The sequence below is a fragment of the Neoarius graeffei genome, chromosome 24 (assembly GCF_027579695.1).
Source record: "Neoarius graeffei isolate fNeoGra1 chromosome 24, fNeoGra1.pri, whole genome shotgun sequence".
Lineage (NCBI taxonomy): Eukaryota > Metazoa > Chordata > Actinopteri > Siluriformes > Ariidae > Neoarius > Neoarius graeffei.
Genome location: NC_083592.1, coordinates 3,497,742 through 3,611,005, shown reverse-complemented (window position 1 = coordinate 3,611,005; position 113,264 = coordinate 3,497,742). Strand labels below are relative to the sequence as shown.

The 113,264-nt window shown below is 42.5% G+C and overlaps 1 protein-coding gene across 4 annotated transcripts; it reads left to right on the top strand.

Annotated features, from left to right (window-relative positions):
- The first annotated feature begins 17,941 nt into the window (after positions 1–17,941).
- Positions 17,942–88,048, top strand: LOC132872766 (H-2 class I histocompatibility antigen, Q9 alpha chain-like). 4 transcript variants are annotated; one of them, XM_060907833.1, is made up of 8 exons: positions 17,943–18,137; positions 59,291–59,554; positions 84,445–84,720; positions 85,651–85,953; positions 86,050–86,151; positions 86,361–86,387; positions 87,316–87,368; positions 87,401–88,048. In XM_060907833.1, the coding sequence occupies exons 1-7, from the start codon at positions 18,077–18,079 to the stop codon at positions 87,333–87,335; spliced, it is 1,053 nt and encodes a 350-aa protein (XP_060763816.1). In that variant the 5' UTR covers positions 17,943–18,076; the 3' UTR covers positions 87,336–87,368; positions 87,401–88,048. The 4 variants fall into 4 exon arrangements, with proteins under 4 accessions (XP_060763817.1, XP_060763816.1, XP_060763815.1 ...); XM_060907832.1 differs by having other exon boundaries at positions 87,316–88,048; XM_060907831.1 differs by lacking the exons at positions 87,316–87,368; positions 87,401–88,048 and adding an exon at positions 86,487–87,287.
- Positions 88,049–113,264: the final 25,216 nt, after the last annotated feature.

The window sequence follows — 113,264 nt, the reverse complement described above, 5'->3', positions numbered from 1 at the left end:
TAAGCAGCTTTCAGGGGCTACACCGGTATAACTTTGTACCGTGTGAACGCTCTACCGGGGCAGCCCCGGTGCTACACCGGAGTAAAAGTTGCCGTGTGAACACCCCTAAAGATTATAGCGAGGTTTGTTTAAAATAAATTATCCGACTTTACGTATGACAAAAACTTATCTAAAAAGTGAGATAACATATTAGAATATTCTGTTAGCTTTCTCAGTTAGGGATAAAAACACGATATAACCATTCTAAAGACGCATTTTCTACATAATATCAACCCTGACAGAACTTTGGAAGAACTCACAGATGAACCAGGATATATCGACCAAGTGTACCTTGTTTTCAGAGCGTTTTGACGCACATGGTTCAAAGTTTTGACTGCAGGTGTTTCATTTGAGAAATTAATGGTGAATATCATTATATTTGGGTTATGAGATTAATTTATAAGAAACAACCATTGATTTTAACTCCCTGAGCTCCCTTCATCCTACCCATAAAGACACCCCCCCCCCCCCCAAACACACACACACACACACACACGGATCCCAATTATACACACACACACACACACATATATACATACCCACACAGGCCAGTCAGCATACTACAGAGGGTGACTAAGGGCTAAAAGGTGCATAGATAACGAATGCAAAGCACATCACACCAGATGTTAGATATAATTATAATGAAAAATATGGACTCCGTAAAACAGATTAAGCGGGTTAAATTAAACACAATTTCATTACATATATACAGTTGATGAAATGATCAAAATAAGAGGATTCAAGAATAAATAAGCATGCTATGAACATAAATCAAGAACATGGAAAGACAAAGGCAGGAAACAAGCTTGCAAACACTATTGAAAACACCAACAAACTACAATAACAATTCATTTTTCAATATTATGTCAGTGCAAGAAACATTTAGAAGTATAACATATCTTGCTAAAAAAATTACTTTGCTAAAAAGAAAATTGTTCTTTTAGCATTTCTTGCTAAGCGAAATTGCAAAAGAAAAATTTGAGTCTTTAGCACTTTTCGCTAAAACAATTTGGGTCCTAGAGTGAGCACAGATTTGAGCACACAGTACGTCTCTGAATACCTCAGAATTCATCCGGCTGCTTCTGTCCTGTGTCACATCATCAATAAACACTAGTGACCCAGTGCCACTGGCAGCCATGCATGCCCAAGCCATCACACTGCCTCCGCCGTGTTTTACAGATGATGTGGTATGCTTTGAATCATGAGCTGTACCATGCCTTCACCATACTTTTTTCTTTCCATCTTTCTGGTCAAGGTTGATCTTGGTTTCATCTGTCCAAAGAATGTTCTTCCAGAACTGTGCTGGCTTTTTCAGATGTTTTTTTAGCAAAGTCCAATCTAGCCTTTATATTCTTGAGGCTTATGAGTGGCTCGCACCGTGCAGTGAACCCTCTGTATTTACTTTCATGCAGTCTTCTCTTTATGGTAGATTTGGATATTGATATGCCTACCTCCTGGAGAGTGTTGTTCACTTGGTTGGCTGTTGTGAAGGGGTTTCTCTTCACCATGGAAATTATTCTGTGATCATCCACCACTGTTGTCTTCTGTGGGCATCCAGGTCTTTTTGCATTGATGAGTTCACCAGTGCTTTCTTTCTTTCTCAGGATGTACCAAACTGTAGATTTTGCCACTCCTAATATTGTAGCAATTTCTCGGATGGTTTTTTTCTGTTTTCGCAGCTCAAGGATGGCTTGTTTCACCTGCATGGACAGCTCCTTTGACCGCATGTTTTCTTCACAGCAAAATCTTCCAAATGCAAGCACCACACCTCAAATCAACTCCAGGCCTTTTATCTGCTTAATTGAGAATGACATAACGAAGGAATTGCCCACACCTGCCCATGACTCAAGCCTTTGAGTCAATTGTCCAATTACTTTTGGTCCCTTTAAAAACAGGGTGGTACATGTTAAGGAGCTGAAACTCCTAAACCCTTCATCCAATTTTAATGTGGATACCCTCAAATGAAAGCTGAAAGTCTGGACTTTATGTCCATTATATAACTATAACTTGAATATGTTTCAGTAAACAGGTAAAAAAAAAAAAAGAAAATTTGTGTCAGTGTCCAGATATATATGGACCTAACTGTATCTTCTATGCTCAATATTTGTCTGAAATCGAACAAGTCGTATCAAATGTATCCATAGCCTTGTGAAAGGGAAAGGGAGAGACTAAAGCCAGTAAAATTGGACTTGACATGTTCAAAGATGGGGACGCATTGAACAAGTTACTTCAACATGACGAAGGATACAGGTTCTTGAAACCTATACGTGGAACTCCTGCTTTCTGGTGTACAGAAAAATGTATTTGCTTTAATAAAAAATTTAGGTATCCCATCATGGTTCTGTTCATTTTCATCAGCTGATATGCATTGGACAAACTTGTTGTCTAGTATTATGCAACAGGAAGGTAGACAGGGAAGTGTTGAGACATTGGAATGGACTGACAACTGTGAAATGTTAAGACACAACCCTGTTACTGCTGGACAAATGTTCGACTTCAGGTGGCATTGTTTTTTGAAGGATGTCCTTATGTCTCCTTCTCACCCAATTGGAAAAATATTGGATTACTTCTACCGTGTAGAGTTTCAACAGCGGGGTTCTCCACATGTTCATTGTTTGTTTTGGATTGAGAATGCACCACAAATAGACAAAAATACAGACAGCGAAGTAGTAGAATTTGTTGACAAATATGTGACATGCGAGTTGCCATCTGATGACAATGAATTATTGGACATTGTGTCAACTGTTCAACAGCATAGCAAAAGGCACGCAAAAACATGTAAAAAGAAAAGCACAGTTTGCAGGTTTAATTTTCCTCGTCCCCCATCTACTTGCACATTTATATGTCGTAAAAAGGAGGACCATGAACATCAGAGTGAGGGCCATGACCCATGCAAATGTCCACTAGGAGAGGCACGTGAATGTTCTAAAAAGATAATAATAACAACAAGCATAAGGATGTAGCTGAAGCTATTTTGGGAGATGTGAAAAAAGCCATTGCAGATGAAACTAAAAGTTATTCATCTGTTCGTGAGTTGTTCAACTCTTTAGGAATTACTCAGGAAGATTACCAGCTGGCTTATGAAACATTAGGGACAAAAACACAAATTGTAATAAAAAGACAGCCAGGAGAAGTTTGGGTCAATCAGTACAGTAAGCCCCTTTTGAAGTGCTGGAATGCTAACATGGATATTCAGTATGTTGTGGATGCATACGCATGTGTTGTGTACATGATTTCATACATTTCTAAAACAGAAAGAGAAATGGGACTATTTCTAGGTAATGCGCAAAGAGAAGCATCTAAAAACAAAAACCTTGATGCAAAAGGTACTTTGAAGAAGTTAGGCAGTGTCTATTTGCACAACCGTGATGTCAGTGCACAGGAGGCAGCTGTTCTTAGAGGCCGTGCAGAAAGTCAAGGTTTGCCCACAGATGACATGTGGATGACCAGCATTGTTAATAGGTACAAGAACAGACCAGATGAAGATGCGTTTGATCAGATGTGTTTAGCAACCTTTGCATCAGAGTTCCGCATTTATCAGCTAATGAGAAGTCACCATATAAGGTTAAATTGAAGAATTATTTAGGATACATCTTGCGTAGAACAGGTACAGCACCAGCTGCTATATGCTATGCTCACTTTTCTGCAACTTAAGACCCAGAAAATTTTCATCAAACAATGTTGCAGTTATTTCTTCCATATAAATTGGACATGCAATTAAAACCAACAGGCTATGAAAGATTTGAGGACTTTTATAATAATGGACATGTTTGCTATGCAGATGGTAAGCTGCAGTCTGTTAAAGAAATTGTTGACCACAATAGGATGAGATTTGGGGTAGATGCAGATTTACTGCAGTTAGCTGAAGAACAACTCAATAATGGCTTACTGGAAGATGCATGGGGTCAATTATGTCTTGAACAAGAGATGGAGTGCTTAGAATGTCAGCAACTACAATTTGAACTAGCGGCCTTGACGGGCCCTCGCATGTGTGGTTCCGCAACCCAGGACATCTCACCACCCAACAAAACAGTCACATCATATATTCATCAAATGTTCAAAGGTGATGTGCATGTTGCAAATGCCATGACTGCTTGACGGATGAGAGATAGACAGACAAAGACTGTGTGTGTGTGTTTGTTTCTGTGGTGTGAAAATGTACATTTATATATGTACAAAACTATACATGTGTCTCCTCCTTATCTCTATCTCACGCTGTAATCTTAAGTCATCTTAGCTTTCCTGTGTCTGCAGTGTGTGTATACATGCAGAGTTTTCATATGTCTGCAACAAAATGCACAATGATGGCAGGTCACTAATATATAGATTTAGGCACTGCCTAAAAGCGGAGCTCCCATCTGTTTCTGGGTTGTAGAATTTTCTTATATCCTAGCAGCCAGTCTCTTTTGTTTTATTTCTTTACTGGCGAGCACTGGCCACTAGGCGGTGTGTATGACTGGTAATTACTAACACTGGCCACTAGGCGGGGTGTATGACTGGTAATTACTAACACTGGCCACTAGGCAGTGTGTATGACTGGTAATTACTAACACTGGCCACTAGGCAGTGTGTATGACTGGTAATTACTAACACTGGCCACTAGGCGGTGTGTATGACTGGTAATTACTAACACTGGCCACTAGGCGGTGTGTATGACTGGTAGTACACGTACAAACCACAAAAAAATCGACTCAATGGGTTTGCCATTTTTTCTTAGGTATGGTGCTCCGCTGGAGCTCCGCTATTATTGTGTGCGCTTGCCAGAGGGAGAGAGAGAAAGTGTGTGTGTGAAAGAGAGAGCGCTCATAGATGTTGCGTGTGCATGTACGTAAGTGCGTACTTGTGAGAGAGTGTGTGTATGCATATGACTGTGTGTGTGTATGAGTGTGCACAGAATTGTATATGTCAGGGGTTCCCAAACTTTTCCATGCCAAGGCCCCCCAAACAGCATTAGCTTCTGGCCGGGGACCCCCTTTGCAAACCCACAGACAATGCTACAAAATATGTAAAGAAACAAACTTTTAGAATGTTTTCTCTTACTTTTATTCAATATTCAATAATTGTTACATTTGTTTAGCAAAAGAATATTATTAACTAACGTTTTCAACACATATTTTCGCACTGAACAATAAACTTTTCAACAAACTGTTGATAAGAACAGCACAAAAGAAATCAAACCACTCAATTTTGTGTGTGTGTGTGGGCGGGTGGGAGTGACAGACGGTTTACACTAGTGGGAAGGATGGGCTTGGTGGCTCTTACATAGTTTGTCAACCCTGGGCTTAATCTCCGTCAGTGCCATACGCATGTCATTGTCCACATGTAGACGTGCTCCATGTTTGGTTTTGAGTACCTTTAAAGTTGAAAAGCCAGACTCACACAAGTAGGTTGTTGCAAAAGGGAGAAGGCATTTCAGTGCCCTGTCAGCCAAGCTGGGATCGTCCTTTCTTACATGTAGCCAGTAGTTAGACAGGGGAAGAGCCTCAAAGTCCATTTTTAAATCCCCTGAGTTGGTCATCTCAATCAGCTCCTCCTGTGACCAAGTCCAGACTAGAACCGACTCCGGGGGCAAAGGGGTTCCTAACCCAGTTTAAATGTGTGTTTTCGAGGTCAGGGAAATAGTCTTTGAAATATCCTTGGAGGTTCTCCAGGTGGGACTGGATCAATGGAAAGACGGAGCCCAAATCACCACATGACAGCAGCTCCTGGTGAAGTACGTAGTGGGAACATTTCTGTAAGTCCCTCCTGGAGCTTGTTTGACCACAGCATGATCTTTTTGGAAAAAGCACGCACTTTGTCTTGCACCTGGAGTATGTATGTGTCACGTCCTTGCATGCTTTGATTCAGTACGTTTAGATGCTGGAAAATGTCTGACATGTATGCAAGTTTGCGGATCCAGGTTGCATCGGTGAACCGATCTGCCAGCTGATGCTTTTCAGATGAGAGGAACTCTGCAACCTCCCTCCGCAGCTCATAGACACGGTTCAAAACTGCACCCCGTGACAGCCAGCGCACGTCCGAGTGAAGCAGCAGCCCCTCAAAATGAGCGCCCATCTCATTACAAAGCAGGGTAAACAGTGTGTTTCATGGGACAGGCTTTAATAAAATTCACTACTTGTATAACCTCCTGTCGTACCTGATTCAACTCGTTATCCATCCTTTTTGCGACCAGTGCCTCACAACGGAGCATGCAGTGTGTGGCCACTACATGCGGGGCCTTCTGCTTAATGAGCGCGGTCACTCCACTGATCTTCCCGGTCATTGCTGCGGCTCCGTCCGAACACCCCCACACACACAACGGGCCCAGTCCAATCCGTTAGACTCGATGTAATTGTCCAAAATTTGAAAAATGTCTTTCCCAGTAGTTCTTAGTGCTTTACAAAATAGTATTTCCTCCACAATACGCTAGCTTGAGGAGCAAAGCAGCTTGATAAATGGCGCAAACCGCAACGTCACAGGCAATTGGAGAGATGAGCATGGCAAACAACGTTTCGATATGATATATTATTATTATTATTAATAATAATAATTATATTTTATAATAATGATTAAAAACTAATTACAATATATTTAATAATTATTTTAAATATATATTGTTTCGCAATTTTTTGTTATCGTCCCTCCAACTTTGAGGCCCCCCTAGCGCCCCCTGGCGGCCCCCCAGGGGGCCGTGGCCCCCACTTTGAAAACCACTGGTATATGTTACATCATCAGACTCATGATATCCAATATTTTGTAAAGTTTTAGATCAATCCATCAATGAATTGAACATTTTTCCCCATTTCCTGCTTGGCCAGATGGTGGCGCTGTGCTAGGCATTTGAATTACACATGTGAATATCATCACAATCATAATACACAATATTTTGTAAAGTGTCAGATCAATCAGTTAAGGCAGCCTTTCTCAACCGGGGTGCCGCGGCACCCTGGGGTGCCATCTGGCTTCGTTAGGGGTGCCGTCAAAAAATTATATATTCTAACATTGTAATAAATAAAATTAATTAAAATTCCAAAAAAAACCAATAATTACACTAATGCCGATCATCGCCGCCTCATGCATCATCAAAATTTATCTCATGGCCCCCTTTCCCATGTCACAACATCACTGCCGGGATCAGCGTATGGTCAGCATATTTTATATGGGGTGCCTTGAGAATTTGCATACTTCTGAAGGGTGCCGTGACTGAAAAAAGGTTGAGAAACGCTGAGTTAAGGCATTGCCAATTTCTGGCACATTTCCTGCTTGGCCAGGTGGTGGCGCTATAACAGGCAGGCCCATTGGGCGTCAGGTTATCATAATAATCATATCTATTGAAGTAAGAAGTGTCCAACCATACAGTCAATGCACTGTGGCTTTCTGACATGTTTCCTGTTTATGTGGCAAGATATTAAAATCATAAGACCATTTCAACATATTACAAGATATCAAAAATCCCTTCGAAATTTAATATCAGCGACATCTTGGCATCACGTATAACAAATTTCACATGAATCTCATGAACCGTCTAGGACGAGCATGTTAAAATTCATTGTGTCAAAACACACATATTCAAAACCCTATTCTTTCCTTGGCCAGTTGGTGGCGCTATACCAGACAGGCCCATAACGGCTAAAGAGTATCAGAATCATATTACAAGATATCAAGTTCAACATTCAGCAATATCTTGGCATATTATATGCTATAATATTACAACATATCAAAAATCCCTTATCAGTTCAGCTTCAGCAGTATCTTGGTATCATGTTTGCCAAGTTTGACATGAATCTGATGAACCGTCTAGGAGGAGTACGTTAAAAATGACCATGTGTAATTTCACTCCAAATGGCCTTATGATATCATTCCAAAGTTCTACCCATTCATTTCAATGGGAAAAGAAAAAAGGGACACTATTGCCGCTTTTCCACTACAAACGCGGCTGAGTCGGGCTGAGCCGTGCCGAGTCGGGCTGAGCCGTGCCGTGCTGAGTCAAGCTGAGTGGGGCTGTTGGAGTTGCATTTCGACTACAACCGCGCTGAACCGTGCTGGCTGGAAGTGGGTGGACACATTGGGTGGAGTTAGCGAAAGTGGGTGGACGTCAGGTGATGTCGTTAAGCAGCGCAAACAGTGACATCAGTGATCTTCTAAGCGGTAGTCTCATGACCCGGAGAGTAAACAATAAACATGGAGGACATGGAGTCGTTAGTGTTGCTGGTCTTGGTGCTGTGGCTTGTTGTCACTGACAACGCCAACAGATACTGGCAAGAGCGTATAGATGAGGCGAGGCACATAAGGCTTCAGAAATTCTCGTAATTTGTAATTCTTCTTCTTCCGGGTTTGCGGTGTTTACAGATCCCAGCGTGCTCGCGGGGCGTGTGTGGGCATGTGAGGACACTCCTCCTCACCAATCAGTGCACAGGGGAGTGTCTGCTCACGCCCCCAGCCTCACTCGGCACGGTTTGGCTCGCTTCAGCCCCACTCCAAAACGGTGCGAGTTTTAGGGGCTAAGCAGGGCTGAAGCGAGCTGAGTCGTGCTGGTTTTTGGTAGTCGAAACGCGAGCCGTGTCGGGCTGAAGTGAGCTGAAGCGAGCTGAAGTGAGCTGAAAAAGGGTAGTGGAAAAGGGCCATATGAAGTCCCTGGGCCACGCCCGGGGCCAAACGTCTGTGGCTGAGTAGTGATGACAATGACTGATGTGTGTATCAAATTTCATGAGTTTTCGTGCATGGGAAATGCCTCAAATAAGGCCAAAGGCGACAGAAAAATAATAATAATAATAATAATAATCCAAAAAACAATAGGGTCTCGCACCGAACGGTGCTAGAGGTATTTCACCTGACGTCACAGGGTCACGTGACGCCCCGGTGTCCGCCATTTTGAACGTCAAGCTACATACTAACGCTGCAGACAGAGAGGGAGAACCAGCTTGAAAAAAAATGTGTTACAGACACCTAGAATAGATTAATTTGTCAGTAAGCACTCTATAAATAACCATGGTGTTTGCTTGTTGTGCTGTGGGCTGCCACAACAGACAGGGACAGCGTGCAGGACGCTCCTTTTACCGGTTTCTAGTGATGGGAATTTCGGCTCTTTTTCGGGAGCCGGCTCTTTTGGCTCAGCCGGCTCTTTCGGCTCCCAAACGGCTCCTGAGATTTTATTTTTGATTTAATTGCTGCAATTAACTAGTTAATTAATTACATTATTTATATTTTATCAATAGGATGTTTACCATTTTATTTTTTAGTTTTTGTAGCCATTGTAAAGCTTTGTAAAGTATAGCAGTGTAACAATGTTCTAGCTATAGAAATAAAACTTGCTTACCAATTAATAAATTATTTTTTTCACAAACATAATGCAAAACTGTTATATTACCAATATAAAATACACAGCTGATTTTCCCCTCCTCAGGTGCCTCACAGACTCCTCCCTTCTTCTTCTAAGTGAAATGGCGGATTAGACACTACTCGGTGTATTACCGCCACCTACAGGATAATTATGTCCACTACTAGACCATCAGTCTCATTCTGGCAAAAAGGCCAGAGGATTTTAAAAATCTAATTAGGCATGAAGTTACTTTTGGATCCTTCACTTGCAGCAGAGCAGGGAGGGTAATAGTGGTAACACCCAAGCTGGATAGGTCAGTTATCAGTGTATGCCTGTACTCACTATACATCTTGCATTCTAATAAACTGTGGAAAACTGTCTCAGGAACTTTGCAAACATCGCATAATCCATCCCTATGTTTATGAATCAGATGTAAATTTGAATTTAAGGCGCAATGCCCCAATCTGAGACGGGACAACACGACTTGCTCAGACCTATTCCCAGATATAATGCTTTGTGAGCAGACTGACGGTTGGATTGCATACAAATGCCTACCCTTTACATCCCTATCCCATTGGTATTGCCACGTTCGAATAACCCCCTCCATCAACTTACTCCTTAATTATGTTCTCCCTGGTCTAATTGGGGCAGAAATTGAGTCTTTTTTTAAGGATTCTTTTGCAAGTTTGTCTGCCACCTCATTCCCTTCAATGCCTATATGGGCAGGAACCCATAGAAAAGATACTTCACAACCCAATTTATGTAACTCACACTCATCAGAATGTCCATAATTAGATCAGGCCTAGCGTTTGAAGAATGGACTCTTAAGCACTGCAGGACTGAAGAAGAGTCAGAGCATATCACTACACTGTTAGGTCTCACTTCCATTACCCACTGCAGGGCTTTTATAATGGCCACGGATTCTGCTGTGAAGACAGCAATGTTGTCACTGAGCCTGTACCCATTTCGGACATTTAGCTGTGGGATGTAAAAAGCACAGCTTACCTTCCCTGAACCTGGGTCTTTGGATCCGTCTGTGTATATTTGCAGACATGAGTTCCAGTTAAGCCGAATATACTCTACTGTGGACTCACTACAAAATTCCACCTCATCATTGTGTTTATATTCATGCAACCTAAAATCAACTAGAAATGAGGGAAGCAGCCAAACTGGGATTGAGCCCCAATAAGAGCTCTTCACTGGGACCATTTCAAGTAGATTACAGTCTTTGGCCCATTGCATACACTGCTTGATAAAAGGCTGGCTCCTTACCTGCTCAGTAGCAAATTCATAACAATCCGTAGAAATCGAGCTTGCAGGGCAGATGCTAGATTTCTCCCTGAGTCTATTCCAGTAATGAACTGAAAGCTGGATTCTTCTTATTTTTAATGGCTTCTCTCCTGTTTCAATAAGAAGAGCAGAAGTGGATGTGGAGGCAAATGCGCCGCAACATATTCTAAGGGCCTTGGACTGAATGACATCTAACTTTCTCAAAGCAGATTTTGCAGCTGCTCCATAAGCCTGACACCCATAATCAAAAATTGACCTAATCATAGCCTGATAAATAGTCAAAAGGGTGTCCTTTTCTGCACCCCAAGAGAATCCTGTCAAACACCGCATAACATTTAAAACCTTGCTGGTTTTAGCTACTACTTCTGAGATATGAGTGTTCCAGTTGAGTTTGCTATCAAACCACATTCCCAGATATTTAAAACAGTCTACCCTTTCTATGGGAGTGTCATAAAGTGTTAAGGCACCATCCCATTTTTTCCTTGCACGACTAAAAACAACATATTTTGACTTGGATACAGAAATTTTGAAACCCCATTTCTCTACAGATTTTAGTTCTCCTTGCATTCTATTAGCAATAAAAGATAGATTCCTTCCTCTGACCCACAGAGCGCCATCATCTGCATATAATGTTCTTCCAATCCCATGGTTTAAAATCAGCAAACATATCATTAATCATGACGTTAAATAGTACCGGGCTGATCACACTGCCCTGGGGGGTGCCATTATCGACCAAGGCTGCATTTGAGGTAGTTGCACCTACTCTTACCTGGATTGTGCGATCTTCTAGAAAGGTCTTGATCCACTTGAACATTCTCCCACTAACACCATAACTTGATAGCTTTAAAAGAAGGCCCTCTCTCCATAACATGTCATATGCCTTTTCAATATCTAGGAAGACAGCAATAAGAATTTCTTTATTAGCAAAAGCTTTCCTGACTTCCATGTCCAGAGCAACCACATTATCAATAGTACTCCTACCCTTCCTGAATCCACTCTGGTGATCTACCAGTGCCCCCTTAACTTCAAGGAAGTGGACCAATCTGTCAGTCACCATTCTTTCCATTATCTTACACAGAACAGAGGTAAGGGCTATGGGCCTGTACGAGGATGGAGAACTAGGGTCCTTACCAGGCTTTAAAATGGGGATGACAACCGCATGCTTCCACGACTTCACAGACTCCTCTCCCCTGCGCTCCACAGCTTTAAGCATTACACCAATTTTCGTATTTTCGCAGCTGTGAATGACATCAACCCCCCCAACCAAAAAAAGTAGGCGTACACCATGCTACTTTTTTTCCTTTGAATGGTAATAGACAACACAAAGACGCAATCGGACAGCAACTTTTTTTGTGAAAGTCTCTCTCTCTCTCTCTCTCTCTCCGAGACACCTAAAGACAAAAAACTAATTCGGCTCCCACCGAAGAGCCGGCTCCCGTCGTTCACTTCAAAGAGCCGGCTCTTTGAACCGGATCGTTCGCGACCGACACATCACTACCGGTTTCCTACTGACCCAGACAAGAGGGCCAAATGGATTGCAGCTGTGAAGAGACAGGATTGGGAGCCAACAGAGTACTCCAGACTTTGCAGTGATCATTTCATTTCAAGTTAGTTTATCAGTTAACGCAATTTTGATAAAATATATAGCAAAAAGTAAATGGGTCAGTGTTTGTTAACCCATCTGAGCAGTGAAACAAGGCAGTGTTAATTTGTCTAGGGTTGCATGTAGCAGACATCAGACATAAAACACAATAACAGAGGCTAGAAAGAAACGGGACACAGAAATAAATAAACAGGGCTCCATACCAAGGCTGGGTACAGTGTTTGTGATAAAAGACAGATCCAATTTAACACGAATCACAGCTTACTTTCTTGTTAAAATGTGCAAAGGTCTCCACCATCTCATACCGCCTTGCACTGAAGGACTTAAGCGTGCCGTCCAAAATGCCTGCGTCACGTGACTTGGTCACGTGGGTGAAATACCTCAATACAGCATGAGTGCGTTGGAGGCACAACAACACTGCTTCAACTTCCCGACTCAACCTGTAATTTTTTTTTTTTTTTTTTATTGTCAGATAGCATTGCATACATTTTGTATAAAAAACATATATAACAGTCTGCCAGGGGTTATGGCATGGAAATAATAATAAAAAAAAACAAATAAACAGGAAAATAAATAAATTTACATGAATGCATTGTACAGCACAAAAAGGGAATAAGACTTCACAGCTTTCTTATTAAGAGAGCAAGAGATGGACGCTATATAATGATTTACATAAATGGAGAATTCAATAAAGGTTGGCTTTACATTTTGAAATTTTGACTTGTGTATATAATGTTTGGCTAAAATGATAATGAGGTTAATTAAGTAAAACTCAGAAGTGGCATTCCTGTCTTGAGTAACAAAACCAAAGAGTACATTTTCCCACTTCAAAGCAAAATCAGGGTAGACAGAATCTATAATATATCTTGATAGTTTAGACCAAAATGTCTTTGTATGAGAGCATGACCAAAATAAGTGTACAAGTGTTTCTCTGTGATCCCTACAGAAGGTGCAGTTTACATCAATATCTTTAAGTTTCTGTAAATAGTGGTTAGTTGGGTAAAACCTATGTATCAACTTAAAAGAAATCTCTCTGACCTTATTAGTCAAGCAGAATTTATGTGGTAGCAGCCACACTTTATCCCAGCAAATGTCCCCTACATAACTGGACCAGAATGATAAAGAAGGTGGCGCAGTGGTGATTTCTTGTTGGAAAAGTTGACGGATTGTTTTGTTTGAATTCTTATGATTTGAAAAGCAACTTCTTCCAACATTAGTCTCAGCAACATCACGCACGACAGGGTCATATAACTGACCCTTAACGCCTCTAAATAAAGAAATTATGCCCGCAGGGATGGCATCAAAAACAACAGAAAAGTCCTTCGGGGTGACAGGGATACCATATTTAAGAAGAAACTCAGAATAGGAATAAAGATGACCATCTTGATTGAAGAGTTGATTAACTAAAATGATATTATCAAACCAATGCTTTAAAAAGAGTGATCTATTTTTAAATAAAATATGCTTATTGTTCCAAATATAAAATCTTTGTGGGCTAAAGTTGTGTTTATATATCAGTGACCAGGCCAACAGGATTTGTTTATGGTAAGAAGCAAGTTTTACAGGAATTTTATCAATATTGTAATTGCACATTAGGGCAAAGTTCAGACCCCCCAAAGAAGAAAAAATGTAATTGGGAATAAAGTTCCACAGTGATGTTGGATGCCTTAAAAAACGCTTAACCCAGTTTATTTTAAACGTGTAATTCAATGTGGAAAAATCTAGAAAGTTAAGGCCACCCTTACAGTATTCATTCATTATGACAGATTTTTTAACAAAGTGAGTACGGTTTTTCCAGACAAAGTCATATAAAATTTTGTCTATAGCTTTACATGTTTGTGTATCTACGCTCAAGGAGAGAGCAGCATACGTTAACCTGGAGATCCCCTCTGCTTTGGAAAGTAAAATTCTGCCACTTAAAGACAGATCACGAAGAAGCCATTGATTTAATCTTTTTTTTGTTTTATCAATAATGGGAGAGAAATTAACTGAGCATCTATGAAAGTCTTGCTTGTCTATAGTGACACCCAAATAAACTACAGAGTTTTTAACAGGAATATTTGAAACAGAATCAACATCGCAGTCCTTGATAGCTAGTAGTTCACACTTTTTTAGATTTAAGTGAAGACCAGATGCCCTAGAAAACACATCCATAAGGCTGATGGCTAAAGGGACTTGAGAACTGTTCTTTAGAAACAAAGTTGTATCATCAGCTAATTGACTGATGAAAATAGTTTTATCAGCTATGGTGATACCTTGTAGGTTGCTTGATTTAATATAAGTGCACAAAAGTTGGGCAGCAAGCAAAAATAAGTACGGTGAGATAGGACATCCTTGACGGATGCCTCTCTGAACCTCAAATCTAGCTGAAGATCCATGTTTAAGCTTTATAGAACAGTTTGCTCTGTTGTAGAGTGTTTTTATAGCATTACAGAAGAAGTTACCAAAACCAAATTTTCTAAGTGCATCATAGAGAAAGTTGTGCTCAACTGTATCAAAGGCCTTGCGGAAATCTAAGAAAAAAAATAAAGCTATCATCATAAATTAAGTGAGAGTAGTCAATAAGATCTAAAACCAGTCTAATGTTGTCAGAGATATGCCTATTGTGCATAAACCCAGTTTGAGCCTCATCAATAACTGAAGAAAGTACAGCTTTAATTCTTTTGGCGAAAATGATAGCCAGCAACTTGTAGTCATTGTTCAGCAAACAAATAGGACACCAGTTGTCAATCAAGAGTATGTCTTTTTGAGGCTTTGGAATAAGTGTTATTAAACCTTGAGTCATGCTCCATGGCAATGTACTGACTGATAAGCTCTCATTAAATACTTCTAATAAAAAAGGTGCTAACTGTAGAGAGAATAATTTATAAAATTCAGACGTTAAGCCATCTGTACCAGGAGATTTGTTATCCTTTAAAAGACTAATACAATTCTTAACCTCTGATAGAGATAAGGGAAGATCACACGTGTTTTTTTCTGATTCATCAAGTTGGGGAATATCCTGTAACAAGTTAAAGAATGTTTGTGCGTCACTGTCAGAGTATTCTGTTTTGTATAGTGTTTTGTAAAAGGTGGAGCAAAATTTTGAAATAATATTGGGGTCATCAGTTACATCATCGTTAATTTTAAGTTCAGATACAGAGTTCATATTGGCTCTATACTTCTCCAGTTTAAAGAAATAGGCAGAGTTCTGTTCACCTTCCTCTAACCATCGCCTCCGTGATCTAATAAAGGCACCTTTAGCCCTCCTTTTATACACTCCATCTAGGTTCTCTTGCAAATTAACCAGCTCTACTTTCTGTTCATCTGTAAGGGTGTCTGGAGGTATCTGGGAGAGCACAGCGATTTTGCTAATGATGTTCTGTTCTTCAGCAGCCCTAATCTTGGCAAGGTTACTACCAAACTTCCTAAGATACTTAGAAGATTCATATTTAAATAACTCCCAGTTTAAACCAAAAGAATTATCATGTTTAGCTTTGGTGAGGAAATGCTTGATTAGTTGCAATATATGAGATTTTACTTCTTCATGCTCAAGACGACAGTTGTTTAATTTCCAGTAGTTGGCTTTGATGTAGCGACTATTTGAAGGCAGTAAGTTTATAGAGATAGATATGGCTTTGTGATCACTGAGGGGACATGGAAGAATATTAATTGAGATATCCTGCTCTTTTAAATTACTAGAGACTAACCAGAAGTCAATACGTGATAACCTTGTATGATCTTTGTTATTCCAGGTGTATATAGCAGTATTTGGAAATTTAGCTCTCCATATGTCCACTAAGTTAAATCTTTCCATGAATGATTTTAGAAAAGCATTTCTCGTGCTGCAGACATGAGGCCATCTATCTATTTGAGGATTTAGAACTACATTAAAATCCCCTCCCATTACTATATGAGAATTAGGTGATTTAGACAACCAGTGTTTAAGTCTGTCTTCTATGTCCACAAATAGTTGAGTGTTCTCGACATATGAGTTGTACCCATACACATTTATGATAATGAAAGTAACCTTATTGTGATTAATTACTTGACAAATGTAATGCCCATTTGGGTCTGTATCTGTGTGCACAATATTGCCATTAAACCTATGCTTTAAGGTTAACACACCTGCAGATCTTTCGTTGCAATGAGAAAACCATAGATCATATCCCCACTGACTTCTCCAAAAGTTGACGTCCTTAGAAACTGAATGATATTCCTGGTAGAAACATAAATCTGTATTTAGCTGTTTTGAAAACAAAAAAAGTGCTTTACGTTTAGTGATATTTCTTAAACCCCTGGCATTTAACGAAAGAATAGATAAAGAAATGTTTTGAGAACGAAGTAGCTAGATAAATTGTAATATCTGGCACACTGAGCCAGCACTGCACTGTTAACATTACCATCAGGAAAAAAAAAAAAAACACAGCCTAATATGAATTAGGCAGGCCAAATGGTCGAACATGTCTATAAACCTAAAACTTATGGTTAAGACAACCCACAGTTGAGAAAACTTTCTTAGCTCTTAGTCTTTGAGGTAGGTCTACATGGTCTAGAGAAAACGTCTTGACCGAAAGGCGAACAGGCAACTCGTAGTCCAGCCTCCTGCAGACTAGAGGTCACATCAAGTAAGATTGGGGAAAAGTTCATCTTCACCGATGAATGCACGTCCCCCTATGAAGTAGGCATTCTTTCCTTCATCACACGCTTTCTTCACCGCAGGCCACAGGATCATTCTGGAATCCTTCACAGATTTCGGCAGATCTTCGGCGAATCGGAGCTTGTGGTCATGCATGAAGGGATGATTTTTTGCAGCCCTCCAAATAGCATCTCTGCATGAACGCAGGGCGAATTGGATGATGATGGCCCTCGGCTTCGTGTCCCCTGGCTTCTTTTTCCCAAGGCGATGTGCGATGTCGATGGCCTCATCAGCTTTGTCTTCCTTCTGGAGGATGGTTTGACATAGTTGCACCACATTTTCCTTCACGTTTTCGTTTTGGCTTTCAGGAACGCCATACAGCTTCAAATTCCATCTTCTTGAGTATGACTCCATATCAGAGATACGTGCCTGGAGTTTAGCCATTTTCGATTCTTCTTTTTTGAGTCGCGTGTCAACATTGTTTACTTTCTTCTGAGTATCTTTTATTTCACTGAATGCAAAGTCCACTGATTTCTTTAAGCCTTCTATTTTCATAGTGTTGTCATCAATTTTCTTTGAATTTTCGCTCACCAACCTCTCGATGGCATCAGCGCGGTCGTTAATGAGTTTGGACAAAGTTTGGATAACCTTGTTGTCCTGTGTAGATTCCTCATCCTTACCGTACAGAGCTTTTTTGGCAACTGGAGATTTGGACGGTGTCACTGGTATGGGTGGAAAGTCGTCAGCCATCACTGCTACTGTAGACACGAGGCTGTAGTCATGACAGGATGCTATCAAAGCATTAGCTTTATCTGGTGCATCGTCTACGACGTTGTGTCTTTTCCTTTCACGATTAGGCATTTGGTAGCGGCAGGTAGTTATATGATATTTCGTTGTTAAATTGTTCTGGGTTCGTCTGTATTTACGTATTACCGTTTCTTTTCCGTTGTTTTTTAAAGTTTTGTGCAGGAGCTCAGCAAAAGACGTCTTACTCGGTCGCCATCTTGGAACGACTCCCGACTCAACCTGTAATATTCACTTCTTCTTAGCAAATGATGATGCGCCTGAATCCTGGATTCTTATTGGTCCGAATTTGGCTTCCTGTTTACTCGCGCCTCCGATTTCTCGGAACTACCCAAGCCCTGTTCCTGTTTAAACGACCGTAAAGAACTTTTTAAAACTATTTAAGTTTCTTCCTTCGCTTTCTGCATCAGGATTACAGTGTCAGATGGGACACGGACTGGGAGTTTTACTTTTTCTCACAGTTTCTCTTCATCTTTCATCAGCAGGTAAAGTTCAGAAACATAAACTAAAGCTGTGTTGTGTAAATGTTTATTATTTACAGCAGATTATCAGCATGTAAATGATTTATGGAACAGTGCGCTCTGATAAAGTGCACTACCGCCATCTGATAGTATTCTGTGTTTTAAGTGAAAAGTGTTTATTTTCTTGTAGGATCATAACTGTTAATCTAAACTCTGTATTTTTATCTAATCAGTAATTAGAGAAGACCTTTTTAGTTGTAACATTAGTTAATATTTTATAATTATAGTAAAACATGATGCGTGTGAATGTAATGATCAGATCAGTTTGTATAATATGTTGGTGTCAGAGCATTTTTTTAAAGGATTTTCCACTAGGAGACCAACTGGTCTGGGCAAAACAACCACGGGCCCCAGAGTCCATGCGGCTGCACCGCTGCGGCATATTCTGTGATGCAAATTGCCGCATTACGAATCCTCGTTTCAGCCAGCATAATATCAACATAATTAATGCAGTGCCAAGTTTTCCTTGTTAAATGTATACTTACATGGTACTTGGTTAATTAATTGCAACTGATTGAACCAAATGATAAGACATAACTTGGTTTAAAATTTGGTCTCCCAGTGAAGCTGGTTTGACATTGACTAGGAGACCAAATCTGGCCACTGGGAGACCAAATGGTCTCCCAGTAACTATGTTAAAAATTGCTCTGGTTGGTGGGTAACGACTAGGCCTGTCACGATAACAAATTTTGTTGGACGATATATTGTCTCAGAAATTATTGCAATAAACGATATTATTGTTCACGTCTTTTCAAGACGATTTTATGCCACTAGTAAAATAATGATCATGCAAATACACCCTTTCAAAGAACAGTAAACTTTTTAATTAAGTCAACTTATTCAATTCAACAGTGGAACGTCAAAAATATAAATAAATAACCTAAAGAAATAAAACAAACAAAACCACTCACAACAAATACAATAAATAAAATACAATCTATGGCTCTTAAAAATTGCACTTAAGTAAATATTAGCTTGGCACAGGGTAATAAAGACATTCTTTTCTTCACAGGCAACATTCTGCCAATCCAGTTTCTCAAAGATCAGTACCCAGATAAACAAAACGTGCAAAGTAACAACGTATTGCCAGCTGTCATTTGGATAAAAGTAACAACAGTTAGAACGAGAACATGTAGGCAAGGGTGGGGACATAAACCCAATGCCAACCCCCAGTGGCGCCAACTTCAGGTCAACATTAGGGTCACAATATTTTGCTCCGTTGTGTTCCACCAAAAGAGTCTCCATCATCTCTCCAAAGGCCAGACTTTTAACATTTGAAGTTCAGAACTGTAGAAATTCATTAATAATAATAATAGTAGTAGTAGTAATAATAATAATAATAATAATAATAATCTGAAATCCATTTGATTAACTGCAAGTCTTGCATGTGATGATGAACTCATTCTACCAAATTGCAAATGTGTTTTACAAATGAATACCGCACTGACTGTCGGGAGGGTGTATGTTCCTTTCCCTCATAAATGGAAATAAAACCCATCCGGAGCCTTAAACACTGCGTTCCATGAGGCTGCAGGGGGAGTCGCTCTCTTCTGTGGGATTTGTAACTGGTTTAGAATGCTAGTTTAAGATGATGTGTGATTGATCTAACGGTGAAACAGCACGAGGGCTCGAGAACTTTTCTGACACGTTGAAAGGTTACAATTTTACTTGGCAACGGAATGTATCTGAATTCTGATTGGCTGTTATATTATTGCCCTTCTGTTGTCTTCTTGAGCCCAGAGCGGGGGGAGGAGGGAGTGACAGGGTTCGACAGAGAAGTTTTTAGTCTCCCGCTTTCAAATGAACCACCTCGAAAACCAATCACTTCAGCGGATGTGTGACTCGGTATGTGACGTTTTCAAAAGAGAGGCGGAGTCACCAAACATTTCTGATCCAGAAGGCGGAGGCTGTTCTGCTTATTACGTGAATATGTTTGATTTGATTGTTTGTGACCCAGACACCTTTTAATGTCCACATGACTCAAAATGGCACCCCTCGTGGCGAACGTGTTTGCGACGCGCTCCCGACACCGATTGTCTTTATTGTTTATTTTAGTAACTTTGATTGTGACAAATGCTCAGTGCTTGTACACTAGGATCACCTACAGTAAAGACACGCTTCTGGACATTGGTAAAATTCACCACGGGCCCAGTCCAGTCCTTCTGGACTGTAGCTTTCTTCTCATCGCTGACACCGACTGAAGTTACACCGACACCATCCAGCAGGCCGCATCATCACCAGACTTGAGTAGGCGAAATGGCCGACGATCCACGCACCCAAAACGGAGGCGCGGTAAGAGAGGCGGGCTACATGCTAGGCTAAAGGCTAGAGCTACAAGACCACCGCTACCTAGCCTTCTGCTAGCTAACATTCGCTCGCTCGAGAATAAGATGGATGAGCTGAGAACCAGGATAACATCTCAACGTGAGATCAGAGAGTGTTGTGCCCTGATTTTTACGGAAACCTGGACTACTGCAAGCCTGCCAGACCCGGCCATTGAACTACAGACCCACTCCATGCACCGCGGAGACCGCACATCTGCTTCCGGTAAAAACAAAGGTGGCGGCGTGTGTGTTTATGTTAACAACAGATGGTGTACAGACGTACAGGTGGTTGAAAAACACTGTTGTGTGGACATTGAAGTGCTGATGGTGAAGTGCAGACCCTTTTATCTACCGAGGGAGTTCAGTGCTGTGTTTATGCTGGCTGTTTACATCCCGCCGCGGGCCGACCGTGCTACAGCGCTAGGATTACTACATGACATCATCGGCAAACACGAGACCACACACCCAGATGCTGTGTTCATTGTGGCCGGGGATTTTAATCATTGCAACCTCAGGACTGTGCTACCAAAGTATCAACACGTGAGCTTTCCGACAAGGGACAACAACATCCTGGACCATGTCTACAGCAACGTGAGAAATGGCTACAAGGCTGTGCCCTGCCCCCACTTTGGACAGTCTGACCACATCTCTGTGTTCCTCTACCCAGCTTACAAGGCCCTTCTCAAACAAGCCCCCCCAGTGAGTAAAACTGTTAAAGTTTGGAATGAAGAGACTGATCTAGTGCTCCAGGGCTGCTTCAGTTCTACAAACTGGGATGTGTTTAAGACTGCTGCTTTGAGAGAAGACTGTTCTGTGGATTTAGAGGAATATGCATCTGTGGTCACCAGCTACATCAGTACATGTATTAATGACATTGTCCCCACCAAGCGCTGCAAAATATATCCTAACCAAAAACCTTGGATTAACAGTGAAGTATGCTCCACCGCTTTTGCCTCTGGTGACGGAGATGGATATAAAAAGGCCAGATATGACCTACGCAGATCCATCAGGGAAGCCAAGAGGCAGTACAGACTGAAGCTGGAAGGATACTACAACACCTCAGACTCCAGATGCATGTGGCAGGGCCTGCAACACATCACCAATTTTCAGCAGAAGAACAGCAGGGTCACAGCCAACCACAACACATCACCAGATGAGCTGAACGAGTTCTATGCTCGCTTCGACACCCTCAACACCAACCAACACAGAGGGATTCTACCAACAGAGGCAGCACAGAGCTCTTCACCTATTGTGACCATAACCGAGGTGAGCAAGGTCTTCAGGAGGACTAACCCCCGAAAGGCAGCCGGCCCTGACAACATCCCCGGCCGTGCTTTGAGGGCCTGCTCCACACAGTTAGCAGAGGTCTTCACAGGCATTTTCAACCTGTCCCTCTCCATGTCTTCTGTGCCCACATGCTTCAAGACCACCACTATAGTGCCTCTCCCAAAGAAAAACAATATAACATGTCTGAATGATTATCGTCCAATTGCACTCACTTCAGTTGTAATGAAGTGTTTTGAGAGGATAGTCATGTCATACATCAAAAAGGGCATCCCAGACACAATAGACCCCCTTCAATTTGCATATCGTCAGAACCTTGCAACTGATGATGCTGTCAATGCAGCCATCCACACAGCCTTGTCACACCTGGAACACAGAGACACCTATGTTCGAATGTTGTTTGTGGACTACAGTTCAGCCTTCAACACTGTCATTCCCAGCAGGCTGACTGAGAAGCTCTCCACCCTTGGACTGACATCCTCCCTCTGCTGCTGGGTCCTGGACTTTCTCACAAACAGACCCCAGGCTGTCAGAGTCGGTACCAGAACATCCAGCACCAAGACAGTGAGCACAGGGACCCCCCAAGGCTGTGTGCTCAGTCCACTCCTGTACACCCTCTTCACCTACGACTGCACCCCCACCCAGAGTAACACTTCCATCATCAAGTTTGCTGACGACACCACTGTCATTGGGCTGATCACCGGCAGAGATGAGAGAGCCTACAGGGAGGAGGTGGCTCAGCTGGTCTCCTGGTGCCAGGAAAATAACCTCTCCTTGAATGCTGAGAAGACCAAGGAGATGATTATTGACCTGAGGAAGAGGAGGAGAGACCAGCACGCCTCGCTGCACATCAACGGGACACAGGTGGAGAGGGTGAAAACATTTAAATTCCTCGGAACTCACATCAGTGAGGATCTCACCTGGACACACAACACACAGCAGACCATCAAGAAGGCTCAACAGAGACTCTTCTTCCTGAGGAAGCTGAGAAAATTTGGACTGTCCACTAAACTCCTCAGCAACTTCTACAGGTGCACAGTGGAGAGCGTCCTGACAAATTCCATCACTGTGTGGTACGGGAACTGCACAACTCAGGACAGAAAGGCTCTCCAGCGTGTCATTAAAATGGCACAGTTCATCTGTGGAGCTGTCCTCCCCCCCACTACAGGACATTTACAACACCTGGGTCACAAAAAGGGCACAGAGCATCATCAGGGACCAAACACACCCACAACACAGACTATTCACGCTCCTACCATCTGGCAGATGCTACAGGAGTGTGAAAGCAAGGACTACTAGACTGACAAACAGTTTTTACCCCCAGGCCATCAGGCTTTTGAACCACGGATTATAATCACCATCTACCTCTATATTTCCATCAGGCTTTGAGCCACTGATTATTAGCAATTTTGCACAAGACATTGCACAGTATATCTACCTCTATGTTTGCACATTGTTTGTTTGCCTCTCCTTTTTTTTAAATGTTATCTTCATTTTTCATTATACTTTTATATTTTGCATTCCATATGCACTTTATATTTTATATTTCATATTTTATATATATTTCTTTTTATATTGGTAAGCATAGTTTGGTCGGGCAGTTGCAAAATAAGAATTTCATTACCCAATAATAAACCGCTGTGTCTGTTATTGTGTATATGACAAATAAAAATCTTGAATCACCATCGGGTTGTTGTTGTTTACATGTGTCCTGTTACCCGAACTCGGTCAGGGCTCTGCAGGTCTGAACTGAAACGCTTCAGATTCAGGGTTAGCGGGCTGCTAAAGTTTGCAGGCACTTCACAAGCCAGACTCGGTGCAATATTAGCCAACATTAGCACAATCTGATATGATTTAATAATGTCTTTGTGACCTTAAAGAACACCAGTTGTTGTATCAAGTCGGATTGTTATTTACATGCCACACAAACTTAGAAAACAGTCATATTCGTATGTTGTCGTTTTTACACACTGAATCCGAACTGTTGTTAACTGATTCATTTTACGAGTTAATCTAACGTAGGGTGACCAGACGTCCCGGTTTTACCGGGACAGTCCTGATTTGGGGTTGTGTGTCCCGAGTCCCGACAAAAGTCTGTCGGAACACGGATATGTCCCGGTTTTCGCCACTCGCGACGTTTGCGACTGAGCAGTGTGGGCAGGGGCGCCGCTAGGGGGGGAAAGTTAGGACGATTCTAAGGGCCTGGCACTGACAGGGGGGCCTGTGAGGGATATTAATATTATTTTAATAGTATTGCCTTGTGTAAGTTTTTGAAATAAAATATTTCATTTCATCTGTTAAAATATGCAAATTATACATGGTTATGATTTGCTCTAACATTTTTCTTGAATTGTTTATGATATTGTCATTTCACCCCTCCTCCCTTTTTACTAATGGTACAGTCTGATTCTGGGAGCGGGACAGTGAAATGTGTAGCTCCGTGTGTGCACAGCACCGCTATTAGCGCAGCTTAGATCAGCTGGCAGTTTCTCTATGTGCGCAGCAGAGGTGAACATTCTAGAAGTTGCTAAGCAGGAGCGATGAATTATGAAGTCCGGATATCACACTGTGTGTGTGAAAAAAAAAAAAATCACCTTTTTTCATAGGTATCTTTATTGTATAATTAAGTCTAGGTGTTTTGCCATTGTTCATGTGTGGATTTGTTGATATTGTTAAGTATTTAACTTTAATATTTTGCACATTAGCTGTGGTCAGAGATATCATTGCTATTGTTCATGTGTGGATTTATTTATACTGTTGCTAAGTATTTAACTTGAATATTTGAACATTTGCTGTGTTTTCTAAATGTGTGATGCCTAAAAGAAACCAAAAACACTTAGTGGATTTCTTGCAGTGCACTCTGTATCAAAAAACTAGTGTAGTTATTCATCAGGGCATAGATTTGATCACATACAATAAGTCAATAAATGGAGGAAACAAAGGCATACATTTTGTAATCCTGATTATTGATGATGTTTGCTGGAGGGCTCTGGAGTATCCATAATGTGCATACAGAATGTTATAAATCCATACTGATACAGTGATGCATGCAATTTCTCTCAACACAAACATTTGGATTGAATGAACTCTATAGGCTACTGAGTGGCCTAATAATAGTTGCTCATAAAAGAAATACAGGTCCTTCTCAAAAAATTAGCATATTGTGATAAAGTTCATTATTTTCTGTAATGTACTCATAAACATTAATATATTTTAGATTCATTACACGCAACTGAAGTAGTTCAAGCCTTTTATTGTTTTAATATTGATGATTTTGGCAAAAAAGTAAAGGAAAACCAAAAATCCCTATCTCAAAAAATTAGCATATTTCATCTGACCAATAAAAAAAGTGTTTTTAATACAAAAAAAGTCAACCTTCAAATAATTGTTCAGTTATGCACTCAATACTTGGTCGGGAATCCTTTGGCAGAAATGACTGCTTCAATGACCCCTATGGAGAAAAAATCCAGGACCGTGACGTCGCCCGGTAGGACGCAGCCGGGGCCCCACCCTGGAGCCAGGCCCGGGGTTGGGGCTCGTATGCGAGCGCTTGGTGGTCGGGCCTTTGCCCATGGGGCCCGGCCGGGCTCAGCCCGAAGAGGCGACGTGGGCCCGACCTCCTGTGGGTTCACCACCCACAGAGGTAGCAGTAGGGGTTTGGTGCAGTGTGGATTGGGTGGCAGTCGAAGGCAGGGGCCTCGACGACCTGATCCCCGGACACAGCGGCTGGCTGTTGGGACATGGAATGTCACTTCGCTGGGGGGGAAGGAGCCTGAGCTTGTGCGGGAGGTTGAGAGGTACCGGCTAGAGATAGTCGGGCTCACCTCCACGCACAGCTTGGGCTCTGGAACCCAGCTCCTCGAGAGGGGCTGGACTTTCCACTTCTCTGGAGTCGCCCGTGGTGAGCGGCGGCGGGCTGGTGTGGGCTTCCTTATAGCTCCCCAGCTCAGCCGCCATGTGTTGGAGTTTACCCCAGTGAACGAGAGGGTCGCCTCTCTGCACCTTCGGATTGGGGAGAGGGCTCTTGCTGTTGTTTGTGCCTACGGGCCAAATAGCAGTATAGAGTATCCGGCCTTCTTGGAGTCCCTGGGAGAGGTACTGAGGGGTGCTCAGACTGGGGACTCCATTGTGCTACTGGGGGACTTCAATGCTCACGTGGGCGATGACAGTGACACCTGGAGGGGCGTGGTTGGGAGGAACGGCCTCCCCGATCTGAACCCGAGTGGTGTTTTGTTATTGGACTTCTGTGCTAGTCACAGTTTGTCCATAACGAACACCATGTTCGAGCATAGGGGTGTCCATAAGTGCACGTGGCACCAGGACACCTTAGGTCGGAGGTCGATGATCGACTTTGTAGTCGTGTCATCTGATCTCCGACCCTATGTCTTGGACACTCGGGTGAAGAGAGGGGCTGAGTTGTCAACTGATCACCACCTGGTGGTGAGTTGGATCCGCTGGCGGAGGAGGAAGCTGGACAGACCTGGCAGGCCCAAACGTATGGTGAGGGTCTGCTGGGAACGTCTGGCCGAGCACTCTGTTGGGGAGGTCTTTAACTCCCACCTCCGGGAGAGCTTTTCCCAGCTTCCGAGGGAGGCGGGGGACATTGAGTCTGAGTGGACCATGTTCTCTACCTCCATTGTGGACGCAGCTGTTCGGAGCTGTGGCCGCAAGGTCTCCGGTGCCTGTCGTGGCGGCAATCCCCGAACCCGGTGGTGGACACCGGAAGTAAGGGATGCCGTCAAGCTGAAGAAGGAGTCCTATTGGGCCATGTTGACCTCCAGGACTCCTGAGGCAGCCGACGGGTATCGGCAGGCCAGGCGTGCTGCAGCTCGGGCAGTTGCGGAGGCAAAAACTCGGAACTGGGAGGAGTTCGGGGAGGCCATGGAGAAGGACTATCGGTCGGCCTCGAAGAAATTCTGGCAAACCGTCCGGCGCCTCAGGAGGGGGAAGCAGTACTCTGCCAACACTGTTTACAGTGCAGGTGGGGAGCTGTTGACCTCGACTGGGGACATTGTCGGGCGGTGGAAGGAATACTTTGAGGATCTCCTCAATCCCACCGTCATGTCTTCCACTGAGGAGACTGAGGCTGATGACTCAGAGGTGGACTCGTCCATTACCCAAGCCGAAGTCACTGAGGTGGTTTGCAAGCTCCTCGGTGGCAAGGCACCGGGGGTGGATGAGATCCGCCCTGAGTATCTCAAGTCTCTGGATGTTGTGGGGCTGTCTTGGTTGACACGCCTCTGCAACATCGCGTGGCGGTCGGGGACAGTGCCTCTGGAGTGGCAGACTGGGGTGGTGGTCCCTCTTTTTAAGAAAGGGGACCGGAGAGTGTGCTCCAATTATAGGGGAATCACACTTCTCAGCCTCCCAGGGAAAGTTTACTCCAGGGTACTGGAGAGGAGAATTCGACCGATAGTCGAACCTCGGATCCAGGAGGAACAATGCGGTTTTCGTCCTGGTCGCGGAACACTGGACCAGCTCTATACCCTTCATAGGGTGCTCGAGGGTTCATGGGAGTTTGCCCAACCAGTCCACATGTGCTTTGTGGATCTGGAGAAGGCATTCGACCGTGTCCCCCGTGGTATTCTGTGGGGGGTGCTTCGGGAGTATGGGGTTCGGGGCTCTTTGCTAAGGGCTGTCCGGTCCCTGTACGAACGGAGCAGGAGTCTGGTTCGCATTGCCGGCAGTAAGTCAGACCTGTTCCCAGTGCATGTTGGACTCCGTCAGGGCTGCCCTTTGTCACCGGTTCTGTTCATAATTTTTATGGACAGAATTTCTAGGCGCAGCCAGGGGCCGGAAGGAATCCTGTTTGGGAACCACAGGATTTCATCTCTGCTTTTTGCGGATGATGTTGTCCTGTTGGCTTCTTCAAACCAGGACCTTCAGCATGCACTGGGGCGGTTTGCAGTCGAGTGTGAAGCGGCTGGGATGAGAATCAGCACCTCCAAGTCCGAGGCCATGGTTCTCGACCGGAAAAGGGTGGCTTGCCCTCTCCAGGTTGGTGGAGAAGTCCTGCCTCAAGTGGAGGAGTTTAAGTATCTCGGGATCTTGTTCACGAGTGAGGGAAGGATGGAGCGTGAGATCGACAGGCGGATCGGTGCAGCCTCCGCAGTGATGCGGTCGCTTTACCGGTCCGTCGTGGTGAAGAAGGAGCTGAGCCAAAAGGCGAAGCTCTCAATTTACCGGTCGATCTACGTTCCGACTCTCACCTATGGTCATGAGCTTTGGGTAATGACAGAAAGAACAAGATCGCGGATACAAGCGGCTGAAATGAGTTTCCTTCGCAGGGTGGCTGGGCGCTCCCTTAGAGATAGGGTGAGAAGCACAGTCACTCGGGAGGAGCTCGGAGTAGAGCCGCTGCTCCTCCACATCGAGAGGAACCAGCTGAGGTGGCTCGGGCATCTTTTTCGGATGCCTCCTGGACGCCTCCCTGGGGAGGTGTTCCAGGCATGTCCCCCCGGGAGGAGGCCCCGGGGAAGACCCAGGACACGCTGGAGGGACTATGTCTCTCGGCTGGCCTGGGAACGCCTCGGTGTTCTTCCCGAGGAGCTGGCCGAGGTGTCTGGGGAAAGGGACGTTTGGGCTTCCATGCTTAGACTGCTGCCTCCGCGACCCGGTCCTGGATAAGCGGAAGAAGACGAGACGAGACGACTGCTTCAATGTGACGTGGCATGGAGGCGATCAGCCTGTGGCACTGCTGAGGTGTTATGGAGGCCCAGGATGCTTCGATAGCGGCCTTAAGCTCATCCACAGTGTTGGGTCTGGTGTCTCTCAACTTCCTCTTCACAATACCCCACAGATTCTCTATGGGGTTGAGGTCAGGAGAGTTGGCAGGCCAATTGAGCACAGTAATACCATGGTCAGTAAACCATTTTACCAGTGGTTTTGGCACTGTGAGCAGGTGCCAGGTCGTGCTGAAAAATGAAATCTTCATCTCCATAAAGCTTTTCAGCAGATGGAAGCATGAAGTGCTCCAAAATCTCCTGATAGCTAGCTGCATTGACCCTGCCTTTGATAAAACACAGTGGACTAACACCAGCAGATGACATGGCACCCCAAATCATCACAGACTGTGGAAACTTCACACTGGGCTTCAAACACCTTGGATTCTGTGCCTCTCCACTCTTCCTCCAGACTCTAGAACCGTGATTTCCAAAGTAAATGCAAAATGTATTTTCATCTGAAAAGAGGACTTTGGACCACTGAGCAACAGTCCATTTCTTTCTCTCCTGAGCCCAGATAAGACACTTCTGACATTGTCTCTGGCTCAGGAGTAGCTTGATATTAGGAATGCAAAAGTTGTATCCCCTTTCTTGAAGATGTCTGTTCGTGATGGGTCTTGATACACTGACACCAGCCTCAGTCCACTCCTTGTGAAGCTCTCCCAAGTTCTTGAATCAACTTTTCTTGACAATCCTCTCAAGACTGCGGCCATTCCTGTTGCTTGTGCACCTTTTCCAGCCACCCTTTTCAGCAATGACCTTTTGTGGCTTACCCTCCTTGTGGAGGGCATCAGTGATCATCTTCTGGACAACAGTCAAGTCAGCAGTCTTCCCCATGATTGTGGTTGTGTGTACTGAACTAGACCGAGAGATACACTGTGTTCATACTGTTTTACTCAAACTCGAAATGAAATATTCTAATATTTTGAGATGGGTTTTTTTTTTTTTTTTGTACTGTATGCCATACTGATTGAAATAGAAAAATGCTTGAAACATTTTAGTTTATGTGTAATGAGTCTATAATATATAACATTTTCACTTTCTTAAATAACTGATGGAAAATATTGAACTTTATCACAATATGCTAATTTTTTTAGAAGGACCTGGGTCATTCCACGCCAAATGTCCGAATGCTCCCGCTCGACCATCTCAGATTTACCTGAAAAAATTCCATGAGGTTCACACACTTCCCAATAGGAAAAGTCCCAAATTTCAGCTCCCAACTCATTATAGTTTTGTCATAAAAAAATATTTAGGCAGCTAACCCCAGACACGTTTTCAGCAGAGTTTTCTAGGGAGCCACTTTCACATTGCTGTATCTAGAAAACTATTTGAGCTAGGTCTTTCAAATTTCCAAGGGCTACTATCTGGCTAAAGTACTTGTAGTAGATGGACTTTTACACATGTGCTTTTGGTTTATCATAGCGTTCTGGCGGCTTGAATTTGCTCGAAAATTCAACTCTTCAAATCTGGCAGCATATTTGAAGGACTGTTGAAAGTATAATGTTAAAGACAGAGGCTTGATATTGCACATGCACCTTCCCACAAATGCTGTGTACTTTGTATTCAAAAACTGTCCCTCTGTGAAGCATGGTCTAGAAGATATTAAGGTTTAAAAATTGGAAAAAATAATTTGGTGCCATTTTTGGCATGGTATAGCAAAAAAATGATAGGTCCCACCAACATAAAATTGGCTGTTTTTGAAAGATTAGATATATGTTTCTAACATATCCAAAAATTGTGATGGTGTTTGGCTTAATGTTGCAAAATGATTTTTTGAAAATGAGGTGTTTGCACACATACACAGCATTCATGGTCTATGAAGGCACTTCCAGATGCTAAGAGAACGCCTTAAATTCATTACATACAGCTTAAACTCAATAAAATGTTTCATTTGATTCATGATAAACTATATTTGAAGGTCAACTTATATGTAATCATTAGGTATAGAAACAGAAATGTGTCAAATTGAGCATGCACACTGCAGAACATAATGTGGATGCAAGTGTCTCATACCATCCCCACATCAATCAGATTCCAAGGCACTCTAATAAATGTTCACACCTGTATTTAGAACGAGCCACTTGCAATCAGATTGACTATTTAAATGACTAGAATGAGCAGGCTCACAGTTTTCAAGATGGCATCTTTGGCTCCATGTTTTATTGGAGCTGTGTTGGGATGTGCTGAAGACTGCCACAGGTTGGATTACACCAAGAGTTATGCAATGTAAGTCTAACTACTTTAATACTTACTTTACATTAATACTTTTCTTGCAACTTTGCTGATTGACCATCATTTTGACATGTTATGCTTCTATTGTTTCAGACCAAGACAACTGGTATCCATCACTTCTCTGTCAAAAGATGACCAAATGCTCCTGAAGCACAAGTGTAGTCTGCAGGATGATGTACCACCTGATGCAACTATATGTTTGTACCATAAGAAAATAAACCTGGATTGTTACTCTTCTCTACAAAAAAACTGCAGCAACCCATATGGCTTACATGCAAGACCTATGAAAAAAAATCTTCGCATCATCTCTCTGTCCCAAGCAGAGGCCATTGGAAAGACATCTGTAAAGGCTGGAATGAAAGTATGCATGCAGTGCATGAAGCATATGTATAAAGTGTCAGTCAAAGTTCCATTGCAAGAGCATGTTGATCATGATCATGTTGACTATGTACAACAGGAAGACATAAAAGACCAATTGGATAAGTGCTTCACTGCTATTGGACTTTCCCCATGTAAAATCTCACGAGTCAGTCCCAGGGATAAGGAAGCGTACATTAAGAGAAAGGTTGAAGAAGTTGGCCACAAGACCAAGGAAATGCTACATTGGTGTGCTGCAGTCCCTTCAATGTCATGGGCTGCTCCTATGATGACCACATCATCTGCTGATGTGAGTGATGTTGGCTATCTTGTCACAGCTTTGAAGCAAAAGTTATCAATCACGACTGGAAAGCAGGAGCAGATCAAGTTATTAACTTTGGTACCACAAAGCTGGAGTATTGCAAAGACCATTGATGAATTTGGTGTTAGTGAGCGTCTAGTCAGACGAGCAAGAGATCTGCGCTTAGAACATGGTATTTTGCCTGTCATCACACCCTCAATAGGAAGACCACTGAGTACAGACACTGTAAACAAAGTTATTGCATTTTTTCACCAGGATGATATTTCTAGACCACTGCCTGGTAAAAAAGATTTTAAGAGTGTCAAAGAAGGAGACAAGAGAGTACACAAGCAAAAAAGATTAATTGTAATGAATCTGAATGAAGCCTTCCAGCTATTCAAGCAATCAAACCCTGACCTGAAGATAGGAATCTCCAAATTTTGCTCACTCCGTCCCAAGGAGTGCATAACTGTAGGTGCTAGAGGGACACATTCTGTTTGTGTTTGTGTGTACCACCAGAATGTGAAGCTAATGCTTTCTGCTTTCCCAACTGAAAACCAAGCAGAGAAAATCACCCACACAGATCTCCTGAACCATCTTGTGTGTTCCACACAGAACATGGAATGCATGTTACACAGGTGTGAAGAGTGCCCAGGATCCACAAATCTAGAACACTTTTTGAATGACAAAGTAAGTGATGATGTAGACAACATTAGCTTCAAGCAGTGGGTGACAACTGACAGAACAACTCTTTTGGACTACACCATCTCAACAGAAGACTACCTGGATTTGCTCATGGAAAAAGTAAACCAACTGTCGGTTCATCACTTTATTGCAAAGCATCAAAGTCATCGTTTATGCCAACTGAAGGAAGAACTGCACTCAGATGAATGCATCATACTTCTTGACTTTGCTGAGAATTACTCTTTTATTGTTCAAGACGCCGCCCAGGGTTACCACTGGGATAACTCCCAGTGTACCCTGCATCCTTTTGTGATCTACTACACGGAGGATGACCAGCTTAAATGTTCAAGTATGTGCATAGTGAGTGTCTTAAGCATGATACAGAAGCTGTGTACACTTTTCTGTGCAGTGTTATACCCGAAGTGAAGAAGTTGCTGCCCACTTTGAAGACCATTCACTATTTCAGTGATGGAGCTGCTGCTCATTATAAAAACCGCAAAAGCTTTATCAATCTGCTTTATCACTCATCAGACTTCGGTGTTTCTGCGGAATGGAACTTCTTTGGAACATCACACGGTAAGTCACCATGTGATGGAATAGGTGGCACAGTAAAGCGAGAGGCTGCAAGAGTGAGTCTGCAGGCCACTGATACAAACCACATCCTAACCCCTGAAGACCTCTTCAAATGGGCGGAAAAAAACATCCTAGGGGTGAAATTTATGTGGATAAGCAAAGAAAGTGTAAAGTCCATGGCTGACAAGCTGGAAAGCAGATTCGCAAAGGCATTCACGGTGCCAGGTACTACAGATAATCACTGTTTCAAGCCAGTCAATGCCACAACAATTGAGGTCAGCAGAGTGTCTGGAATTGCTGGATTTTTGGTCAACTATGAGATAGAACATATTGAAGAAGAGTTTTCACATGGCCTCCAGATCAGTGACATGACACCTGGCCAATATATAACCTGTGTTTATGACCATCACTGGTGGGTTGGAAGCATCAGAGAGACATCTGAAGATCAGCAAGATGTTCAGATACAATTTATGCATCCACATGGCCCAGCAAAAAGTTTCTTCTGGCCAATGAGAGAAGATTTGTGCTGGGTACCTGTGCAACACATCATCTCTAAAATAGATGCTCCTAGAACTACAACTGGACGTCTATATACAATTCAGGAATGTGACATCGAAGCATCTGAAAGATTCATTAAAGAGTTCAGATAATTTACAATAGCTTTCCCTAAGTTGCCAATGCATACAGTTTTTTTTTTTTTTTCTTTTAAATCATGGTACAACAGATATGTAATGGTTTGTGACAAGTTTCAGTTTTCACCAATATTGGAGTTCCAATATTGCAATACCTAAAAATGGCATATAGGCTATCCTTCTAGTGTACTTTACCATGAATCAAATGAAGCATTTTATTAAGTTTAAGCTGTGCAAAATAAATTCATGGCGTGTTCTTAGCATCTGGAAGTGCCTTCATAGGCCATGAATGCTGTGTATATATGCAAACACCTCATTTTCAAAAAATCATTTTGCAACATTAAGGCAAAACACCATCACAATTTTTGGATATGTTAGAAACATACATCTAATCTTTCAAAAACAGCCAATTTTATGTTGGTGGGACCTATCATTTTTTTGCTATACCATGCCAAAAATGGCACCAAATTATTTTTTCCAATTTTTAAACCTTAATATCTTCTAGACCATGCTTCACAGAGGGACAGTTTTTGAATACAAAGTACACAGCATGTGTGGTAAGGTGCATGTGCAATATCAAGCCTCTATCTTTAATATTACACTTTCAACAGTCCTTCAAATATGCTGCCAGATTTGAAGAGTTGAATTTTTGAGCAAATTCAAGCTGCCAGAACGCTATGATAAACCGAAAGCACATGTGTAAAACTCCATATACTACGAGTACTTTAGCCAGATATTAGCCCTTGGAAATTTGAAAGACCTAGCTCAAATAGTTTTCTAGATACAGCAATGTGAAAGTGGCTCCCTAGAAAACTCTGCTGAAAACGTGTCTGGGGTTAGCTGCCTAAATATTTTTTTATGACAAAACTATAATGAGTTGGGAGCTGAAATTTGGGACTTTTCCTATTGGGAAGTGTGTGAACCTCGTGGAATTTTTTCAGGTAAATCTGAGATGGTCGAGCGGGAGCATTCGGACATTTGGCGTGGAATGACCCACCTGTATATATCTTCCATATATATCATGGAATTTTCATTTTAAGGCAACAGTCTATTCAGTCTAATTCTGACAGTTCTGCATTTAAAATGTTCATATACCAACTAATTGTATCACCTAAACTTGCTAGGCAGCTGATCACATGCATAGTAAAGTAGAAGTGCCAGCCAAAAACAGACTTCAAATTCAGTTGCTTGAGCTTGAAAATTTTACCGGGGGGCCCTAAATTGTAATCTTTCATAGGGCCCAAGATTTCTAGCGGCGCCCCTGAGCGTGGGAATCATTAGCGGAGAAATGTCTGCATTTACTATTTTGATGAATTGACAGGAATCGCAAACTTTCCTGGTTACTGCCCCCTGGCCCTGTGGCATGGGTGTTTATTTAGCCACATTATTCCAGACAACAGAACGTGTTGCCATGCAACAATAAAATAAACATTAACTGGCGCGAATGTTCTTTGTCTAGCAGCTATCAGCAGTAATGCCGCAACAATTATGCTGAAAAGAAAATGTACCTTTTCCAAAGATTTACAGGGCACCTACCCCTTCCTCCGAGAGGCGCAGAACAATGCGCACGAAGCCTACTGCACACACTGTAAGTGTTCCTTCTCCGTAGCCCACGGTGGTAACGCCGATATACAGGATCACATTAAAACTGGAAAAGATTCACTCTTCTTGTAAATATATGTAGGCTAATGCATTTTGTTTAGGGTGGGTGGATTGACAGTCGCCTTAGCTTTGTCCCTGTGCTTTGTTCTTGTACTGAGTTGGGTAGCCTATGTTGCAAATGCTGTGCGCTCCTGTGGGGGCTTTCCTCGGGCTGTCGCCCCTCTCCTCCTTTATTGCTGTTTTGTTTGAGTGTATATTCTCAAATCACTTGTCTCTTTTTTGTTTCTGTTTCACATACCATTCTGACAGTTTGGCCATATTGCTGTGTTGAACAGCTTGTTGCACCTTCCATTAAAGTGTTCACTTTTGTCCACATCTTCTTGCTTTATTCATTCAGTTGTGGGGAATGGTTAGTAAGGTTGATTCTGACCGAGGCTATGTTGAGGTCACATATCTACTTTTTAAGTTCATGCTATAGTGCATACAATTTTAGAGATATAGCCTACATGTGCATATGCATTCTTCTTGGTGTTCTCACAAACAGGTGGAATAAATCAGTGTAAATGTGGCCTATGGACATAGCCTGGCCTATTCTCAGCCATTACAACATCTGCTGTCTGACCATAATTTAACTGATCTGTATCCCACTATGCTACTAGATAACAAAATGCCTGTTTGTTTTATTTCATGTGAGATGTTGATAAATGTGAGCTTCAACAAAATGATAAGAGCACCTCTCTGAGTGTCACGTTTACGTTAAAAAAAAAAGGTGTGCGTGCACGAGCATGGTTGCGCGCAAAAGTGTCCCGGTTTCAGACTAGGGAAATCTGGCCACCCTAATCTAACGCTACATTCCTCAAGGACCGTTTGCTAGCTAGCAGCCGCTCACTGCACTGCAACCGCACTTGCTAATTGACATAGTAGCCGAAATTGCTTGTTTTCATGCTGTTTTTATTCCCCCAGAGCGAATATTCATGAGTGAATTTTGCGTGTTTTCGCCCAGTGGAAACCTACAGTAACCATTTGTGTACCGCAGACGGAGTGTGATTTATTTTTATTTATTTTTTCCTTCAATTGGAAATATTGGTAGGGACACGCCCATACCATCCATGCCCAATTCGACGCTTATGGTCTGTACAACGGAGCAACGTGTTGTCTTTTCCCCATTCAGTGGATCCCCTGGTTGGGTGACTGTTGCATGCTGGGAAGCCCCGCCTCTGACGGAGAGCTGCGTGAGACGACAGAAAACAGCGCAGTGTTTTATTCAGTGGGTCAAGCTAATACTCTGGCATCTTCCCTATGTAGATGTAAATGCCAAAATCGAGGAAAAAAGAATTACTGAGTTCATTTTCATTTACCGTATGATAAGTCGGTATATCGAATATCGCAACAGGCCTAGTAACGACTGTAGTAACAACTCACTTGTGACCCCCATGTCTGCAGTGGAGTAAAGTGACCCCGTGTTTATCCCCTTCGGACACAAGGAAGTAAGTAATGGAACTTCAGGTGTACAGTTGTACACATGTTTGAAGGGGTTAAGGAAACGCACCATTTCACTTTGACACTATGAAAACCTGCAAGTGGGGCTGATGGGGTGAAAGTGTGTATTTAAAAGCAGGACTGTTGCACTAAATGAGTCTTCAGCAAAATGACTCAAAGAAATTTAAACCCAGAGATCAGTACAGGCTGCATATTGTGTCCTAAACTGTCCAAAGCTGAAATGAAACCAACACCATTTGCATTGTTTAATGTTGGTTTAGACTCACACTTGGCCAAAACACAAGCTTTCTTCTATTTAAGTCATTCTATTACTGGTTTAACACATTTTGGCTCAGTATCTTTTGCATCTTCCAACATCTGTTAAGCATCAGGCGATGTAGCACTACTCCGATGTTCTGTAAAATTTCTTAATGCTGTATAACCTTAAGCTCGTTGTTTCCTTAATGATTTAAGAGCAGTGGTTTCGTCTGTAACGTCATTCCAATAACACCATTCCTGTTCAATGGACACGTTTTAGCAAGTTCTAGACATTTCTGCGGGTTGTTATTTTGTTGTTCTCATGGGGATCTTTTTCACTTTAGCAGTAATTTCAGCACTGGATCCATGCGAGATGTTCCATTCCAGGGTAAAGTAGCAACCGCATGAAATTTCCTGTTTGTAGGCAGTTTGTCTTGCTGTCAATGATGTGTTGATAACACACACCTGCACCCTTACTCACAAAATAGTTTTTTTTGGTGTGTGTGTGTGTGTGTGTGTGTGTGAGAGAGAGAGCATACCTGGATTCCTGGCTAGGTTTCTGCTTAACAGTACCTGATCCAAGTTAACTGTAGTTAATTTATTAACACTCATTAGGAACTTTGTTTAAAGCTGGCTTGACAGAAAATCAGCCTAGATTTAATCCGTGTGGGTCAAACAAACAATACTGAGAATTTTCTGACAAGAATTCCACCAAAGTAAATGTAAACATGTTCAGCAATAATGCCAGCAAGAGCAATCCTCCGTTTGGATGGCTAATGCCGCTTTTCCACTACAAACGCGGCTGAGCCGTGCCGTGCCGAGTCGAGCTGAGTCGAGCTGAGCGGGGCTGTTGGAGTTGCATTTCGACTACAACCGCGCTGAACCGTGCTGGCTGGAAGTGGGTGGACACATTGGGTGGAGTTAGCGAAAGTGGGTGGACGTCACGTGATGTCGTTAAGCAGCGCAAACAGTGACATCAGTGACAGTGGCGGAACAAGTCAGAGCCGGGCCGGGGGCGGGGCAAATGACCGGGCCCTTTATTAAAGCTTATCATAACATCATTTTAGGCTACAAAATGTCCGCAACTGCGGTGTTTACCAATTTCAACACTACCGGGTGCAACTATGTTATTTAGTACATCAAGTCCTTCAAACAAACATGTAACTCAGAAACAAAAAACATTAGGATACTGTACATGGCTCATAATAAAACATCAATAGCCTATACTGCGCACATTATTTGAAGGGCATACGAATGAGCGCTCAGAGTGGTGACAGGAAGAGTCAGAAATAAAAGGAGGGCGGTGCAAACCTCACTGAATGCACTGTGTTTACCAATTTCAACACTACGGGGTGCAACTATGTTATTTTGTACATTAAGTCCTTCAAATGAGCATGTAACTCAGAAACAAAAAAACATTCGGCGACATACTGTACATGGCTCATAATAAAACATCAATAGCCTACTGCGCGCATTATTTGAAGGGCATACGGCGAGCCTTGTGCTCCGCGAACTCGTCCACGATGCTCTGTATGTCACTGATTCAGTGAGCTTTTAAGCGGTAGTCTCACGACCCGAATAGTAAACAATAAACATGGAGGACATGGAGTCGTTAGTGTTGCTGGTCTTGGTGCTGTGGCTTGACAACGCCAACAGATACTGGCAAGAGCGTATAGATGAGGCGAGGCGCATAAGGCTTCAGAAATTCTCGTAATTATTCTTCTTCCGGGTTTGCGGTGTTTACAGATCCCAGCGCGCTCGCGGGGCGTGTGTGGGCATGTGAGGACACTCCTCCTCACCAATCAGTGCACAGGGGAGTGTCTGCTCACGCCCCCAGCCTCAGTCAGCACGGTTTGGCTCGTTTCAGCCCTACCCCAAAACGGTGCGAGTTTTAGGGGCTAAGCAGGGCTGAAACGAGCTGAGTCGTGCTGGTTTTTGGTAGTCGAAACGCGAGCCGTGTTGGGCCGAAGTGAGCTGAAGCGAGCTGAAGTGAGCTGAAAAAGGGTAGTGGAAAAGGGCCATAAGCTGTCGCTTCATAATTATTCTTTAGTTGCAGTACAAGCAGTGTAAAGCAGTCTAGAATACTACAGTTAATATTTTCTATTCATGTCTTAGTTTTATCGGTACTATAAAAATCAGAGCTACAGTGCCTTGCAAAAGTATTCATACCCAAGGGCGGCTGGTGCATAAGGGCGATTGGGCGACGCACTGCCAAAACGGAATTTTTTTTTTTTCCAACAAACTTTCACCAGCGCTGCTCGAGGCCATTTTAATCTGTCTCTGGGTATCATTGTCTAATCAGGGTGGTCTTGCTTCTAGAGTACCGCCCCTTTTGGGGCGATTTCAGTCACGTTGAAAATCGCCCAAGAGTTCACTGATGGAGTCCCATGTTAATATATTTTTTTTCTCCTGACTGACACTTCAATGCAATCTCTATGGGTTCCGGGGGGGGCGTGCCCTAACGTGCTTACGTCACTGCGCAGCGCGGCAAAGTTGCGTTCGATCTGCTCAGTTTCTGAGGTGAGATGGATGCGGAAAGCAATTCAGTGCGGTCCTTAAAAGAAGTTCCATTTAGTCAGCGATCAAATCGAGCTAAATTGGCAACAAAACAAGCTGGACCCCCCTCGACCAAATCAAAACATAAAACAAATTTCGACAAGGGGGGGAAATCATATACTCGAGGTTTTACTTCAACATGGTCCCAACGCAAATCCTGGCGAGCTGGCTGCGAGGACGCCTCAGCGGTTTTCTGCTACCCCTGCTTACTTTCCCACCCTGGAGGTGGCTCCACGGACAACACTGCTTCGACGGTCACTGGAGTTTCGGACATGCATCATTTGTCGGAGAAAATAAAAAAACACGAGTCATCAAAGATTCACATAGGCAGCTGCCTGAAATTTTCGGCTTTTGGGAGAGTGAACATCGCTACACAGCTGGATGAGGGCTACAGGCTAGCAGTTCACCGCCACAACGATGAGGTGAGCAAGAACAGGCACATATTAAACCGGCTCATCCAACGCGTGAAATTTTGTAGAGTGTTCGAGTTAGCTCTACAAGGCAAAGACGAAACTCAGGGCTCCAGTCACCGTGGTGCTTTTCTGGGTTTGGTTGACTTCGTGACTCTCTCTCTCTCTCTCTCTCTCTCTCTCTCTCTCTCTCTCTCACACACTCACACACACACACAGTCACAGAATCCGTTCACTTTTGATGTTTTCAATGTGCATTTTTATATTTGCCACACTTTGCTCTGAGAGTTAGCACTTTGGTAATATCCTTGGTAAATACCAGTAATTGCAAGATCTAAAGATCCACTCATCTATTTATTCAACTGCTATTGTTATGTTAGCCAACTATTTACAATGTTTTGTTACAGTAAGTGCACTTTCCTGTTTGTCCTTAAGTTGCACAGTCTGTAAAATTCTTGCTCGTCATGGAGTTTGAAGTACAAAATCTATTTACAGAGCATTCTGTAGAACAGTACTTTCAAGATTGGCAAATAAATATGTATTTTTTAAAAATATGGTTTTCTTTCTTATTTAGTTGTTGGACATATATTTTATAAAGATATCTTTCACATCATATAATATTGAAATAATGTGAATAGTGAATAGGGCGTAATTGGAATTGGTCATTGTGGAGCCAAACTATTCTTCGATTGTGAATGTTGTTTGCAACTTTAAATCACAGCCTATAGCTTAGGTAGCTACAGGGAAAAGATTTCTGTAATGTGCTGCCATCTGGACAGAAGTGGCATGGAACTGTGATATGCAGAGAGAAAACAAAAAAAAGTCAATAATGTCTGGCTACCTATAATGTACCTGTTGAATGAGTCACCTTATGAGATTATTGGATAATTTGTCCCTCCTGAGAAAAATTTCAGGACCCGCCACTGACCAAAGTTGAACTTTTTGGCCTAAATGCAAAGCGCTATGTGTGGCGGAAAACTAACACTGCTCATCACCCTGCACACACCATCCCCACTGTGAAACATGGTGGTGGCAGCATCATGCTATGGGGATGCTTTTCTTCAGCAGGGACAGGGAAGCTGGTCAGAGTTGATGGGAAGATGGATGGAGCTAAATACAGGGCAATCTTGGAAGAAAACCTGTTGGAGGCTGCAAAAGACTTGAGACTGGGAAGGAGATTCACTTTCCAGCAAGACAATGACCCTAAACATACAGCCAGAGCTACAATGGAATGGTTTAGATCAAAGAATATTCATGTGTTAGAATGGCCCAGTCAAAGTCCAGACCTAAATCCCATTGAGCATCTGTGGCAAGACTTGAAAATTGCTGTTCACAGACGCTCTCCATCCAATCTGGCTGAGCTTGAGCTATTTTGCAAAGAAGAATGGGCAAAAATTTCAGTGTCTAGATGTGCAAAGCTGGTAGAGACATACCACAAAAGACTTGCAGCTGTAATTGCAGCAAAAGGTGGCTCTACAAAGTATTGACTCAGGGGGGCTGAATTCTAATGCACATCACATTTTTCAGATTTTTATTTGTTTAAAATTTTGAAGACCATTTATCATTTTCGTTTCACTTCACAATTATGTGCTACTCTGTGTTGGTCTATCACATAAAATCTCAGTAAAAAACTTTTAAGTTCGTGGTTGTAAGGTGGAAAAATGTAAAAAAGTTCAAGGGGTATGAATACTTTTCAGGGTTCCCGCGGGTCCTTAAAAAGTCTTAAATACAACTTTCGGTTTTCAAGGCCTAAAAACGTCTTAAATTGTTTGGGGTATTTTTTTAACCGTAATTTTAAAAGTGACCAGCGTACCTTTTGGGGGCAGCATTGGTTCTGTGCATTCCGTAGATCAAGAACTAACGTTAGGAGGCTACTGGAGGAAGTGTGGTGCGGTGTGGGTGTGGTGGAGGCAGTGTGGTGTGGTGCGGTGGTTGTCAAGAGTGAGAGATGCGCAGGTAGCTTACACGGGCGCTAGAAAGCGTTGATAATTATGGGAAGATGTCTGTTTAACGACAAGTGGTTGCGGGATGACAAATACCCCCAAAATAAGGAGAAGAATCGTTTGCGATAAAAAGCGCTGGATTGCACAAATGTGTTTAAAGACAGTAACGCAGCGCTGGGGACACGCCCACTGGGAAACTGGCTTTTCACGGACACGAGGCGCACGCGTGTGTGTTAGAGGTCAAGCACTCCGGAGTGAAACGCAGGGGGGTTCACGCATGCGCACAAGAGTCAGGTGGAAAATGGGACTTATAGGACATAATACTACTAATAATAATGATATTAGCATCATTTTTTACATAATTAACATTGTTTGTTTATTGTACTAAGTTTAATATAAATATATAAACAACCTTTATTTCAAAACTCAGTTAAAAAGAACTCCAGAAAATACAATAATTCTAAATATAGTACAATATAAATAATTTGTACAAAAAGTTTGTTTTATTACTTATCGTCTACAACAGTGTTTTTAATATAATAATAAGAATAATGTTAACAACCACTAATAATAATTAGTAGTAAATATTATTGATTTATTAATCATTACTACTTATGAATTAGTGATTAATAAGTACTAGGGATTACTAAATGTTATAAAATTAAGTTATTAAAAATTATTACAAATAATTATTAAAAAGTAGTAATTGGTAGAATAGAAACAAATACTCATGGATTATAGATATTTTTTTAAATAGTGAACATTGATATAAAATAACTGTACTACTACTAATAAACAATAATACTACTAGTAATACTTGTTGTTAATGTTATTATTATCATCAGTTCAATTGTTATATCAATGTTCACTATTAAAAACAAATTATCTATAATCCATGAATAATTGTATCACTACTACTACTACTACTACTACTAATAATAATAATAATAATAATAATTTTAACTAATCTTATACCTCAATTTTATAGCATTTTAATAATCACTACATATTATTTATTAGTATAATTTAGTAGTTGATAATAATTACTACTTATTATTAAAGTATATTTTGATAATCACTGCTTATTAAGTAGTAATTAATAATACTGAATTATAATTGCTACTCTATTAATTATTAATTAATATAGCTAATAAGTAGTGGTGATTTAAAATGTTATAAAATTGAGTTAATTTTTTTAAATTATTATTATTATTATTATTAGTAGTAGTAGTAGTAGTAGTAATACAATTATTCATGGATTATAGATAATAATTAATGATTATTTTTGAATAATGAACATTGATATAACAATTGCACTGATGATAATTAGTTTAGTTATTACAACACATTGATTAATATATAGAATAGAATGCCTTTATTGTCACTATACACATGTACAATGAGATTAAAGCATCTCCAATAACAGTGCAAACAGCGTGTAGAGAGAGAGGGAGAGGAAGGGGGGAGAAAAAAAAGGGGGGGGTGTAAGAGGGGGTAAGGTGCACAGTCCTGAGATGTATGTGTTGTGTGTAAGGTGCACAGTCCTGAGGTGAGTGTGTTGTGTGTAAGGTGCACAGTCCTGAGGTGAATGTGCTGTGTGTAAGGTGCACAGTCCTGAGGTGTATGTGCTGTGTGTAAGGTGCACAGTCCTGAGGTGTATGTGCTGTGTGTAAGGTGCACAGTCCTGCGGTGAGGTGAATGTGTTGTGTTTCACATTATGGAGTGAGGTATTGCACAGAGAGAGTCCCTTATAAAGTACTGCACATTATAAATTATTGCACGAGGAGAGTCACATAGTAAAATAAATAGACTATAATGTCAGAGCATATCCGAGTTCAGGGCGGTTATGGCTTTTGGAAAGAAGCTGTTTTTGAATCTATTTGTCTTTGCCCTGATGCACCTGTAGCGCCTCCCTGAGGGCAACAGGTCGAACAGATCAAAGCCAGGGTGGGAGCTGTCCTTGATAATGTTCTTAGCTCTGCTAAGGCAGCGGGAGGTGTAAATGTCCATCAGGGAGGGGAGAGGGCAGCCAATGATCTTCTGTGCTGCCTTAACTACCCTCTGGAGCCTCTCCCTGTCTACAGCAGTGCAGCTGCCGTGCCATACTGTAATACAGTATGTCAGAATGCTCTCGATGGATGAGCGGTAGAAGGTCAGCAACAGGTTGGAGTTTAGGTTGTACTTCCTGAGGACTCTCAGGAAGTGTAGCCGCTGCTGAGCCTTCTTAATAACTGCTGTGATGTTTACTGACCAGGAAATGTCGGTGGAGATGAGGACACCAAGAAACTGGAAGCTGTGGACCCTCTCCACATGCACGTTGTTGATGTAGAGGGGGGTTAGGTCGGTGCTGTGCTTCCTGAAGTCAACAATGAGCTCTTTGGTTTTCTTGGTGTTCAGAGTGAGGTTATTTTCTGAACACCAGGCTGCCAACTTCAGGACCTCCTCTCTGTAGGCTGCCTTGTCTCCCTTTGAGATGAGTCCGACCACTGTGGTGTCGTCAGCAAACTTGACGATAAGGTTGTTGTTGTTGTTGTGGGTCAAACTACAGTCGTGGGTGTAGAGGCAGTACAGGAGGGGGCTCAGCACACAGCCCTGTGGAGAGCCGGTGCTCAACGTGCGGGTGGAGGAGAAGTGGGGGCCAAGTCTCACAGTCTGGGGCCGGTTAGTAATAAAGTCCTTTAACCAGGCACATGTGAGAGGGGGGAGGCCGAGAGTGTCCAGTTTTCTGATAAGGATGTCCAGGATTATTGTATTAAAAGCTGAACTGTAATCCACAAAGAGTATGCGGACGTAGCTCTGCTGCTGCTCCAGGTGATTTAGCGCAGAGTGGAGAGCTACGGCAATGGCGTCCTCTGTGGATCTGTTTGTGCGATATGCAAACTGGTAGGGGTCGAAGTCTGGGGGGAGGTGGTCCTTGATGTGCTGAAGAACTAGTCTCTCGAAGCACTTCTTGATTACCAGGGTGAGGGCCACAGGACGGTAATCATTCAGGCTGGTGATGGGAGACTTCTTCGGCACTGGGATTATTGTTGCAGATTTTAGGCAGGGCGGGATGACTGCCTGAGCCAGGGAGAGGTTAAAGATCCTGGTGAAGGTAGGGGCGAGCTGGTGGGCACACGCTCTGAGCACCTTACCAGGTACACCATCTGGGCCGGCAGCTTTCTTGGGGTTCACTGCCAGGAGCACCCGTCTGACATCGTGCTCCTGTACAGTGAATGGAGTAGTGTAGGAACTGTGTGGTGGTGGGGGCAGGGCAGGAGCAGTTTCATAATGGTTATGAAAGGTGACAGTTGTTTTTCTGTGTTTAATGTAACACTGTGATGATTGTATGGCTGCATAAACAGGTTTATGCTGTTACCTGCTATAATGCAGAAGATACTCGAGAACTTCCTCAGCCAGCTGTATACTGTACCACACTCACACTGATTTTGCTGTCGTACACAAAATCACACATCAGAGATAATCTTTGGGGATTGAAATAATGCTGGCTAAGGTTGTTCAGCTGGTTCTACTTGTCGTTTATTGTTTTCGTTTTTGAAATGATTCATGGTGTTTTCTCCAGTAAACCCCAGTCTTCTCCTTGCTGCTACAGTAGTTCTGCAGACCCAAAACACACGACTTTGCTTCAGCTGTTTGCATGTCTAACCGTTGCCATTGATGCACCCTGTTGTTCATCAATTGTGTGCATTCTTCTTAAAGTTAGTAAAAAAAAAACTATTGCAGAAAACAGTTTTAAGGTGTCGTATTTATCATTTTCTTTGCCATGGTACAGTCTTAATTTTTCCATTTAGAGGTCTTGAAAAGGTCAAGTCAACTTTGTCAAATATGCTATACATGCTCGACATACAGCACAGATGAAATATCAGTCCTCTCTGACCCATGGTGCAAACAGGCAATGCAATAAATAAAAATAGAATAATTGAAAAAAAAAAACAATATATACAGTATAAAGGTCTTAAAAGTCTTTAAATTTGTACTTGAAAAATGTGCAGATGCCCTGCTTTTGCAAAGCACTATAATTGCAGTAAATGAAAAGGACTGGGGTAAGTCTGTCTTTTTCATACAGAACATAAAGCTGTGCCACTATTGTGAGTGGTAGTGCAGGCCTTTCAATTACATGAAACTTGTGACGGGTAACATCGTAGGTGCCCAAATTAAAAAGGCGCCCAAATTAAGGTCAAGCACCCAAAATATGCGACTAAAAGTAGTAAAAAAAAAAAACCACCCCGAAATGTTGATTAAATAAACTTGGCTGTATAAAACCCAATGTCTTGACTTTCTTCTTTAAAAACACCGAAATTAGCGAGAAATAGCATGTATTTCTCATAATTGACGTGAAAGCCGCACCATTCCCATGTTGTTCCGGGTTCGTCAAACTAGTTGTAAGCCTCCCGCAGAGCACGGATTCTCCATCAACGGCGATCGACACACCATGATTGCATGGAGGAGCGAGACTCGCGTACCAGTGACCAGAGCAGGATTTCCACATTAGGTAAATCATCTTTCTTCTTCTTTTATGGTGGTTGGCAAACAGCTTTTAGGTGCATTACCGCCAGGGGTGAAAGTAAGCCGGTCCTGGCCAGTCCGGTGTACCACTAAAAGATTTGGCCGTACCGGAAAGAAAAATATACTGTCTCTGAAAAAAAAAAAAAAATGCACTTTCAGCGTAACAACACACCTGCTAACGTAAGTTTACCAAAAGCAACACATTTTCCTCAATATACATTGCATATAACTCGTTCTGACCTGTCTCTGAATTCTGTCTGAAGTGAATTCCTTCCGTGTTTCACTCGACAGACAACGTGCGAGATGGTGCGCGTAGCCACTGCTTAACCATCCTGCGCCAACATGCCCAGCTGGTATCCAAAGTGTTTTAGTAAACAGACGTTTGTTGCAGTCTCCCAAATAAAAACAACATGTACAGAAACATATGTTGATGTTTCAATATTCTATTATGTGTGCAGTATTTCGCTGGACAAACAACAAGCGAGCTACAGCGCGCGTACGGCTTAACCAGATCTTGTGCTATAACGTGCGCAGCTGGTAATCAAAGTGTTTTAGCAGACAGACGTTAGTTGCAAAGTCTCCCAAATAAAAAGGCATATAAAGAAACCTGTTAATGTTTCACAATAGGCTGTTTAAAAATTACTTTGATCAGAATTCGTAAATCAAGTGGAAGTTGGGGCAAAGATTCTAGATTACTGTCTGGTTGGAGCGAGCAGAGGAACGAGGCTACCAATGCATGGCACGCACACTGAGAACACACGCACTTACTGTAGAATGCACGCACTTTCTCAAACGTTCAAGCCTCTTTGGAATTTATTTTGTGTTTTACCTAAAAACTTTCACTTTTCTGTTCTGTTACACTGTTCTGTGTCCAATGTCCAAAATGAAAAGTTAGTTTTCAACTGTTCAGCTAAAAAAATTTTTTATTAAAACGATTGTGGTGTTGAAATGATGTGTTTGCAATTTATTTATAATCAAAAACTGATACAGGTGGATGAAAGAGTGATAGTGTGATTAAAAAAAAAGTACTATACTAGTACTACTGAGTGATAAGAAGTCCTAGTGAATGCTTGATAAGTAGACAAAATAATAGTACCGGCAAGAAATAAAAGTTACTTTCACCCCTGATTACCGCCACCTTCTAGACTGGAGTGTGAACCAGAATGTTTACTACCCTATTGTGCGAAATTCGCCTAATAATTCCTGTATCGTTTAAACACCTAAAAATAGCCCGATATCCCACGTTATCTGACCTCAACTGCAACATCTCTCTGATACTGAGTGTCATATGATTTTAAATCAGGTAAAAGACTGAATAAAAGGGAGCTATTCAGGGCACAACTGTGTGTGTGTGTGTGTGTGTGTGTGTGTGTGTGTGTGTGTGTGTGTTTAAGATCCAGCTTGCATCTTAAATCCACACCGTTGTGTAAGTGTGGGTGGAATCAGTGACTTGGAGCGTGGTCCTCTTGTTGATGATGGTCTTCGACACTGAGTGCGTTTACATGCACATAGAGCAGCGGTTCCCAAACTTTTTTGGCCGCGCACCCCCTTCTATACTCCAACCAGGTTGACGCACCCCCAGTTCCCCAGTTTCAAAAAACACACGCTTTCTTATAAAGGCAGAATCTTTAATCGTGCTAAAATGATAACAAACATCGTTTGCCACACCTGCAGGAAACCACAAAAGTAAAAAAAAAACCACCCAAGCTTTCTTACAAAGGCAGCACGTCGTGCTCGAATGAGAACATCGAATCACATTAACATATTATGCGCTCTCGTATTTGAATTAGATAGAATTTGATTGAAATGTAACAGTTTTAAAACGTTGCAACACGGTAAATGCGCAAATTCATTCCAAAGGGAGCTCACATCGAGGCATGCAGTCTACCAGCCAGATATGGGGAAAATATATGATTTTCATCCGTGTTTAAAACACTAGCCACACAACCCTGGTTGTGAAAATGAATTGAGAATGAATTTAATTTGCAAAAAAAAGTTAACATATAATAACAGTAAAAATAGCAATGATAATTATGAACATATGCATTTTAAAGAGTTACAACAATTAAGGAGCATATCAGGAACAGATAAAGAAGAGGATCCATCTGATTGTGAAGTGCATTTAGTTTTGCCGATTTCAACCAGTTGAGCATCGCGAATGAATGAATGAAGCCACAAACTACTGCAGAACCGTTACGGCGTAGAATAAGAGTTAAAAATCGCCATTACATTTTTTTATCTTGCGCACCACACTTTGGGAAACCCTGACATAGAGAAAATCGAATTTCTGCCGTAGCTCGACTGAAATCGAAGTTCTAAATGGCATGGAAACACCTTAGCTCGGCTGAAATTGAACCGAACTTGATTTCTTGTAATCGAGCTATGCGACCTAGATTATGTGATTTTTGCCGAGCTACTTAGTGCATGTAAACCCTATCGAGCTAGTAGTCCAGCTACTTACTTCAGCACTGCCCCTTCCGGAAGTGACGAGTGACGAGACCACAAGTGGGAAACACAACAGCCTCGGTCGAAAAAAACAAAAACAAAACAGCCTCGGTCGGCATGACACTTCACCTTAGCCGCCCACTTTATTAGGAACACTTGTGTCTGGGCATGTACGCACCCATTTCCAATTAGTTGGTAAGTTATTAGCATGTTAGCAGGCTAACAGTTAATATGTTCACCTTTACAGATCAACTTAGTGGCCATTTTATTAGGAACACTTCTGTTCGTACATACAAACTACAAACACTCTTCTTGTGAACACGGAACTGATAACTTTGTTTATACTCTTGAATAGCTCTTCTTCATGACGACAACCGGAAGTGTACCAACACGATGGGGCGTGTAGCGCCACCTGTGGCTCGGGTGCACAATGTACCTCACACAATAGCTCGATTTCCTTGTGTGCATGTAGGATTGGATTTCTCTGGCACCCCTGCTGGGACCCTTAGCTCGAGTACCAACAGCAGCTCGATTTGGATGCGCATGTAAACGCACTGACTGGCCTTTCATTTAAACTCCGATCTTTAACCGGACTGCAGACTGTGAACTGCAGGGCCAATTCTTGTGATGTGACTGAAAAACCTTTTGTGTCGCAGGTCGGCTACAGCTTTGTCTCTTTGATGGTAACAGTGCAGAACTTGCTTTTTCATTCCATGGCTGCTTTCCTCCAGGCTCTCCTCAGGCCCCAACACATCTTTTAAATACTAACTGTATTCTCATTATTTTTGTCATGTACATCAAGAGGGATTAATGCTGTAGACATTTTGCAAGAAAGGTTTAAAATAACCTTCATAGATTTCTTTATTTATTCATAACTTTGTAGCTAAAAAAGCAGCAGCAGCAGGTTTAAACCCAGAGCGCTGGGGAAACAGCACTTTGTGCGTGCAGAAAAGCCCAAATTACCCTGTATCACGATGGAAAAAGCCCAAATTTAAAAATGCAGGGTGTAGCCCAAATTACATGGATTAAAGTTTTCCGTCGCTACAACGGATTTCCGTCAACTGGGAGCGCTAAAGATCAATAATGAGATTGATGCAGATCCGAGGAAAAAGGGGGGTAGTCCCATAGGTCTGACACCGATGTGATTTAGAACTTCACCAAGCTGCTGTGATTGCCTGTTGTTGAACCCTTTCTTGTGCTATGTTTGAGTATATGTAAAGGAATAAGTTGTTGCGCTAGATAGGCATAAATAAATAAATACAGCCTACGCTACTGTCTAGTCCTGGGGAGGCTCGGCGTAGGCAGCGAGCCGTGGTGCTTGGCTTGAGTTTCGTTTCTATCGGCGGCTCCAGCCTGACTTTGCACGCTCGTAACTCAGCCAGGGGAGGTTCCAGCCTCCCCAAACTTGGCAGCCAGTGACCTCTGCCCTCTCCCCAATGAACCAGTGCTGCCAGGGCGGGCCAGCCTCGGGACGCGATTCACCCCGAGGCGAGCCGTGGCACTCCGCATCAGTTTCCTTTAAACGGCGGCTCCACTGATGAAACAATCTGGCTGTCCTACTACTAATACTAGGCCTATTGTAGTAGTAGTAGTAGTAGTAGTAATAATAATAATAATAATAATGATGATGATGATGATAATATTTGCCTATTGAAAGGTGATCAGGTGAAAAATCTAAACAGCCCTGTTGAAGCCGCAGCAAGATCTACGCTATTAAGCCTTTTGTAGGTTAAACAGGCTTCGGCAGACAACATTCTGGAAAGGCTGTGTTTTTCTTTGGTTTGATTAGCCTACGATTTAATATTTATGGTTTCAGCAGTTTGCTTAAACATTGGAGGCTGCAGAGTCGGGCTGCAAGATTTCCCGACACTTGTTTAAGATGCCAAACTTCATAGTAAGGAGAAAATAATTCCACAGTATTTAGTGCCTCGTCAGTCTCAAAAATTAATAGTGAAGGACCAACGCGAATTAAGTCCCAAAAAAACATCTCGTAGGCCTATTTTACATTTTCAAAAAAGTCCGGAATTGGATGTCAGTCAGTGGAGTGTAATGAAGTGTCTCATTCACTAAGCACAAAAGGTCGGAAAACAGTGGAGAAAACCGCTATTGCTTAAATAGGCTACTAATGTTTTACATTAGTAATTTAATGTATGTGACAAATAAATTCATTGATTAAATAGATAAAGAAGCAAATACTCCGAAGCTCAAAATTCAGGAAAGTGGCTCCGGTGTCGCAAGTGCACAAGAACAGTTATTTGAAAGTTAACCTGATGAATTTGTGCGTGCGCATGCGACTTCATGAAGAACTGGGACAATTGGCATTCGGTGAAAGATTCACACCTCTGACTCATTATATTCGCGCGTGCCCTCTCACCCACTGTTGCTTCGTTTTCCCGATTTACACGCGTGTCTGAAGATGGAGTTTTCAGAAATCTCCACTCTGCCCAGAGTTTGCGAAAGTAGCTGTTTTCAGTGACTGAAACCTCCGTATAGGTGTGAATGAGCGGTGCAACCAAATAAATAAATATGCGTCTTTTTTATCCGGCTACATGTAGGCTATCACTGCGCAAAACCTCTAATGTTGAAATGGTAGTAATATTTGTTAAAATAATAGTAGGCTAATTTCCACATTAATTGGTAAAATGGCCCAAGGGATGTGATGGGGGGATGGCCGTTTTATAAGGGGGATGATTTGAGATTTTTATTTCAGAAGGGGGATGCCTCCCCCCACATCCCCCCTCAAGTCGAGTACTGCGTATAAAGCCATATTTCACCTGACATAGGCCCTTCGATTTCCATCACTAGAGCGCATCAAATTCCTTTCGGTTTTGCCAGCATGGACGCGCTTCTTTTAAATGAAGGCACAGATGTGTCAGACATCGACAAAACGGTAAAGAATAAGTGGAGATGGGCTTGGTGAAATGAAATGGGCGATAATAGCAAGCTCCTGCTGCTGTGCCAAGGAAAAAGAAACAAAAACAGGCATCAGGTGTTGCCAAACTAGATGCCTTTGGCTTCACTGCGAAGAAGCAGAAAAAGTGAACTTTCACTTTTCTTGTTTCCTGGCTTTATTTCAACAGATTTTCCTATTTTTCTTTCTGTTCCACTCTTCTGAAAGCATGGTTCAAGTTCGACTGCACTTGCACTTTTCTCTTTACCACTGTTGTGCATTACTAAAGTATTGTTGAAATAAATTTGCACTTTGTGCTGAAAACTTGATGTTTCATCATTTATAGCCAGTAATGACAATGGTAAAGTCTTGCCTTAGCTTTAGTCATTTGTTAAAATTATGTAAATGTACTATAAGTAGGGGTCGAGGGGATAATGGACAACACGGCATTTAAAATTTGACGCATCGCTGACATGGTAGGGGCCAACGACATGGAGCTTTTTTTTTTTTTCAGTCAGATGATTTTTTTTTTTTGCTTTAATCCATGAAATTATGTAATTGTAGTGGTAATATCACAGTGAGGGTCCAGGGTGGGCAGTCTCAGCCTCTAGCAGGTCCAAATATACTTATTTATTTTTAGGCCTATCAAAAAGTTTGCTTCTAGTCATCCACCCACCCTGCATAAATATGCCCAACCCTGAAATTTCTGGTGTTGAAAAAATACAAGCAATCATTTACAGTGGTGCTTGAAAGTTTGTGAACCCTTTAGAATTTTCTATATTTCTACATAAATATGACCTAAAACATCATCAGATTTTCACACAAGTCCCAAAAGTAGATAACGAGAACCCAGTTAAACAAATGAGAGAAAAATATTATACTTGGCCATAGGGCTGTGCGAAAATATCGAATATACTCGATATATCGTGAAAATTCTGTGTGCGATACATAAAATTATTATATCGTAACTATCGAGTATTTTATGGTCATCTTCCGACTTGTGTTTGTTTAAAACCTTTCCCGGTGGTTTTCTCTCTGTCCCTCAGGCAGTAACGTGAGCGGCTGCCTAAGGGTAAAGAAAACAATAACATCACGCACTCGCCAACCAATCCCGGGCAACATCTCGGTGCTGAAAGAAACTTCCGGGAAGATTTTCTAGTTTCGGTTGTGTTGCCAGATTGGGCAGTTTTAAGTGCATTTTGGCGGGTTTTGAACATATTTTGAGCTGGAAAACGTTAGCAGTATCTGGCAACACTGCCGGCGGGAAGATTTCCTGGTTCCGGTTTACAGCGCTGACTCAGTTCGTGCAATCGCTGGTGTTGCATAGGCTACCGTGTAAGCTCTGTCAATTTCAGCAACAAATTACTTCCTAAAAGAACTAGTAAGGGGTCAGTCAACTGGCATTTTTTGGATATTGCGAGGAGGACGTGGAACAGCAAATGCCAGTTTATAAAGTGTGCAAAAAAAAAACCAACCTGTCATCACGAAAGGCAGCAGCACTACAAATATGTTCCATCACCTGAAACTCACCCGGTACAGTATGAAGAGTCTCTTAAACTCCCAACTACTTGCCCACGAGCTAAACCCTCCCACAAGCTAAACAAACGACCATAGCGGCCTCGTTCTCCAAAGCCCCCCATATGAGAAACCGAGTCAGAGATGGAGAGCTATAACGGATGCAATCACTAACGTCATTGCCAAAGACATGATCCCAGTTAGTATAGTGGAAAAACCAGGCTTCCAAAAATTACTAAACACACTCGATCCCAAACATGAGTTGCCTGGTCGCAGACATTTTACAGAGAAGGCAATACCAGAATTATACACATCTGAGAGGCAGAGCCAGAAAACATTCAGTTCAAAAGTGTGCAAAGAGAAAAATGATGTTTTGCAGATCTCTCTCTATTGTGAATGTTCCAGTGGTTCTCAGTAGTCAGGTTAATAGCTTGGAGATCTATTTTTTAAAATAATTTAATGAATGAGCACTTTTCTTATTTAGGTTAAATGTCTCTCTCAGTGTTGAGTTTGCACTTTATTGATTTGAGCTCTGAGCAGCTCTGTATTGTGTTGCCCCTTTGTTGCAATTTTCAAGATTGTTTTTGCAGTTTGTGCCACATCTTTGTTGAATAAAAATAGTCTTATTTCAACTCAATTGTGATTAATCACTAACATGAAAATTTAAAATGTGTTGTTGAAAACCACCTGTAAAGTTAACCAAGAATGTTATTTATTAATCTGCAGGGATTGTAGTGAAAACAGTAAAGAGTAAAAGTTAGATTTCATGGGGTCCTTTAGAGGAGATTTAAATATATCGAGATATATATCGTATATCGTGAAATGGAGAAAATGTATCGGGATATTCATTTTTTCCCATATCGCACAGCCCTACTTGGCCATTTATTTATTGAGGAAAATGATCCAATATTACATATCTGTGAGTGGCAAAAGTATGTGACCCTTTGCTTTCAGTATCTGGTGTGACCCCCTTGTGCAGCAATAACTGCAACTAAACATTTGCGGTAACTGTTGCTCAGTTCTGCACACCGGCTTGGAGGAATTTTAGCCCATTCCTCCGTACAGAACAGCTTCAACTCTGGGATGTTGGTGGGTTTCCTCACATGAACTGCTCGCTTCAGGTCCTTCCACAACATTTCGATTGGATTAAGGTCAGGACTTTGACTTGGCCATTCCAAAACATTAACTTCATTCTTCTTTAACCATTCCTTGGTAGAACGACTTGTGTGCTTAGGGTCGTTGTCTTGCTGCATGACCCACCTTCTCTTGAGATTGAGTTCATGGACAGATGTCCTGACATTTTCCTTTAGAATTCGCTGGTATAATTCAGAATTCATTGTTCCATCAATGATGGCAAGCCGTCCTGGCCCAGATGCAGCAAAACAGGCCCAAACCATGATACTACCACCACCATGTTTCACAGATGGGATAAGGTTCTTATGCTGGAATGCAGTGTTTTCCTTTCTCCAAACATAACGCTTCTCATTTAAACCAAGAAGTTCTATTTTGGTTTTCGTCCACTAAACATGTTTCCAATAGCCTTCTGGCTTGTCTACATGATCTTTAGCAAACTGCAGACGAGCAGCAATGTTCTTTTTGGAGAACAGTGGCTTTCTCCTTGCAACCCTGCCATGCACACCATTGTTGTTCAGTGTTCTCCTGATGGTGGACTCACAAACATTAACATTAGCCGATGTGAGAGAGGCCTTTATTTGCTTAGAAGTTACCCTGGGGTCCTTTGTGATCTCGCTAACTATTACACCTTGCTCTTGGAGTGATCTTTGTTGGTCGACCACTCCTGGGGAGGGTAACAATGGTCTTGAATTTCCTCCATTTGTACACAATCTGTCTGACTGTGGATTGGTGGAGTCCAAACTCTTTAGAGATGGTTTTGTAACCTTTTCCAGCCTGATGAGCATCAACAACGCTTTTCCTGAGGTCCTCAGAAATCTCCTTTGTTCGTGCCATGATTCACTTCCACAAACGTGTGTTGTGAAGATCAGACTTTGATAGATCCCTGTTCTTTAAATAAAACAGGGTGTCCACTCACACCTGATTGTCGTCCCATAGAAAAAACCTGACTCTAATTTCACCTTCAAATTCCCTGCTAATCCTAGAGGTTCACATACTTTTGCCACTCACAGATATGTAATATTGGATCATTTTTCTCAATAAATAAATGACCAAGCATAATATTTTTGTCTCATTTGTTTAACTGGGTTCTCTTTATCTACTTTTAGGACTTGTGTGAAAATCTGATGATGTTTTAGGTCATATTTATGCAGAAATATAGAAAATTTTAAAGGGTTCACAAACTTTCAAGCACCACTGTAAGAGAATTTCATGCATTACAAACGATGAAAAATGTTTACCGCTGCTCAAACGATTGTGGCTACAGGCGCAGTCATATTTGATGTGCCACATGACTACAGCGATAACATACAGGAGTTCAACGTGAGTTCAGCAGGAAAGCAGCTCAGCAAAATTACAACAAACGTAACGAAGACACATGCAATATTTAACATCCACTTCACCTGCATGAAAAACTTTTCAGTCACAGCCAATACAAAAACGGATAAAAAAATATGAGAATTACACCGTACTCCTCCCTCCAGGCAAAATCCCAGTCAAAATCACACATCAGTATTCATGTACGCCTGAAATTATACTGTGATTGAAAAAGGCGCTCAAGTCAGTGCAGACATCTGAGTTGAAGATCTGCTGGAAAGGTTTGGACATTCATCAAGTAAAACTGTCATGGAAGTGGCGGTAGAAGGATGTAATCGCTAGAAGAGTGTGGTTTTTTTTTTTTTTTTTTAAATTATAAAAACAATAAGCAGGCATAGAAGTCCAAAACATTAGGCAGAATCAAATTCGGAAGACATGCAAGGGTTATGTGGTGTACAGACAGGAGGCAGAGACAAAAGACAAATCCAAACATTAGTCAAAAGCTAGCGTAATGTTAGCGCCAGTCCTAAGTCCGGATAAACTGGAGAGGGTTGCGTCAGGAAGGACATCTGGTGTAAAACCCTATGCCAAATCAAAGATGCGGAACCGAGCTGCTGTGGTGACTAGGTGTGTGTTCTCTAGAGACCTGTTGACCTGTCTTTCTGACGTCCGATGCTAGAAGTAAACGGGTAATTTTCTGAAGTGATGGGCTTCAAAATTCCCATTCGGGGATCCTTTGGTGCACATTGTGCGAGTGCTTTAGAGCCAGTCATTATGGGAAATACCTGATGCTGATTTGAGTGCAGTCAGCACATGCATGTAAGGACAATTCACAGATTTTGTGAAGTATTCAGAAGAAGCAGCCATCTTTTTGTCACATGTACACTCAAGCACAGTGAAATTCATCCTCTGCATTTAACCCATCTGAAGCAGTGAACACTCACATACATACCCAGGGCAGTGGGCAGCTATGCTACAGCGCCCGGGGAGCAGTTGGGGGTTAGGAGCCTTGCTCAAGGGCACTTCAGCCCAAGGCTGCCCCATGTTAACCTAACCGCATGTCTTTGGACTGTGGGGGAAACCGGAGCACCTGGAGGAAACCCACACAGACACGGGGAGAACATGCAAACTCCGCACAGAAAGGCCCCCATCGGCTGCTGGGCTCGAACCCAGAACCAGAGCATACCATAGGATTTTTTTACCTCTCCGTTCAACACCGAGTCCCACTGAATGTTTTTCCCATTTTCCCTTCTACCTTTTAGAAATTTCTCTAGTTTTTTCCCTGATGATGAATTTCTTTTGGTAAATTTAAAAAAATCTGATTGTTTTGTTCAAAATTATTTGCGCATCCAAAAACACAGCAAAACCTTCCCATACCAACCAATAACAACTAACTGGTCTGAATGAAGTACTACATGTGTACTGGCAGTATAGTTACCGTTGCTATGGGGTCAGGTGACGGTGCAAAGCCTGTATTAGAGAAAATTATGATAACAAAAGCAAGCAACTTTAATTTATAATTTTGCAATCATGATTGTGCATGTGATAGGATGTCTGTGATTATTTTGTCAGGCTGTTTGAACTGTGTGCTGCATCTCTTTCTGTCCTGGTTGGCAATGCAGAGGCTGAAAGGGTCTTCAGCTGTAGCAACAGAATAAAGGTCGGCCTCCGCAACCAACTTAGTCTCAGTACATTGGACTGCCTTGTTCATCCAAGCTACGCAAAGATAGGCTTTGAGGACTTCCCATTTAAGGAAGCCATAGAACTTTTCATGCAACCTCATCTGAGGCGTGTGTGAAATCCATCCATCCATCCATCCATCCATCCATCCATCCATCCATTATCTGTAGCCACTTATCCTGTGCAGCTGACTATGGGTGAGAGGTGGGGTTCACCCTGGACAAGTCGCCAGATCATCGCAGGGCTGACACTGAGGCTACGTTTACATTACGTCGAATCAGCGGATCATCAGATTAACGTTCTTAAAACGATTCGCGTTGACACTAAAACCGTTAGCCGTGCACACAGCAACGCCAATACGCGGATACGCTCGGCTCCGCAGGCATCCTGCGCTCCAAATCACTCCGCCCTGAACAGCGAGTGCCCTCTGGAGGGTGCGCACTCCGGCCCTGCGCAGCTCACACAGCGCGCGAGTGAAGTGAACAAGCCACGATTCGGGACTGAGCCGCTGTGTGTGAGATCCCAGCGCAGATCACTTATTACTTGCAAGTGGAAGGATGGCAAGCCTAAAGACAATCATAACTACACAATGGGCAGTATTTGCATCAGTATTTGCAGTATTTTCATACTTTTATACTCTTTAATGAAAGGTGATACAAGGCGGAAGTCTGCGCCGTTTTTCAGCAGTCGTGTCACATGACCAACGCCAGCGAATCAGGAAGGTGGATGTCACAGTGACGTTGTCCAATGAGACGCCAGCTAGAGCTCAGCACAGCGTATTCGCGTATTCTCAATGTTTACACAGCACCGGAGCTGATACGATCTAGATTGAATACGTGGACGCTGGCGGATTCCCGTTTCCCCGCTTTTTCAGGGGGGTTAATGTAAACGGACAGTGCGTCCGCGAAGAAAACGAGACAGATACGGTCTAGTGTAAACGTAGCCTGAGACACACAACCATTCACACACACATTCACACCTACGGTCAATTTAGAGCCACCAATTATCCTAACCTGCATGTCTTTGGACTGTGGGGGAAACCGGAGCACCCGGAGGAAACCCACGCTGGCACAGGGAGAACAGGCAAACTCTGCACAGGAAGGCCCCCATCGGCTACGGGGCTCGAACCCAGAAAGTGACACAAGTGGTGGAACAGGTTAGTTGTAGAGCTGAGTTTCACACCGACAGTTTTTCGGCATATCTTGCATATAGCCATATTTTGACCTACAGTACATCAGTCTTGTCAAAACCGAACCACTTCCGCGCTAGAGAGGTAGACCCATGTCTCGCCACTAAATCATCTTATGAGGTTGTTGCAGGGGGCGGGGATTCCTGCATGTTTCCTCCGAATTAGCATAACCATGCGCTAGTCTAATCTGTGTGTTGCCGCCAAGGCTGCTGGTGAGTGATCACTAAGCCCATGTGACTGAATCCTGCCTGCTGTATGGCTTCTGCAGCACACATTTGGTGAATGAGGAGTTTCAGTGCGCCTTTCATTGTTTATTCCAAAATAATTTAAATACTCAATAATGTCAAATTGCACATCGTCAAAACAACATTTAAGATATCATAGACGATATATATCGCCCACCTCTATTTAACAATAGACATTGTCGCAGAGCAGCTTTACAGAAAATTGAAGACTTTAAACATGAGCTAATTTTCTCCTTAATCTAAGTCAAGGGCCCTTTTATGAAGAGGGTGCATATAAATCTGGGCAGGGTGTAAGTTCTGGAGGACGGGCTGTGGTGCCCTGGTAAAATAAACTGGCTGGACACTGTATTTACCTGAATAATCACGCTTGAATGTTGTCGAACTTCCTGTATTGTTTTTCACATGCGGTTACACAGGTCCAGTTAAAACAAGAAAGTGGCTGGTAGATTTTGGAATCCACCGGACACAAAACGTTAATTTCCATGACTGTAAAGCATGTTAAAGCTTTTCTTCAGGAACGGCCTATCGACTCAATGACACGGCCAACAAACAGTCCAGATCTCAATTCCTTTTTCATTTTCCCTGTTGGGTTGGGTTGTGGAAAGTTTTGGGTTTGCCTCCTTCCATACACAAATCCCCCGCGCCATGGCTTAAATCATTTATTTGTATTATTTTTATCAGGTTATTTGTACATTTTTAAAAATAAGAAGAAAAAAAAGACTATTGTATCTTCAAGAATTTCACATGAATGAAAACATGTTTTTGTCTTTTTAATGAGAGTTTTTCTGGTTTGTTTATTTAAATATGATGAGTTACTAAAACTATTTAAACTTTTACAGTCTCACACTCTCTGCAGTACTTCTACACTGGAGTTAGAGGAATAAATTTCCCAGAATTCACTGAAGTTGGTCTGGTGGATGGAGAGCAGTTCAGTTACTACGACAGTATCATCAGGAGGGTGATCCCAAAGGCAGAGTGGATACAGAAGGTCAACACTGATGATCCAGATTACTGGAACAGACAGACACAGGTTGTGCGGGGAACACAGGAGCTCTTCAAAGCCAATATGGCTACAGTGATGCAGCGCTTTAATCACACTGCAGGTAAACACACACACACAGTGCTCTCTACAGACTTATTACTTACAGGTTCTTATTGCACCCTCTTATTCACACTCACGTTCTCACACCTGTGGGGGATTTAGAGGAGCCAGTTGACATCAGAGGTGAGAATTTTCCACAGATTCATGGATTTGACGTCAAAACAGGTTATTCTTGAGATCAACGCAAATCCAGTGAGATTTTTTTTTTTTGGGGGGGGGGGATGTCAGGACCTCTCGTATATCAGGCAAGCTTACCAGCTGTGACCAGAGTTTAATGTCTGTTTATGGAAATCATAGCGAGTGATTTTATAAGGAGCATTTTGATTGGCCGTCTCCCTCACTTCTGCTTGAATCAGCCAATCACAGTACACGTACGACGAAGTTCAAATTTCCCCAGCCATATTTGTGAAGACCAGGATGATGCTTATAGCTCATAGGCAACGGTTTTAATTTTATGCACGTTTGAAACTTTATATGTTAAAAAACCCTCTGCAATTTTCTTCTGGTCTCAAGAAGTATTGTTAATAAGTACTAATTAAAATAAGTTAGCGCGGATTGTGGCAAATTTCTGTTCGGCTATTTTCGTGACCACTCGGCAAGTGACATCATCTAAGCCAAACAAACTGCTTGAGTTGAGTCCACTTCCGTTTACTTACATTGCTGTTCGGGTTGAGTGCAGACGTGCATTCAGGAATTTCCAAAGAAAAACCCCCATGCCTTATCAGGGCTCGAAATTCATATATTTTTTCACCAGCCAGCCGGACTAGTTCCCTTCCAAAGTAACTCGCCAAACAGAAAATCAACTTGCCAAAATTTGTTCATGTATGAATTTTACTTCTGTCAAAAATAACACAAAAGAGAGTATTCCATTGTTCATGACTAATGTGCATTTATTTCAAGACCCGAGTATTTTGATAGTTTTTTTTTTTTTTTTGCACACTTTACAAATTGGCATTTGCTGTTCCACGTTCTCCTCGCGATATCCAAAAAAACACCAGATGACTGACCCCTTACTAGTTCTTTTAGGAACCAATTCGTCCGCTTCCATTTTTAATTTGTTGCTGAAATTGACAGAGCTTACACGGTAGCCTATGCAGCACCAGCGACTGCACGAACTGAGTCAGCGCTGTAAACCGAAACTAGAAAATCTTCCTGCAAGTTCCTTTCAGCACAGAGATGTCGCCCGGGATTGGTTGGCGAGTGCATGACGTTATTGTTTTTTTACCCTTAGGCAGCCTCTCACATTACTGCCTGAGGGACAGGGAGAAAACCACCGGAAAAGGTTTTAAACAAACGCAACAAACACGAAACAAACGCAAGTCGGCAGATGATCATAAAATACACGATAGTTACAATATAATAATTATATGTATCTCACACAGAATTTTCGGAGATATATCGAGTATATTTGATATATCGCACAGCCCTAGTCTGAATCTTCGCTTCATATATATTTTTTATTTTCAACTAGCCAGCTGGGCTGCCTAGTGACAGGAATTACCCACCAAATGACAAATTAAGTCGCCTTGGGCGACTGGACCACCGCGACTTTCGAGCCCTGCTTATTGTTGTGCAGTGAACTGCAACAACGGGACCGGTTCAGGAAGAAGTTTGTACCTTTTTCTGAGAGAGGAGAAGAGGCAGAGAGAGTGGATTGGCTTTTTCTGAAAAAGAAGAGGCGGAGTGAGTGGATTGTGTTTGTGAAGCCAGAGGGTTGGGTTTTGTTTTTGTTTTTTTCCGGAAGAGGCGGCGCGAGTGGATTGTGCACGTGAAGCCAGAGGGTTGTTTTTTCCCGGAAGAGGAGAGGAGGCGGAGAGAGTGGATTGTCTTTTTCCGAAAAAGAAGAGGCGGAGCGAGAGGGTTGGCTTTTTCCGAAAAAGGAGAAGAGGCGGAGCGAGAGGGTTGGCTTTTTCCAAAAGAGGAGACGAAGCAGAGAGAGTGGATTGTGCGCATGAAACAAAATCAAGCAGTCAAAGAAGAAACGGAGCAGCAACGCTCAAGCAAAAAGGAGAAGATTGGAGGGAAACATTTTTACTTTTGATTGCAATTGACAAGTCGAGAATCCTGAGGGATCCTGTACAATCATTGTGGAAATGAGACAAAGGGATATTTCCTCGCTTAGAGTCGGCTATAAATAGTATAATGCCGCGGATGGCAGGCTAATGTGGCCTACCGGCGCACTGTCCAGCAATCGTTCCCTATATCCACTAGGGAGGGCGGTTTAATTATTCTTCAAAAGGGCTCTTGTTTAGTATTATGACGAAAGCAGGAATTTATCATAACTACCAGGATAAATCGTTTGGGTGCGAGTCTTGTTGATGTCCGGGGTCACCGCGATCAGAGTCGGCCGAGTCGCTGTCCGATTCTGAGGCCGCACGGTCAAACCAGTGAGCCATGTTCACCGATTGCTTCGCAACAGCCACAGCTTCATACAGATATGTGTCAGAAAACAGAATCCAGGGACACATGTCGGCCCGGGGGCATTTTGAGTTATTAACAGATTCAGAAAGTACAGTTTCTAAGCTTTCCAATGATGCCTTCCATGTGGAGATCTGACAATATTTGAAGAATGTGTGGCTTTTTGAAATAGTGTATACTTCTTAAAACAGGAAAGGGAGAAAATCGCCCTCAAAGTTTTCCATCTCAGCTACTCTGGGTGTAGGGCGGGCACATAATGGTGCTCATTTGCATGATATTAAGGAAAGCCCTACCCCCTACAAGCTAGCATGATACTACTTTCATGTAAACAAAGATCACCACGTCAATTTTCCTTCCATGCAAAGTATGCCCAACACAATTATGAAGTACAAAAATAAGTCCTAAAGTATACTTTAACGTTTTGTGGTTGAAAAATTACTCACACCGTAAGAAAGAAAGATAGCACGATGATGACACAACTAACACAACGCTAGTTTCATGTAAAGCCTCGGTCACAACCAGCCGTACAGTACGCGCTCCTACGGCCGGTCTACACGCAAAAAACGCAAGAAGCGCATGGAGAGCTCACATGAAATGCATGAGAGCGCGCGTGTGATGTGCTGATTTTCGAGCCGCAGACCGGCTGCAGAGGTTCTTTGTCATGTCAAACAAACTCTACGGGCGCTTACGTTTTTTTCAGATTGCAAGACAGACTTGCGGCCAACGTGCGTCTTTCTCCGTGAACAAAAAAAAAACGCAGCGATTTGGGAAACGCCAAAAATCGCACGGCCAAAAAATCGTACGTCCGGTTGTGACCTAGGCTTAACCAAACCACAACACTCTACGTTACATGCAAAAATAACCACACAGCTTTAGATTAATAAACTCACCCCATCAGAAAGAGAAACGGCGCCTTGCACACACCAATGCCTCCGATGGAATGTAGTCCTAGAACGGTCCGTGTATCATCCGATCATTCAAGTATTCCATTCAATCTGGAAAACGAGGTTGCGGGTTTTTTTGCTAGAAATGGTTATCTCCGATGTAAATACCGTGTGTCTGTTTGCTTCGCAGTGTTTCAGCTCCTCTGTGCTCTGTTTAGCTTCCTCATTCCATAGTCAAATCACACGCCTGTATGCAGTTAAGTAGCCACGAGCTCAGCTCGTATCATACAGCTGATTCGCGAAAAAAAAAAGACTTAAATCATCATGTGAATGGCCCATATGGTAATTTATCCACACCCCCCAGCAGGCTACAGTCCTGACAAAAATGAGACAATTTGCAACAAAAAATGTATGCTTTTCCAACAAAACAATCTATTATCTGAAACACTGATTGCATTCTTCAAGATCTCAACTTGCACATGATGGAAAAAAACAAAAATCACAAATTTCGAAAAAAAAAATGCTTCTTTTGTGATTCTCTCGGATTCGTTTCGGCCGACATGTGTCCCTGGATTTGGTGAGGGGTCACATATGGTTTCACCTCTCGATATTTAATTTGGAGAGTTCCTACTTCAAAATCGCTATCGCTTTCAGACATTTTACACAACCACTCACGACCACAGTCCGTACACGTGTGCTCGGTTCGCAGGTAAACACAGAGCTGCTCCCAGTCTGTTTGGCTTAAATGACGTCACGGCGACGGTCCCCTGGCGGTGAAAATGCGCATAAGTGAGATGTAAACAAACCTTCGGAAATTGGGCAAAACAGTATTTTAACCGTTTTATTCAATTTTAGGGTGCAAATTAGACACCAGGAAGATTGAATTCGCTTTTTGGGGCGTTCTTCTAGACAATAAAGTTGATATTCTATGTTTCACCTCCGACAGTTGCCTATGACCTTTACAGGTGAGTAAAATCCACTCTTTCTGAATTTATTTGACAGCATTGGCAAAAAGCATGCTTATAAACAGTGTTCAAGATGACCGGTATCGCATTGTAAAATGCGACCCAATTTTGAAGAATTGCTAATCAGTTTCCCCAGTGTATCGCATAGAAATGTGATGCAAAAAGTTGGCCAACTGCCAGCTTCCCTGGGCGAGTTATGACTTTTTAAAGTCCTCCTGGAGCCATGGCTCGCATTTTTTATCTATCCTTTATTTTACCAGGAATGTCCCATTGAGATACATTATCTCTTCTTCCAGGGAGTCCTGGCCAAGGTGGCAGCAAATAAAGTTTCAATATACATAGACAACATACACACAGAACATGCAATATTAACACACACACACACACACACACACACACACATATATACATACATATATATAAGCACACAGGCATTCCAAAAAATGAAAATAAAATTAACACAGACTAAGCACATAGACATTCCAGATGTTATGGACAAGAAAAAATAAAAAATGAATTAAAGATATAAGGGTTAAAAATTATGAAAAACAATGGCACTGTTGTGTGAGAACTGAGTTTAAAAGATTTTTAAAGACCTTTAGTGAGTGTAGGGAGCCCAAATTTAAAGTATTTTGTAATGTATTCCACTCATGTGCTGCAGATGATCTAAAGGCAGATTTGCCCAGTCCTGTCCGTGCAGGTGGAGACTGACGGAGGAGTTTTACTGATGAACGTGTACTGTAAGTGTTAGTGCAGAGTGTCAGTAGATTGCATATGTACTGAGGTAGTTTACCCATTAAAGCCTTTGTAATAAATACTCGGCTGTGAGATTTCCTTCTCAGCTGTAGTGATGTCCATTGCACCACGTCATATAGAGTACAGTCATGTGTTCTTCTACAGCATCAGTTACAAACCTCAAAGCAGAATGATAAACAACGTCCAGCTTTTTCAGATAGGATGAAGATGCATGCATGTATATTATATCACCATAATCTAATACTGAAAGGAAAGTGCTCAGTACTAATCGTTTTCTGGCAGTGAAAGGAAAGCATTTTTTTCAAACGGTAATAAAAACCTAATTTAGGACGAAGCTTTTTCAATATCCTTTCTATATGGACTCCAAATGATAACTTGGAATCTGGCTTGATAAGATATTTGTAAGAGGGTACCCTCTCTAGTTGAGTGCCATCTAGTGTTACTACAGTATACTCAGTAGAAGAGCGTGAGCGAGTAAAAATCATAAATTTGTTTTTTTGGCATTTAACACCAGTTTTAATTTGACAAGGGTCAAAATGACTTATGGGTCAAATGTAATGAATTAAATGCACACTGTAAGGAATCCATTGCTACTTGCAGTGATGCAGTGGTATAAAGGATTGTGTCATCAGTGTAAAGGTGAATTTTTGCTGGGTCTAAACCCATGCACATATTTATGTAAATAGAAATAAAGCAGGTCTTAAGATTGAACCTTGAGGCACACCAATTTTTACTGTAAGTAAGGTAGAGCTAAAGTGCACGGTGGGGAGCGGAGCTCTCACAATAGCGAATATTGTCCCGAAGTGTGGTCCTACCGGGCCATGCCCATGCTGGTTCATATGGGATCGTTTAGAGGGAGGTGTACATGAAATTTGGCTTTGCTGGGACCTCCGGTGGCAGAGTTATGAATTTTTAAAGGTTGGCTGGATCAGTGAATCATATGGAAACTTAAGGCGCGGAGGTGAGCTCATGCCAGGGCAAATAATGTCCTGAAGCGCGATCCTGCCGTGCCGTGCCCGTACTGGTTCACCAGGGCATGGGGAGAGGGAGGTGCACGAAATTATTTATGAAATTTAGAAGTACACCAAAACTTTGTTTTAACGTTACTCAGAACTCTTGATCACAAAATTAGCTTTAAAATGAGGGCTCAAATAGATTCCATTCCTAGCTGGATATGAGTAATGACCACAAATGGGTCTTAAAGCTTGCTGCAGTAGTCGTACCATTACATTTGCAAATTATCACAATGATATAAAGTTGTGGTTTGCATCCATTGCACATTTAGACTGTGTTAGGTACACTGGAGGAAATAATTATTTGATCCCTTGCTGATTTTGTAAGTTTGCCCACTGGCAAAGATATGAACAGTCTATAATTTTAAGGGTAGGTTTATTTTAACAGTGAGGGATAGAATATCAAAAAGAAAATCACATTTTATAAAATATATAAATTGATTTGCATTTCGTTGAGTGAAATAAGTATTTGATCCCCTACCAACCATTAAGAGTTCTGGCTCCCACAGACCAGTTAGACACGCCTAATCAACTCGTTACCTGCATTAAAGACGGCTGTCTTAAATTGACACCTGTATAAAAGACACCTGTCCACAGAATCAATCAATCAGACTCCAACCTCTCCAACATGGACAAGACCAAAGAGCTGTCTAAGGATGTCAGGGACAAGATTGTAGAGCTGCACAAGGCTGGACTGGGCTACAAAACCATAAGCAAGAAGCTGGGTGAGAAGGAGACAACTGTTGGTGCAATAGTTAGAAAATGGAAGAAATACAAAATGACCATCAATCGACCTCAGTCTGGGGCCCCACGCAAGATCTCACCTCGTGGGGTATCAAGGCTCATGAGAAAGGTGAGAGATCAGCCTAGAACTACACGGGAGGCGCTTGTGAATGATCTTAAGGCAGCTGGGACCACAGTCACCAAAAAAACCATTGGTAACACATTACGCCGTAATGGATTAAAATCCTGCAGTGCCCGCAAGGTCCCCCTGCTCAAGAAGGCACATGTGCAGGCCCGTCTGAAGTTTGCCAGTGAACACCTGAATGATTCTGAGAGTGATTGGGAGAAGGTGCTGTGGTCAGATGAGACCAAAATCGAGCTCTTTGGCATTAACTCAACTTGCCGTGTTTGGAGGAAGAAAAATGCTGACTATGACCCGAAGAACACCATCCCCACTGTCAAGCATGGAGGTGGAAACATTATGCTTTGGGGGTGTTTCTCTGCTAAGGGCACAGGACTACTTCACCGCATCAACGGAAGAATGGACGCGGCCATGTACTGTAAAATCCTGAGTGACGACCTCCTTCCCTCTGCCAGGACACTGAAAATGGGTCGTGGATGGGTCTTCCAGCACAACAATGACCCAAAACATACAACCAAGGCAACAAAGGAGTGGCTCAAGAAGAAGCACATTAAGGTCATGGAGTGGCCTACCCAGTCTCCGGACCTTAATCCCATAGAAAACCTATGGAGGGAGATGAAGCTCCGAGTTGCGAAGCGACAGCCTCAAAACCTTAATGATCTAGAGATCATTAAAGAGGAGTGCAAAGAGGAGTGGACCAAAATTCCTCCTGACATGTGCGCAAACCTGGTCATCAACTACAATAAACGTCTGACCGCTGTGCTTGCCAACAAGGGTTTGCCACCAAATACTAAGTCTTGTTTGCTAGAGGGTTCAAATACTTATTTCACTCAAAGAAATGCAAATCCGTTTATATCTTTTATATGAAGTTATTTTCTGGATTTTCTTTTTGATGTTTTGTCTCTCACAGTTAAAATAAACCTATCATTAAAATTATAGAATGTTCATTTCTTTGTCAATGGACAAACTTACAAAATCAGCAAGGGATCAAATAATTTCCTCCACTGTAGTTCTTGACTTGGTGTTATCCAGAAATTAAAAATAGGGCGTCCACACGAGGCTTTACCTGGCCGTCCAAATTGAGTATTTTACATTTTGGAAAGAGGAAACTGAGTCAGGTCTGAAAGACAACCTGACGTGTCTGGCTAACACTATGGTTCTTGCAGACATGATCGTAAAGGGAGGGAATGCACTGCATACCTTCTGGGGACAGCACTCTCTTCCTCTTGGTGCTGATGTAGTCTGGTATTGTTTATTCTAAGCAGACAGGATTCCATTTTGATTGAAACATGTAACCAGATGGTATACTCCTGGGTGCTAGGGAACCAAATTCCAGCTCAAATGCTGTTGACTTGTAGATAGATTGCATCGCTGAAAGTTGGTGAGGCACAAGAGGCAGTCTAGAGCTGATGTAGTCTAATAAGACTGTCTGTCTTGTATTCTATATACCAAGTTGACAGGATACCATTTTGATTGAAACACAGCCAGATGGTACGCTACTGGGTGATTGGGAACTAAATTCCATCTCAAGTGTTTAGATACCGTAGATTGCACACTGCAAAAAATTGAAAACTGAATTTGAGAAGAGTCACTTAATGCTAGTGAAATGATCTTGCTGCATGGACAGATATTTTTATTTGATAAATCTTAGAATAAGTTGGTTGCAATCTAGAAGTAGGTTTAATAATCTCAGAATTGGTGTCTTGTATTCTTCTAATAGGAAATGCTCGATCGTTTCAACTATTTTCAAGATATTTTCACTTGCTAAGACCTCATTTTTTGCAGTGCACAGATTAAAGTTGATGTGGCACAAGAGGAGTTTGATGCTGATGTAGTCTTCTGTACATACTGGGCAGACAGGATTTGGGGGTCTCTAATGAGGTACATTGACCATGCCAGATACCAGGAAAATGCATCTTTCAGCCCTTGAAAATCCAAAATTTTCTCAGCTCGAGAGAGGGGATACTTCTCCCCCCACCGGCCCATTTGGGCCCAGTAGTAACCTTTTTTTCCCGTTTTTGGTCAGCTGCTGTTCTCAGCTCTGATCTTTGGACTGAGGGAGGATACCGGAGCACCCGGAGGAAACCCACACAGGCACGAGTAGAACATGCAAACGCCACACAGACCCCAGGTTCAATCCCAGAACCTTCTCGCTGTGAGGTGAAAGCACTAAACTCCTGCACCACCTGATTCTTAAACCTGATGGTGTTAATTAATTTTCTGTGTTGGCACAGATGTGTGTGTGTGTGTGTGTGTGTTCTCAACTGCAATGTAAAATTGATGCTATTGGACACTTTACAGTTAATATTATGACTCGTTTATTGCTGCTATCACAGGTGAGGGTTTAGACTTTTTTTTTTCTTTAGCAGTAGTTATTTTTCCACTCGGCGCTGTTTCTCTTGTCCTGTTGAGTTTCACAGTCCTGTGCAACACGTGTTTCTTTCATTTGCGCTCCTCTTGTCCTGTCATTTATTTGCAGTTTGTTTATTCCTGTGTACCTTGTCATTGTATTATGTGTCACACGATGGTCCTGGGGAAATGACATTTCATTCCTACACAGGGTTAGTTAAAATAATGTGAACACTAATGGATTATTTTTCTCCTGGATGTGTGGTGCGCCGTGACCGTGAAATGTGTGTCCGGGCTTTGAATGGTACTGTTGCTCAAACAGGTTGAGACCGTCCTGTAAATCAACTTGCACATATGATGCATGTTTTGTGGGTAAATGGTTTCTACCACTTAAATATTAACATAATTTTGACTAACCCATGGATTAAAGTTTTCCGTCGCTATGACGGATTTCCATCAACTGGGAGCGCTAAAGGTCAATAATGAGTGATGCAGATCCGAGGAAAAAAGGGGGGTAGGCCCATAGGTCTGACACCGATGTGATTTAGAACTTCACCAAGCTGCTGTGATTGCCTGTTGTTGAACCCTTTCTTGTGCTATGTTTGAGTATATGTAAAGGAATAAGTTGTTGCGCTAGATAGGCATAAATAAATGAATAAATACAGCCTACGCTACTGTCTAGTCCTGGGGAGGCTCGGCGTAGGCCACTGATGAAACAATTTGGCTGTCCTACTACTAGGCAACTACTTGCCTACTACTAATACTAGGCCTTTTGTAGTAGTAATAATAGTAATACAGTAAGCCCTCAGTATTCGCGGGGGTTAGGGACCGAACATGGCCGCGAATAAGCCAAAATCGCGAATACTTGTAACCCCCCCCCCCCATAAAACTGCTCACAAATGCTTATTTTGATGTCTAAAACACTCCCTATACGAGCCACTGCCGCAAAACTCTTCCCTTCCTTTAGCATATCGAGAAGTCCTACCTTCTCCTGCAGCGTCATTACCTTCTTCTGGCGCTTAGGTTCCTTGGCAGGAGCCTTAGAAGATGCAGAGCGTTTAGGAGCCATTGTAGGGCGTAAAAATTATTCAAAAAGACCAAGAAGGCACAACACATGAACAAGTCTGAACTACGGGAACCGCGAGACTGTACTGTACAATGCGCTCATTCGTATCAGCCAATGAGCAGCAGCCCGCCATTCAAACTTCAGCCAATAGCGAGCAAGCATTCGGCTCCGAGAATGTAGCAGTGCGTAAACGTTCGCAGTGCGTAAACGTTCGATATGTTCGCCACAAATGACCGCGAATCGCTGAGATTTCCACGAATGTATAGGAAATATGTTCTATATAAAATCTCGCGAATATGTGAATTCACGAATACTGAACCGCGAATAGGCGGGGGTCTACTGTAATAGTAGTAGTAATAATAATAATGATATTTGCCTATTGAAAGGTGATCAGGTGAAAAATCTTAACAGCCCTGTTGAAGCCGCAGCAAGACCTATGCTATTAAGCCTTTTGTCGGTTAAACAGGCTTCAGCAGACAACGTCCTGGAAAGGCTGTGTTTTCCTTTGGTTTGATTAGCCTACGATTTAATCTTTAAACTTTATGGTTTCAGCAGTTCGCTTAAACATTGGAGGCTGCAGAGTCGGGCTGCAAGATTTCCCGACACTTGTTTAAGATGCCAAACTTCATAGTAAGGAGAAAATAATTCCACAGTATTTAGTGCCTCGTCAGTCTCAAAAATTAATAGTGAAGGACTAACGTGAATTAAGTGCCAAAAAAACATCTCGTAGGCCTATTTTACATTTTCAAAAAAGTCCGGAATTGGAAGTTGGTCAGTGGAGTGTAATGAAGTGTCTCATTCACTAAACACAAAAGGTCGGAAAACAGTGGAGAAAACCGCTATTGCTTAAATAGGCTACTAATGTTTTACATTAGTAATTTAATGTATGTGACAAATAAATTCATTGATTAAATAGATAAAGAAGCGAATACTCCGAAGCTCAAAATTCAGGAAAGTGGCTCCGGTGTCGCAAGTGCACAAGAACAGTTATTTGAAAGTTAACCTGATGAATTTGTGCGTGCGCATGCGATTTCATGAAGAACCGGGACAATTGGCATTCGGTGAAAGATTCACACCTCTGACTCATTATATTCGCGCGCGCCCTCTCGCCCACTGTTGCTTCGTTTTCCCGATTTACACGCGTGTCTGAAGATGGAGTTTTCAGAAATCTCCACTCTGCCCAGAGTTTGCGAAAGTAGCTGTTTTCACTGAAACCTCCGTATAGATGTGAATGAAAGGTGCAACCGAATAAATAAATATGCATCTTTTTTTTATCCGGCTACATGTAGGCTATCACTGCGCAAAGCCTCTAATGTTGAAATGGTAGTAATATTTGTTAAAATAATAGTAGGCTAATTTCCACATTAACTGGTAAAATGGCCCAAGGGATGTGATGGGGGGATGGCCGTTTTATAAGGGGGATGATTTGAGATTTTTATTTCAGAAAGGGGGATGCCTCCCCCCACATCCCCCCTCAAGTCGAGTACTGCGTATAAGGCCATATTTCACCTGACATAGGCCCTTCGATTTCCATCACTAGAGCGCATCAAATTCCTTTCGGTTTTGCCAGCATGGACGCGCTTCTTTTAAATGAAGGCACAGCATGGTTCAAGTTCGACTGCACTTGCACTTTTCTCTTAACCACTGTTGTGCATTACTAAAGTATTGTTGAAATAAATTTGCACTTTGTGCTGAAAACTTGATGTTTCATCATTTATAGCCAGTAATGACAATGGTAAAGTCTTGCCTTAGCTTTAGTCATTGTTAAAATTATGTAAATGTACTATAAGTAGGGGCCGAGGGGATAATGGACGACACGGCGTTTAAAATTTGACGCATCGCTGGCACAGGTTTTCACTGGGGTTCAGCTCACAGGACTGAGATGTTCAGGGCAGAAGCTCGATTCTGTGCTCAGTGAACCGTTTGTGTTGATTTGGGCATATGATATATATCTATCTATATATATTTAAGATGGCGCCGTGGACGGTTGCCTTGGTACTTCGCTCTCTCGTACTTTCTACGTTTTTGTGTATTTGTTGTGTTTCTTGCGCTTCTTCTCTGGTCACATACTCCAGAGAAGAACTCATAAACATTGGAATAACCACCAGTAAAGTTTTTTTTTTTTTTTTTCATCGATCCGGAAAATTTTCCAGAGCTACTTGTTGGAGGAGCAGCAGCTTTCTATGGTCTCTGCCGAGGATGCCGGAGACACCGGGGGAAGCGAGCCGGTGCGCTCGTCAGGCTGAGGCAGCGGGGGTTTCGCACTGTGCTCCTGTCTATTCACCTGGCTAACGTCCGCTCTCTGGCCAACAAGATGGACGAACTCTTGCTCATCAACACGGATTTTAACAGATCTGCTGCCTTGTGCTTCACCAAAACCTAGCTCGGTGAGCACATCCCGGACACTTCTCTCCACCTGCCTGGATTTCACCTGCACCGAGCGGACCGTGAAACGGAGCTCACGGGGAAAACGAGGGGAGGCGGAGTCTGCTTTTACATTAACGAAGGTTGGTGTACTGATGTCACAGTTCTAAACAAATCATGCAGTCCTCATCTGGAGACATTATTCATAAACTGCAAACCATTTTATGCTCCGCGAGAGTTTTCCTCGTTTATTCTGGTTGGAGTTTACATCCCCCCTCAGGCTTGTGTTACTGAGGCGTTACAACACCTGGCTGACCAGATAAACACCGTGGAGAAAAAACACCCGGACTCTTTGCTCATTGTTTTGGGGGACTTTAACAGAGCAAACCTCAGCCATGAACTGCCAAAATATAAACAGCACATTAAGTGTCCCACCAGGGACTCTAACACTCTGGACCACTGTTACACTGACTACGTTTACATGCACATCCAAATCGAGCTGCTGTTGGTAATCGAGCTGAAGGTCCCAGCAGGGTGCCAGAGAAATCCAATCCTACATGCACGCAATGAAATCGGGCTATTGTGTGAGGTGCATTGTGCACCCGAGCCACAGGTGGTGCAACACGCCCCATCGTGTTGGTACACTTCCGGTTGTCGTCATGAAGAAGAGCTATTCAAGAGTATAAACAAAGTTATCAGTTCCGTGTTCTCCATTGCGCGTTTTTCTCCCGTCCATGAATTTTAATATATTCAACTCCTTAAGCTGAATGAGCATGAACTCTGCCTCCTCATTGCTCCAGAAGTGCACGTTTCTGCTTGCCTGTGGCAGTGGGGGCGTGGTCAAGCGCCGGTCTGTGACAGGAGGGCGGAGCCAGGGAAGGTGAGTGGCAGAATCACTTCACCTGACGGTAATTAACCTGTGTTTGTGTGTCTTCCCAGTAACCACGCCCTATTTAAGGAGGCAGAGGGAGAGCAGAGGGGAGAGCTCATCCCGGGACTAGAACACAGCGCACGCGCGTGTGTGTGTTTTTCTCTCAAGAATAAAAGTAGGCTGTTAAACTGAAAAGTCTGGCAATAAAAAGCCTATTAGTACCAGAAGCTTTGTCCCGCCGTCCTCTGTGCTCCACCCACACTTCAGAGAGCTCTACATCGCCATTTTCTCTTCTTCATTTGTTCCTCCTGACCTCTTCTGCTGCTCGCTACTACTGTTGTCATGCCGACCGAGGCTGTTGTGTTTCCCGCTTGTGGTCTCATCACTCGTCACTTCTGGAAGTAGCTCGACAACTAGCTCGATAGGGTATACATGCACAAAGTAGCTCGGCAGAAATCGCATAAACTAGGTCGTGTAGCTCGATTCCGAGAAATCAAGTTCGGTTCAATTTCAGCCGAATTAAGGTGTATACATGGCATTTTGAACTTCGATTTCAGTCAAGCAACTGCAGAAATTCGATTCTCTCTATGTGCATGTAAACGTAGTGACTGTTTTAAAGGCCTCGTACCACTCTGTCCCCCGTGCAGCCTTGGGACTATCTGATCACTGCATTGTTCATCTTATCCCGACCTGCAGGCAGAAGCTGAAATCTGCTAAGCCTGTAGTTAAGATGGTGAGGAGATGGTCCAATGAGGCCAAAGTGGAACTACAAGCCTGCTTTGACTGCTCTGATTGGAGTGTTTTTGAGGCTGCAGCTTCAGACCTGCATGAACTGACTGATACTATGACATCTTACATCAGTTTTTGTGAGGATATATGTGTGCCCACCAAGACCTTCCGCACATACAACAACAACAACAAACCCTGGTTCACCGCAAAACTCAGGCAGCTTCGCCAGGCCCAGGAGGAGGCCTACAGAAGTGGGGACAGAGTCCTGTACAAACAGGCCAGAAACACTCTCAGTACGTTTACATGCACATCCAAATCGAGCTACTGTCGGTAATCGAGCAAAGGGTCCCAGCAGGGTGCCAGAGAAATCCAATCCTACATGCAACTGTGAAATCGAGCTATTGTGTAAGGTGCATTGTGCACCCGAGCCACAGGTGGCGCTACACGCCCCATCGTGTTGGTACACTTCCGGTTGTTGTCATGAAGAAGACCTATAGTGTTGCCAGATACTGCTGACGTTTTCCAGCCCAAAACATGTTCAAATCCGCCAAAATGCACTTAAAACCTCCCAATCTGGCAACACTGGCAGTTCCGTGCTCAAGCTGTTATGCTTGCTCTAACAGACTGTATGGCTACAAACTGTCCAGCGCAGACCACTGTTTTGTAAGACAACTTATTTTGCACAATTGTATATTTTTCTAAAGTCCATTTTTTGCTTACAAAAAATATTTTTTTTGCTTACAATTTAACTTGTCTTAAACACACAAAAAGTTCAATTGTTTTGTTTTTATTGACATTCTTCAGATGTTGGATGGATATATATATATATATATATATTTATATATATATATATATATATATATATATATATATATATATAAAAGATACACACACACACACACACACACACACACAAATACAATGACTTGTTTATGTACACAATTCACAGCTATGCAACAGCTGTACAGATGTATTTGGTGATACAGTAAGTGAGCTAAATTTTAACAGTGCAAACAATGCCACAAAAAGAAAAGATTCATGCCGTTGTCATGATGCGTTGTCATGCCGACCGAGGCTGTTGTGTTTCCCGCTTGTGGTCTCGTCACTCGTCACTTCCGGAAGGGGCAGTGCTGAAGTAAGTAGCTCGACTACTAGCTCGATAGGGTATACATGCACTAAGTAGCTCGGCAGAAATCGCATAATCTAGGTCGTGTAGCTCGATTCCGAGAAATCAAGTTCGGTTCAATTTCAGCCGAATTAAGGTGTATACATGGCATTTTGAACTTCGATTTCAGTCGAGCAACGGCAGAAATTCGATTCTCTCTATGTGCATGTAAACGCACTGACTGACAAAAGAGGTGAAAGCAGCTAAGAGGAGCTACGCTGAAAGGATCAAAAACAGCCTTTCAGCCAACGATCTGGCGTCAGTGTGGATAATATCACCAGCTACAGGAGACCATCCCCCAACACTGCAATGAACCATCAACTGGCTGACGAGTTGAATGTGTTCTACTGCAGATTTGACACATTCACACCTCTCCCCCCCCAGACATTAAAGACCCATTTACACCCCCTGCTATTCTGCCTCCTCTCGCCTCTGACCCCCCACCAGCACTCAAGATCTGTGAAGAGGATGTTTGTCAGCTTTTTTGCAGACAGAAGATCAGGAAGGCACCCGGCCCAGATGGTGTGTCACCCTCCTGTCTGAAGGTCTGTGCTGATCAGCTGGCCCCCATCTTCACCCAGATCTTCAGTAGATCCCTGGAGCTGTGTGAAGTCCCCTCATGCTTCAAACGCTCCACAATAATCCCGGTTCCCAAGAAAACCACCATCACAGGACTGAATGACTACAGGCCTGTTGCCCTCACATCTGTAGTCATGAAGTCCTTTGAGAGACTGGTGTTGTCACACCTGAAGGACATCACAGACCCCCTGCTGAACCCCCTGCAGTTTGCCTACCGGGCAAACAGGTCAGCAGATGATGCAATCAATATGGGACTGCACTACATCCTGCAACACCTTGACTCTGCAGGGACGTATGCCAGGATCCTGTTCGTGGACTTCAGTTCGGCGTTCAACACAATCATTCCAGACATCCTCCACACCAAGCTCACCCAGCTCACTGTGCCCTCCTCCACCTGTCAGTGGATTATAAACTTCCTGACTGACAGGAAGCAGCAGGTGAGGCTGAGGAGCATCACATCCAGCACCCGGACTATCAGCACTGGTGCCCCCCAGGGGTGTGTGCTCTCCCCACTGCTATTCTCCCTTTACACCAACGACTGCACCTCAAGAGACCCGTCTGTTAAACTCCTGAAATTTGCAGATGAGACAACGGTCATCAGCCTCATCCGAGACGGTAATGAGTCTGCATACAGATGGGAGGTTGAATGGCTGGTCTGTTGATGCGGTCAGAACAATCTGGAGCTGAACACGTTCAACTGTGGAGATGACGGTGGGCTTTAGGAGGAGCCCCCCCCACCCTGCCGCCCATCACCATCACCAACAACACTGTGACTGCTGTTGAAACCTTCAGGTTTCTGGGTTCCACAATCTCTCGGGACCTGAAGTGGGAGACCAACACAGTCACCATCAAAAAGGCCCAGCAGAGGTTGTACTTTCTGCGCCAGCTCAGGAAGCTCAACCTGTCTAAGGAGCTGCTGACACAATTTTACTCTGCCATCATTCAATCTGTTCTCTGCTCTTCCATCACTGTTTGGTTTGGATCGGTCACCAAGCAGGACAAGAACAGACTGCAACGGACAATAAGGTCTGCAGAGAAAATTATTGGTGTCAACCTGCCCTCCATCCAAGACCTGTACTTGTCCAGAGTCAGTAAACGGGCAGGTAACATCTCTGCAGACACATCACACCCTGGTCACAAATTGTTTAAACTTCTTCTCCCCCCTGGGAGACGCTACAGATCACTATATGCAAAAACAACCAGACACAAGAACAGTTTTTTTTTCCCTCAGGCTGTCTCTGTGATGAACAGCTAAAACCGGACTCAAATATCAGTAACATCGACTGTGAAATATCTCCACACTCATACCATCATTCTGTGCACACTGTATATTTATATTTACTAAGTCATCCTTGCACTATGCACCATTTTGCACCAAAAGATTAAAAAAATATAGATATAATATATTCAGGGCTCGACATTAACGCTTGTCCGGGACAAGTGATACTTTGTCGGACAAGTTCATCGTCTCAGTTACTTGTCCAATCGGATAAGTGCCAAAATACGCCGATATTCGGGTTACATATCAAATGTATCAGTTTATTCACATGATTTCCGAAGCATCTCACTCGACATATTGTTTTGATGAATCGCCGGATGTTTCTATTCGGAAAGAGCGATGTGCGCACGCGCAATATTCCACTTGCGAAACCGGACAATACCGCTTCGTGTATTTGAGCTGAAAAGTAAATGGTCGTTTATGATTGGTTTTAATCGTGTCATACACGTGGATTTGTTGGCATTTCTGTCGCCAGGATCATTATTCAACTGTATATTTATGTTGAGTGTGTGGTAATTTCCAAATCTTTGAATTGTTGTTGATGGTGTTCATTATATAGCCGAGTGTGCGTGGCGGGGTGTGCTGGGCTTGGAATGTGCGCCTGCATGCATGTGGATTGACAGGGAGTGAGAGAGGAGTGGGGAAAGTTATCTATGAAATACCAGAAAATACTAGAAAATGTCCCTCCTGAAGTTGGCTTCAGGGTGGGGTCAGAACACGCAGAACTCAAGGGTTGATAGATGAAGACGAATAGAAACTTTATTTGTATCCATTCATCTGTGAGTCAATAGAGGTGTGGAGGTCTTCATAACAAGATATATTATCTTGTCATTTGATAACTAGATTTCAGTGTATAATAATCAGTGGTTTACAGTATTAATCAGTCAATTTTGTTTTCAGTTGTTTTTATTTGTAGCATTGTTGTTATTTGTTTCTCTTGCCCAAACTAGTGATATCTCATCAAGTCATAAATTTTATGATAATGTTGCTTTTTGTGATATTTGTTACTGAGCTGCAGAGTACTGATCTGTGTATATATAATGGTTAGTGTTTCTGGATCTCATAGTATAGTTATTTTGTTCTTAAAATTTTATGTTCATAATTTCTACTCTATTGGAATATATTGCTTCTGAACTTCAGCATAATAATTGGTGAATTATGGTATCAATCAGTCTGTTTTACTATATTTTTGAACTTTTGCCTCAGTATATCAAGTATTGATTACTTTTGATTCATAGATATTATGCATATGTTGTGAATTCGGAAACAAATGCCATAAAGATTGTTGGGTTACAAATAGTTTGTGGGGGTTTTTTTCCTCAAATATTTCTCTGGGGCGGCATGGTGGTGCAGTGGTTAGCGCTGTCGCCTCACAGCAAGAAGGTCCGGGTTCGAGCCCTGTGGCCGGCGAGGGCCTTTCTGTGTGGAGTTTGCATGTTCTCCCCATGTCCACGTGGGTTTCCTCCGGGTGCTCCGGTTTCCCCCACAGTCCAAAGACATGCAGGTTAGGTTAACTGGTGACTCTAAGCCCATGTTTACATTAGACCGTATCAGCGGATCATCAGATTAACGTTTTTAAAACGATTAGTGTGCACAGAGCAACACCAATACACGATTCGTGTGCACACAACACCACCAATACACGGATACGCTCGGCTCCGCAGGCATCCTGCGCTCCAAATCACTCCACCCTGAACAGCGAGTGCCCTCTGGAGGGTGCGCAGTCCGGCCCTGCGCAGCTCACAGAGCGTGCGAGTGAAGTGCACAAGCAGTGTTTTCGGGACTGAGCTGCTGTGTGTGTGATCCCAGCGCATATCACTTACCACTTGCAAGTGGAAGGATGGCAAGCCTAAAGACAATCATAACTACACAATGGGCAGTATTTGCATCAGTATTTGCAGTATTTTCATACTTTTATACTCTTTAATGAAAGGTGATACAAGGCGGAAGTCCGCGCCGTTTTTCAGCAGTCGCCTCACATGACCAACGCCAGCGAATCAGGAAGGTGGATGTCACAGTGACGTTGTCCAATGAGACGCCAGCTAGAGCTCAGCACTGCGTATCCGCGTATTCTGAATGTTTACACAGCACCGGACCAGACACGATCTGGATTGAATACGTGGACGCTGGTGGATTCCCATTTCCCGGCGTTTCCAGGTGGTTTAATGTAAACGGACAGTGCATCCGCGAAGAAAACGAGACAGATACGGTCTAATGTAAACGTAGCCTAAATTGACCGTAGGTGTGAATGTGAGTGTGAATGGTTGTCTGTGTCTATGTGTCAGCCCTGTGATGACCTGGCGACTTGTCCAGGGTGTACCCCGCTTTTCGCCCGTAGTCAGCTGGGATAGGCTCCAGCTTGCCTGCGACCCTGTAGAACAGGATAAAGCGGCTAGAGATAATGAGATGAGATGAGATATTTCTCCGGACAAGTCAACTTCACATTCGGACAAGTAAATTTCCTTTCAACTTGCCCGACAGGACAAGTGGTTTCAAAAGTTAATGTAGAGCCCTGAGATATATATTCTTTTTTATATTTACCCTTCTACATGTACATAGCTTTTTGTCTACGCTTTTTTTTTTTATGTTTACTAAGAGAGCTAAATGAAACCGGAGTCAAATTTCTCGTGTGTGTTCACATACCTGGCAATAAGTGATTCTGATATGATTCGGGCATCTGCTTATTTTACAGTTAGGATCGGGTTCTTTTCATCCTTCTTGTTACACCAAACCCACTGAAAATGTTTTCTTGCCAAAAAGCTTTGTTTTTGTTCCGTCAGACCAGAGAACATGGTTCCAGTCAAAGTTGTCGTAGCATTTCACAAACTTCACGTGCTTACGTCTGTGATTAACTGACAGAAAAGGCTTTTTTTTTTCTGGTACCTTCCAAATAATCTGTTGGCATGGAAGTGGAGTCTGATGGGGGTTTTGGAGACTTGGAAACCCCAAGATTTTACTTTTTCTTGTAATTCACCAGCATTGATCCTTGGGGATGGGTCCCCCCGCCTTACCCTCCTCAGTGTACGTGGGGGCAAAGTAAACTCAGTTCCTTTTCCAGGTGAGTGTGTAATAGTTCCAGTTGGTGGCCACTTTATTACTACCTTAACAGGAGAAATGGACATTGAGGTGAGTTTTTTTTTTTTTTTTTTTTTTAAATCCCCATTCCCTGACTGATCAACACACTTCTCCCTCATTGGGTTTGTGTGTCTCCTTATCTTTTCCATGTTGGTGTTGATGGAATTTGGCCTCTGTGTCGCCTCATATTTGTTCCCCAGTTAATCAGGAAGTCATGGATTACAGCTTGAAAGTTCCTACACACTCCAATCAACTCAAACATGTCCAGTTTAAATGGGAAACATGCTTTAGGTACATTGTGTTCACTATCATTTCCAGGGGTGCCAATAATAGTGGCACATTATTTTCACCAAAAAATATATATATATTTTTGATGAGCAATTTGTTTTCTCTCTGAATAAATTTTTCAATTAAAGGTTGGATGATTTTTTTTCCCTCTTTTTTTTTTTCCCTCCAGTGTGAGGTGAAGCAACTTCACCAAAGGTGGGATTTTTTTTTCTTTCTTAACCCTTTTTACTAATCTTTACAAGGGGTGCTGATAATTGTGGAGGGCACTACATAGTTATATTGAGGAATGACCTAAAACTATTTAAAGACTTGATAAACGATGTGTTTATATGAATGAATTCCTAATGGCTCGTTCAGAGGGACTTGTACGGTGGATGTTCTACACAATCGAAGCCCAATAATAAATGGATTTAAAATGTGTTATTCAACACAGAAAATGTATGAAGTTAATCTGGTGAAGTTTCGTTAGCAGGCATTTATTTAACATTTATGGAAGGCATGCTGATGTCTGTGCTTTGTAAACATCAGCAAGTTTCCTGATGAGAGTTGGTTCATATTGCACTGGATCAGCTATATCCAGTTGTTCCCTCACCAGTCTCTTGTTTTCTTTCTCTTGAATTTAAAGAGAGAAATCATGCAGCTGCTTCTACTTCTGAAAGTGTAAATCCTCTCTGCTGAAGACTTGAGGACCTACCGTAACTATTAAATAAAACTTTGAAGAGTTAAAATGTGAAGCACGTTCATTAATAAAGTAAAAGTTGTAATTGTTGGCAGACTGCTGTGGTATAAAACTCAAGCTATGTTTAGTTTTGTTAATTTATTTGTTTATCTGTTTGTTATTATTATTATTATTATTATTATTATTATTTAAGCAGTTACAGTGAAAGAATTGTGAAAGTTGGGGGTCCTGCAGCTCCCTCAGTCCCCCGACTTCCTGTGTCCTTGCACACACAAATGTCCTAGAAGATTGATTGAGTCATGCTGAGGATGGAACTGGTTGCTGACAGCTTCTTGTACTGGAGGTTGATGAATACAACACCGTTACAGTTTAGAGTGAAGCATGGAAATCTGAAGGAGTTATTTTTAAAAAATCAAGAAATGACGCGAAGTACTGTAAATGCCATCTAATTTTTATGCCTTGGCCATTACATGGTGGCTGCGTTATGGGTTTGTTCATCTGTCTGAGACTCTCATTAGGGCAATTCCATGTAAATGTCAACCTCACCATGCAAAAATAAAGCAACATGTAATACATCAAAACCACTCCCAGAGATCTCACCTAGGCCTCTATTTTACAGATGTGAATAAGTTGAACCAATTTGTAACCAACCTAATATGGCACTGTCAGTCTTTCTTTCTTATAATGTAAACCCCAAGCTAAAATCAACTTTGATCATGTACAATTCTATATTATTGCCACAAGCCACAGAAATGTATGCTAAAATCCACAAAACAGCAAAACAATAGCCATCCTAAATATTATTTAAGAACTTTGATAGTTTTAGCTGATATTTAGAGAGTTTTTCAAAGGGTTATGGTGGTTAAATTGCTGATTTTCTAAACATATGCCATGTCTATTTCAGACGCGTCACATCCATAACGGAATTTCGTCACATCCATAACGCTGACTTTTCCTTCCGAAACTCTGCATGAAATACAAAATATTTTAAACAAAGATTTTTTAATATTCACCTTGGACCCCTCTATCAAATGGATATCTCCATTTCGACATTAGGTTTACAATTTCACAGAGTTTGATAAAAATGTACAGTCACCCAAGAAAAGTGATACTTTTTCTGTCACATCCATAACGCGTCTTTTATTGCCATTTTCTGGCATGCCCTAGATGTACTATGGGGATTGTTCTTGTTCTATCACTTCTCCAGTATGGTACAGCCTTAAAATATGCAACACCTGTTTAAATACTGGGAGACAATAAAACATGCACTGGGTCATTTGTTGCCATTTTGAGTTCAAGTGTCACGTCCATAACGCTGGAATTGCTCATTAGCGCGATATCTCAAGAACGAGTGCTTAAAGGTTTGTAGGATTTATATGGAATCATAATAACCAGCAGGTGAACTGATTACAGTTTAGAAGTCACAGCCAGGGCTTTCTGAGGTCTGTCTGAAATACTCTTTATTCAGTCGCTTCCTTCCGGTTTGAAGTATATTTTAAGGGTAATAATAATGTTTATTACTTGTATTGCACATTTTAACATTTGGTAATATGATCCATATAGTATTTCAGGTGTACAAATTAATAACAAGAACTAGATCTGTTGGGGGCAGAGGCAAAGCTGAAATAAAATGTGAGTGATGTAATTGTTGAGCCTGTAGAAGATGAATACACACAGGTGTGGGTTGTGTGGCTTGTGTTGATGACCAGTGAAACAGCGCCGTGTCAGTGGACTCGCTGAAGTGACGAGTAAATGCAGTTTGCTCTCTGACCTCATCTTGTCATTATTGTGAATCCACAAACAAATACAGAACAATGCTAAGGTGCGAAATAGTGTTGGGTTGTTTTACAGTCAGGGTACAAAGTTTGTGTCACAGGGGTCCAAAATTCAAATTGATTCAAACTGGTTCTTGTACCGGTTTTTAAGTGAAGGACAAGTTAAAGAACAGATTTCAGGTAATTCTTTGACATGTGTGTATGGTAGTTTTGTGTAATCTGCTATAAGATAAAGAAGATTAAGTGTAGCTTTAAGCAGGGCTGGGAGAAACAAATGAAGTGATTCTCGGAGAGGACTTTTTTTTTTGACAATTCAGAATCCGCTACTTCCATAGTGCTTTTAAATATAAGGCTGTAAGTTTTCTGTTAGTTGTCTCTAATATTTATGTCCCAATATCTTGACCACATTTTAGGATGAAAATAATCATTTTAGATATCTCATCTCATTATCTCTAGCCGCTTTATCCTGTTCTACAGGGTCGCAGGCAAGCTGGAGCCTATCCCAGCTGACTACAGGTGAAAGGCGGGGTACACCCTGGACAAGTCGCCAGGTCATCACAGGGCTGACACATAGACACAGACAACCATTCACACTCACATTCACACCTACGCTCAATTTAGAGTCACCAGTTAACCTAACCTGCATGTCTTTGGACTGTGGGGGAAACCGGAGCACCCGGAGGAAACCCACGCGGACACGGGGAGAACATGCAAACTCCGCACAGAAAGGCCCTCGCCGGCCCCGGGGCTCGAACCCAAGACCTTCTTGCTGTGAGGCGACAGCGCTAACCACTACACCACCGTGCCACCCCATTTTAGATATGTTATTTTATATTGAAAAATTAGCTGTCTCGGCGAGGACATTTTTTTTGACACAATTACATACTAATTTGATCAAAATAGTCTGAAAACGTACTGGCATTCAACATTAAAGCTTAACTATGTTTCCAATCATATGGAACCAAATATGTGTTTTGTGGTATAAAGAATGATTTAAGTGCATCCCTTTTGGAGCTACCTGTGGTCAAAAAAGCACTTTTTCTAAATGACACGAGTAATTTTGCTAAATATGACATATATATTGCCATACATTCACCAAAAATAACGTTATCACCAAATTTTTTTTTTTTTTTGCATGGTAAATAGAGCTATCACAGGGATACAATAAACAACCAAGTTTATTTAGTCAAGTCTTTTGATATTGAAGAGAATAAGTGTTAAATGTGATTTTTAGCACCTGGCGACTTGTCCAGGGTGAACCCCGCCTTTCGCCCGTAGTCAGCTGGGATAGGCTCCAGCTTGCCTGCGACCCTGTAGAAGGATAAAGCGGCTAGAGATAATGAGATGAGATGAGATTTTTAGCTTGCGTACCCTGATTGTAAAACAACCCTGTTTCATTATTAATGCTTCTGTAATCCTGAGGAAACGGCAGCAGATGATTATTATGGGCTTTGTCCCAATCTGCATACTATCATACTGAATAGTCTGTCAGGACATTCGTGTTATTTAGGGAAGCTCTTTAGTGTGCATTCTGTAGTTTGTGTTGCAGCCTAAAATGATGTGAATGTGTCCAGCTTTGCACTCAGATCTGTGAGATTAATCAGTGTAATACAGGACACAAGCACACACTGAAAATGCTGTTTTGCAAGTCGGCTGCAATAGAATTTTTCTACTAGAAAGGATGAAATAAATGACAAGAAAAGAAACAGTAGAAAACATAGTGTAATGGTTTGAGTAGTGAATGGGTTTTCATTTAACCATGTGCATGCAGGAGTTCACACAGTGCAGGAGATGGTCGGCTGTGAGCTGGATGATGACGGCACCACTAGAGGATACAGTCAGTTCGGTTATGATGGAGAAGATTTCATCAGTTTGGATCTGAAAACTCTCACCTGGACTGCAGCTAAACCTCAAGCTCTGATCACCAAACACAAGTGGGAGAAGAATCCTGGTGACACTGTGGGCCGGAAGAACTACCTGGAGAACATCTGTATCGAGTGGTTAAAGAAGTACGTGTCTTACGGCAGAGAGACTCTGGAGAGGAAAGGTAAAGTGTGTGATCTGTTACTGTAACACACACACACACACACACACACACACGTGTTTTTCATGTTTAAATCTCCATGAAAAATGAGTTTATTCTTTATAAACTCCACATTTACAGATTGTGTTTAAATATGAATATATTTTTCTGTCCAACACTAAACCGTCTTTCACGTCTTTGTCGACAAAAACGTTGATCACATGACGAGTAACATTTAATTTGACTGTGAGGGAAAATCCTGTTCCACTTCTGTCTCAATAGTTTTGTGTAAAACGAGTTTTTCTCGTGTTCTTTACAGACTTTTACACATTTTCTGTCCTCGCTCCCCACTGTAAGATCAGAGTACGCTGCTGTGAGTTTTCTCTCTCACACACACAAAACCCCTTTTCCCCTTCAACACAAATGAAACCTGAGAGAATCCAGATACGAATCGGGAATGATTGACAGGTGTGAGGCTCTGGAAGCTCCGCCCCTTCCCTCCATGTCCCATGAGTGTGTGTGTTGATTTTTCCGACTGAACGATGCGGCACTTCGACGTCTCTCTCAGTAAATGAGGAACGTTTTGAGTTCATTAAAGTGAAATAAACTCTATCGGTGTGTGTTTGACTCACAGAGACGCCACACAACTTTACTAACGATTAGAGCTCGTTATATTTATTAAGGAAGTCACGAAAAACATTAAAGCAAAAAAAGGGGACGTTTTTCCTAAAATATGAAGAAAGTAAACATTTGTGCTGAAAACTTTCCTCCTTTCCTGCAGAAACCGTTCTATTGTTTCCATCTTCACTAAAACACACAGACTGGTGTTAAGGACGACACTGAAAACGTCCTCACCGGGGATACAAACTTTTCCTCATCAGGGTCACATGAGGCGTTTATAAATGAAGGGAAAAAGAAGAATGCTGTAATATTTGCGTCTGTGTGTCTCTGCAGTTCGTCCCGAGGCGTCAGTGTTCCACAAACGCTCTCCTTCTCCAGAGGTGGTGTGTCACGCTACAGGTTTCTTCCCCAAAGCAGTGATGATCACCTGGCAGAAGGACGGAGAGGACCTGATTGAGGACGTGGAGCTCACAGAGACGCTACCCAACCAGGATGGAAGCTTCCAGAAGAGGAGCATTCTGAAAGTCCCAGCTGAGGAGCTGCAGAGACACAAATACACCTGCGTGGTTCAGCACAGCAGCTTGGGGGAGGGGAAGGATTTAGTGCTGCCTGTGAGCGAGCGGCGAATCCTGAGAGGTCGGAGAAACACTTTCCTTTAAAACTCCAGATTTACAGAGTGAAAGCTGATTTACTGCTGCAGCAGAGACTAAAGACTCTGTGTTCATTTAACAGGTGGAGGATGGATTGCTATCATCATTGGTGTCCTTATGGCTCTCGTCGCTCTCATCACTGTTGTCGCTGCTGTTGTCTTCTTGAAGAAGGCAATGTTCTCTGGTGAGAGGAGGAAGGAGGCAGATGTGAAGTTTTCAGAGAACAGATTTACACTCTCATATTCTGAGAGGATTTGATGAATATTTTGCATATTTTTAATCTTCATTAATAAATTAGACGAGACAATAAACTGATATGAACTCATTATCTCATGAAGCCAAACACAGCACTGAGATTTTATAATAACTGTCTGTCCATCATCTGTGTTTCAGGATTCGGACCTGTTCCCTCCAAACCCTGTAAGTGAACCTTTATGATCCATAAATGATGTTTAAAACCACTACATTATTTATTAGCAGTGTTTAGTTCACTTTGTGACGGATTTGAATGTTTTACAGCCTCTGAAGGAGATTCTTCCTCCAACAACTCTTAAACTGTGGCTGTGTGTCTTCCTGCTGGAGTGAGAGAGTATAGCGGTGTTCACACGGCACATATTTGCATCGATGCTGCACCGATGTATTTTGTTGCGATATATCTTACACCGGTGTAAATTTTGTGGAGCGTTCACACGTCACAACCCTGCTTACTAGAGAGAAGCGTGTTAGCACCGGTGCAGCCCCACTTGCGTTCACACGGCAGTTTTTGCGACCGTGCTATACGATAGTAATAATGCGGAAATGAAATATGCGCATGCATGAAAATGTACTTCCTTTTCCCGGTTGTCATGGCATCACCAAGCGCCGGGAAAACAACGTGGATGAAGACGCGCAGTTCTGTTGTTGTTGATATTCGCCATTTTGGAAGCACAAAATACAGGATGCAAATTATGCAATGCCTGTATGTAATCAGCTCTCCTCACGCGTAGCAAGTCTACCCCGTAGCGTTCAGACGTCCCATTTTATATCGGTGCTGCCCCGCAAACTGGCATTTACTCCGGAGTAAATTTCTTAAACCACCTCCCGAGCAGGGTTAGATTTGCACCAGTTTAAGCAGCTTTCAGGGGCGACACCGCTATAACTTTGTACCATGTGAACGCTCTACCGGGGCAGCCCCGGTGCTACACCGGAGTAAAAGTTGCCATGTGAACACCCCTAAAGACATGATGATGTTTACAGTGTAATATGGAATAAAAATGTGTGTGTGGAGTGAAAATCCAGCAGAAAAGCCTGAGCTCACATTAAATCTCAGATCAGAGCTGATCCTGTTTCTGTCTGTGTGTTTTTCTAGGGGAGAGGAGATGGAGATGAGGAACACACACACACACACACACACACACACACATATATACATACACACACACACACGCACGCACGTTACTCCAGTGGGTAATCTGCTCTCGGTGTGGGATTTTTATTTTATGGCTTTTTATTGTGAACCTGTTATTGCTGTAAAATGGGATTATTAGATTGTTCGGGTTTTTTCGGTGTAAATTCTCATAATTTGTGTTTGGGTTAGATGTGTGTGTGAGTGTGTGTGTGTGTGTGTATGAGCTTCTTTCCTCTGTTCATTTATCCCCTGATTTACTGCAGAATTTAATCCCGTCATAACGTCAGGACACGACAGGTTTGATTTCCGTCTTTAACCTTTTAATCCAGTGCGATTTTCCTCAGCAGCTGTTTGTGGAGCTGATTTGTGCGTCTCAGACAGGAAGTGTGTGAAGCTCCAGATGTGATGCGTGTTGAACAGATTTGACTAAAGTGTAAAAGATGAGGAGTGACGCAGCAGAAGCAGGAGTTCATGCTGGATGATCAGCGCTCAAAGCTTTTATTTTCTCCACAAGTGGAAAACCCAAAGCAGCTAAATGACATGGCACTGATTCCATTATTGATTATTTAACTCCATTTAAAGCAAAAACCAATCCGTTCAACACGCTGACGCATCTGTACGACCCGAATCTCTCCCACAATCCCTCTGTTCTGTCTGTGGAACTCTGAGTGAATAATAAAGTGTATTTTCTTCACTCTGAGCGCTGAGTTTTATTTATAACTCTCTTCTTTTAAAGCCCGTGATCTCAGTGTCCGTTCTGTATTTACTCTCGTCATCTCCACACATCAGACTGCAGAGTTCTGTGCCAATAATTCAGCTTGAAAATGTTCTGAAGTGAAGCTGGTGAATTCTGTTTAGAAGTTGCAGCTGAAGCGTAATAAAGAAGAGAGAAATGAGAATATTGTGTGTGTTTTTGTTAAAATCTGCACCGAGCCGTTACAGTCACACTGCTGGATATTAAAAGGTTGATGAATTATTGTGCTGTGTTTCCTGCACATGTCCTTTTTCACTCAACTCTGGTGTTGATCTCTAAATTCAGTGTGTGTTCAGGATCTTCATGACCAGCTGCATCGACACTCTGTCACAAAACCCCTCTGAAACAGAAAAGTCGCCTGCTGTCTGTTCCCAAGCCGGAGGATTTCCCCTGAACACTCCAGAAATCTCACTCTTCCATGACGTCATCCAGATGTGTTTATTTTACTTTCGTTTCACTCTCAGAGGCTCAGTGACAGAAAGTCACGTGATTAACAGTCAGCCCCAGAGCACACTGTGACTAATCACTAAACAGCCTTCTGGTCACGTGACTTCACTCCTGACTCTGTGTGAAAGGCATTTCTCAGCCCCTGACTCTGTAAACCTGGTGTTTATTAGATGTTTCTGCTGCTCCACATCCACAAAGTTTCACTCAACACTCATCTGTCTGTGGAAAGCTGGGTTTCAGATACATTTGTTAAAGCGCCACCTGGTGTTAGTGTTAATTCATTACACTTTATCACCTGATTTCTATTTCTGATTTTATGGAAGTTCGGAGCTAGAATTATAGTTGAGCTATAATCATCTCAGTTTACTGTAAATAACATCTAATAGGCTTTAGATCATGAATCAGTGTGTGAACTTCTCCGCTTCACCTGGTGAGATATATCCAGGCCTCACGCTGCAGACAGGAAGTGACCCATAAACCAGTAATGACATCATAATGCTTTTCCTCAGCACCATGAGAACTAAGTGGAAAGCTGTGTGTAAGATTTCTGTGCCCTGTAAAGTTATTAAAGCTCTTCAGTCATGGTGTAAATCCTGGGACTCGGCTGATCTGATCTCAGCCGGTGAGAGAGAATCACAGGTTCAGGAAAAACTCACAGTTGTCCCTCAGGGACTCGGATTCCTGTTTTCACTCCTCTCAAGAAACTTCACTGGAGAAATGTTCCCACTGAAATCCTGAGATATTCCTCTTACACTCTTGTGCAGTGGTTCTTTTCAGCAGTGAACTTGAAGTGAAAGAACAAAACCTCATCAGTGGGATAGGAGCAAATATTTATGAGCGCAGGGGAAAGAATTTTAAAAAGAAAGGAAGAAAGCAGCTGAACCCTGAAACTGTGGAACAAATTCAGTTCCTAAACAGAAACTTTCACTAAAGAGGCACAAAACCTCCATTACACATTAAATAAAACACAATTATTAGTTCATATCACACTTACATTTGCCAATGAATTAAAAAGTGGATTAGAGCTAAACTGATGGTGAATAAATAAGTTATTTTTGTATAAATACTAGATGCATAGTGCACTACTAGAATGCAGTGGTTAGCACTATCGCCTCACAGCAAGAAGGCCCGGGTTCAAGCCCCGTGGCCGGCGAGGGCCTTTCTGTGCAGAGTTTGCATGTTCTCCCCGTGTCCGCGTGGGTTTCCTCCGGGTGCTCCGGTTTCCCCCACAGTCCAAAGACATGCAGATGATGAGATGAGAAATACTAGATGCAAACTATTCTAAATATCAAGTGAGGAGATAACTCAGTGAATAGATGTATCTCATCTCATTATCTGTAGCCGCTTTATCCTGTTCTACAGGGTCGCAGGCAAGCTGGAGCCTATCCCAGCTGACTACGGGCGAAAGGCGGGGTACACCCTGGACAAGTCGCCAGGTCATCACAGGGCTGACACATATGGCCCTTTTCCACTACCCTTTTTCAGCTCACTTCAGCCCGACACGGCTCGCGTTTCGACTATCTCCGAGCAGCACGACTCAGCTCGCTTCAGCCCTGCTTAGCACCCAAAACTCGCACCGTTTTGGAGTGGGGCTGAAGCGAGCCAAAGCGAGCCGAGTGGGGCTAGGGGTGTGAGGAGACACTCCCCTGTGCACTGATTGGTGAGGAGGAGTGTTCTCACACGCCCACACACGCCCCGCGAGCGCGCTGGGATCTGTAAACACCATAAACCCGGAAGAAGAAGAATTACGAATTACGAGAATTTCTGAAGCCTTATGCGCCTCGCCTCATCTATACGCTCTTGCCAGTATCTGTTGGTGTTGTCGGTGACAACAAGCCACAGCACCAAGACCAGCAACACTAACGACTCCATGTCCTCCATGTTTATTGTTTACTATCCGGGTTGTGAGACTACCGCTTAAAAGGTCACTGATGTCACTGTTTGTGCCGCTTAACGACATCACGCGACGTCCACCCACTTTCGCTAACTCCACCCAATGTGTCCACCCACTTCCAGCCAGCACGGTTCAGCGCGGTTGTAGTCGAAATGCAACTCCAACAGCCCCACTCAGCTCGACTCAGCACGGCACGGCTCAGCCCGACTCAGCCGCGTTGGTAGTGGAAAAGCGGCAATAGACACAGACAACCATTCACACTCACATTCACACCTACGGTCAATTTAGAGTCACCAGTTAACCTAACCTGCATGTCTTTGGACTGTGGGGGAAACCCACGCAGACACGGGGAGAACATGCAAACTCCACACAGAAAGGCCCTCACCGGCCACGGGGCTCGAACCCGGACCTTCTTGTTGTGAGGCGACAGTGCTAACCACTACACCACCGTGCCGCCCCCCTGATGATGATGATGATGATGATGATTATTATTTTCCCTGTGTAATTTAGTGAGTTACTTTTGAAATCAACATCGACAGGGGAGTCACGTGGTACACCCGCCCAGGATGGCTGTCTAAACCAGGGGTTCCCAAACTTTTCCATGCCAAGGCCCCCCAAACAGCATTAGCTTCTGGCCGGGGACCCCCTTTGCAAACCCACAGACAATGCTACAAAATATGTAAAGAAACATCAACTTTTAGAATGTTTTCTCTTACTTTTATTCAATATTCAATAACTGTTACATTTGTTTAGCATAAGAATATTATTAACGCACATGTTTTCAACACAAATATTTTCGCACTGAACAATAAACTTTTCAACAAACTGTTGATAAGAACAGCACAAAAGAAATCAAACCATTCTCAATTGTGTGTGTGTGTGGGTGTGGGTGTGTCTGGGAGTGACAGATGGTTTACACTAGTGGGAAGGATGGGCTTGGTGGCTCTTACATAGTTTGTCAACCCTGGGCTTAATCTCCGTCAGTGCCATACGCATGTCATTGTCCACATGTAGACGTGCTCTATGTTTGGTTTTGAGTGCCTTTAAAGTTGAAAAGCCAGACTCACACAAGTAGGTTGTTGCAAAAGGGAGAAGGCATTTCAGTGCCCTGTCAGCCAAGCTGGGATCGTCCTTTCTTACATGTAGCCAGTAGTTAGACAGGGGAAGAGCCTCAAAGTCCATTTTTAAATCCCCTGAGTTTGTCATCTCAATCAGCTCCTCCTGTGACTTTAAGTCCAGACCTGAACTGACCCCGGGGGCAAAGGGGTTCCTAACCCAGTTTAAATGTGTGTTTTCGAGGTCAGGGAAATAGTCTTTGAAATCTCCTTGGAGGTGCTCCAGGTGGGACTGGATCAATGGAGAGACGGAGCCCAAATCATCACATGACAGCAGCTCCTGGTGAAGTACGTAGTGGGAACATTTCTGTAACTCCCTCCTGGAGCTTGTTTGACCACAGCATGATCTTTTTGGAAAAAGCACGCACTTTGTCTTGCACCTGGAGTATGTATGTGTCACGTCCTTGCATGCTTTGATTCAGTACGTTTAGATGCTGGAAAATGTCTGACATGTATGCAAGTTTGCGGATCCAGGTTGCATCGGTGAACCGATCTGCCAGCTGATGCTTTTCAGATGAGAGGAACTCTGCAACCTCCCTCCACAGCTCATAGACACGGTTCAAAACTGCGCCCTGTGACAGCCAGCGCACGTCCGAGTGAAGCAACAGCCCCTCAAAATGAGCGCCCATCTCATTACAAAGCAGGGTAAACAGTCTGTGTTTCATGGGATGGGCTTTAATAAAATTCACTACTTGTATAACCTCTTGTAGTACCCGATTCAACTCGTTATCCATCCTTTTTGCGACCAGTGCCTCGCGATGGTAGCCTGGGCCCGCCCATCCTAAGCGTGACGCAACACGAGGGCCTGTTGCAAGTCTGGCCAGGCAAGCTATCTACAGCTCTTCCAAGCTCCCGAAAAATCGGGAACCAATCAACTTTGAGCATCTCCAACGGCCCTGGGTAGAGGCGTGTTCAAGGCAGTGACGTAGTAGAACTGCGACCGGAAGCCATAGATTGTTTACAGAATCTATGCCGGAAGCGCTTCATTCACGCTTCCGCATCTATTACGCATAGATGCTGTATTGAAAGCATTCAACGGGAAGTTCTCATTGAAAACGGAGCAAAGAGCAGCCCTGGAGGTATTTATTGAAAGGAAGGACGTTTTCGCCTTGCTCCCGACCGGCTTCGGTAAGAGTTTAATCTACCAGTTAGCCCCGTCGCATCACATACGTCAGAGGAAAGAGCGATGTGATTGGTTTAAGCTTCGTCACAGCCTTTTCTGGCTTCGACCAGTAGCAAACTGAGGCATTTCAGGGAGGCGGGTCAACCACGGGCTCTGGGAAACAGTTGGGCTTAATATCTTGGCCAGACCAATAGCTCAGAGAGCTTTGTCGCGTTAGCCAGGCTATCACGATGGAGCATGCAGTGTGTGGCCACTACATGCGGGGCCTTCTGCTTAATGAGCGCGGTCACTCCACTGATCTTCCCGGTCATTGCCGCGGCTCCGTCCGAACACCCCCACACACAACGGGTCCAGTCCAATCCGTTAGACTTGATGTAATCGTCCAAAACTTGAAAAATGTCTTTCCCAGTAGTTCTTAGTGCTTTACAAAATAGTATTTCCTCTACAATACGCTAGCTTGAGGAGCAAAGCAGCTTGATAAATGGCGCAAACCGCAACGTCACAGGCAATTGGAGAGATGAGCATGGCAAACAACGTTTCGATATCTCATCTCATTATCTCTAGCCGCTTTATCCTTCTACAGGGTTGCAGGCAAGCTGGAGCCTATCCCAGCTGACTACGGGCGAAAGGCGGGGTACACCGTGGACAAGTCGCCAGGTCATCACAGGGCTGACACATAGACACAGACAACCATTCACACTCACATTCACACCTACGCTCAATTTAGAGTCACCAGTTAACCTAACCTGCATGTCTTTGGACTGTGGGGGAAACCGGAGCACCCGGAGGAAACCCACGCGGACACGGGGAGAACATGCAAACTCCGCACAGAAAGGCCCTCGCCGGCCACGGGGCTCGAACCCGGACCTTCTTGCTGTGAGGCGACAGCGCTAACCACTACACCACCGTGCCGCCCTGATTAAAAACTAATTACAATATATTTAATAATAATTATTTTAAAAATATATTTTTTTCGCAATTTTTTTGTTATCGTCCCTCCAACTTTCTGAGGCCCCCTGGCGGCCCCCCAGGGGGCCGCAGCCCCCACTTTGAAAACCACTGGCCTAAACCAGAGCGGAGCTCGGAATTCCTCAAACCCTCGTTAATATTCATGTAACGTCGATAATTTTACAATATATTGATTTAGGTAGCTTTACTGCAGTGTGATGAGTCAAAAAAGTCACTATTTTACATGGAATCAGCCTACTGCTTCTGGAGGGAAACCTAGGCAAGGCAAGTTTATTTATATAGCACATTTCATACACAGTGGCAGTTCAATGTGCTTTATAGAAGTAAAAGCAAAACAGTAAGCAATAGAAAATAAAATTACATAAAATAAATGGGGAAGAAAAATAATATAGAATTAAACAATAGTAGAAATAAAATAATAAAATTAAATAAAAGTTCAATTAAAAAAACAGCAGAATAAAATAGAATAAAAGTTAAGTAAAATTTAAAACATGCAGAGACTATAAAAGTAAAGAGTTTAAAACATGTAGAGATGACAATATTAATAATTTAGCAGAAAGCATCTGAAAACAGCTTGGTCTTTAACCTAGATTTAAAGCTGCCAACAGCAGGAGCATTTTTTATGTCCTCTGGCAGTTGGTTCCATAGCTGTACTGCATAGTAGCTAAAAGCTGCTTCACCATACTTTGTTTTAATAACAGGTTTTAACAGTAAATTTTTCTGCTGCGATCTGGTAGATCTGATTGGGTTAGGCCGCTGCAACATATCAGAGAGGTAATTGGGCCCTGTACCATTTAGAGATTTGTACACCAGCAGCAATGCTTTAAAGTCAATTCTGTAGCTTACTGGAAGCCAGTGAAGGGACCTTAGAATTGGAGTAATGTGCTCTGTTCTTTTTGTTCGTGTGAGAACCCTAGCTGCTGCATTTTGAACCAGCTGAAGTCATTTGATGGTCTTTTTTGGCAGGCCTGTGAAAAGGCCATTGCAGTAATCAACCCTACTAGAAATGAAGGCATGTATAAGTTTTTCCAGATCATTTTTTGACATAAGTCCTCTTAATTTGGAAATGTTTTTTAGGTGATAAAATGCTGTTTTAGTGATTGCTTTCATGTGACTGTCAAAGTTTAGCTCGCTGTCAATGAAAACACCAAGATTTTTAACCATTTCTTTTGTTTTAATCCCCTTTGTGTCAAGAATAGTGGTAATCCTGAGTCTTTCATCTTTTTTCCCCAAATAGAATTACTTCTGTTTTATCTGTGTTCAGCTGAAGAAAATTTTGTGACATCCAGTTGTTGATTTGATCGATACACTGGTAGAGACATTCAAGGGGGGCATAATCATTAGGTGATAGAGCAAAATAAATTTGGGTGTCATCTGCATAGCAGTGATACAAAATTGAATTGTTCTTGATAATTTGCCCAAATGGGAGCATATAAAGGTTGAATAGTAATGGTCCAAGAATCGACCCCTGGGGGACACCACAGGTCAAGGACATTGATGTTGAGGAACAATTTCCCATGGTAACAAAGAAGCTTCTATCTTTTAAGTATGATTTTAACCAATTGATAACTTTATCAGTCAACCCAACCCAGTGTTCAAGTCGATATAGAAGTATGTTGTGACCAACAGTATCAAAAGCTGCACTGAGGTCCAGTAATACCAGGACCGATGTTTTGCCTGCATCAGTATTAAGACGCATGTCATTTATAACTTTAATCAGCGCTGTTTCAGTGCTATGATTGGCACGAAATCCTGACTGAAAGTTATCAAAACAGCTGTTTGATATCAAGAAGGCAGTTAATTGATTGAAGACAATTTTTTCAAGGATTTTCCCGATGAATGGTAGATTTGATATTGGCCTGTAGTTGTTTAATACTGAAGCATCCAGGTTATTCTTTTTAAGTAGGGGCTTTACAACGGCTTTTTTCAGGGACACAGGAACAATGCCAGTCTCTAGGGATGTATTTATGATTTGAAGCACATCTGTAATTATAAGATGAAGAACAGACTTAAAAAAGTTGGTGGGCAGAATGTCCAATTCAGATGTTGAAGAACTGAGATTTTGTACAGTTTTTTCAAGAGTCTCATAATCAATTAAACAAAATTCTGACATTGTGTTAAAGTTATCTGTCTGTGTCACTGGTGATTGCAGTTTTTCAATTATTTGCAACTGAGATATATTATGAGCAATATTCTGCCGTATTTTATCAATTTTACCTTTGAAGAAGGATGCAAACTCATTGCATTTATTAACTGAGAGAAGTTCAGGTGCTAATTGTGGTGGGGCATTAGTTAGCTTCTCTACTGTTGAAAATAGCGCACGGGCATTGTTCATATTCCTGCTGATGATGTTGGAGAAGAAAGACTGTCTTGCTTTACGAATTACATAATTATATTTACAAAGCATCTCTTTATGGATTTGATAATGGATGTGAAGTTTAGATTTGCGCCATTTTCTTTCAGTCTTTCTACATTCTCTCTTTAGCAGTTTAACAGCTGGGTACTGCTTCCATGGTGCTTTCTGCTTATCATTGACTCTTTTAATTTTGAATGGAGCAATATCATCCATAATTTGGGTCATATTTAAATTAAAAATTTCCAGTAAATCATCTACAGAGTCTGACATTTTGGTTGAGATCCGTGAGAGAGCTTGCTCAAAAAGAACACGTGTTGTCGTTTATGACTCTCCTACCCATAGTCGTTGAGCTGTTCTGAATGTGAGGAGACATAGAAACATCAGAGAAAACACAGAAATGATCAGATAAGGCCAGGTCAACAACAGTAGTAGAAACAGTAAGACCCTTTGTGATGACGAGGTCAAGGGTATGACCACGAGAGTGGGTCGGCCCCTGTACATGTTGTACTAGGTTGAAGTTGTCAATAAGTGCAAGTAGTTCTCTGGCATAAGTGTTTTCAGGATTATCTACATGCAAGTTAAAAGCCCCAGATATAATCAGACAGTCAAACTCTAAGCAAATGACTGACAACAGTTCACCAAACTCTTCCAGAAAGACTTTGGCTGAATGTCTCGGAGGCCTATAAATAGTTAATAATAATATGTTAGGAGAGCATGTAACAAGTGCACATAAGTGTTCAAAGGATGTAAAATCACCAAGTGAGGATTGTTTACATTGAAAAGAGACTTTGAATATATTTGCGATCCCTCCACCTTTCCCCTGTCGGGTAACATTCATAAAATTAAAATTTGGGGAGTTGCTTCAATAAGGGTGGTAGCACTATTTGCTTGATCCAGCCAAGTTTCAGTTAGAAGCAAAAAATCAAGATTGTGATTACAGATAAGATCATTAATTAAAAATGACTTGTTTGAAAGTGATCTAATGTTCAGAAGAGCTAGCTTTACAGAAAGTCTAGAAGTAATATCCGCTTGGGCATTCTGATATTGTTTTGAAACAGGAAGGAGACTAGACTGGTTTACCCCCTGGGTTAAATATGCTCTATTTTTTCTATTTCTTATCAACACAGGAATAGAGAATGACATAGGCATACTGGGTCCCAGCTTGTTTTCAAAACTACACCCAATGCAGGGACCCCCAGCACATCATACTAGACTTTCTGTATGTTCCATTTGGTTTGAGGGTGGAAAGATTGGAGATGTCATGTATCTTAAATGGCCCTTTTCCACTACCCTTTTTCAGCTCACTTCAGCTCACTTCAGCTCACTTCAGCCCGACACGGCTCGCGTTTCGACTACCAAAAACCAGCACGACTCAGCTCGCTTCAGCCCTGCTTAGCCCCTAAAACTCGCACCGTTTTGGAGTGGGGCTGAAGCGAGCCAAGCCGTGCCGAGTGAGGCTGGGGGCGTGAGCAGACACTCCCCTGTGCACTGATTGGTGAGGAGGAGTGTCCTCACACGCCCCGCGAGCGCGCTGGGATCTGTAAACACCGCAAACCCGGAAGAAGAATAATTACGAATTACGAGAATTTCTGAAGGCTTATGCGCCTCGCCTCATCTATACGCTCTTGCCAGTATCTGTTGGCGTTGTCGGTGACAACAAGCCACAGCACCAAGACCAGCAACACTAACGACTCCATGTCCTCCATGTTTATTGTTTACTATTCGGGTCGTGAGACTACCGCTGAAAAGATCACTGAATCAGTGACATACAGAGCATCGTGGACGAGTTCGCGGAGCGCAAGGCTCGTCGTATGCCCTTCAAATAATGCGCGCAGTAGGCTATTTATGTTTTATTATGAGCCATGTACAGTATGTCGCCTAATGTTTTTTTGTTTCTGAGTTACATGTTCGTTTGAAGGACTTAATGTACAAAATAACATAGTTGCACCCCGTAGTGTTGAAATTGGTAAACACAGTGCATTCAGTGAGGTTTGCACCGCCCTCCTTTTATTTCTGACTCTTCCTGTCACCGTTGCAACCTCTGAGCGCTCATTCGTATGCCCTTCAAATAATGTGCGCAGTATAGGCTATTGATGTTTTATTATGAGCCATGTACAGTATCCTAATGTTTTTTGTTTCTGAGTTACATGTTCGTTTGAAGGACTTGATGTACTAAATAACATAGTTGCACCCGGTAGTGTTGAAATTGGTAAACACCGCAGTTGCGGACATTTTGTAGCCTAAAATGATGTTATGATAAGCTTTAATAAAGGGCCCGGTCATTTGCCCCACCCCCGGCCCAGCTCTGACTTGTTCTGCCACTGTCACTGATGTCACTGTTTGCGCTGCTTAACGACATCACATGACGTCCACCCACTTTCGCTAACTCCACCCAATGTGTCCACCCACTTCCAGCCAGCACGGTTCAGCGCGGTTGTAGTCGAAATGCAACTCCAACAGCCCCGCTCAGCCCGACTCAGCTCGACTCGGCACGGCACAGCTCAGCCGCGTTTGTAGTGGAAAAGCGGCATTAGATGATGAAAAAGATTGGTAGCCAGCTGAAAGTCCTGGGCGAACACAGTTCAGTCTGTTCGTTAATTTTTGATGAACTGGGTACACTGCTTGTCGCAACAGATTTGGGCTGGAAAAAAAGAGTGTAGCCATTGGCAGCAGTTTTTGCATACTATTTGGGAAATCCATGCAGGGTGGAGACGAAGATGGTACAATGAACTTAGAAAAGCGAGACTTTGGTGAGGTCTTTGTAAGTGTCTCCATGACTGTCTCTGTGGTGACTGTCTCCCTGATAGTCTCTGTGATGCTTGCATGGGGTCGAGATGTAGATAATGCAGCCTTGACATGATTATCTTTAGCCAGGTCCTCAATCTGGATGGAATCGCATGATAAAATCGCATGCTCACATTCTCCGTGTGATTGTTGATGTCCTTGGCAGTCTGCCCCAGATGGTTCTTGGCAGTCTGCCCCAGATGGCTGTGTGTCCTTGGTGAAGACTTGCATAGATGATTGTTTTGGCTTTGCAGAGGTAACTAGGTCAGTCTGCGACATCTTATCAACTGTTTTCCTCAATGTTGGCTGAGAGAAAATTGCAAGTCTATAATGATCTGCTAAAACTTTGGTCCCAATCCAGCTGAGTTCAGTGCTATTGGCAGTGCTATTTGGCCTGAGTTCAGTGCTATTTGACCTACACAAACTTCGTTGGCTACAACTTCATTGAAGATGGCGGAGCCACCTGCTGAATCTAAAAATCCATTGAAGGACAATGTTGCTGGTGAACTGACTGCCATAAGATCTATTCTTGAGCAGTTAGCTAACGATATGACTGTAGTGAAAGGTGGTATTGAGAGTCTTAATGAAACGGTGACAACTCTTGGTGGTAGGATGGACGAAGCAGAAACGAGAATTTCCCGCCTGGAGAACGAGGAGAACAAAGCGAGCTCAACCAGGAGAGAGTTGGAGAAACAGAACCGCCGCCTGCAAGAAAAACTGATGGCTCTAGAGGGCTTTTCCCGACGTCAAAACGTTAGAATCTCTGGTGTCAAAGAGGGGACAGAGGGCTCTGACAATAGAGGGTTGTGCGAAAACCCTGCTGTCTGAGGCGTTGCAAATTGAAGCGGAAGATGCTTGGTTTGAAATCGATAGAATTCATCGCGTGGGCCCTAAATCCAACGAGGAGGATCCGAGACCTAGACACATCATCGTCTGCTTTTTAAGGGATAAAGCCAAGACGCGGGTTATGGCGGCAGCTGGAAAGAAGAAGAAGATTGTCTGGAGAGGCATGAGAGTGCGCCTGTTTCAGGACTATGCGCCAGAGGTCCTAGAGAAATGCAAGAAGTTTGACGGGGTGCGCACCTTGCTGCAACAGTGCAAGATTCTCTATGCGCTGCGCTTTCCCGCCATCATGTCCTTCTCCATGAACAACGAACAACACGAGTTCTCCAGTCCTGCAGAGGCAAAACAATTCATCAGCGGACTCTCGCCAATCGAAGTGGAGGATAACCGAGATCAGGTGCCTTCAGAAACTGAGGATACTGGTTAACACTGCTTAATCTGATAACTTATAATAATGACAGGTAATAGTTGATTCACATATCTTCCTTGTTGCTCGCTTATTAGCCTAATGGGATAACCTTACTTATTCTTTATGGGGAAAATGTATAGCCTATGGGCTTGGAAACGTTACAGGGAAATTATTTTCAGGGTTTATTATTATTAGAGCTGCTAACTGACGACGTTTGAATATCTCTACAGTGTTTTTGTTTTGATAAAGATAGCCTATATAGACAGGGGGTGGGGAGGAACGAGTGAGGAGGGTGGCCAAATGGGACCAATGAGTGCTACAGACTTGCTGAACATTTGTTATGTTGGGTTTAGTTCTACCCAACGGTTTTTGTCTTTTTTGTTTTATTATTGATGTGCCTACTATTTTGCATTGTTGAATCTATATTGACCTCTGGGTTATATCAAAAATGGTGTACTGTGATATTATGGGTTAAACAGAATGTATTTATTTGGGCTTGTGCTATAATATGGGTTATATGGCTTTATGACAGTGTGTAAAATAGTTTCATGGAATATAGCGGGTTGTCATAATGTAGTTAAAAGGAAGAAAATCCTTATCTCAACACGTGAGATAAGAAACGAGCACAGAGGAGTGAACTGGGGCGACGATGAAACGTCAGCACTGATAACTATTTGGGCTGATGGGGCCACCCAAGCCCAACTAGAAGGATCCCGGCGAAATAAAGCGGTATTCCAAAAAATAGGTGAGAAAATAAGGGCAGAAGGATTCAACCGCACCGGCGATCAGTGCCGCCAAAAAATTAAAAGTCTAAAGCAAGATTATAAAAAAGTGACCAATAATAACAACAAATCTGGTATGGGGAGGAAAACATGCAAATTTTATGATCGACTACATGATATCCTCAGGCACCGTCCAGCCAGTGTACCGCATCACCTCGTTGGCCTTGGCACTTCCAACTCGCCGTCCCCCGGCCCGAGCATGCTGCCAGAGCCACAGAGTCCAACCCCGGTCGATAGTGACGAGGGGACCAGCGACATGGGCAATGCCCCGGCGTGCGCCCCCGCTCCCAGTACGAGTGCAGCATCGGTAGACGATATAAGCGCCAGTGAAGAAGGTGAGGACAGCGGTCATGATGAAGAAAGCAGTGGTGATATCAGCCTGGGGAATAGGCCTACTTCAAACCCAAAACCAACCAAAAGAAGGAAAACAAAAGCTGATCAATTCAAAAAATATATGAAGGAAACATTCGAAATGTTTGCGGACAGCCAGAAAGCAAATATGAAGGTACACACACACACACACACACACATATATATATATATATATATATATATATATATATATATATATAGTGATTTTAAAAATGATTTATCATTTATGATGTTATTTTATAAAAGTAGTTCTTAAAATAAGTTTATTATTATTTCAGCTCTTCATTGATAATGAAAATAAAAAGATGGCTCTAGAACAAGAGATGGAAATGAAGAGATGGAGGGAAGAAATGGCATGGGAGGAACAGAAAAGGAAAGAGGAGAGAGAGGCAGAAGAGAAGAGACGAAGGGAAGAGAGGGAAGCAGATGCCCGGAGGAGGAGAGAAGATCAGGAACACCAGATTCGCATGATGTCCATGCTTCTCCAACTGCAAAACCCTGGCAGTCGTGCTGGTACCGGTGCAGGTGGCTACGAGCAGTCACTGAATCATCCAGTCATGAGTGCATTGATATTTTAGACCCTCCCGTGTACCAAGATATGTAGACCCTGTTGCCATTATATATATATATATATATATATATATATATATATATATATATATATATATATATATATATATATATTTGTGTGTGTGTGTGTGCCAAATTTGTATTTTCTTTTGTAATTTTCATGTAGAGATTCGGTTCAAAGGTTATGTTATTAGTGTGTAATGTTTACATGAATAGTATCTGAAAGTGCTAAAATGTAATTAGACTCTAATATAGTTATTTTACAATTCACAAAGTTTTGAAGATTTTTGTGCCAAATTCAAGTGCCAAGTTATAAGCATTTTCTTATCATATTTTTCAAGTTATAGCATGTTTGTAGTTTTAAGGATAAAAACATAAAAATATGCCATTGTCTGAAAATAATAAAAAATATATATTTAAAATGTATATTTAAAATATATATTTAAAATGGCAGTATTTTTTCAAGATTTTCAAATCAATATGTGTTCGTATTTGAAAGTGATAAAATGTAATTAATATTATTTTAGAATTCACATAGTATATGAATGTGTAGATGTTTTGAAGATTTCTGTGCCAAATTAAATTTTGTATTCGAGTGCCAAATCACAAGTATTTTGATATATATATAAATAAACTTTATAAACTTTAACATACACACATATATACTTTAACACACTATATATATATATTGTGTGTGTTTAAAGTTTCACGGATAAAACATATCAAATATATATATATATATATATATATATATATATATATATATATATATATATATTAGTGCTGTCAAAAATGTCGCGTTATTAACGCGTTAACTTGACTCAATTTTAACGGCGATAATTTTTTTATCGCGAGATTAATGCTCTGTGACATGATGCCACGCCCCACACAGCCAGAGTCCTCTGCCCTCCCCCGAAGAGCCACGGTGCTCAGCTTAAGTTTCGTTTTCCCATCGGCGGCTCCAGCCCGACTTTGCAGTGGCTGTGACAAGACGTGTTATGCTCTGCAATAAAAAAAAAAACATTGGTACAACCAGTGTTCGAACTATGCCGATATTTTCGGGGGGTCCCTTATTTTCCCTTGGGGGTGCTTGCGCTTGTCTCAGAGCGCGGATCTCCATCGCGCGCTCACTTCGGATATGCAAATGCTTCCCGTTACACACGATTGCTATGTCAATAAACATCATTTTGCCAATATTTTAGAGACCCCCCCAACATTTCCCAAATCATGTTTTCAAGGGATCTCGTGTCTGTTTCAAGGGATCTCGGATCCCCCGAGTACCCCTGTAGTTCGAACGGTGAGCAAGCCCATTCACTTTTTTATGCTGATAAGAGAATTACAATGGTTTTTCATATGACAAAAATGTGCGATTAAATTGCGATTAATCGCGAGTTAACTATGACAGTCGCGACATTAATCGCGATTAAATATTTTAATCGCTTGACAGCACTAATATATATATATATATATATATATATATATATATATATATATATATATATATATATATAGTGTGTGTGTGTGTGTTTTAAAGTTTCATGGATAAAAGAAACAAATATCATATGCGTTTTTCAGAAAATAAAAATTTTATTTAGTGTAGCAATACTTTTTCTGTTTTGTAAAATCAGTAATACATAATATTTTGTAGCTTATTGAATACACATTACTAGTAATTACATCAATACAATTAAGGCATTAATTTGTTAAATGCACTAGTAGGGCCTATCGTATGACTGCTGCAGTGTCACATGGTCTTTGGTCGTCTCTCGTTTCATCTCTCGTATCATTGTCAATTTCACAACTTGCCACCATCCATTCGTTGTCAAAATTTTCTCCCCATTTCTCGCACAAGTTATGCAGAATACAACATGCTGCAACAATGTTATTGAGGTTCTCCAGGTGTGTTTCCTGTGTTCTGAGCAGAATCCTCCATCGACCTTTTAACCTGCCAAATGCATTTTCTACAACCATCCGTGCCTTGCTCTGTTTATAGTTGAATTATTTTTGAGATTGTGTCAGTCTACCATTGTCTGAAAAAGGCTTCATAAGCCACGTTGATAAGGGATATGCTGCATCACCCAACAGCACTAACGGTACTGACACTCCACTAATATCCCGTTTATCTCCCCAAAACAATGAGCCAGATAATATGTTTTGATATAGAGGCGAGTTTGCAAAAACTCGTGCGTCACATACACTACCTGGCCAGCCAATAAAAATGTCTATAAATCTATAGCTGCTATCAACAACTGCTTGCATAATAACAGAATAAAATCCTTTTCTGTTGTAGTAGTCAGTATGACAATCGTGTGGTCGAATAATAGGAATATGTGTACCATCGATCGCACCCAGAACTTGAGGAAAGCCCCAGCGCTGTTCAAAATTTCGGACATTTTCAATCATCAGTTCACCAACAGGCCATTTAATAAAATCTTGGCTCATTTCCGAAACAATGGCAGAACAAGTCTGGTGAACGATGACACAGACTGTGTTTTTAGCAACACCGAAAAGATGTCCTATCGTTCTATAGCACGCATTGGTAGCCAGTTTCCATAGGGTGATCGCGACTAGTCTGGCTAACGAGACTTCAAAGCTCTGCGAGCTATTGGTCTGGCAAAGATATTCAGCCCAACCGTTTCCCAGAGCCCGTGGTTGACCCGCCTCCCTGAAATGCCTCAGTTTGCTACTGGTCGAAGCCAGAAAAGGCTGTGACGAAGCTTAAACCAATCACATCACTCTTTCCTCTGACGTATGTGACGCGACGATAGGATTCTCGCTGAGCCCCATTGATTTGGCTACCAGCGGGGCTAACTGGTAGATTAAACTCTTACCGAAGCCGGTCGGGAGCAAGGCGAAAACGTCCTTCCTTTCAATAAATACCTTTTATTGGCTGCTCTTTGCTCCGTTTTCAATGAGAACTTCCCGTTGAATGCTTTCAATACAGCATGATTCTGTAAACAATCTATGGCTTCCGGTCGCAGTTCTTCTACGTCACTGCCTTGAACACGCCTCTACCCAGGGCCGTTGGAGATGCTCAAAGTTGATTGGCTCCCAATTTTTCCGGAGCTTGGAAGAGCTGGAGATAGCTTGAGAGACAGGAAATGAGTGGGAGAGAGACGGGGAGGGATCGGGAAATGACCTCGGGCCGGAATCGAACCCGGGTCCCCAGATTTATGGTATGGTGCCTTAGCCATCTGAGCCACGACACCCCCGTTGCCTGGCCAGACTAAGCTCATAACAGGCCCTCGTGTTGCGTCACGCTTAGGATGGGCGGGCCCAGGCTAGATTGCGACCCGTTTTTCAACGCTGATCGGCACTCGCATGACAGTCGTTACACGTGAGAGGGATGGACGAAGCTTAGCGCACAATTTTTATTTATTTTATTTTTATTTATTTTATTTTCATCCCTGCCACACCTGTACCGTTTTTTATTGTACGTTTATGGCCAAATAAACAAAATAAAATAAATAAATACAGTCGTTACACGTGAGAGGGATGGACGAAGCTTAGCGCACAAATATCCGAATGCTTCCTTGCTCATTCTGAAGTTTGATATCCAGTCTGAATGAGTAAACGATCCGTTAACAATTCTCTCCCACCAAACAGAACTGCGTGTCTTCATCCACGTTGTTTTCCCGGCGCTTGGTGTTGCCATGACAACCGTCCACATGGCCATGAACGACAGGAAGTCGTCGATTTATTGCCGAATGAATTGTAGAATGCGTTGTTTTCGTGCTCTCTTGTACTTGCGCAACCTTTCCTTTCTCTCTTTTACCCTTTTATGGTGTCTGATAGACCACAACATAGAAAGTTTGTCTGGAGAAGTATAAACCATGGTTTTTCGATATCAATCACAAACAAGGCAGAAAAAGGAAGTACATTTTCACGCATGCGCATATTTCATTTCCGCATTATTGCTATCGTATAGCATGGTCACAAAAACTGCCGTGTGACCGCAAGTGGGGCTGCACCGGTGCTAACACGCTTCTCTCTAGTAAGCAGGGTTGTGACGTGTGAACGCTCCACAAAATTTATACCGGTGTAAGATATATCGCAACAAAATACATCGGTGCAGCATCGATGCAAATATGTGCCGTGTGAACACCCTATTGTTCACTAATGAGCGAGAATTGCCGACATTATCAGCGCAACTTGGAAATGGATCATTTTATATGTAAGGTCCGATGCTATTGGAAGACGTAATTTGCGGTCAACCAATAAGAAGCTTCAAAACTCGGGGGCGTTGGTTATAAATCAAAACATCGAAGATGGACACGAAAGGCAGGGCCTGAATTTCATTTTTCAGAATGGGGGGGGCTCAAATGGGGGGGATTTACACAGTTTGGGGGGGATTTACACAGTTTGTGGGGAACGCTACTTGTGGGCTTAAATAGCTTAGGTCTTACCTTCTGCCACTACTCAGATTGAAGATCTCTACAGTATGTAACCTTTTGAGGGATCCTTTTTAGTAGACTTTTCATTTTGATATCTCCAAATTTGGATAGCATTGTCAGACAAAGGCCGGGTGGATAAATGCAAGTATTATTCCCACCAGCCGTCTAAGATATGCACTGTTCAGTTTCGGGTGGAGGGTAGAAAACCACCACAAAATGAAAGAGATCCTTTACAGCATGACATTGCTGACTGTATTATGCCATCAAACACCAATAGCCTTTTTCTAGCAGTGCGAGTAAGGCTCTAGGAAGAGTTTAGAAGGTTGTGTGCTAGAGGTCTGCGCGGGACAGAATTTTCAGTCCCGCTCCCGCATTGTGCAGTCCCGCTCCCGCAAAGAATTATGATTTTCAGTCCCGCTCGCGCCCGCGCCTGCCATATTTTGTCCCGCTCCCGTCCGCAAATCCCGCATGATGCAGACGTTCGCGTTATTTCTCACGAAAGTTCCTGTCATTGGCTTGGGGAATTAAACATGCTGAGCTTAGCCGAGCTCTCCACTGACCGATCCTTCATTTATTGTAAGTTTATTGTTTAGACTCTGACATTCTGCTGACACATTCCAAGTTGAGCGTTGCATGCGCTCATGATTGACAGCTCTCGCTTTGATTGACAGCTCTCGCTTTGCGCACTCGCACTCCCACTTCCGAGTCTGTGGCGTTAGGATTCCAACCGCGATTTCATTCTCCTCTCATATGAAGTGCTGCGCAACCACAACCAGCTCCTCAGATTATACACTGTCTATTTCTAGCTTTAAATTGAACAATCTGTGCGATACACAGTCCTTTTTAATACTAGTTAATACTTTTTAATGCTTTTTTTAATACTTTTTAAATACTTTTTAATACTGAGGACTAATACTCTTGACTTTTTAACGGTAAATGTACCTCTTTTTAAAGCAGCACTTACTTCTGAAGCACTGTGAGCTTCACTAGAGGAGCTCTGCTCTTCTGCCATGATCGGAGATCTCAAACACGGAAGAGCGGAAAGGAATCGGAAACGTACGCGAGATTAGACCACATCCGCAAATTCAGGCATCTTAAAATGTTTTTATTAATGCCAAATAAAATATCCAGCACAAATTATATATGATAGACATAAATTAATAATTTATAAATTTTATTTTAAACACGTATTTAGTTAGCGGAACTGCAGCTTATCACCTCTCCCGCCCGCGCCCGCATTGTGCACTCCCCCTCCCACCCGTGCCCGCAATGAGCTTTCAAAATTTGTCCCACGCCGCACTGCTTTGCGTCGGGTCCCGCGGGACTCCCGCGGGAGTGCAGGGCTCTATTGTGTGCCTTTTAGTTAAGCTAATTTTACAACCTCCTTAGTGTTGCTTTACACAGCTGCTTCTTCCTCATCTTCTTGCACTATTCTTTAAGTGTCACTGCTTTGTTTAATTATAAAAAAAAGAAAAAAATCAGTCTGTTCTTAATAGCACTCAATGAATTTATTGACACAACAAGTCTAACTTAAAATCTAACTTAAACCAGTGTGCTGACTTTTCAGGATTCTCTTAACTATGTTTGTGTTATTTGTCTCTTCTTTTAGTGGCCATCTCTTTAATCAGTGACCTTTGCTTTTTCTTTTTGTAACATTTTTATATCATCTTTTTTTATCAACTTTTATATCATTTTTCTATTCTCATGTCTGATCTGATCATCCCTGTCCTCTGTTTAATGTCTACAATTAAAATAAGAAAACGCTATCAAACTGTTCTTAACACTGAATGAATTTACAAACTTTGTTTCAGTCCACATACAGAATGTTAACATGACAACAGTCTTTGTTGACTTGTGAGGATTCTCTTATACCATATAGCCCTGTCTCCTGCGTCATATGCCATCTTTAATTAAAAAAAAATCAAATTGTTCTCAACACTGAACAATTCATCTTTGCTGAGTGCAGGATGTAGTCTTTCCTACTCTTTCTCCTAGTGGTCCTCCCTTTTGTCAGCATCAGTGTCCTTTGCTTTTCCTTGTAAATACTTTTTTCTTATAGCCATGCTCTGATCTAATCCCCTTCGCAACGTCGACGTTAAAGTGCTGATGACACGTTTTTGACATCTTTGGCGATGTTTTATAACATAAAAAGTAATTCCAGATGATCCATATATTAATTCACGAAGGCGCCTATTTTACAAGTTATGATAAAAAATGCGGCTATTTGGGCAAATTTGACGGGGCTGCAGCACCCAGGAGACGATTGAGGAGGAGGAGCTATATGACGTCAGCGAAAGAACCTTCCTCCTCACTTACCAGTTTGTTGTTGATGCGACAGGTGTTCAGTTTATCATTATTAGTATTTTTATGATACATATATATATATATATATATATATATATATATATATAATGTTATTATGCCTTTGCGTTGTGTTGCCGGCTTTTGCTCCAAAACCCATAAGGATGGGGTAAGTTTATTGAAGTTTCCCAAAGATCCCGAGCTGCATGCGAAGTGGGTGAAGCAAGTCAGGCGCACTCGTGACAAGTGGGAGCCCTTACCAACATCCGTCCTGTGCTCTGAACACTTCGATTTGGATTGTTTTGACACCCTTCCCAGCTTAAAGGAATCTCTTGGGTGTTCAGTTCAGCACAAACGTGTGTTGCTACCATCAGCAGTGCCTACAGTATTCCGGAGGGGGTCTACTAGTAGCTATGCCGGATCCAGCAGTTGCCTGGGACAAGGCGACTCCTCCAAAGACAGTCCTCCTGTCAGAACATGTGTTGAGAAACAACATAAGATAAAGGTAGGTAGAGCTATAGAGTGCTCCGACATGATGCTAAAAATAGTAACCATGCGGTCTGCGCGGCCTTCTTGGAAGTGACTCGCTCCAGAGCGCTCATAGAGTACACATCATAGAGTACACATTCATGATAATCATAAATGTAATCATAAAGTCGGCGTGATATCAGTCATGTATTTGCTTGTGAAAGCTTGTTTCTCAAAGCAAACACTGAGGGAAAGCTAACTTAGCCAGACAAGTAGGCTACAGATTGTCATTTGCTTACGCTGATGTAGGTTATCAAATATTTTGCTTCATTCAAGGATAAAACTAAGAAGCCATAAACTAGAAGACGTGCCTGCCAATATTATCCTAAATGTATCACAGATCAGGCATAGTCGTAAGCTTATTATGTTAGCCGTTTGCATGCTCCATTAGGAACTATGTATTCAGTGTAGCATACGGCTTACATGATATAAGCAGTGTTTACACATGCAAGACAACAATACACAATATTAAAATATTGATTCCATAACATTTTGAACAATTACGGGTTGACCTACCAATCCTTGTTATCCAACCTTGTGGTGTTCAATGCTGGGCTGTCTGCCTGTCCGCTGTCCATCTCGGGGTCGGAGTCGCTCTCAGATTGCACAGTAACAGGTTCAAACCTGTACAGTTGGATGCACCCGTGTTCGTCATCACTTGATTCTTCCGATCTATCCCACTCACAACACAATTCTAGACTCCCAGAAGAGGAAGAGCTAGCACTAGAGAGTTCACCGGCGTTTTCATGCGCCATTTCCATTGAGTAGAACAGCCAGTGAACCGCAGCGTGTTCTTCCGCTGATGTCACAACATGGCCGCGAGCCACGGACCCAGTTTTCTTGTGCTGTGCAATTAAAAGTTGGATATTCGTGTAACAACAGCTTCTTTTCACGTAATTATAACAGAAATCTAACATGTTTGCCATGTTGTATAGTTTATTTAAGAAATTGCATAGAGTCATGTTCGTGTCATCAGCCCTTTAACGTTAGCTGTCTCGTCCTGTGTATTCTCAGCAGTATTCTCAACGGTATCACTCACACTGCTATTACCACCATCGGATTCAGGAGTTTTCCTCTTAGCAGGGGAAACTTCTGCCACTGCACTTGTGCGTTTTAGCCAGCGGTCCATGTGTTTTACAGCGAAAGTCCGAGAGAGGAAGCGTGCGCGCTAGAGCTGTGCAATATATCGCATTTTTATCACGATATTGATATTGGTGTCAAACGATATCAAAATTCATAATATCGATATGAAACGATTTTTTTGTCATTTGTAAGGTAAAACGAACCCTTCTGTCCCCTAAGGCACACCGTAGCCTTGTATACGTCATCCATTCTACTCCCGCGATATCTCCGCAACAGTAAAAAATCAGTTCTTCTGTTTTCATACGTGTCGGGTGATTTGATATATTGATTTGTTAATATGTTGTTTGATTTGCTTGCTAATAGTTATAATAATACAATTAACATATATTTACGTCATATTTTTGGATGTGGGACTGGGTAATGTAAAAATGGCATCTACGGAAGAAAACAAGCACAACAATATTAGCACATATCCAGCTTGCTAGCTGTGTTAGATGTGTTAAACCGTGTGGATTTAAGTGGAATAATTGCGAGTCGTCCTGTGGTCAAGGCAGCGTTTTAAGGTAAGGCAATTTGGTTATTAATGTTGCCCGCCGCGGCATGTTTACTTGGGTTCATTTGATTTTGACTTGTGCATCTGCAGCTAGCATCATGCTTTGAAGTAGGTTCTGCTAAGGACGGGTTTATTGCGCGATGTAGACGGACTCAGATGTAATTACATTGTTTTTAAAATTCCGTGCGCTTAAAACGGTGTCCCCCTGCTAATCATGTAGCCCTAATCATGTGTTGCTTTTATTTTTCTTAATGGCGAGTGAAATTTCTCTGCAAATGGTATTTCAATGCTGACATGCCAAAAAGATAGCGGAGTCCACATTTGGAAGATGAAGGAAGAGAAGCCTGATGCTTGAAAATAGATCGCTTAATCCACAACGCATATCTGTATTTGAGACATAACCTGCAACTAGTGGGGATGTTTTGGAATGACTGTGCATAGGGCGTTTTTGGCCACAGAACACTAACCCACAGTAGTAGGAGGACTAGTGGGTTCGTGGATTTTGTCTGTTGACTGAGCGACGCATGGTGTTTGCCTTGTGCCATTTCACGTAGCATCTAGCCGCAGTGCCACCTACACTTTCAGGGAATGTTTACATGCCGCTGAGCTATTTTCATGTATGTTAATAATTAAGAACTTGTCTCTATATTGTGCGTGTTCACACACGGACTGGCCATTGGGAGTAGCGGGAGTTTTCCCGGTGGGCCAGTGGTTCAGTGTGGGCCAGCGGAGAAAAAAAAAAAAACAGTTGCATGCTGGCCTTTAATATGATAAGCAATGTTAACAGTTTCTTTAAGAAACTGTTAACATTGTTTATTACAGTTGCGCGCTGGCCTTTAATATGATAAGCAATGTTAACAGTTTCTTTAAGAAACTATTAACATTGCTTATCATATTAATGATAAGCAATGTTAATAGTTTCTTAAAGAAACTGTTAACATTGCTTATCATATTAAAGGCCAGCATGCAACTGTTTTTTTTTTTTCCTCCGCCGGCCCACACTGAACCACCGGCCCACCGGGAAAACTTCCGCTACTCCCAATGGCCAGTCCGTGTGTGTGCGCGTGTTTAATGTTGGTGTCTTAACAACACGCAAGCTTACGTTGTAGTGTGTGTGTGTGAGAGAGAGATTTTATCCTTGGCTGGCTACGAGCCAGTGTGGACGTTACGCAGTAATCACTGGTAATACCAGCGCTGGCTCCATCCTCTGATTGGAAATGTTGAGTGAGGAGAACGTGAGCCTTGTGCAGGCTATAGGACCTATGCAAAGTACGCGCTTGCACAGTAAATAGTTTAAGTAAAAGGCGTTTCAGGGTACAACGGGAAGGGTTGACAGGTAGCCTATGAGGCCTGTACTATAAAAATGTGGCCCGGTGCCTCAGGTGTTGATGATCGGGGCTTTAAAAAAAGGTGTATAAATATCGTTTTAAAAATCGCGATATCAATATTTACTGAAAAAATCGTGATATTGATTTTTTCCAATATCGAGCAGCCCTAGTGCGCGCGCTGTCTGTGTGAGTGACCTGTCTGTGCTGCTGTGTGTGTTCTGAGTAGGCTACGGGGGGAGATAAGAGGGGGGTCAGTCAGTAAAAGGAGGGTTCAATTCAAGTAACCTTGAGAACAGAAGGTAGTCGCGCATTCACACTGATCCATTATTAGATTGACGTTGCCAGGCAATGCAGTAATGTGTGCAGAAATCTCTCACATTAGAATCGTTAAAGGTGCGGGAATTTTAAAAAATATGCGCGATACCCGCAATCCCGCGCCCAAATTCAGGCCCTGAAAGGTACTGTTTATCTTGAGAAATCGCAACTGTTTGATGGATTTTGCTTAAACTTTAAATGATTTTCACATAAAATGCGAATACAGATGATTTTCTTTTCGCAAATTGGAATAAAACTTGGCAATTTGCGGATGTGCGAGCGGCTAGTGTGAGCCCAGCAAATGCAGCCAAACTGGTCGGCGTTTCATAATACAGATGGACAATGACCCAAAACATAAAGCCAAAGCAACCCAGGAGTTTATTAAAGCAAAGAAGTGGAATATTCTTGAATGGCCAAGTCAGTCACCTGATCTCAACCCAATTGAGCAGCATTTCACTTGTTAAAGACTAAACTTCAGACAGAAAGGCCCACAAACAAACAGCAACTGAAAACCGCTGCAGTAAAGGCCTGGCAGAGCATTAAAAAGGAGGAAACACAGCGTCTGGTGATGTCCATGAGTTCAAGACTTCAGGCAGTCATTGCCAACAAAGGGTTTTCAACCAAGTATTAGAAATGGACCAAGATGGCGGCGCTCGTATTGCAGAGCGAGGCTCAGCGTCTCTTCAGATTCTGCAAATTAGTAGTTTTTCTCATACTCTGTTCGGGTCTGTTCGTACAGAACAGCATCTCCCTAACATCGTACACCCGACAAGAGCTTCTGGACATCAGATTTCAACCATCGGACAGTTTTATCAGCAATCTTCATCTCTTCCCTGAGCTACGGAGATCACCGGACACTCCGGGGACTACCAAGCCAACAGGAAGTACTCGCAGGTGGCGCAGGGACCGTAAACAAAGGCGGGGAAGATGCGGAGGGGTGAGAGCTAAGCTAAAGCTAACACCACATCGACTCTCCTTACCCAGCATTTT

What these genes read in the sequence shown, in the direction of transcription:
- LOC132872766 (XM_060907831.1), top strand. Translation starts at nt 18,077, where the DNA reads ATGGGACACGGACTGGGAGTTTTACTTTTTCTCACAGTTTCTCTTCAT. An exon ending in TCTTCATCTTTCATCAGCAG is followed by an intron (nt 18,138 to 59,290) that starts GTAAAGTTCAGA and finishes AAACTTTTACAG; the next exon opens with TCTCACACTCTCTGCAGTAC. An exon ending in GAAGAAGGCAATGTTCTCTG is followed by an intron (nt 86,152 to 86,360) that starts GTGAGAGGAGGA and finishes TCTGTGTTTCAG; the next exon opens with GATTCGGACCTGTTCCCTCC.